This window comes from Lepeophtheirus salmonis, chromosome 8 (assembly GCF_016086655.4).
Source record: "Lepeophtheirus salmonis chromosome 8, UVic_Lsal_1.4, whole genome shotgun sequence".
Lineage (NCBI taxonomy): Eukaryota > Metazoa > Arthropoda > Copepoda > Siphonostomatoida > Caligidae > Lepeophtheirus > Lepeophtheirus salmonis.
Window position 1 is genome coordinate 28,963,655 of NC_052138.2, and position 144,179 is coordinate 29,107,833.

Consider the following 144,179-nt stretch of genomic DNA (forward strand, 5'->3'; position numbering starts at 1 on the left):
GGACTCTATTTCTCCACATAGTATTATGTACATATGTCTGGAAATTATTGAATTGGGGAAGCCTTAAATCTATTTATGAATCTTTATATAGAGGAGAGTGAGGATACATGTTCCAAAAAATCTTTTTTTTTTAAACTGTCATAAGTTTCACAATGTAAAAGATAATTCAACACCCGGGCAACATAACATAAGTAGTTATCTAAGATAAATAATTCCTAAGTATTTTTGATGTAGGGCAATAATTAATAGCCATATATTAGTGTTTTCAAAACTAACCAAAAGTAGGATACTTGATACAGACATGATATAGGGTAGGAGGATACATGATACAGAATAGGATTAGACATGTTACAACAGGAGGAAACATGGAAAAACTGTCATTGGTTATATTCAAGCATTTGTTCGACTTTTTAATACAGTTTATCAGCATCAAGTAAATACATATAATTGCATATATAAGATAAACAAATAAAACATTTACAGAAACGGAGCATAGTTAATAATAAATTTAAAAAAATATATTTTTTACTATTTATTGGGATTGATAATTAAAGTATAAAATGAAATTAGACAAAAAGCAAAACCAAACATAATTAAATATAATATATTTATTTATATATATTACGAGTACATATAATAAAAATAGAGTGAAACAAGTCTCCTCCATAGTGTTGGAATCAGAATAAATGATGTGAACTGAATATTCAAACTAATTGTATGTATGTCAATTAATTGAACAACATGCTAGACTATGACATTTAATGAAATAAAATTAAAATCTCATGTTTATAATAGAAATATATCTAAACAAACACTTACTAAAATCTTTACTTTTAGCGTCAAAAATTTCAATGTCGAAATTCTCTATAGTTGAATGCATTAGGCAACCCGGGCTTTATGTTGATTTGATAAACAAAGGAAGGCATTCAACTGTATAAGAACAAGGGGGTTAAATAACTTTACATTTTAAAGTTATTGGCATTTTAACATGTCTCCTCCGTAAATAGTATCCTCACTCTCTCTATTTCAATACTAAATAAAACTCTATTCATTTGCTCTAAATAATTATTTTTTTATTTCCTGATACTTCCATTAACTTTCCCATGGTTCATTTAATGAAGTATTTATCCTTACATTTTAATATATGAATTTCATAAATAACATTTTCATCCTTTGTGTCCTGATAGGAATTCTTAAGAATGTAGGAGTGATCACATCGTATATTGAAGAGTTCAGAGTTGTTTGCTATATCAATAGTTATAAAACTGCTTCTAAGTTATTACATTTATTTGATGTGATTTGGGTTACGAGTTTAATTATTCCAGAATTATGAAAACAAGACCATGGAAAACCTTTCGATAGGTTGTGTGATCCAGCGTTTATTTGAAGTTGCGTGAGTATGAAACATAATTCGGACTTCAAAAAAATATTAAAGAAGTTTTTATAATTATTTATACTTTGATAGATATTAATAAAATAATATAAATATATGTATACATATTTTAAACTGTTGAATATTTTTGAATATCGAAGAGGGAGAATTAGAGTTTGACGAAAAATTATATTATATTTATTGATTGACAGTGAAGTGAAAATACGTTTTTCTCTCGTATTCAAATTTAATAAAATATTTTAGCAAGGATTTTGCGTACAATATATTAATTGAATTTAAATAAATAAAAGCAATTTTATTTTTGTTAAATACGAACAAAATTTTATTTGATTTCTTAAAATTTACAAGTAACAAGATATCTTATAAGAAATTAATACTAATATTTTTTCTATATCGTTATTCTCAACAGAATTTAAAATATATTTAGTAAATGATACAATAAAAAAAACACACCATACTTAATATGAAATCATTTAATTATACTACTACTCTCAATCCATATAAAGTAGAATATGAATAGAAATAAAAGATGGTAAATGCTCAACAAAATATATCACAAATTAATATATTATAGGGATAGAAAACTGTTATATTTGGTTTATAAAAACTACTAGTACTTTAAGATTACAATAAAACTAGGAGATAAACAACGTAAGAAAAAAGTTTCACAACAGTGCCAAATAGTTGCACATCCCAACTCAAAACGATGAGTGTGCTAAAATTAAAAATTTTAAACAGCATTTAAACTTTATTATTCTAGAACTGTTATAATTATTGTGCTAACAATTGTTTATTTTTCAATATGCCCTGACAAGCTGTGGTTACTAAATTTTTATTCATGACCTGTGACCAAGGTTGTACCCTTATCAGTTTAGTGGTTCAAGCTTTAATCAACAAGTCAATATTATGAGTTTCTTACTTGCAAATTCAACGTTTTCCAGTGATTTTTTTACGTCACCAGGGTGACACAGTTGTATCTGAGTTTAAAATAGATAAGGGTTTCTTATGGACCTAGAAAAGTGGTTTTAGGTACCAGACGCTGTAAATAAAAGAGGGAAGGGGTGGGATAGATTATGGATCCAAGTCCGCTACTAAGCGTTCCTGGGCCCTAAAAGTGATAACTTTGAAATTTCTTAAGCAAAGGTTTCCCAAGCTTTACTATGTCAAGGTTCCCTTCACTAATATATTATTAGCTGATACACCCTTTATACAAAACATGTGTACTATGTAAGTGTAGACTTAAAGCAATCCTCAATTCTCCATCTTCCTGCACCCCCCTTCCCCATTGACTCCCCACACGGCACTCACTTTTAAAACAGTTATATTAAGCAACCTTGGTTTTTGGGACCCAAGAGAGAAATTTGGGGCAGTACGCACTCTTCGTATAAAGTAGCTGTGGTTCTGTTTGTATCAAATATCCTTTCCTGGGACCGAATTTTCTAGCGGCACCCTTTGTTTTAAGTTCGTGTTATCAACCTGAGCATGTATATAAAAAAGAATAGGGATGGAAGACGGGAACCGACACTGTTGAAATAGAAAAACCGAGACAAATAAAACCACTGAACCTGAACCGGGCATATCCATGCCTCTGACGCCAAAACTATATAAATCAATTCCCCATACTTTTTGTAGAATTTTTTTAGTTATCGTAATAATTTTTTATTGTCTTGTTTAAAAAAATTACACAATGTTAAGATGATTGAAAAAAAAAAGTTTTTGTCAAATTTGGCAGTTTTAGAAAATACAGAAGTATTCTGTCGAAAATAGTATTTCGTTTTTTATGTTTCATACGCATTGTTCCAAATGATCAAATCTGATATATTTTTTTACTTCTAATACACAGAGAGTACTGAAGAAGTATCCCGTTTTTATATATTATATCAATACGTAACTAGGTTTTGTTGATTAAAGATGAAACGTCCGATATGAAGGAATCCTAGAAACATTTTTTTTTTTACATACAAACAATATATATAAAAAATAATAAATATACAACATTTTAGTGAAATACAATTTCGGAATTTCAAGTAGGAACAATTTTGTACACTTAAAAAATAAAAGTGATCAAATTATCCAATCTATTTTATAGATGTCTTCACCGGAGTCTCCTACGACAGCCATCCCTCCGGCTAAGTTTAAGGAAGGAGAAAAGATTCTTTGTTTCCATGGCCCATTAATCTATGAAGCCAAAGTACAGAAATTAGAGGAGAATGTGGCTAAAAGTCGACGTCGCTACTTTATCCACTATCATGGATGGAGCAAAAACTGGGATGAGTGGGTACTTGAGCCTCGTATGCTCAAGTATAATGATGCAAATTTGTTGAAGAAAAAAGAACTCACTCGTGCACATGAGGCTAAAGGACGTGCCGCTAAAAAGACGAAAAGAAAAGCTAATGACATGGAAGAGGAGTCCGTCAAAGGTGTTCTATAGTGCATTATTATTAATTAATTAATGAAAAATGTATTTAATGTGTCATTTTATCCTTTAGTTTTGAAAACAGATGGACCTCCAACTTCTCAGGAAGAATTAGAGAAAGAAAAAAAAGACCCTTCCGATGGAGCAAGTACCTCTCAAGAAGAAACTCCATCTCAGACTGAATCAGAGCCAACAGTACAACCTGAGGAACAGTTTCAAACTAAAATCGAAGTTCGTATTAAAATACCTGATGAACTAAAGCCCTATCTTGTAGACGACTGGGACTATTTAACTAGGCAGCGTAAATTAGTGATCCTCCCTTGTCGTATCACTGTCGAAACAATGTTGCAAGACTATATCAAATCCAAGAGTGGGACGTCTAAAGTAGCTTCAAAAATGAACCGTGAGTCTGCTATTTTGGAGGTGACTGCGGGCCTTAAAGAATATTTCAATGTCATGCTCGGATCTCAGCTTCTTTATAAATTTGAAAGAGAGCAACATGCGGATATTTTAAAAGAGCATGGAGATTCTACTCCAATGTGTAAAATCTACGGTGCAATTCATCTATTGCGTTTGTTTGTGAAATTGGGTGGAATGATTGCCTATACTCCTCTTGATGAAAAAAGTGTTCAATTACTCGTTTATTATATTCATGACTTTTTAGCCTACATGAAAAAAAACGCATCCTCTCTTTTTATGATCACTGATTATGGAACAGCTCCCCCAGAGTACCATCGGAGGTCTTTATAAAATTGTTTGAATTATATTTATCTATTTATATAAGCATTCCAGACATTACCTTATTATATTGTATAGATTATATGAATTTTTATATGTTATTATTGAAGTGTAAATATATACTCGTTGAAATGATAGGTTTGTTACATTTGATAAGGGTTTATGAAGTTGTACATTTATCTTAAAATAGTTAGAAATGACTCTAATTTAATATATCGTTTCAACTCGTGACAGCTTTATTCAAATGAATCGAGTCTGATAGAGTTAATTGTCTAAAATAATAATTAAAGTGTTGGCCGTCTTAACTATGTTAGTTGGAGTGGAAATATAATTCGGATGTTCATTGGGGGATGTCAGCTGATGTAGATTGAGTGACGTCACTACATCTTTGTTGTCATTCATGCGGTGATGTTATGACATAAATATTATTATGAAAAGTTAAATTGCTAAGCTTCATAGATCTTTGGTGAGAATGGAAAGCAATGCTCCGCTTTTGTATGATCTTCTTGAAATCAAGGAATGGGATCCAGTGGAAGAGGAGGTGAAAGTGGCTACATCGTCATCTTTTTCATTATTAAATTTTGTTCCTGGCCTTGGAAGAGGTACAACGAGGAACTTGAATGGAGTGATTCTTCCCTCATGGGAAATTGTAATATCAAGGGACGAAACACGTTTAGCCGTTTTATCTAATTCATTCCTTGAAATATATTCCGTCCCTCAAACACTCATAGGTATTTTTATTTGTTTGCTTCTAAGCGATTCCTTAGCCTAATCATTATTATTTAGGGAGAAGTAAATGCTTTGATGAACCCGTGAGTAGACAAGTGGTCTGGTCACAAGACTCTGACTATATTCTGATTCCTTCAGATAATGGGAAAAAATTTTCTCTCTACGATGGTTTCTCTGCACATCTCATATACCAAATTTTTTCCCCATCATGGAGTGGAACAACTTCTCCTATTTGTATTGATTTTCTTGGGGCTCCTCCTCATTCCACATGGAGCGATCAAGTCCTTGCCATATCCGATAAGGGAAAAGGAATATCGTTTCTCGTTGGAAAAACCGGATTTCAAGAGTTTGCTAATTTTTCTTTTGGCGTAAAAGATGTTTGCTGTGCAGTGCATACCAAAAAATATAAATTAAATGTAATAGCTTATTGGGATCCAAGTCATAGCCTATATGTTCTTGGAGTTTGGCGACCCCTTAATGAAGAACCTTATTTCCAAAAAGTGGATACCCATACTGAAGGAGCAGATGTCCATCCCATTCTAAAAATGTCTTTATCGCATTGTGAGTCCAAAATTTTGACTCTAGATACAGAAGGAACCCTCAAAATCTATCAAATTCCTACATTGTCTCTTCTGTCTATAAACCTTCTAGCGGAACAACCTCTATTTGATGAGATCAATCCTTCTCTTTTACAAGATCCAAAGTTAGTTGACCGTAAAAATGATTTCCTCAATTCATCTGTAAAATGGCATCCCTATCAAGTTGAATGGTGGGATAATGATGCTGTCATCATTAGTCGCTTTTCGGGCTCAGTTTCCATCATTACCGTTGAAGCCAATAAAGAGTCCAAAAATTTACTTGGAGATTCTGTTGAATTTTTTGCTGATATTCCGTGTATTACTCGACGGTTTGGTAGATATATATTTTGTTTAGAGCGTGATTATGAAGAAACTCGAGACAACGAAGTCAATGAACCTATCAAGAAAAGTTGGCCATGGAGTTTTTCCGACAAAAATAAAAACAAGCATATAATAAGTAATTATAGACTTATTGCAATGGTGAAGATGACTCCTGAAGAGTTATACCAACGAAAAATCGACAAAGAAGAATATGGTGAAGCCCTTGTTTTATCTGAAGTATTTAGTCTCGATAGCGACTTAGTTTATCTTAGAAGGTGGCATTTGTCAGATTTTTCGGTAATTGCTCAAAGTGATTTTCTTTATAAAGTTAGTGAAATCTCTACGATTATTCAAGAGTGCCTTGATACAGTACCCAATAATATCCATGACGCGAAAGAATTACTTCAGTTTGGTCTGAAATCAGTTCAGGCTGAAGAAATAATCAATCATGACTATGAAAAAAAGTTTCAAAAATATATAAAACTCTTAAAGACATACGAAAGACTTATAAGGTCTTTCAATCGTCAGGATATTAAATTTAATTCCCAGTTTTTTATTAAATTTCGAGATACAACTATAAAGAAATCTATTCAAAACTTTGCTCAACTTGGATACTGGGACTCTATTCGAGTACTATTTGAAATGCATTTTGAAGAAATTTCAGATGATTATATAGATCTGATATCTAGTATCCCTGAGTCATATTCTCCATTGGAGTATTCATTTATTCTTCCTTTTGCTGACTTAAAAACAAAGAATGTCATTTATCCATTTGGTAATTCGAATTCCAATTTGAATGGATTATCCTTTGATGCCCTACAAAATTGGTACAAATCTAGATCTTCAGCAATAGAAAAGGCTACTGGCCTTCCAGATAATTCAATTGATTTATTGGACTTCGCAAAAATTCATGGTGTGGACATTGATGAAGAATATTATCTTGATTTAATTACCTTACGTACTCTTATTTATGATTTGGGGAAAAGTGATCTTAATTATACTATATTCAAAAAGATGTCAAATGCTGAAAAAGTGGATGTGTTTATTCTTTGTGATAATTCCAAAGAAAAAGTTCTTGTTTCTCCTCGTATTCAAGAATATCTTATACCTTTCCTGGAATTACAGAATAAAATAAACGACGGAAGTTATAATACCATTTTAAAAGATTATTTTAGTCGTTCTCGTCCAAGAGATATAGTTTTTGATAAAGAAATCATATTTAATTTACCGGAAAGAAAGATAAAAGATCCGGACTTTATTTCACTCTGTTTAAATTCATTATTTCGATTAAATGATGATTATGATACTCTTTGTGAAATATTGTTACTCTTCATGGAACATTCAAACTTGAATATTTTGCATGAAGTATACACGGTCATGAACATTAATGTAATCACCAAAAAATATGGCTATTCAAAGTCCATGAAAATGGGATGTCAAGATTATAAAGATGTTGAGTATATTGATACTGTTATTGAGGACCTGTGTCGAAATGCTATCTTTCTTCAACATATTGAGGTATGTAAATTTTATCCTTTTTATTTTTTAGTAAATATTTATTTAACATGATAACTGTTTGTGTCAAGATTTATTGTTTAGATTGTATATTCAGTTTGCATTATTTTTACTAAGTAAGCAGGATTCAAACCTTTCTTTGATGACAATTACTTGAAGCATATTTTTTTTTCTTTTTTAGTTTCTATCGATAATAATGCAAAGTCTTACGACATACTAATTTTTGTTTAAAACTATATGAATTCGAATTATAATATTTTTCATTCATTAGTAAGTTTGAATTAATTATACATATAATTAATATCCATATATATCATTGTTGTTGAATTTGTTTTAAAATTGATGTACATTTTGTTCATTTAAAAAATCATGGAACTTTTATAATAGTCTCGCAACCTCATATAGTGTAGACAACTTAATAAAGGACTGTCTAGTTACTAATATATACTCACAAAATCTATCATCTTACTTTTCATTAATCTTATCACTTTTCTAAGAAATTTCTTTCTATATTAGTGTAATAATATGAATGATTATCTTCTATTATGTCGGAAAAAAATTTTATTTCTAGATATTCTATTATTTTAAATTGTTTTTTTGGCATATTTAATTTGAAAATACTTAATTATTTTCTGTTATAAGTCAATATATTTCCTAGATATTAATTTCATTAATCTTTTAAGTTGTATTTGAATAGAAAACTTATTATATATTTGGGCTGGAGGGGCTGTAGTCCCTCCAGCCCAAATATTTAAAAAAAATCATTCTTTTATTTTTTTTCTCTAAAAATATAATATTTGAAATTTTTTCCAAACAAATAATTTTTTTAAATTTTTTTAAAAAAGTTTTTTTTTGGACTAAGTTTTATTTCTCAAACTTATTGTGAACAAACAGATGCAGATTTTTTAAAAAATTTCCCAAAAAATTATTTTTTTGTGAATAACTTTGTATTTTTGGAACTTTTTTCTTAAATATTTGAAATTTAATTTTTGAATTTTTTTGAAAAAAATTCAAAAACCTAACCTGCCCCTAAGAATAATCCAGCAGACTGTTTTATATTAAGGAAGGAAGCAAATTGGGAGTTTTTCCTCTTCTCAATTTTTGTTCAAGGTTGCTTTTGTTTTGACACACTACATATGGAAGTATACATTATACGGAAAAGCAACTTAATTTAATTCAACTATTTTTTAAATCTTAGTTTTGTTCCTAAGTAACAATAAGTAGGTTCATATTTATCTTCGAATTTTAAATCTTGGATTACGTAATAAGACGTAAAAAAAAGTTACAACTTTTCTTTTAATATTATATTACTTTGTATACATTTTAAAAGTATATTTCTGAATATTTTATTTTATCTATAACAAGTTCAATTTTATTATAATAATGTGACATATTTTACCATTGCGTTGAGGGGTTTTACAGATGATTACTTTTTCTACTTAGTATATCTTCAATAGTCTTATATTTTCATGATTAAAAAGCAAACCAACTTGTGATATAAATAATTATACAGGGATGTACAGGTAAATTGGGACATTTTTTAATGGGTTGTAACTCCTAAAATTTTAATTTGACACTTTTTTTTTTTAAAACAAAAGTTGTTCAACTATCAATGGAGAAGGTGATTATTTGATGTGTCTGCCGTTGGCTGGGATAGCCCTGTCGAGGCGGGTCATGAAAGATTTTTGGAGGTCGGCCAAACTGTTGCGGGGTCATTAGAAGACTTACCTCTCTAACTCCCCCTGAAGAAGAAGTCTATAGAGTTCAAATAGGGAGAGTTAGAGGGCCAAGTCTGTGGGCACCAGAAGTCAATGTTTTCCTCCTTGAGCATGATGAGGATCTTCTTGGCCTTGTGTGCGGGAGCTGAGTCCTGCATGAAGGTGAAACCGTTGCTACCATCGTTGGCTTTCATCCACTTGATGACTTTGTTCTTCAGCATCTCGCAGGACTTGTCAGAGCCGACCCTCTCTTTTTGGTTAAAGAATATCGGCGGGATCACCGTTTCGTTGGACCTGATGATCTGCAACGTTATGATAGAGACCGGAAACTTGGTTGTGTAGACCATGAGACCATTTTTTTCTTGTCAGCTAAGAAGCGGTCGTTTTGGCTGATGTATACTATGTTAACGGTCAACTTCTTCTCGTCAATGAAGGGAGTTACAGGAAGACGATTATCTTTGAGGAGGTTCAATAATTTGCGGCTCCTATTCAACTGGATTTCCTTCATCTTCGATGTCAAGATGTGAATCCGCGTGCTGACTCCGCAGTTTTTGTGAGCACGGTCATCGGCGTCATCGGTTTTACTAAATCGATCGTTTGAGGCCCGCCAGATACGTGGGATTCCTATTCTTGTCGGTTCTTGCCTTGTGGGACTTCCGTTCGAACTGACCAGTTAGCTTCCACTTGTAGTAGATACTGTAACCCGTCGACCTAGTGTACGTTAGTTTCTTGGCGATTGTGGAAGGCTTTTTTCTCGTGTGAATTAGGTTGACAAAGGCCGACCTTTTCCCTCTTCGTTTTCTATTTGAACGAAACTTTTTTGCTTACACTAGACACTCAACCTCACATTTCACCTGTAAAATTAAAATTTTCTATGTTATGGCGCTCTAAAAAATGTCCCAATTTACCTACACATCTCTGTACATGTACTTTTCAATATTTATTTGAAAGTTAAAAATCCTATTACTATCACAATTCGAATGTTTTTTGTTTTTTTTTGCAACGTCTACTACTTCTTCACTTCATTACTCTATGTATTTTATCTCTATGCTTAGAACAGACTAATGAGAATGTTTTTCCAAAAAGTTTTTATGTAATAATCCTCAACAATTATCCACTTTAAAATAAAGAGGTTCTGTTATCAAATAAAAAAATCTTGTTTGGGGAGAGAAACCCCAAGGAAGAGATACATTTATTTATTTGTATATGCGTTAATCATTTGTGTCCTTCCAAAATTTAATTTATCATTACATTTTCTTTCCCAAAACAAGAAACATTACAGAATTACAGAACCTCTTCATTTTGAGCCATGTAATTGTTGAGGTTATTATTTAAAAAATTCCTGGAAATAAATTGTTTATACTCAAACATGCATTCACGTATACACAGTATAGTAGTTTGATTACTATTCTATTTTGCATAAGATTTAGGAGTTAACTTCGAGGAACTGATTACTTTGATAAGTCATTTATAATATTATTTATTTAAATTTATGAAAAATTTCCCCTTATTATGAAGATTGTAAAATTTATTTTTCATAAAATATCTAATAGGCGCCCTGACAGTGTTTATATAAACTAAAGTACTTTACTTATACCTTTAATATAGACTAAATAAACAGTGTGATTCTATAATAGTCAGAAGTAAGAGTAGTGAAGTGTTTATTTGAAATGATTATTATTTTTAGTACAAACGATAGAAAATGTCTAAAAATTCTTATAGTAGTACAATGACCAATTCGTCAATTTGGAAGAAAAATCTTCCTTCTCTTTCAAAGCCAAAATTTCATCCAAATATTCCAATGGTTGATCGACTTTCAAATCTTGGTCGGATGCTAACAAATCGTCAAATTATTGGAAACTTTACTTTGAAATGAAATTCTCGATTTCTCCTCTATGGGTCTTTTTCGAAAAAAAAACAACTCATAAAAAACAAAAAGAATCCATCTGAAAAATTCAATGTTTCATTTTCTAAATGATTTGATGTCACCAACGTCAATGGAGAATGGAAATCCTAAGAAAAAGGAACTCTACTTGAAGTAGATTAAGAGTGGACGCAAGGTTGTTATTCTACAGATAAAAGTGGCATCTTTAAAATCAATGTACACAGGAAAACGACCCATACCAACAATCCAAACTCAGTCTTGACAACTAACTGACTGAGTATGGCTATGAGTCTTGCCCAAATCAGAATAATTTATTCTTCATTGTCTACATCTCCACAATAAAAGTTAAAGCGAAGAAGTACAGAAACTACAACTCCAAGTTTACTGACGCAACATACAACATTAATTTACTAATTTATTGAAAATATACCAATGTACCTTCAAAAAGATTATAACCATGTTGCGATGGGTGATGTTAAAAAAGTGAAAACCCTGGATGGCGGCAGGATTTCAAGAACTTATAAGAATTATGCTAGACCTATTGTCATTATAAAATATCTTCGCATTGACCTCAAATCATGTAGAGAAGCTTCCGAACTTACAAGCACGATTGAGTTCAAGAGCAATATATGTTTATACTTATAGCCTTTTTTCATTTTGCCAAACAGTCTTAGTATCTTAGTTTCAGTATGTGATTTCATCTCAAATTAGGAGATGCTCGGTTTCATACTTTAAACTACATTAAATTCACTTGCATGAAGTTGTTGACCTCACTTTGCAAGATGCAATGTGATAAAGTAATAATATGCCTGAAAACCTATTGGAAATGTGAAGAATCGTTGATTGACATTCTATGATCAAATCAAAATGCAAGAAGGGTTGTGAAACTTATAGTGGAGCTAGGAGGAAGTTCAAAAACTGAATATTTTTTGAAGTTGAAGTTCATAGGAAAAAATAAACATGAAAATATAACTTCTGTTAGTTAAAATCATTTATTTAAAAAAAAAATTAAATTATAAAAATAAAGCTAGTTACTCGTGTATATTTGAAAATTACAGATTTATACAAAACTTTTCTTCATGGGAAGGGAGAAGTATTTTTTTTTTCTTTTTAAGTTCAGAAAATATTACCAATATTCTTAAATTACTCATAAAAGTTCCTTGTTTGTAACTGGTTTGACATAAATAAATAAATTGTGATTACTCTTGACATGATAAATGTGGAAACTCATTTTTCATGTATCATCATCCTTTATCATTCTTTTTGAATATTGATCCACGAACGCTGTATTTCTTTGTTATTACTTTACGATTGTAAAGTGGACATGTGCTTTTTTAGTCGCACAACCTCCTTATTGTTTTATATTATAGCAAAATAGGTGTATTGGACTCATAAATTAATATTCTTTAGGATTTATACATTGGATATATTCTTTTACAATCCATAAGATTTATATATGACGTCCTTTATTGTATCTTGCCACCTTTCCCCGAAAAAGAAACAAATAAAGGTCCACAAACCATTTTTCCAAACTTTGGAATTATTATTCAATAATAATTATTTTAAATTACTCACAACACCTAAAACAGAGCTAATTCAATTTCAATTAATCAAAGGATTAGAACACTGATAAGTGTTCTAATCCTGAACACTCAGAAGCTGTTTTAGAAGCTGAAACATCGACAACTGACAACAAAATAGAGTGTACATTTTTATGTTAGTTAAGTAACGCTGTGATATATATTACCATATTGAATATTATTTGTGTATATAATTGTGTCTTAACAGGGGCGTCCTCAGGGTGTGCGCTGGTGAGGCTGTAGCCCCCAACCAAAATTAAGGAATTTTTTGCTTTTTACGAGAAAATTTAATATTTGAGATTTTGTTTCAAAGAATTTAATATCTGAAGTTTAATTTAATTTTTCAAAATTTTCTTCGAAAAAATATATTATCTGCCAATAGGTATGGATTTTTAAATTTTTTCTCCAAAAAGTTTAATTTTTGATATTTAATTTTTCAAATTTGTACGTGTTAATTTAATTTTCTGTAAAAAGCTGTGGATTTTTGATTTTTTTTTAGAATAACTATTGATTTATAAACTTTTTTTTCCAAAAAATTTAACATTTGACATATAATTTTTGAAATCTCTTTTATAAACTATGGATTTTTGAATTTTTTTTCCAAAAAAAATAATATTTCAAAGTTTTTATTATTAAAATTTTAATCCTGTAGAAGCCACTACTTAAGCATTGTTTTCTCCATATTATTAAATAATTTTCAACACTGATAAATTAATGATAACTTCATGCATATAAATTGCTTTACTGGCTTTTCATTTGGCAAAATCAGTTAAACTTCAAAATTTTCTATTAAATGACATTATTTCCGATTGTGTTTTTAAAAATGTATTTGTTTACCATTCAGAAAATATTATAGTTCATATTTCAGTTATTATAATTTTTGCTTGTAAGAGGGCCTTTGTTACTTATATTAGATAGTAAACAAAGCGACAGATAGTGGTGCTGTCTAGTGGCAAAATAATATAATTCCATGAATTATAATATTGTTTAATAATATAAAAAAAAGTACGTTACTCACATAGAGAACGCTGTGAAAATTCTTCCGAGCATGCGCTATTTTTTTTTTTCAACAACAAGTTATAGACTGTCACGCCACCTTGCGGGTAATATATATTTGTTTTATCCTTTACTCATGCCCTATTTAAAAAATGATCATAATCCAAAACGGATGAGCAAAGATTGCTTTTAAAATGGTAAACCTGCTATATGTAGTTATACTGCGATTAGGGAACTCAACAAAAACAAAGGATTTGATTTTAATTTTCTTTAAAGTAGAAATTTATCGAGGTTGATATGATTATAATTAAAAATTCTATTTTTTATACCTTAATGTTTGTATTCATGTATTTCTTTTTTAATACAATATTATGACGGAAATTAAAAATAAAATTCTAACTTTACCTCGAGAAATTTCTGCTTCTTATTTTTTTATATTCTAATGCATATTACTGTTGAACTATACCTCTTAGATGCAAATACTATTTTATAGATGAAAGGCCAATTATTATATTTGCATTAAATTTACTTTTTTGGCATAAATCAAAATCAAAATTGAGATGATACTTTTTTTTAAGAAAGACATAACCTCGATACGCGCCAATAGTGCAATCTCTTGGACTTTGCACGGAGTTTTCAAACAACTATCGTATTTATCATAGAATTTCTAGTATTATACAGGCTTGTGAGCGATCAGGAAAAAATTGCGATCAGAAATTCACTACAATAAAGCGATATAACGATCAATTTACTTGTGATCATATTCAAAAAACAAATTCTTGAAACCTATATAAATACATTTTACACTTAAATAAACGATTTATACACCTTTTTCAAATGTATTTATTTACAATATTTTACTATGATAAAAAAATAAAATATATTTCGATAAAAACTAGAATATAGTCTGCCGGCAAAAATAAAATGTCTGCATAAATCATTTCTCTTCTATCTCTATTTGAGACTAACAGGAGCAGCTTCTCGAAGTTGTCGTCTCTCAACCTCTGTCTAGCCCTGTTTTGCTTTTTCTTGAGTCTCCACAGTAAGAAAGGCAGGCTACTTTGAATTGAAGGAGACCCAAGAATTTGATATGTCAAGACCGAGACGATACCAAAAACAGTCTCGAGAGCAGTCTCAATATAAAGACGGGTCTCAATAACCACAACACAATTACATGATCTGTAATTTTGTACAAATTGATCGTATCCCAATTTTTTTGCTATTTCTGTTGCGATATAAAGGTCAGGACCGATTGTGATATAATATCACAATTGATTGCCGATCAGAAAAACTTCGATCAATAAGGCTGGTACTATTTGATGTTAATATACCGTTATTATACTCAATGACGTCAAAATATGTCTGTCTTCCAAACAGTCAGTACGGTACATCTAATTGAAAATTCTAGCAAGCCCGATTGCATGATGGTCTATCATTGTATTTCTATTAACCTTGGTTGCAACTTTAATACGTTTGTGTCCCTGGTTACGTGACATTTTCGTTTTAATGATCTCTGGGTATCATTGGTTCAAAATTTATATCACTAATTTAACGAGATATAATTTTCCAGAAATCGAAAAATATACGGTTTTTAGCTGATTATTGTGGTGCAACATTTCTACTTGATCGAAAAAGACTGATAATTTTTTAAACGATTGCATTATTTAAGTTAAAAATTTTATAGAATATTATGAGTTTAAAGAAAGTCATCAAATTGAATTTTCTGAAAAAGAAATACTTTGTAGCAGTAATGCATAAATTAAACCAGAATTATAATAATAATATGCTTAACATCTATAAATATTTGAAATTTGAGTATTTAGAAAAATACATGGGTATCTTAAGTTGACAAAGTTTACTCAAAAATATGGTCCACCTTTGTAGGCGTTACATTTTAAAAATTATTCTATAAAAGGAAAAATCACATGATCTTACGCGACACTAGCGCCCTCAAGCAATATCAGTCAATTATAATATTTATATTTAAATTTCTATGATAAATCAAGGTTAATAGAAATACAAGGTTATGCCATAGCGCTTTTCCGATTGATGTTTAACGTCCGCCACGCTTTTTAATAGTGACGTCAAAGAGTATAACTATTACCAAGAGTAGCACCAAGAGTATGGCCTTCCTTGAATGTTACTGCCCGATTATGTGATGGTATAACTTTGGGATAAATTGAGATACTCAAGAATTTTAACTATAGCTTAGAGCAAGGATTTCCAACCTTTTAATATTATCACTTGAAACATTTTATTGCGCCAAAGAAATCATTAAATGCATATTTATTTCAAATTTAGGTCAAATATATTTAAAAAGGCCAAATTAGATTTTTCAAGGCCAAACTGATAAAAAAAGACGAATCTGGCAACCCTACTCAGGGGTATCTGTAGGATTATGATTTTTTGAAGGGGGGAGGCTTGTTTTTTTAAAAAACTTTTTGAAGAAAATTTAAATTTTCCATAGAAATCCATAGAAAAACATTTTTGTCTCTGTTGTTGTTTCATTAAATTTTTCTTCCCCCAGAGCAATAATTTTTCAAAAATATCAAAACGTACTATGCACGTTCTATGTGTTTTGATGATATACCAATTTTGCTAAAAAATACTATTCGAAGTGAGAATGAGTAGTGGGCAGCACTTAATCAAATTTTTGGGGAAAAAATTCAAATATAAAATAATAAAAATATACAATTTTTGGAATCCACAGCTGTTCATAAAAAATTAAATAACATACTACAGCCCCTCTAGCCCACCCCCTATGGACGTTCCTATACATGAATGTATTTTTACATTGATTTTTATCGATGTAGGATGAGGAGATTCAAAAATAAGGATTACGTCCAATTTAAAACCTGATACTGCCTATAATAAACTGAGTAGATAGTAATTTGAATCATCCATTATACTTTTATTTCATTTATGATTATCTTATAGTCATTCATGAGTTGGAACGTCTTTTTATTAACATCGTGATCACGAAGTTCACTCTACATACTTCTGCAATCCTTAATATTAAGCCAGAAAGAGATTATTAATTCATAATAAAGGATAAATGCTAAATATGAATAGTAAAAATTCTAAAATATTGTTCTTTAATTGTTTACGGAACATTTCAAAATCACATAACCTACTCATTTGAAAATTCCCAAAGCGAAGTTGTCTTGGAAAATTTCCGAATCATTCAATTCCTTTGTAACGCTAGTTCATAAATTTTATTTTATGAAGTTGCTACTCTTTAATTTCTAACTTTTGTTTAATTATTATAAAACTTCACAGTTAAAGTAGATGACGTATTTGGGATAAACCAATCATTATGGTGATTTATGGGGTATTTTTATTATTGTGCAACAAAAAAAATCTGAAGGAAAAATGGAAATGAAATTAATTTATTATCATGCAGATAACTTCTTCAAAAAATGTGTATTTACAATTTACAAAGGTTTCGTGAAAGGTTATATATTTTTCCATTATAAAACAATCTTTCCCTAGGAACGGGGAATGAAAGGAAAGGAAAAAAGAAAAAGAAAGCGTACACATACAAGCGTTACACTCCCCTTAGTTCCCCTTTTTTGATATTACCTTTTTTTGGACTTCTAATATTGGTGGTTACAAAACCTCTTATTTTTGTTTTTATGAGAAAAACATAATTTTGAATATGTTGAATACCAACTGTACGCCTGCAAAAATTATTTAAGATTCAGAATGTTCATATTGAGTACATTGCTCAGTAAAAACCTATCTCACATTTAAAAGTTTTTAATTTAATTTTCAATGTGGTAACTGAGAAATAGGGATATCATCAGGCACGTTTTTTTTTGTAAAGAGCGGGCAATGCCAAAGACAAAATGCACGTCCCTTTTAAAACAGACTTTATGGACTAATATTATATATGATTCTGAAGTTTCTTATATTATATCTATTGGACTAGTTTGATAAATATTACTAAGAACAAAACAAAAATAGGATTTAATGTCATAATTAAGAACAGTGCTATAAATAATTATAACAGTGTCGGTTTGAGAAGGGCCATTTCTGGAAGCAATAATTTTTAATTCATGATCAGAAATTGGTACCGGGGGATAAGGTTCAAATTGACAACGAGTACCTGGATAATATTTGAGAACTAGGTACATATTTCCGGCCCAACTTGTGTTATCCAGTAGGGATTGACAGAGGTATACGAAACCAATACCGGGCACTTTTTTGGAGGGATTAAGTTAAACCTTATAATAATTTCAGTTTAGTTTAGGGCGCAGTTGGCAACCTGCAGCTCAAGTAAAACTTGTAAATCTTTTGCATCCCTTATTCGGTGGTGCAAAAGGTGGGTATGCAGTGGAAGTGGGTAATAGAGGGAGGGGGGACGATGGGGCTGTCATTAGTGCTGTGTTTCTCAAACTTATTGACTTGTGTCCCTTGTAAGATATTATTTAAGGATCTTATCTTTTTGCGCCCTCTCCACAGTTGCTTTAACCCCCTTCCCTAAAAAGCGACTTAAAGTTTGAGAATCTTTGTCCTTATGTAAAGTTGTCAAGCTATGGTATGACTAAATTACTAATATTAGCCAGTTTGTATTATAGAACGCATTTGTTGCTGCTCATCCCATAATGGTCTACCCTTATTTTTGTGTATCTATCAGGACAGAACTTAAATAATCTCACTCTATCGCTCTAATATCGGTGATTAATTTTCAACAGTCACTATGTTATCTATTTTAATCAATAGTAAAAATAAGTATCGAAAACAGGAAATGAAGGTGACTGAATTCCAAAGTAGTGACACTTACTGCACAATTTCCACAGTTCATCTGTTTAAAATGTCTCAGCTCAATACTCAATCTGCTTCCCATGTACGGAAATATTTACATATTTCAGAGGCCAACAGCCAAAATTACACGTACATTGCATAATTCAATTGCTTAAATGTGAGCATTTTAAGCGTGTGAGAAGAACTGAATACACATCCAGTTAATAATTAATCTAACATATTCCTTCATTAAGCTGTTGTAATTTTTTTATCTGCGTTCTTCTTAGCAGTAGGAACATGAGCATAAGAGCTCTCACATTCATCGCGCTACGTGGACACCAAATAAGCTGACATTTATGGCAAATTATCGTTTTTGATGTCATCAAGGAGAGAAGTTAATTTTTTCACGTCGAATGTGTTCATTTTACCATTTGTAGTCAGGGGCGTCCACAAGAAGTGGCCTGGAGGGGTTGTAGCCCCCCCATTTTGGAATTTTTGCAGTTTAGTAAAAAATGTAATATTTGATTTTATTTTAAATGTAATATTTTAAATTAAATTTAATTTTAATCAAATGATTTCATTTTTTGTGAACAGCTGTGGATTTTTGATTTTTTTTTTCAAAAAAGTTAATTTTTTGAGAATAGTTATTAATTTTCGAAATTTTTCCCGTAAAAATTAGATACTAATTATCAAATTTTAAAATTTTCTTCCAAAAAATTAAATTTTTGAGAATAGAGCTATAGATTTTCGAAATTTTTTTTGTTATTTTAAAATTTTTTGCTGAAATTTTAATTTTGTGTGATTAGCTGTGGATTTTTTTATTTTTTTCTAAAAAAAATAATTTTTGGAATTTTTTTCCAAAAATTGTAATCTTTTAAATTATTTTTCGAAAAAAATGATTTTGGGATTTAAAAAAAAAAAAAAAGCACCCATTGACCACAGGTTGTAAAGGTGAACTGCTTGCCCCCAAGGTAGATCAAATTCCACCGTCGTAGCTTCTCTGAACATCAAATACCCCTTTTGATATCCTGTTATACACTCCGCCCCTCGGATATGATAAGGGGTCCTTGATGCTCAGAGAAACGGCGGTGGAATAATTTAACGAGCAGTTCATCTGCACTAGCCGTTGGCTGATGTGTTTTTTTATATATAAGAAAGGTTCCTTGATGCTCAGGAAACGTAGGTAGATAAATTTTACCTGCATTGTGGCCCAGCAGTTTACATCCACGTAGCAACGGCTGAGTTTAAAATGCCCTTTAAAAGGAGGGCATGATACTCAGGGAAGAAGGAGCACTTGAATTTTTTATATCTTTCAATAGTTCGATTGCCCATAATATTTTGTAATTGCTAAGAAATTGCAATTATATTGCTTATATTAACCACAAGACTTTTGTCTCACAATGATAATGAACACCATGATTTTATCACGCAACGATATCAACCCATCAATTTTGTTTGCAACCTTTTCACCACAGTCATTTTATCGGACACCGATTAAAATACTATAAATAAATTTTCATCTTGCTCTGTAATTTTATAATTTATGCAAGTTACATTTTAGAATCATGACACTTATTGTAGGAACCACAGTTTTTCTTAAAAATGACTAAACGATCAGCATTAAATATTTTAAATTATCCATTAAATCAAACATTATATGAGAAGTTAATATGGTTAAAAAATTCATAAATAACATAATAATTTTGTTTTGTTCTATTAAAATTGCAAAGTATTTCAATTTAACTTCCATTAAATAAGTGTAATATGAATGGGTAGAGGTTTTGTTGTCAAAAAGATTGAGAATCCTTATTGTAGAGGAGTCATTGGCGCTAAAAGAGAAAAGGGAAATAGAAAAAATTATCTATACTGAAATTACCAGTGGTGTCTGTAAGATAAAGGCTGGAGGGGTTGAAGACTCCCCCCCCCCCAAAAAAAAAAAAAAAAAATCTTACAACTAAATTTAGTATTTGAAATTTAATATTTGAAATTTTTCAAATTTTAATTTAATTGTCTGTGAATAGATATGGATTTTTAAAAATTTCTCCGAAAAAATTTATGTTCTAAATTTCTTTGAAAAAAGTCAGTTTTTTCTAAACAGTTCTGGATTTTTGAATTTGTTTTACAAAAAATTTAATTATTTAATAGCTATAGATTTTTAGCTTTTGTGAACAGCTCTGAATTTTTGAAATCTTTTTTTATTTTTTGTGAATAGCTATGGATTTTTGAAATTTTTCTTCAAAAAATTTAATACTGGAAATTTTAAACATTTCCGTTTTTGAGAATAGCTACTGAATTTCAAACCAAGCCCCCCGCCCAATATAATACTATGGACGCCCCTGATTACTCATATTAGAATATCGGTGAAAGTATGAGGGAATTTATTAATAGATAATTAATTATGTTTGCTGATTGCCATTATCAAAACTCATGGTTTAAAAAATTCAGAAAAATAGCGTTAACGAAGCGTAAATAATACTTCTATACAGAACTGTAACATTCATGATTAGTAAATTATTATTGTTAAAATTATTTTTTTGTATACTATTATCTAAAAACCTTTGAGTATAATTTTTTTGTTCAAATATTTAATATGTTTTCCAGATTTTACTTCATAAAAAATATACCATTTTGTACCATACTGACAATTAGTCAAATAAGTTAATTAAACTGGGATGTCAGCACATAAATAATCGATCTATGCTTTTGTTTTACTATTAATGACCCGTATGTTGTCCTAATTTACGTCATAAGTAAATAATTAATTAATATTTTTATCACAAATTTATGACAACGCCTATTTTGTTAATTGTTTTATCAGTTCAAAAACGGAACGTAATTATATTATTTTGAATAATTTGTACTCTGATAAAGAAATAATTCTTGAACTTAAAATTTTCACTCCTTAAATATAACGGGATTTTATTTTGGTTTGTACTGATGTCATGATTTTTCTTAGAGGTGTAAATGAAACTAGAAGGGGTACTCGGTTAAACACAAAACCTCCACATAAAATCAAATTGATATAAGTATCTCAATTTGTTCGAAAGTGATGGTTTAATATGCATTTTTTACGTTTTGTGTTACCTTGATCTTGAGCTCTCAAATTTAATGGCCTCTTACTCTGACCAAATTTGGTCAAAATCGATCTATAACTTCTTTTTTTCATCCTGGGGATTAACAAACGGAGGACAAAGCATACCCTCCGTTCAAATTTGCTTCGTTGGTAATGAATTATACCTCAACTTCTGGGCTGTATACTATACGCATGGTTTGCTGCATTAAATTGGAGATTCCTTGATTTTGGGACTTCTGTTCTTGTCCCATATCTTTCGGGGTATGAATAGAAAAAAAAAGTGTGACAACCAACTCATCTCCTTCTTAATTATGCAATTGAATTATTTTTTGTTAATAAATTCAAAGCACACTACTTATCTGACACCATTGGCTCTTATTTATATGGTGGCTTTTAAGGCAAGGGAAGCGGATCAAAGATAAATGAGATTAGCCCTTTTCTTTAACTCCTTTTTATTTTTTGACTTTTTTAGACAAAAGTCAATGCGAGGCCTTTTTCCCTTTTCAAATGGCCTTCTCTTGGTAAAAAAAGAAGATGAAAAATGTTTTATTTTATTTTAAAATGACATTTTTTAGGAAAGTCCAAGCCTTTATTTTTAATAATTTATGTCCAGATTTCATCTCTAAATCGTTTATGTTTAGAAAAAAATATTTATTTATACATAGAGTCAAATCTGGATGTGGGAAACTCCTATTTTTCAGATAAAAAGTAGACTATAACTAGATTCTTCTAATATTTGAAGTATATTTTTAAAAAAAAACCAATTTTTATATACATTTGTAAATAAGTAATTATGAATATCCCATTTCGAGGTAACCCACGTTTGATTAGATCCTGTTTTTGACAGATAATTAATCGATAGTTTATATCTTATGTTTAAGCAAAAATGTTTTTGGGAGGGGTACTCATAATATATATCCATATTGATTGAAAAACTATATGAAATAAATTTAAATATAAAGATACAGAACAAAGATGTTGCCCCAGCTAACTATTTGTACCTATACAAAAAGGAAAATCCTATTGATTCCTATGAAGTTGATACCAAAAAAGGGAAGACGCAGTTGAATTGATATGGATTTTATACTTTGTGTTTCTTCTATTTGAAGTTTTTTATGTAGTTAAAAATTTGTATCTGAGAAAATGTGCGACTATAAGCGTATTTTTATTATATCCGGATTTTATTATAGATGTAGGATTTGACTCTGTATGTTATTGGTTCTTTTAAAATTTCATGTTCTTTTATATATTTACAAATTCCCAACGCCGGGCCCTTATCAAGAGCAGAGAACGGGTACAAGTTCCTACTAAAACCGGCCCTGCGGTTTAATATTCTATAAATAAACTCTACTTATATATACTTATTATGAAAAAATAGGTTTTGTGATAACATCAATCAATTGTTGTTTTTAAAAAAACTTCAGCTAGATTGGGCACTCGGTGGAGCGCAAAACCTCTGCCACATCCTAATTGTATAAATAATTATAGACATATGAAGGTAAAATAAGAAATGAAGGATTCCTAATATTTGAGAAGAGGTTTTGTTAGCAAGAATTAATAGTTAGTAAAGAAGAGTCCATAGAAAATATTTTCTAATCGTACGAGTACATAACAAATGGATCTCTTCTTACGATATTATACAATACTTATATTAATTGCCTTTCTATATCAAATATTTTATGCATAATAAAATAAATCAATAACCCTGTATAACAGTAAATTTGATAGTGGGTCTCTCTAAAACCTTTAATTTACAAATTGATGCCCTAACAACGAATGTATATCTATGTAAATTCGTGTTACGAGTATTAAATTATACTGGATAGTGAATAAGTTTTGCATTACATGGCAAACTGTACTTCACTTTAATTTGATTGAAGTGAAATAAACTCGTTCATTGTAGACATCAAAGTGAGATTTATTAAATCTATAGAAAGGAATATTAAAAATTATAAATTGGAAAAAATAAATTAAATTTTCTTGTAAAAAAGCAAAAATTCATTTTTGGGGGAGCTACAGCCACCCCAGCCCCTGTCACGCCCCTGATCATTTTTCAACCTACAACCAATAAGATAAAACATATATCTTCAATGTAAATGACATCATAATTACAAATCTTACGAGTATGTTAATTGATTTTGATGTCGTTTGGTTTCCTTTTTTTTACCTGAAAATACCATTGCGCATATGATTTACAACTCTTAATGAATGACTGAACTATGCTGATTGCCTATTGAAATTATTATTTATTTACGTGCACAACTATTCAGCATTTTTTTTAAAACTCGAATCTTAATTGCACAATCATTTAACTAGTGAATACTCATAAACCAACCAGTTGTTAATAATAAACAATAATTTAGATAATATTCAATCAATTGTTTAAAAAGACTTAAATAAACTTGGATTTATCAAAATTATAGAATGGAGATCAACAATTACTCCAAATCTAACGCCTTTTAATGTGTTTTTCTTTATCAATAAAAATAAAGCAGATGGATAATTTTCATATTGAAAAATGATATTACGATCTTTTTCGCGGATCATTTTATGATCTTTATCTCACAAAACCTCCTTTAAACTAAAAACATAAACCATTTTTGTATTTTTTCTCTACAAAAACATACTTAAAAATGTTATGGAAATGCCGTTACAAAATGTACACTTCGAAAATATAATCATGAAGAATCATTGATTACTCTTTTCATCCTGCATTAATGAAAATTTCCATTTAAAATTGCGCTTAATATCCGGATGTAACTTATTATTAGTGTTTTTTAATTCTTAATAAAAATGGAGTATAATTAGGTTTTGTCTTCCTCAGGACGCATACTTTAAGGGCTAGTTTAAGTGTGAGCGGGTTCTAAGGTAAATATTTAATTGAGTCCCATTTCTTTTTTTAGAATATATATTTTATTAAAATATTTTTGTAGAAAAACATATGTGCCCTTATGCCTCCTATAACCAACCGAGCACACGAACACTTCCGACAGCCCTGATTAAACAAAAAATATTGGTGACAAGTAACAATGTAAACAGAAAATGTATATAAAATAGTCAATGGTTTGATTATTAAATATTTGCATTGTCTATATTGAAACAAATCATGCCAGTGGCCTCATTTTTCTTAATAAATAATTACTATCAATAAAATCTTCTAAAATATGGATGCTCAAACTTATCATCATTTGAGTATGAATAAATGTTTGTACTCTTCTGTCAGCGGTTCTCAAACTTGTTACTTTCTTCAATAAGTATTTGAATATATGTGCTACTAACCCTTCCTTTATTGTAACAAAATAATTTTTGATATACGCCCGTGGAGGGGAGGTGGGGGAATCGACCACCCAGAGAGTTGCACGCTCCATGGTTTGGGTCTTGTATCATCTTATGAAGATTTTTTATATTTATTCTTCGTGTCCTAACCATTGTTTCAAAATCAATGCTTTAGAACAAAACAATAGTGTCACAATTTGACAATACGTTCTGAATTTGAACTTGTGCGAGTTGTTACTTTTCGTTTTTTATTTGATGAACAATTTATTGACATGCCTATGTTTACAATTTCCATATTACTATATTTTTATCGCATGACAATTTATTTCTATTTTAAATCTTTTTTTTTTAACTCACCATGATTCATCAACAATCCTGTAATCATTAAAAAATAATCAAAAAACATGATTGATAAAAAAAAAATAACACTCTATATTTTGGGACATCTTAATTATGAAGTTTGAAGATGAGTTTAGCTATGATTTAGAGTGCTTTGATATATTTTTGAATATAATTGAAATCTTCCCTTCGTTTTCAATGTCTTAATTATTTCATAGAAGTGATGAAAAAAAAAGTTATAGATGGAAAAATATTCTTACAAATATATTTTAATTTTAAATCCAGAGTTTGAAATTGTGCATAATCCTGAGATTATTGCTGGTTACATTATAACAAGAGTTAATTTCAGTTTGACAAAAATAATTATTCATTTTGGAATGAATGCTTAAACGATACACTTTAAAATATCAACTTCCTATATTTTGAACTTGAATAAGTAACAATAAAATTAAAATCTGAATGAGACTATTTTGAAAAAGAAAAAAAAATCATTTTATTTATTGTCAAAAGTACATCAATTTATTACTCAAATTTTATGCTTTTCCGACGGATTTCTTTTGATATTCTTATGTTGAATGGTTTCGTTGAGAAATTCAAAATATGGCCATAGTATGTAAATGAGAAAGAAGAGGAGGAATGGGAGATACACAAAGGAAGGGAAGAAAGAAAGAGGAGGTCAGGAACACTTTGTAGCTGTATGCTACGGGAGGGGGAGGGAGTGAGTGACGCGTGATTCTACAATATTATTTATATCTATGTTCTTCATGTTTCAAATTCGTTTTTCCCCCATTTTTTGTGAACAATATCTAATGTAATAATCATGTACGTTCAATGTTGTATTGATTCTTTTTTCGGCTACTATGTGCTACTATAACTGACTCATGGTTTCATTCATATTATATTCCATCTTATATATATGAAAAGCTTTGTAATTTCTATCTCCAGAATTTAAGTTACAACTATTACGGAAATTATAATCAAATTAACATTTGTAGTGAGTTAAAGCAAAAAACAATATCAATTATTAGGGTGAGCAACTCCCTCTTTTTCCCGGACATGTCTTCCTTTTATAAGATCCCCTGGGTAAACTCATAAAATGTCCGGTTATTTTAAAAAGAACAAGTATGCATGTTAATATTGACTTAAATTGAAAATATAATTTGAATTTAAGATCCTTTGTAAAAAGCAAAACGGAAATATTTGTCTTAAATACAAGAATAACTTGGAAAAATTGAATTAATTTTTTTTTTTAATTCAAATATTAAATTTTTTAGTAATTGGGGGCACCAGCCCACCTCCTCCGGAGGTCCCTGGCAATTTGCAGTGACTCCAATAGATTAATCAAAATAATGTGGTGGTAGAAATGAACGATACTGCGTCAAAGAGTACAATTGTAATCCTAACTCAATTTTACGAAAAAATCACTCTAGCTTGCTTTTGTGTGGATCTAATATGTCGATCGAGAAAAAACTTGTCATTGAGGATGAGGGTATTGAATTATTTAGTCTATTTAGATACTGCATTATCATTTGTATCTCTTGACAGCTTAGGGAAATTATTCTAAATTTAGATATGCTCTATGTGAATGTGAGTTACTTTAATTTATTATTCGAATTACAAAATTGAATAAGTGATTAAATATTGATGTTAATCTAGACAACCCACATAGTTTGTCGAAATACTTTTACAAAATAAGTGTTTGGATTAGCAGGGGCGTCCGCAGGAGGGAAGGTTGGAGGGGCTGTAGCCCACCACCGAAATGAAGGAATCTTTGTTTTAGAATTCAAAAAAATTTGGTGAGGGTGAAGAATTTTTAAGAGAAATTAGGGGTAAAAGATGTTCTTTTTTTGAAAGATTTATTTTCTTACAAAATGGGCCTGTCGGGCAAATTATACATACACCAGAGCAACAATTTAAAATCTGAAATTTTTTTCATTATTTGTTAAAATGGGTTTTTAATTTTTTACAAACAATTCCGTAATAGCAAGCCACACCTCCCTGCCAAACGCCCTTGATTAGTAACTACCGATTACTATGAAATAAGGTGCAAATGTAATTATGCTACAAAATGCTTGATGTTTTGACTTTTCCACGAATCTTTTTCAATGGTTAGGGATTATTTGTATTTTTTCTTTCGTAATTTGATTATGGGTTTGCAGTTAAACATAAATTACATTAAATATATAGTTATTTTGTTACGCCATGGGCATATTTCTTGAGAAAAGGGTTGCTAGAGTTATAAATTAATTAAAGCTGAGAAACATTTAATATTAAATTCAATTTGCTATAAGCAAAAATATGGATAACATATTTTATATTGTAAGAAAATGTTATATCGAACTATGTGTTGTGGGGCAAGGTTTGTTGTGAAAAAGGGAAAACGTCCTTATATTGAGAGTATCCATGGCGTGGAGGGAAAAGAGGAGGACTATTAAAATAATGAAAAAAAGTAGACCGTCACTTTTTCTCCCTCAACCTCTTTCCATAAACTTAAAATAAAATTAATACTGACATAAATGATTCAATTTAACCAATATTTCCATTATTTAAAATTTATTATATTTGAATTTATTTTTGAAGATCGTTCTATGTGTCTAAACAATTGTGATGGGACGATTAATCGGAAAATCGGGGTTCTTTTCTGGAATAGGGATCGCCATCAGGAAAATATAGTTTCATTATCGATTCCGATTGTTATTTATTAGTGGTATTTAATTATTTATTACTTTTTGAAGTTTTGAAAAATAAAAGTGCCCCCTCCAAAAAGAAAAAAAAATTAAGGAAATTTGATTTTTCTGTAATTAACTATGTATTTTGGAAATTTTTCTCCTAACAAATTAATATTTGATTTTTTTCAAAAAATGTTATTGTAAAAATTTAATTTTTCAATTTTTTTTTCCAAAAAAATGTATTTTTTTGGGAACAGCTGGTAATTTTTGTAACTTTGTTGAAAATGTTATTTTTTTTAAAGCAGCTACAGATTTTTGAAATTTTTTTCTAAAAAATTTAATTTTCTGTGAATAGCTAGTATTTGGAAAAATTGTCCCCTAATAAATTAAAATTTGATTTTTTCAAAAAAATTTATATTAAAAATTGAATTTTTGAATTTTTTTTAAAAAAAAGATATTTTTTTGTGAAAAAAATAGCAATTTGTTATTTTTAACTATTTTAAAATAATGAAAAATCAGAATTCGGAATTTTTACTAGAATCTCATCAGAATTGGTATTTGGATTTTTTTTTAATCGTTTAAATTGTTTAGTTAATTAATAGAGGATATTTCATTATATAATTTTTATGATCTTACTACATATTGGGTTATAATGCTGCTTCATATATCTAAAATCGAATACTAAATGCAATTCGTTACAAAAGGAATAGTCAAACTATTATGTTTTATATGTAGAGGAAGTGTAAAAATATTAATCAGAGTATCTTGTGCCAAGAGGTTTGTTGTGAAAAAGATAAAAAGTCCTTATTTTCCGAGTATCCACGGTGCGACAGTTAAATAGAAGAAAAGAGGACTTTTCTAATAAATAATAAAGAACACAATAAATACGGTAATCCTCCTTTTCTCACACTCAACCTCTGTCTATTAACAAAAAAAAAAAAAGAATTAATAAATATCTTCTGGCATTTGTTTTCATAAAAAGGGAATAAATTTTGGTAAAAGCTGAATACCATTTTGGAAATTTAAAATTGATTATTATCAAATCTATTATTTTAAGATCATTTCAAACTTAAAATCATATTCAAATCTCCTATTTTAAGATCATTTTAAACTTAAATCATATTGAAAACTCCTATTTTGCATTTATCATTATAATTTAAATTATGTGTATACTTTTTATTATAGTCGAGTTACAAATCTGTATTTATTTAAATCATCTTGGATATCAATGCTGTTAACAAAACATTTTATGTTTGACCTGTTGACTATATACAGTAGTCAACTTGGATTTCGCGCATTATTCGTCTCAGAAAAGTGTTAGTTAACTGAACATGACTGACATCTTGCTTTTTAAGGATTGAAGGGGTACTGTTTTATTATTGTTAAGAGTATTATTGACGTACCTAGCTACAATTTGCTAAATGTTTCTCGCAATCAGAGTTAGAAATTGTCATTTGAGACCATTTGGATTTCGTGTACATGGACGTGTATTACAATGGTGGCATGAGCGTTGTTTACATATATTAGTTTGTAAACAAAGCGACAGAGAGTGGCGCCGTCTTGTGGCAAAATAATATAACTCCCTGAAGGATAAAATTATTTAGTATAAAATTTAGTTTTATGTAACTTACATAGAAGGCGCTGCGAAAATTATTTTCAGAATATGCCATTTTTTTTAACAATAAGCTACAGACTGTCGTTCTAACTTATGGATAATACATATTTTTTTGTTTGCGCATCCCTATTGAAACAAACTTTGATCCCATTTAGATCCTGAGCAAATGCATTGTGACGATTATTTTGGTTTTATTTAATAGTATAGACGGTAATGAAATTTTATAATCCAATATCACATTCATTGGATTCGATCACTGCCTCAGTTCTCCTTTAGAATGTTCGGCAGACATTGGGGATATTTGCAGAGGGGAGCTTTGCAGCAAGTGCTTGATGGTGACCTTGTGGGACTTCACGCTGTTGTTTGAGGTGTCGCAGGTGTGCTTCTCCAACTCTCTCAAAATATATAAGTCAAAGTTGTTTAGGTTAGGGATGTTTGAGAACCATTGGGGAGCGGGGGTCCAAAAAGCCTGCCACATTATCCTTGTACCATACTTGAACCTTATGGTATTCCGTTTGCCTTCTCGACTATGCGAGGCTTCACCTCCCAACTCAGGAATCCGATGTAGACCTCTGTGTTCATTTTATCTCCCCTGGTTGAAGCAAGTGGATCGGTGGATCACTCTTCCAGCTGATTATATCTAGGAGTATGATGGAGACAGGATTAGTTATCCTTAAGGTGGCTGTGAAGTATGTCTTCTTGTTGGCCAGCCAACGGCTTTTTGTCGATGGCTTGATTGATCAACAATATAATTTTTTTCATCTGAGAAGAATAAGAGACTCGGCGTTGGCATCGACTCCATGCTTTCAAAATCTTCCTGGACCTTTTTAAACTTATGTCTTTCATCGCCGATGTCTAGAGGTTGCCTGAACCCTCTGCTTTGAGTACAAACTCATGCTTTTGTCATCCCTTTTGATATTGGAGCGATGGACGGAGCACTATTTCGACATAACAGACATGAGGGTCCCTGGATTGGGGTTGATAGAGTTATTCAGCCCTACTTTGAATGTAGAAGTCGACTTGTTCACATGATACTTTTTCTGGGGATTTTGCCGGAGGTATCCAGCCTCTTTAAGATAATACAAACTCTGTTTGTGGGATAGGCAATGACAATCATTTGTGACCCGCGTGGAATAATTCGGTGATTATGTGTTTTCTAAGTTTCTCAGACACGAAAACTAACTCCAAATGAAAATAAACGGAAATTTATTTTAGTGGTCACATAACTTATTGTATGATTGGAAAAACTTGGCTGTGATTTTTGTGGGATCTGATGAGGTCAAAGTGTGCTCTAATTGTCGTGAACGATCCTGTATAACACGTTTCAGAAAATGACCTAGATCTAGCTCTTAAGTATAGATTTAGTCCCATTTTATTATTATCGACTTTCAAGTTGGACCATTCTACATTTTGGGTCGGTGTAGCCTATTAAGTGTCTGAACCATATTTTCACCTAAAAAATACTACGACATATTCAAATTATCATTAACTGTTTTAAATTATAATTTACATCATATATTATACGCAACTTAATATGATTAATAAGTGCATAATGTTGTTTCGGTGCTATTACAATCTTCAAATGATGAGTTGCATGGTTTATTGGTGGTGCAACTTAGTTTAAGTTCGATGGAATAAAGTGTAATATGAGGTGGGAGAGGTTTGGTTGTCAAAAAGAGTTAGAATCTTTATTGTGGAGGACTCATTGGCGCTAAAAGAGAAAAGGGAGAAAAGTCAGTAAAGAAAAAGAATAAGGAAATTTGTTTTGTATTTTCAACTACTATAGTAGTCAAATAAGATCGAATTTATCTATTATATTTGTTCATAGTCAGTGCAAAAGATCATTGTAAATACCGGCTCTCATTAATGACAACTTAAAATAGAAGTACTGAAAATAGAATAGGGTCAGCTGATTATATAAGCTGCAAAATTCTGTCGACTGCATTGGTTATTAAGCAATTTTATTAATATTTAAGACTTTTAAGTAATATATAGTGACCAAAAAAATTCTCCGTGTAGTATGTTTCATGATATGTCTGACAACCTAAGAAGTTAACTTCAGGAATGCAAAATATGGTTGAATTTGGTACGAGATCTTCAAAGATAACCTAATCTGTTCAGCCGATACCATAATCCTGTGATCATTACAATTGTTTAAATTATCAGTACTTTGTTATCATAGCTTTGAGCCTTCTAAGCGTTTGCAGAATCAAATTTCAGCAAACATTTCATTAGAGAAGTAGAGAACAGAATAATATCGACTATACGATATCATGTTTGCACAGCTTTTTCACAGCTATATTCCAATGTTATTTAGAAATTAATTTATTCTAATTTGTACAAACAACTGTTAACATGTAGTTAGTAGTTTTCCACTTAGGATTTTCACAAGTTAGCAAGTCGATATTTACCAATAAACTATCTTCAAAAGCTCGATATATTTAGATCCTAAGAGGTACATCAAAACTTGAACACTTAGAATTTTAAACTTCAACAAGGTATAATTTATTACTTAACAATAGAATTTCAACAAAATTAATAATATAAATAGATTTGTGTATGAGCTCTCTTAATCATTAATATAGCCGCCCTTAGCGGCAATGATGACTGACACCTGCTGCAAATGTAGTCCTCTGTCATGGCGTCCCATTGCTGGCTGAGAGTGGCTTTGGGGGGCTTGGTGTAGGACACTGTAGAGAGCTCAGGGTTGTTTTGTTTTGTAACTAAATTGTTATGCTTTAATATATCGAAATATGAATTCATTTCAATCACTCAACCTTCATTAATTATTGCATTAGTAAGTGCTCAAATTTCAATGGGCCACATAATAGCTAAATACTAGCGTTGAGCTTTTAAATGTTTGTAGGTATTTCATCGGTGACATTATTACCTCTTAAATTGGGATTTAGTTGTAATAAAAACTGGATGACAGAAAAAATTAGCTTTTGGCTCCTCCAGAACCCAAACCTGAGCCTGCTGGACTACAATATCTAGTTGCAAGTGGAGTCCAAAATCTGCCGAGCCCTGCCACAGCAACATAGACGAATTCTAGTCCTCCGTGAATACGGAGTGGAAGACAATGAGCCAGAGCCAAATCTCATATATTCGCGATTCCTGCCGGCCTCTTTTAGAGGCTAGCATTCCCACCAATGGCTGCCAAGCTCACAAATAATGTTCCTCTACATATATTGAATAAATCTCTCTTTGATGTCTACCATGTCCGAGTTCATTTGATTTAATTGAGATTAAAATGAAGTACAGCTTGTAAGGTCGTGCAAGATTTATTCACTACCTGGTATAAGTTTCATTTATTTATATAAATCCAACAAAAATTAGCTGGTTCATAAATTACTATTTTGTTGTTGTTGTTTGTCAGATCTGATAACGAAATTCAAAAATCAGGATCCGTGGACACTAAAAAACGACTGATGCACTTTTAGTGATAATTATGGCATTATAGTCCAAAAATTTGAGAAAATATATGAACACGTATGTTTCTGCGCCCTTGTGATAATGATAAAAATTAAGAACATTATAATCGAGAATATATTTGGGTAGGACTAGTTTAAAATTTATTATTTATTGTTAAAATATTTTAATAAATACTTAAAATTCACCATATTTATTATTTGCTAAAAACAGGATGCCGATTTCCTGAAATCCCATAATTTCGTGAGATTTTGTGAAAATATTTTACAAGTTGTACTGAAACTAAAAATGCCTGGCACAGGTTACGAGGTAATTGGTTGAAAAAATATTTTGATAGTGGCACATTACTGAAAAAAAAGTTGAGAAAGAATCCCTACCCTAGTGCACACGTCTGATAGATGACGACATTCACCTCTAAATAGTCTGTGTCAGTGCAAAGAATACTAAAGACAAATACGACAAGTATCAAAATAGTAATCTCCAAACCTTCTATTTCCATCTTTGTCAAGTCGTTACTTTTATTGTATCACGCAACCTGTCTTCCTACAACTCCCTGCGGGCGCCTCTGATGACGTATCAAGTGAAACGAGGGCATCGACATCTGACATAATAATACATAGGTTATTTTAGTGTTAGCGAGATAACACTTCGTTGTCTAGAAGTGAGATATATTTGTTTGTTGTATCTTGTTTGAAAGATGACAACTACAGCTTTTCATTAATGTGCGCAAGTTTATTATTGAAAATCTTTACACCTCTCAAAATTAAAGTTACTTGCTGTTGTGCAAGACTTATCCATTACCCCCCCTATTATGAAATAATTAAATCTGTAAAACTCCAAGAAATCCTGGGAAAAACGGATCCCGAGATATATATTCTTGTGTGTTCGTAAACAACGTTTTTCGGAATGGATGATTCATTTCTAAGGACTTTAGATATTTTAATCTCCAAACCTCAACAATGCCCTGTAATTTTAAATCTTTAAAAAGTAACAAAATGCCACAAAAAAGGTTTCAATCCTACAAACAAGACACATTTCAAATCACAAGAACTTTTCATTTTTAAAAGGAGGATTGCTGTGGTTAGAAGATTATAAAGTGCAAAGTCTCTATACATAATACACGCATGATAGATGTCAGGGCATCCACAGGGAGTGGGCTGGAGGGGTTGGTTTAATTTTTCAAATTCTTTTTCGAAAAAGTCTAATTTTCTGTGAATAGCTATGGACTTTTGAAATTTTTCTCCAAAAAAATTCATAGTTGAACTTTTTTTTCAAAAAATTTAATATTTGAAATTTAATTTAAAATTTCGTAATTTAAAAAAAAAAAAAAAAAAATTTGGATTTCTATTCAAAAAACAAGCCTCCTTCCCCCCCCCCCCAAATATAATCCTGCGGATGCCTTGGATGAGCTAACATGTGCACCTTTATTTTCATGATTTAAAATAGAAACTTGCAGTCAAACAGTGACCCCTTGGATTACAAGTAATTTGTTTTGCCTGTGTTTGACTACAAGTTTCTTGTAATCCAAGGGGTTACTGTATGTATTTATGGACTATTTTCAATTAATAACTAAGCGTGTCCAAATTTTATTCTTAATCTTTTAATGTACTTATAACATATTTGAGTATATAATTTTTTTTTAAATACAAAAAGTTTTGGAGACAGTCAGTATATAGTATATTATAGCACATTCACGGAAAATTAATTATTTTATTCAATTAATTTGGTTGAAACTTTATAATTATATGCATTTTAAATGTTTTTTCCTTCTTTTATCCGAGTTTTAATTGTATATTTATGTAAGAAATAGCTATTATAATTAAATATATGTAGCTAAGCAAAGTTGTAATGTGAATTAGTGTTTTAGAAGACTTCATACCACCAGTATTTCCTATGTACAATAGAAAGATCTTATTGTAATAGCTAATTTTTTGTATTAATCTATCATATGTAGAGTTGAGTAGTTTATAATGAAAAAAAGAGTGCGAGGAGAAGGATACAGTGAGATATATGGTACATCTGAATTAAGCTGCCTGTTATATGAATTTGGGGGGAGAAAAGGAATTACTGCCATAAAGAGGAGAACCTTCAACATTTAAAATTACATTAGTGCAAATGAAATATTATAGTTATATTCAACCTCATATTTCATTATGCATTTTTAAAACATTTTACACAAAAGATGGATGAAATGCTTACTTCAATGAAGAAGTTAACACAACGACGACATTTTAAAAAATGAACAAAAAAGAGGAAAGAGCACACGCAAGAAGCGTTTTTCCTTTTCAAATGTAGTTTTTTTTTATAACAATCTACTCAACTCTAATCAAGCGAGTATATGTTGGTAAGAGCAAAATATTATTATGGGTCCGTATTTTGGAAATTCGAACGTATCAGAGTCATTCCTATATTTTTAGTATCTGCCATTGCCTTAAGTTATTGCAGCTTGAGAATTTTGTAATACGATTGTATGCACCACGGAGTGCTTTAGCTTCTATAGACAAAAGTACTCTATACATATATGATCCCTTCTTTCTTTTAATATGGCATAAACGTTCCCTTGGGTTGTTATTTCTTAGATCAAGTTTTAGTGCAGTGCTAAGATACACTCAAAAATGACTTTACGTAGTACCTAGACACTTACATGTAGATAGACTTTGCTTTAATAAAATAAATGACATTCTTTCAAGCATGTTTTTATACTCGCTGCAATTTAGCCAATGCTCACAACCCTCGTCAAGTTTTGTTTACGGGAGAAAAAGTAATGAGATAAATTAAATTTTGAAAACACGAAAATTACTAACGTGGCATTTTCTCTCCTCAGAACAAGAAAAGTAATAAAAAATAGAACATCTTTGTTTCGGAATGGTAAATTGTTGAGGCGGTTTGTATTTAGTATCATCAGGGGCGATGATTTTGGAAAGGGGCTTAGCCCTAAAAAATATCAATACCATATAATTCATATATATGAAAAGTAACTTAGGGAGCTTCAGATACAATTGGGGACTAGCGACCCCACTGAGTATCATCCTCATTTTTTCAAGTCCTTCGATTCTTTTTGCACTCTTGTCTATCTTATTTCTTATTTGAAATTCTACCCTGCTTCTAATGAACAGAAAACAGCCTTTTTTATGTATTTTGTTCCAATATCTTGGGTGGTGAACGCGGCAGGCCTTAAACTCGACGTGCTGCCACACAGTGAAGTTCAAGGAATTGAGGTCGGTGCTGTATAGAGAGTTTTCAGAAGGAAGTTTTGGGTGAGATTGGCAGTATGAGCAGGTGCTCCATCCTATTGGAGTAATACATTCCCCTCGGGTAAGTTCTCATCAATCCTTACTCTCACACTCCTTATGGCAATTACAGACTGGATACACAGTTCAAGGTTTTTCAGCGCTGAAGATGATGACGCAACCTGTAGGCGCTGACTTCAATTCGTTTATGAGGTCAGTGCAACGATGGAGATGTGATTGCTTTATTCAAGGGATAAACAACACCTTCCCCGTCATCAAGAGGTTCTTCCCGTTCCCCTTCTTGACGGCTCTGGAAACTGCCATGGCCGAGATGCCGAAGGTCTTCTGTAGAGTGTTGCATGTACTCCTTTGGATTAGCCTCGATCCGCCTTTTGATGTCCTTGGAGTGGACCTTGGGCTTGCGACTGCCTCCAGCTTTTCTGTTAAAGCTGTCACCTGAATCAACACACTTTTTGATCCTGTAAGCTGTTGACCTTGCGATCCCAAGCTGCCTAACAATTGCTCATACAGTCAATCCTGCGTCGGTGAAAGTGATTAATTTAGACGATTGTCTCTCTCGCTTCCCATTTTAATGTCACAAGGTTTGGTAAAGTTGGTAGTTAGCCTCCTTGGTTGACCTGATATTGCACAAAACAAGTTTCGGAGTAGGGTATAGAGGTTTTGTTAGTAAATGACGTTAAATTTTCCCAATAGCAATTTTCCACACTGGCAATTGTCTAATGGGGGTAATTTTCCCGAATGATAATTTTCTCCAGGGCAATTTTCGTGCAAGGTTTGATTGCCAGAATATAATATAATTGCAATGAAATTGCACACGATCAGATAGTTGACTATGATGTTGCTTTGCAATGATATTGCCCACGACAATTTTGTATCACAATGATAATGTATACCAAGATTTTACCACGCAACGATATTACCCCAACAATTTTGTCCGCAATCTCTTTACCACTATCATTTTACAGTGAACCAAAAACACCAAATTAAAAATCTATTTTATCTCATCGTGTTTTTCAAAAAGATTTTCAGACATCAAATATTTGTGATTTTCTGAGACATTCACTACCAAAAAAATAAATTATACTTGGATTAAAATTTTTGACCTAGCCCTTCACCTGATTCCTATTAAGGATAAAATATAAAGAAGAAAAACCGTAAATTAACATGATAGCGTTGATTATAATAGTTATTTTGTAGGATTGTATTAGGTTTGCAGCCTGTTAGACTAACAGCAGCATACTGTGAAAAGACCCAACGAAAACAAGATACAATCGTTGATCCTTGAAGTTACAATTAGATTAAAGCACAAAGTTACTAACATGAGTTTTTTTTGTTTTATTTGGTTGCGAATCATTTTATTTCTCCAATGAGAAGGAAACACATGTGTTACACGTACCAACTAGCAGCAAAATAGTCAGTACAGTTAATGGTTACAAAAAATAAACTATAAACGGAGCGAGCCATGAACTTGCTTTAATTATGCTATTTTAATTCAATCTGTTAAGTCTTCACCTTATTAATTTATTATCATACAGTATTTAGTTTCGTTATGACATGATATTTTCCTGACATGCATTATTTTAGTACCAGCCATTGCCCGGAGTTATTAGGCGTAAAAATGATCTACAAAATGTGCTTTAATAATATAGAAGATAACTCCCTCCACTTACATTTTTCATGAGAACGTAGCTACTCAATTCTTAGATCTTGTCTCCTCAAGAATAAAAGAATAATTATAAAGATTTTTTTTAATATGATGTGATGAGTCAGTGAGTACTTTAGTCTTTAGAGCGCTCACTGGATGTGCTTTACCTACACAGGCTTGTTGCTAAGCTTTGTAGTATTTCACATTCAGTATTGCTTATTTGTACTTCACTCTTCTTTTCTAATATGAGCTCGTTCTTAAATGGAGTTCTTTTTTGAGAATCAAACAAGCAAATCGACAAACGGACAAACTTTTCTTTATTCATATCGATAAATAATATATTATTCTCTATTTATGTTTTTGCGGGGGGAAATCAGGCTTGTATTTAAAGTCTATCTTTGAAAGTTCACTTGAACAAAAATGTCGATGACAAAAATCAAGTCATTGGCAACAATAATTCTGATCATAAAACATTTAAATTTATATTCTGGTTCAAAATCAACCTTTAAAAGTCGAGCGCAAAAAAATGTTTCAATTTAGTTTCACATTGCTATACTGTTACATTATTCCTTGGACATGCAATATTTTGATACTGTGAGTCCGAAGACGGTGTCAATTTTAGTGGTAGAAGTTATTGGATCCACTTGCCTGAAGCCTGCAATTAATCTTAAAAATAGTATTATATATATATATATTTTATTTTATTTAAGTAAGAGGATAGAAAGTGTAAAATCTGCCCTGACTAAAGGACATATCCAGTTATTTTTCTAAGAAAAGGGCTGTATGAAACACTTTACTTGAAACGTGATGCTCCCTTTTTATCTTGAACATAATACACCTACTCCAAGGTTAATAGAAATAGAAGGTTATACCATAACGCATGTACGACTGATGTTTGACTTCCACCACGCTTTTAGTGTTGACGTTATAGTAGATGAGGGGTTGCGTGTTTTGTCAAAATATGCCTGTCTTGCCCAGTAGTCGGTATAATATGTATATCAGATTGAAGATTATAACAAGCCCGATTACATGATGGTCTAAACTTGTATTTCTATTAACCTTGACCTACTCCTAATTTAATTTGAACGTTCTATATATTTAGGTTGAGTCATACTCTAATAAATTATGCCCATTAACAATATTTTGATGAAATTAATAATATCAAAATAATACACTGTTGTTATTTACTAAGTATGATCTGTGTTGAAAATAGGTATTTAAGGATTTAATTTAGTCTATCCATCTTTCTGTGTAGTAAATACTTCTTGATATGAGAAATATTAGGCCCCCACTCATGTATTAATATCAATTTGATTGCTTCTCATCATATTAAATATATGCCCATGCTGTGAATATTGTTATCATTTACTATTAAATATTCATGTGAATGTACATATATTTAACATCCAAAAACTCTTATTGATAATTTTCAACGTAATACGAATATTATAGAGGTCTTCTCTTTTTTCCAAGCCTTAAAACATAGCAAACTATCTTTTAATGAACACATTGTTGTGACTTTGTACTCAGACTTTGGACCTGTTAAGTTATAGTTCTACTCCTTCTCGAGATAATTAATTACTTTGACTTTCAAAAATATTGACATATTTTTGAGTTATATAATTATCTACCATCATTAAAATACAAATAATAAAATTATATTGCAGTTTTGTTCAATAATTACGTAATAAAATTGCTTGAATTGGGTATATTGAAGAATTTACTGACCAATTTCATTATTAAATACCTAATATCAATCCCGTAACCAGACTTTTATCGAAGAAGAAGCATTTTAAATACTATGAAGTATTGAGGATATCGACTTTGGTGACTAAGATTTTTCTTTGACTAGATTGAGATTAAATTTATATTTATTTATGCTTGTTAATGATCTTTTTGACTTTCTAAAAGCCCAAAATTTGAAGTTAATATTATTTTTTAGTAAATACAATTTATTTAGGATTTAATTTCATTATTTATATATACCTGAGTAGTAGTCACAGGTCTGTGGGAACACACTAAAAAAAAAGAAACGATTGTCAAGTGCAATAATTTAAAAATGTGGTCAGAATTCTGCAGTTTTAATAGAATCAAATTTCAGTAAGGTATATAGGTATTTATATATAATTTAGGGAGGGGGCACGGCCCTTTGTAAAAACTCTGCCTAATACATAGTGTTGCATAAAAAATAGGGTATTGATCAGCATATTTTTTTCTAATTGTCAATCTGAAGTGAGTTTTTTTTATTTCTCAATACTATTATAATTATTCTTTACTTATAATTGAAGAGAAAATATATCCGTATCATGTAATTACTAGTGTGTGTGGTCATAAAAGTTAAATAGTAATACTGATGATTTGTTTGGGTTTTTAAAAGTTTGTTGGGCTCAGAATATAATCAAAAAATTGTAAAATTAAATATTTAGGAAGAAAATTTCAAAAATTTAATAGCAAGTATTTAATTTTTGAATTTATTTTTAAATATTACATTTTTGGGAAAAAAATGATTCAAAAATACATTGAGTACTTTTGACAAGCAAAAGCAAGGGATATTTTTTGAAGTCGAAAGTTAATTGACCAAAACAATCGAAAATATAGTTATTTATACATCAATCACTACAGATCTTCCATGGATTTATCCTATACTTCTATACAAACAGAAGAATTTCATAAAGAACATATTATAAAATGTAAAATAGAGTGAGGTTTGAACATAAAAATATTTGAAGCACTCTCTACGTTGTTAAAAACCCTAACCCTATTAATTGCTTTGGTCAACTACGATGGCTTCAACTTCTTATTCACATCATCGCTCTATTTTTTTTTATCTCTATGGCTCAAACATTTGATTTAAAAAGGTAGGGGGGGCTGCTTGAAATATTTTTCTTCTCTACATTCTGTCCATTATAATACAAGGTCGCAATATTTTAAAGTCAACAAAACCTTTTATTTGTATAAAATTGAAAGTATCATATTTTAAATTAGACTAAAATAGTGTAAGAAATCTTATAGATTCTAAATTTTATTATTTTTTCAATTAATATAAATATAACATTATGTTTTTGGTGTAAACATCCTTAAAATATATTTATTACCTATTTTCGGAATTATATTAGGGAAATATTTGTAGTTTATAGTGGCTTTCTCCTCTTAATATTCATGTCTATTCAAGTTCAAAATCAAACCGGTTCTTGGAACTGAAGTTCTCAGGACTGAGACCTCAGTTCTTAGCGACCTAAGCTGAAACAATTTTTGTAGTATTGTTTTCCTTCCACTAAAACTTTCAAAAGTTCAACACAGTTGTGTAGTAATAATATTAATTTAGTGTGATTTTTTATTTACTTTGATGCAGATGTGAAAAACAATATTAAAGATAATTTTTTCTTACTTTTTGGGAACCACATGTGAAATTGAATCCACAATGATAAAAGTAATGTCAGCCACGTTAAATTTATTATAATTACATAGAAATTCTTAGTATGAGTATATTTAGTGTAGTTATAATGTATTTTTTTAAATTCTTATTCAGAATTACTTCATGGAATGTTGATCATTGGAAAAGAAGGTGGACCCATTTGTTTAACTTCTATATAATTTTTTTTTTTCATTTCAATCCAGATCCTATAAATAGTAGTTGGGTAGGACCCCTACAATAGCGGACCATGGCCCTCAATTAATTTATATTTTACAGCATCATACAGCAGCAAAAAATGTTTACTTTGAATTACAGTTATTCTACTTTCAAAAATGTTGCGCAGAGCTTACTGGAAGAGGGTATGTGGTAATGTGGATATAGGGCCTGTTAGCTTGTGGAGATTTACTGAATTCCTTCCTTTTGAGATACCCAGGATGACGATATTTTATCATTTTCACTCGTTATCATAACTTTACCTTATTTACACAATCTCCATGATGAAATAATTAGAGAAATAATGATCACGTGATCACTGTGCCACTTGATTTATAGCTTTGGTTCGCATAAAAGTGGCATATACCGGCAAGTGAATAAGTTTTTCACCCCCTGGCATACTGTACTTCATTTAAGTAAGAATGAAGTCAAATGAACTCGGCCATGGTGGATGTCAAACATAGTTATTTAATATAGATATTATAACATTATTTATGAACTTGGAAACATTGGCTGCAATGACAGCCTCCATGCGGGACTGGAAGGCTGGCCACACATGTGATATGTAGCAACAGTTAATCTTCTTCCATTCCTTATTCACAGAAGACTTGAAGTCGGCAATTTTGCTGTGGCGGACATGGCAGGCTTAAGACTACGAATGCCATCAGATGCTGTAGTCAAGTTGCTTAAGGTCCAGGCTCAAAGGTGGTCAGAAGTTCATCTTTTATGCCATCAAGGTCTGCACATGATCGTTTGTGTGAGCTGGTGCAACATCCTGCTGCAACACATAAGGTGATTTGTCTGACGTCTTGATAATCTTGGTGATCTACGGTATCACTTTGGACTTCAAGAGTGCAAAATAGTAAGTGGCCATTATCGAAGCAAATGTATAGCATTTTGTCCCATGTCGATGCCGCGACGGATGTTTGGTCATGGTGATGAAGAAGAACTTGCTGGGTGTATCCTCGAAGCAGACAATCCGGTCGTTCCGCTTATTGATAACTGAATCTACCGTGAATATATTCTCATTGGTGATGAAAATCACCCAGTTGCAATTATGTTAAAGTTTTTAAAAAATACTGCAACACCAAACCTCATGGAATTGTTGATTTTTTTAGTCAAGAATGGCATCTCTTCAAAAATCTTCTACTAGACCCACCCCGACCCCCTCTCCAATACTCTTGACAATCTTTGACATGGTAGACCGGTCTAAGGACTACTTTTTTGTAAATTCGACCAATGACATGGGCCGGTTAGCCTCAAAAGAGTGTTTGGCTGCTTTGGTGGTTAGGTTGACTAGCCTACAGTTTCGAAAAATGTCCTTAAAACCTAACCCATATTCCAGATGCTTGCAAACGGGTTGGATGGTGTGGTGGTCAACTTGGAGCTGCTTGACGATATCCAAGGTGTCATGGCCGGGGTAGACCAAAGTTGCAATCATCAACCTTCTTGTTTTAATATATGTCTAGAGAGATAACAACTGCTTTTAATTAATGTTAAGATTAAGATTTATGTTAATCGTCATCGGGAATTTTAGTATGATTTTAGATTTTAAGTATTTTAGATCTTTTCTCTAAAACAAACGATTGCTATTTTTATTCTTTTCAATATCATTCCATGAAAATTGTGTATCATAGGTGCCAGAACCATAGAAGCCATTAAAACACTTGCATATACATTTCGGTGTCGCTGTCCATTGGAATACTTTAACTTTGATTGGTGGGGATGTTGCCATACTTATTTCACATATTACATACAAACTTCTGCTAGTCGTATGAAATTAGCGAGTTTTAATCTTATTTAATTTTTAAAGTTAGGAATTTCTTTTGATTTTAGAAGTATCATAATGATTTATTTTAATAAGTTCAGTTGTTTTGTATCTACTAATATATGGATTTGTGATAGCTGATATGACTGCGTATCTTTAATACTGCGGTTAATACATCTTGGAAACCTTAGTAGTTATCCAACTTGTTGAAAATCAGGTGTATTTTTTAGGTCGCCCATTTTTTCTGGGATTGGTAATCTGCAGAATAAATTTTCTATGAATAAGCTCTTGTCATAATTATTTGACTCCTGAGTAGTAAGCCTCCTTTTCTACTACATTCAAATTATATTCAAACCCTGATTCAGCATTCATGTGTGCCCATAAAATACGGAAATCAACCTCCATTGTTTGTAGCAGAGTTCTGATTTTAAGTCCTTGTTTGACTCCGAGTAGAATTGAGGATCAAAATCAGAGTTATTCTTCCAAATGTTCTCATTTATTTCCTTCTCCCTCTCTTCCCCCGTTACAGCTGCTACTAGCTGATCTAAGGAAACGTCATGACAGCCTACCTGCTCCCCTTTAAAACAATCTTCAAATTGTAAGGGTTACCATATTGAATTTTGGTTTCTTTTTTAACATGCCCAAAATACACGCGATTTCCATCACTACTTATCTATGGTGACACTCTTAATACATTAAAATATTTTAAAATAGGAAAAAATGAGGCCTTACATAGTTCTACGGACGGAAATATTTTCCATCATCGTATTTGATATAATTCAGCGTAGTCCAATGACTTACGTTGGCAATTAATTAGCCCTTGTTCACAAAAGACGCGTTTTCAGAAGAAAACGCAAAATATTTATCAGCTTAATCTAAAAGGATTCTTTTTATTTTTTTTTTCAAAAATGGGTTCTAAAGGCGAAGAATCTGACAACACCGTTTACGCATTTAAAAAAAACTTGTACAAATTAAGAGGAGGAATTGATTTTTACACGCCGAATGCGCTCATTTTCCCTTCTCTAGTTAGTAACAAAAGGATTCCCAGGCTCGAATAGATGCAGGTGAAGCTTTTTCAGAAATACAACATCGTTTAGTGTTGCTCATCTCTTGTATTTGATCAAAAGTATTTTAGTGATAATTTATTTAATATCATTAAAGTATTTATAATTTAATTTATGCATGAAACTACTCTGGACTACTCATAGACATATTATTTACAAGAATGAATTGTTAAATGATTGATATAATTAATTTTTTTAAATGGAAAAATCTTTATTTTTCAATTTTTTTTCTTATCTTGTTCCTATATTAGGAAAATACATTTACCTTCTAACTAATATAAACACAAAAATACAATATCTAATCTTAATATTTATAAAAGGGTAGGTTGTGTGAGTTCTAATTATTTTATGTTCCGATTTTTAAAACATCTTTAAAAAATATGATGGACTTCCTCCCTCAGGGGATTTTTCTCCCAGATTATTTACATTCACTAGAGTTTTTTAATTAAGAAGATTATTTTATTTTATTCTCAAATAAATTTGTGTTTGTTCGTTGCAGAATTATTTTTAAATTATAATTGTACAAACAATCGTTTGGTTAAACTCTTTAAGTTCATTCTTTGCAGTATACATTTTAATTGTCATAATTAATCTTTCTTATAACTTAATGTTATAAGTTAAATATTGTTCACAAGTGTCTCAAATATATTGTGCAACCTTTTTTTCTAATCTTCTTGATAACAATATCAAGTATCCCACTTTTTTCTGTTGTATTTAGGCCAACTAACATTCTGCTTTTGACATCCTATCCTGGTCGTCTGATAGCTTTTTAATGGTTCATGAAAGATAGAGTTATTGTATAAGTTAAATATACATATATGATAATCAAAGACCAACATTTAAATAAACAGAATATATGTTTGTTAATGTCGGTCCTTATTAATTCAGTCAAGTCTTTGGACAGATCATTAAGACTGGCATGAACTGGACTGGACTGTGGTTATTCATTCTAAATAAAGACCAACAAAACACTAGTCACATGTCTTCTCTTTTTCTTCACTCACAATAAGGCACCTTAGTTTAGATCATTGATTGGTTATTAGTTTTTAACTTAGGTTTTTATATATATAAAAATTCCAATGTTCTAATTCCAATTATTTTAAAACATCATAATGTTCCTTCTACATGCTTTTTAATTGGGCTACACACTTGGAGATAGTTTCCGTTTTGGGGTTGTGGAGGGGGATATTATATATACATATATATATATATATATGTATATGGAACAAAAAGGTATGGCGTTCTTTACATTTCTTCATATCACCGTATTTGACATGACGTTTAATTATATTCTCTCCCTTTTTCTGTTTTTATATCTAAATATTGATCGTAGAAAAGAGGAACAGCGTCAAAGAAGATACCTAGAGGAAATAAATAAATGTAGCGTCAAACCCGGCGCTATGTGGAAAATCAGTTTCAGTGAGTAAGACGTTCATTTTAGACCTCTGGCAACTCAAGAAATATTGAACTCGATTTGTGACTTAATTGTTTTTATTCGACTCAGATTGTGAGTCGATTTTCATATTTTAAAAACCCTGGGTGGACTCAATGTTTTTTGAGTAGTGACACAACACTACATAGTTCCTTACACTTACTGCCTCATGACTATTCTTCTATTTCCTATTAGTTCGCCACACGGTATCATAATTATTTCTTTCATATTGATAGTTTTTACAGAGGCGAATAGTGCGGGTAAAGTAATTGTCAGTTAAGGAGCGTCTGTAAGTGGTTAATGCGATAAATGATAATTTAAATAGGCCTTATAATAGGCAGTGGCAGGCAAGGATGTATGCCCTCTCCCCTTGACCAAATTATTAAAAAAATACTCGATCCCAAATCCCCCTAACAAAGACCTAAAATTTTATTTTAAATGTGCTACTCAACCACTGCTGCCAAGAGAACATTTTTGGCTACACAATCCAGGCGATCCAAAATAAGTTTTATTGATCATAGTTTCTTCACTTTGGAACTGATTTATATTTGTAATACGAATGAGGAATATATGGAAATATTCACAAGAAATTAGTTTTCCAAATTCATATACTTAATTGAAACCAAACATAATTCCTATTTGAGGCTCAGCACATCGTTATTGAAGGGGGACAATAACTTAAATTAAAAGAATAATTGTTTTTGTTGCTGTATGATAATTGCTAATTACCAAAGCGTGGGAGGTGCTATGACCCCCTGCTGTCCCTCTATTTGGAGTTTAAGTATGGACAGACTAAATATTTACTTCTTTTTTTTTTTTCATTTTGCGTTTTGGCAGTGGGCATGTAAGGCTACTTTATCTTTCCCTACTTTTTTTTCAACTCAACTCTGCTCAACCATAGTTGTTTAGCAAATTTATATGCATACTTAAAAAAGAATGAAATGTTTGACAATTTGGTACGTTTTAAAATCAAATTCCAAGCAACATGTCTGCAAATAATTTTACTTTTACATTGGATTTTAAGGATTCAAGAGGTTGAGTGATGAAACAATACTCTGGCCATTGTTTCTTATGAAATAAAATTTAGTGGAATGCTTGTTTTTCCTGTGTTTGAAATTGTAATAGCTAATATACTAATTGGTTATTATAAGTGTGTATCAATTAAGATTAATTGAATCATTTTGTATAATTAAATATTAATCAAGGGAACATTGACGGCTAAATGAGGACTTCAACGAATCTGTCGTTTCAATATTAATAGAGAAGAAGAGAAACAAATCTATCAATTGAATCTTTTATCTATGGCTAGTTTTAACATACATATTTTAGTATTAAAGTACATAATCCTAGGGGTCGATCAACCTTCTCATTCTCTCTTTTCTTTCGGTAATGGTGACTCGACAAAAAAAAAAATAGCTTGATTTATGGACGTCATTATTTTTCTTCTTTTTTTTTTTTTCTTCCTCATTTTTCTCTTATTATGTTATGGAAGAAAAATTGTTACAAAGAAGAAACGAATAAGATCTGAGAACGACCCCTGGGATCATATTATTTTTATGAGGCTAAAGGTATAATTGCCATAGATATTTGCTTAAATCTCTTGGATTTTACAATGTTAAATCCGTTTTGCATGATTTGGCTCCATAGCATATCAATTTGGAGACCATTCATCTAGGATGGAGAGTTCCTTGTAGTGTTGTGTCGATCCTTATTTAGGATCACAGTCCACTCCTACTTGTCGGTAATTTTAAAAGGTAAAATCCATCCCTCGTGACATCGAATAATTTGTATATATTACATTGCTATATTATGTAAACATGAATATTTTTTACAGGATTTGTGCAATGCTCTTAATAAATATCATCTTTGATATCTTATTTGGCTCAATAAATCATCTTCATTTATGGGAAAAATTCCAATGACCCATTGTTAAGGACCGGTATTAAGACTGAACTGAGCCAAATAAATAAAGAGCAACTCAAATTTAGTTCCTTACACTTAATGCCATCATTGTTCCTGTCATATTCGTTCGCCAGACGGCATAATAATTATTTATATCATATTTGTAGTCTTCCCAGAAGGGAATAATGCGGCTTAAATTATGCTCAGTTATGAAGTGGCTTTATGTAGTTTTTTACTAAGTGAGTAATAATGGAAGCTCGACATATTTTAAGTCGAATTTTCGAAACAAAATATTTTAGGCGAGTTGTAGTCTTTTTCCTAAATTGTGGGCTTTTGTATTAAAGTCGAGGTATTGGTGTTAAATTATCAGATTTTTTTTTTTTTTTTTTTTTTTTTAGTTTGCCACACGGTATGATGAGTCTTTCTTTCATTTTGTAGTCTAGGAGTTGGGGGGGAAATGCTACCAAAATGATGATGAGTTAAAGAGCGTTGACTGAGGGGTATCATAAAATTCACAAAAGTATTTATATATGTTTTTATTCGAGTTATGTCGAATCTTCAAAAAAAATGAAAGAAATACTTTAGTAAAATTGGTTTTTTTCAAGTTCGATAAATACTCGAATCCAACACTATTGTTAGTTTATTTTCAGAGATTTTAAGTTCTTCAAATGGTAAAATAAAAATTATCTCCTTCATTTTTGACGCCTTCACAATGGGGAGAAATGCTACAAAAGTGATGGTCAGTTCATTGCAATTCTTCGAAATGTGGGTAACTCAGTAAATGAGCGTCTGTATATAGTTTTCCCAGTCATTTTGAATAGTAATAGAAACTTAACTAATTAATCATTACTCGTATGTTTGATTTGAGGTCAAATAAAGTCGACTTATCTAAATAATGAAATATGTTGGGCGAGTTCGAGTCATTTTCTCAGAGATTTGCCACACGGTATAATAATTTTTGTAACTTATGTAGAAGAGAAGAATGCCACAAAAGTAGGGTTGAATCCGTCCAAGGACTGATTTTCTAATCAGTTTCCCCCACCCCTCCTCTTTTCTCTTTTCAGTCTTTTTTTCCATGGAACGGTCCTAAGGACCGATTAGTCAGTCCTTTAGTCCTAGCTATCATTTTATTTCTTCATTCCTTGTTATGATTGATGAGCATAAAAACAAGAAAATATTTAATGATAGCTAGAACGTATAATAACTTGAATATCATACGTTCTAGCCACACACTGTATACTTTCAACCGTTGGTCTACCAGATGTTTCATTGAAATCTGAAAACTTAAAGCATAAACAATGAGCAACCAAACAGAACAAATTTGAGCTCTCTTGCTTACATACAAGTCAGGAAAAGGACACTTAAATGTGATCGACGAATTTCCATTCAAGCAATCTAATCAGTTTGGCGTCTACAATACCACCGTCTACGCCGTCACCACGTCCGAACCGTTGGAGAGGAAGAAGGTATCTTTCAAAAAGGCCAAACTCGACCCGGAGGAGTTAAATAAAACAGCCCAGCTCTTGTCCATGAGGACCCAAGCAAGAGATTTCGGGGGTTAACGCCAGACTGTCCAGAGAGCTATCAAAAAGTGGTTGGACAGAGCTTTGTAAATGTGAAGAGGTCACCTTTGACACCAGTAATAAAATCTCCTCCGTTGTAAGACTCTGTTGTTGATTTATTTTTTACTCTTTTTTCGACACTTTTGCACCCCCCCTAAAACCCTTATACCACCTCTTCGACTACATCTATTGGGAGCATTTTGAGGAGAAATCTTGCAGAGTACGTCATCTAAACACCGAGGCTGTCAAAGCCACAGTAAGCCAGCACTGGGACTCCATGACAGACATTCTCAACGGCTGCCAAGCCTTCCGCCACCGTTTAAAAGCTATCATTGCCCTTAAGGGCTACTATGTTAATGATTAAGAGAGCTCAGAAACACATCTATTCATAGTATTATTTTTGTAGAAATTCAATTGTTAATTAATAAGTTACATCTTGGTAAAGTTTAAAATTAAAAGTCTTCAGATTTTAATGGACTGTCTCTTTGAAAGAGGTTATGTTGAATTCACTTATTAATATGTTGTAGTTGTCATGAAAAAAACGATCTGGAATGTTATAAGGATCGGATTGATAGGACTCCAATCTTTTTAGACGGATCCAACACTACACAAAAGCGATGGTCAGTTCATGTCATTTCTTCGAAATGCGGGCAACTCAGTTCTGATTAAGTTCTTGATAACGGTATATATTTGTTATTTCAAATGTATCTATATAATTCTTTTAATTAATGAGACTTCTTTCTTTTTCTTTACTCAGCTTATTTTTGGTTGTGGATATTATTTGAGGGTCTTTTCTTAATAAATATATTATGTATATCTTTATTTTCTTAATTCTTGAAAATGTGCATGCATTGATGGAGCAATTCCCGGAAAAAGTTTTATTTCCTAAAGTCTGCGATGATTTTCATTCTTATTATATAAATATATATATATTTTTTTTGTTATAATCATACCAATTAAAATTAGTGACAGCATTGATTAAAGCTGTTTTAAAGAGAAAAAAAAGAGAGATTTATATTGCCAAAGTAAAGTTTGCCATCAAGTTCGTTTATTGTAGTCATCATCATTACATATTTTGACGAATTTCATAAAACTTTTGAAGGAAAAACAACGATTATTCCTTTGTTATATATACCTACATATATTGTTATCAAAGAGTAATACATTGTAAAATATGGAACCTCAACAAATAAATCTCACGCAACCCCTCACTCCCCTTTCCCTCTCATCTCTCGCTCCGTTAAAGTATTTAGTATACCTTTATACATACATTATAGAGATATTTATTTATAAAAAGCGTGTATAATACATACATATATCCTATGTCAACATTAAAACAATATTAAACAAAACTCAAGAACAGGATAAAATCCCAATACAGCCTAATAATTAATAAGTATATTTAGATTACTTATAGGCTTTATATTTAAATTTCTGGGATGAGTGTACATACACATTAACATAAGCTATCGTTTAGAATCTTTATTTGGAAAAAATTTCAAATTTTTATTTTTTTTGTTAAAAAAATAAAAATTAAATTACACATATTAAATTTTTTGAAAAAGAATTTCAAAAATCCTTTGGATCTATAGTTATTCAAAAAATATTAAATTTTTTGGAAAAAAATTTACAAAAATTGAATTTCTAATATAAAATTTTTTAGAATTTTTTTTTTAAATCCCTAGCTGTTAACCAAAAATTAAATTTTTTGGAAAATTTTCAAAGGTTAAAATTCTGATATAACTTCAAATACTGCAAATTTTGAAGAGAAATTTAAAAAATTTATAGCTATTCATAGAAAATTAATTTTTTTGGGAAAAAATTTGAAAGATTATTTTTTTTTTTTTAAATTTCATTAAATTTGAAATATAAATTTAAAAAAAAAAAATAATATTACATTATCTACTAACAAGCACAAATTCCTTAATTTTTTTTTTGGGGGGGGCTTCTAGCTCACCCCCTAGGGACGCCCCTATGATTATCTATTGTTATTAGTTTATGAGATTTCGATTGCTTTCAAGTAGGTGATAGATTCTATAACATTATGGACATATTCATTGTATAGTGTTGGTGATAATTGAATGAATATATATTCATTTTTTGTCCGCAAAAAATTCCTCAATTTTACTTACTTTAATAGAAATGAATAATAGTAATAATATTAACAATAATACACTGTCAAGAGGGGGGAGATGTTTGTTTTTGTTTGCTGTCTCTGTAGTATGTAAAAGATATGATTTATTGTTCAATTCTTTTATTTCTTCCTAAATACTTATTAGACGCTTTTTAAAATATATACTCCTTGTCTACTTATGAATATGTATTTTACTCCTCAAAAATAGGGCCGTATGCGTCCCAGTGGCACCAAAATGTATTTGCTAATGGGGAAAGATATAATTGTGATTGTCATAGTCACGCAACCTTACATCATTTGTAATCTACAACTATTAACACGGGGGGGAGGTTATCTCACTAACACAAAAATATACAATCTATTTTATTGTCATCTGTCAATGTGCCTGCTTTTTTCGCCCATGGAATATTTATTGGTTGAATTATATTTAGCTCTTGTTAAGGTCCAATTCCTAACAATTATTGAATAATCATATCCTTAGTCGACAAGAAATGCCTATGTGCTACCAACTGTTATTGCTGCAATAAAGGCAATAATATTTTACACTTACCCAATGGTTCCGGCATCAATTATTCGCCTTTAATATTGTGAGACTTAAAATCCGGACACTCTTGTTTTCGTCCTTGACTTACGGTCCCAAATTATAAAACAACCTTTTATTGGCTTTAATATTATAATGCAGTATCTAATTTTTGGCTTTATTGTATAATGCAACAACCTTTCATACAAATTGAAACAAAAACCAACGCCTTAAAATTAGTTAGTAGCTGTTAGTCAATTCTTTCAAGCCATACAACGTGCATAACACTACCACTAAGTGGGCAGAAGGCTTAAAAATCGATAGCTGATACACAATATTCAGTGTTAATTTTTATATTAGTAAGGTAATGCCATGATTTAATTTAGTTTACTAACTGAGTTAATTTGGTAAAAGTTATAAATTAATAAGTTTTTGTACAAGTCTCAAAAATTAGCTTAGATCGGTCCTTAATATTATGGGACTTTAAATCCGTCTGTTCCTCTAGTCAGTCCTTGCCAACTGGTCCAAATTATATAGCGGCCTCTATAATGTATCTCGTTCACGAAGATACTAATATCCCAAACACTAAAACTTAGAATGTTGTCAGCTATTGATTTTTCTGCTTATTTTACCCTTATCAGTAATGAACGTTGATTGGTTAAATTATAATACGTTTTTGTTTTGCTGTAAACAATTTACAACAATGGGGAAGAATTAATTAACAGATACCAACTAATTTTGAACCTTTTCCGCTTTCTTTATTGTAGAAGGAAAGGTTGCGAGATACAAACAAGATAAGGACGTGAGTAAACATCAATTCAGTAAAACTTTAAGTATCTGTCATGAACGGCATTAGTTCGCCATTACTCTTAGATAATTAAAACTTAATTATAAAGTATTCATCATTCTTACAATCATTGGTGAAGATGGATTGATGATTACATCATTATTAGAATGACGTTATTTTTTAAAAATTGTTCTGTGAAGCGGCTTCGAACGCTTCCTTAAGATTTACATACGACGTATGTTCTAAGAACCAACGAATCATTCCCGCTACAAATAGTACGGACGAATAATCCTTGGACTCTTGTACCAATATTATGCCATTGATATATGAGCAAATTATTAGCCCATTGATTTCATTATTAAGTATTGTTGAGACTCGATCCGAGAGCGATTTTTTTATTTATTCCAATTCAATCATAAGTATTGATTTTTCTTAGAAAGATCCATATCTGAAAACCTGAATCATCAAAATAGAAATGTTAGTTCGAAAGTTGATTAAAATCGTTCACCTGGAAATTGAGATACATGTTTTATCTATTGTTTGAAACCGGTAATTTACGATCAAATCAGCGTTATTTTCCGAGTACACCAAAACTGTTTTTCCTTTGTGGTGAGGAAACTTGACTATATACAAGACCAGGGGCGTCTGATGGGGTAGGGTGGAGGGGATGTATCCCCTACCCCGAAAAATAAGGAATTTTTGAAATGTTTTTTCCAAAAAATTAATATTTGAAATCTTTGGTGAACAGCTATGAATTTTTAACAAACCTAATTATTGGAATTTAAAAAAAAACTTCAAAAACCAAGCCTACCAACATATAATCTTGCGAACGGCCCTGAAGTCCGATCTCGACCCAACTTTCTTACATAATGAGTTTATTTCATTAACAGAGCAATCTATAATTAATTTTCACTATCAAAGTTATAGTAAAAATAGCGATCCCTGATCTCCAGGACTCCCAAATCCTCTTCATTAAGGAAGGAGGACTTAAAGAGATAATTAAGAGTGTCTTTTGGTGGTTGAATGATGTGCAGGGTTCTAGGTTGTATTAGTGGGATACATTTATGCTACATGAATATAATTTATTACTCTCTTTCTGTAAAGTATAGATATGCTCTTCAATAAACGACTCTGCAAGTCTTTCCGCTCTCACCCGCTTCTTTTTTCACCGCGCGGTGAAAAAATAAGAAGCGACAAGAACTTCTCCCGATGTCAAGATTTCTTCAATTATATTATATATTATGGTGCCTTATACATATATAATATATATGTATAAGTTCATATGTATGTATTTGTGTTATCCTCAGCGGATGCAACTTTTTGTATTTTTTCTGTATACATACATATATACTTTTTTGACGTTTTCTTTATTTAGAAATATAATATATATATATGTATAAAGGAGTAATTTAAGAGTAATACAGCAACACTTTAATTTCTCGTTCTTTTTCTTCTTGAAGAAGAAGAAATAGAAAGAGAGAGAGAGAGAAAAAAAAACATTTTCCTGCGGTCTTTTAATAATGCATATTATATTTTCAAATAATATGTTTCTACAGTCAAAGAAAACTTCTTTTTCTTTTTGCTTTTTGCCTTCATATGATAATGTATTTATTTACGTATCTATGTGCCACGTCAGTATAAAAACAATACTTTACTAAAGTCAAGAAAAGGGGAAAATCCAATATTACCCCCTAATATTTCATTAGCATATTTAGATCACTTTTGGGCTTTGTAAACAAATATCTGGAATGAGTTGATATACCCAATAATGTTACCTAACCTATAGAGTTTTTATTTGATTTAAAAGACTGAATTTGAGGGAGATATGGGGTCTTGTATATAAAATGTATATATTGAACAAGAATCAAGAAAATTCCAATTTGGTTATAACACAATATTTCATAGAAATATTTGAGTACATAAAAGGGATTGTATTCAAATTTCTGGAATGGTTTGAATTACTCAAAAATGTTCACTATAGTTTACAGACTTAGTTTGATATTAACCCAGATATCCGTCAATTAATTTTGACTCATTTTGTCTACTTCAAGAGCAATTTGCCAATCAAATGAAGGGCTCAAAAGAACAAACTTTGTTGATAGAAATGGACCATAGTTATTCTAGCTGGATTTTGTGTTGACGGCCACATATTAGTCCTTTCATGCTTAATACAGAAGCATAAGAATTATCAAACATAGTTCATAATTTTAAATGGTAATAATACCTTTGAGCAAAAAAAGAAAATGGACATAAAAGTCGTCAGTCATTGATTCTTCTTTTTTATTTGTTTTTGTTTTTTTGAATTAGTAAAGAAAAAAAAGAGAGAAAAAAAACGAAAAGAAGAAGAAAAAAGGAACTTCATAAATCATGGATCTGTTAGTTTTTTCACACAATAAATTTAAACTCTTTTTTTTTTATCACAGCTCAGTTTTTATGATGATGATTTGTTTGAGGAGAAGATGTGGAGTGGGGGGGGGCGTCTCTCATAAAGGTGATGTGATGTTGGTCGCGTCTCCTATTATTTAACTAATAACTACCACCAATATATGTATATTTTAAACAACTATCTGTGTTAATTTAAATGACTTGTAAAAGGAATTTTTTTATGTATCTAATCTATCATTATCTACTTATACTTACTTGTTAGAAGAACGAAGAAAGATAGAAAGGATGGGTTGAGTGACCCTTATTCTTTGAAACAATCTTTGCTTACAATCATTTTTCTTAGTTCTCTTTTGAATAAAAGTACGGGGTTGAGGACTCAAAAATAAGAATTGTGGTGATTTAATCATTTCCTACGCTTTTTATTCAATATGTCCCCCTCTAATCTGAATGATGGCTTCAATACGGTGACATACAGAAGCAAGGGTTGCCTTGATGAATTCTGCATACAATTCGTTCCACTCCTCCGTGATCACGACCTTCATGCCATCGAAATTTGGGGGAAAAGTCTTGTTCGTCTTGCCCTCGAAGACACACTAGTCCAGGGGTTTCACATTGGGTGAGAACAAAGGCCTGAATTATCTTGTACAAAATGCACTCATGTTCTTCCTGCAGATCATGGCAGGATCTGATGACCTTGTAGTAGACGTTTGTGTTGACTTTCTCGTTGGCTTTGAAGGAGTAGGAAGGCATCTCTCTGCCATCAGACGCCACGACACTGAGGATCATAACCTGAGCTGGATGTTTGGTCCTGGTGGTTCCCTCAACCTGAACTCTTGGTTCAGTCAAGAAGTGATCATTTTTGAGTCCTCACTCTGTAATATGTGGCGAGTTGACATAAAAACAATCTTGCACAAATATCAAGGAGAAATGTTCCTCATTATTTCGGTCAATTAATGACTTTGTATTCAATTTTTTGAGATGGCTGAGATACCCAAGAATATTCGCCATACTGTAGAGCCTTTATTTTATTGATGAGATTTCATATGCTTACGATATAGCCTTTTCATTTAATTTGACGATGGATTTACTACTTTTATTTGCAATTTGTGACGCTACCAAGGGTCTGATCATACTAATTTGTTGATAGACATGGTCGATTATTACTCGTCGAAGAATGCAGACATGATAATCTAGGCTCATTTTTGAGCAAAATCATTAAGGCTTCCTTCCTATCTTTTGAGACTCGATCTAGAGCGATTTTATTTTCTGTTAGCTCTTCAAGGGGAATTTTTTCTATACCAGGGCCGTCCCCTGGAATTATATATTAGTTATTTGTTTTGTTTTCTTGGAAAATAATTTAAAAATTAAAAATTATATCCCCGAATGATCTTATTTTCTAAAGAAAATAAATCTTTCAAAAAAACAACGTTTAGCCCTATTTTTGTTCAATTTTTTTTTCTTGAAACCTTGAAACTAAGAGATACAACCCCCGCGTGCAGACGCCTCTGTATACTGATTTGGACCGATATTTAAAAGAGTGAATCCAAAATTAGAATCATGGAGCGCAATTCAAATTCGAAAAAGTTAAAATTATGACGATCCCACACCGATCCAGGATTTCCAAATCGATACACAAGACCAACACTATGGTGTATTTTGTTATCAGGCGTCTATTTTTCTGGTTCTTTCCCCTAATCAGTGTTCTGAATGTTGATTGGTTGCATTAGAATTAGCTTTTTTGTTTGTTAAGCTGTGAACAGTTGTCAAAAATTATTGAATAATAATACTGTTTTAATAGTCTTGTTAGGTGATGGAAGGTGCTGGTATCGTGAAACATTATGGAATGTGAAAATTCAGTTCCAAAGAGATGCTTATAACACAAGAAAATTATGCAATGCAGTCATTTGATTTTTTTCAGAAATTTGACTTCTTCTTAGTCAAGGTTAATATAAATAGAAGGTTATACAATAACGCGTGTAGGACTGATGTTTAATTTCCACCACGGTTTAAATATTGACGTCATAAAGTATGAGGGGTTGCGTGTTTTGTCAAAATCAGCCCATCTTGCCCAGTGGTCGGTACAATATATCAGATTGAAAATTCTAGAATGCCCGATTACATGATTGTCTGACCTTGTATTTCTATTAACCTTACCCTTAGTTTTTAAAATTTGAGCTTCTGTGATGTTTGAATTGGGTAGAGGGCGCTCTAGTGTATATTCTTATACATCAAATAGTCCATATAGTTCAATTGTTGGTAAGAATTGGCATAGTGCAACCAAGTGATTTTGGGCCTATTTCTACCCCCGTCAACGAAGTTGAACGGAGGTTTTGATATTGCCTTTGTATGTTTGTTGGTCACCAAGATTACGGCAAAAGTTAGAGATTGATCTTGATCAAACGTGGTATGAAGATTATATATGGTCACAGTAAGAGGGGATTAAATTTTGAGGGGTCAAGCTCAAAGGTCAAGGTAATTCAAAACGTAATAAATCCATAATAATGGGCCATACCTTTAGAACAAATTGAGATACATAACTCAAATGGATTGTAAGTAGAGGTTTCCTGCTCTACCGAGTGGCTAGTGTAGTTTTCCCGGGGTTTCTTTTTGTATGAAAGGTTGCGTGATGCAATAACTGTAGCAACGGGATATGCTAGATAAGTAATAGTGGTCACCTCTGCATATTTCTATGTTAATACAATAGAATTAAAATGAATAGAGGAACAATAATAGTAATTTTGTTGTGAGAACATGATGTGGACATGACAGTTTTTGGTTGTGTATCTGATGTTTATTCTTCAATAATGAAATCATAAAGAAAACAAATACATAAATAAATAAACAAAATGAAAAGTTCTCAAACTAAGTAAGGGACGAACGATTTGTATGTAAATATGTACATATTATTTGTATAAGATTGAACTTGTAAATCGTTAAAGAAAATGCATGTCTTTTGAAGAGACGATAATGATTCTGTTTGTGTGGAAATAGAGTATGCATCTATGGAGTAGATACATACATGATGTGTAAATAACACACCAACGAGAACAATACCACTTGAATTGCTTAATAACTTAACATAATCTAATAAACATATATATTCGTCCTTGTTTCCTGAATTGTATATAGCAACCTTGCATACGATAAGAAACAGAAAAAAACCCTCAAAATCAGTGTTAAAATCAAATCCGCGCATTTTTCAAAAATATTTAAATTGTCACTGAGTCCACTTTTTTGGAATGAGTTACTTGATAATTGGCTGAAATAGTTAAGATAAATGTTGAAAAATATTTCATTTGTTGTATCTGCCTCTTGCATCTACCATTTCCTGGAGCCGGGCCCGAAAGGAGGAAAAGGTGTTGACGAAGTAAGTCCTTGGTATTTTGGTCATTATTTCCTCTGATGGAGCCAATCAGAGAGTCATTAACGGCATGAGATGTTCGATTTGTTTTAAATTCAATGTAGCCCCAGAAAAAATTAACTATTCAATTAAGGTCCAGACTTCTGAGGGTCATATCTCCTTCCCAATGAAGTCAGCTATGGATCTGGAATCATAAGTCTCCAAAAGAGTCCAACTAATTTTATACATGGTCCGGATTGGGACCCAGTTACATGTGAGAACTCTGGATTGTGTAGACATAAATCTTCGACACGGCCCAATGTTGTTCCCCCTCTGTCAATTCAACATATTTTTTTATATATGGAGCAGCTGTTCCCATGATACCCTTAACTCGACTAAAGTATGATGATATGGCAAAGTTTCTGCCGGCAAAAAAAAGACGCCATCATACAGCTGTATCATAAAAAATTGCCGGTGCACGCAAATCCCGATTTGATCTGAACGCCCTGTACTTAGCTAGCCAATTCTTTCCATCTATGGAATTATTATTTCATAATTAGTTGTTGGTAATTGATCATAGCACCTTAGCAAGAGCTCATTCTAATTCAACCAATCAACGGTTGGAACATTGTTTAAAAGAAAAGAAGTAGAAACATCCACAGCTCACATCCAAATTTAATGTATAAAATATACATTGTGTTAACGAGGTACAACGTGATATAGGGGCTGTTTAACGTCTGGCACGACTTGCCTGCAGATGAACGGCGCTATTATCACGGCAAGACTCGATAGGATTTTTATCTATAACTAGAATGCGCACTCGATAGAACGCAAAATCTCCGCCTAAAATGAAAATTGAGTAATGCATGTATTTAAATTTGTTCCAAAGTTGTTCGATTATACAATTTTTACGTTTTACGTTACTTTGACCTCTGAAAATTTAATGGCCTTTTACTGTGATCATCTATAATCTTCGTACAATGTTAGATCAAAGTCGATCTGTAACTTTTGCCGTAATCCTGCTGCTTACAAACAAACAGGCAAAAACATAACCTTTGGTCAACTTTGTTGGCGGAGGTAATTATGACTGGAAAAGTTTTGAAATGTTAAAAATCCATGCTCAAAGCAAAGCTTTTATTACACAAAAGTAATAGCATGGATTCATTTGAATTTTTCGACAGAAATTAGCCTTCCTCTTTGAGTTCAAAATATGAGATCCTTTCAGGTTTTAATTGGATAGAGGGCGCCCTAGTGGCTATTCTTGTACATCAAACTGTCCCTATAAGTATGTGATGAGTTGTTACCAAAGCAATCGCGAAAAAAAAAACAAGAAAATAATAAATGTCCAATAAACTCATACGACAATATATGTATTTCCTTTACATATATTGTTGAATCACATGCTTTGTATTCATATTTATGTAATGAGTTGAGATTTGTCAGGTATGTTAACTATAGTTTAAAGTCTTTATTTGATTTATGAGACATAAATTGGCCCGGATATGGTCTTTCAAATAAAATCTATCAATTTCTAATGATCTTATTATGAATCCTTGCTTTTTAAGTGCAATTTTTGGCACCTGTAAAGGATTAATTAGAATAATTTCTACATGGAAATTGACGATTACTATTTATTGAAGCATACGAAATATGTAGTCAGGACTTTTTTTTTTTTTTAATTATTATAGATTGCTTTATTGTTGACGGGCCATATATATACTCCCTGATATATCAGTAATAATACCTCATAGCATACACTAATAAATGATCTTATCAAACAGTTATCATAATTAAAACGCTGAATACTTACATATTCAACTTACTATATATATTTTTTCTTTCTTTTTCAGAACCCGGAGCTCGCATCCAAAGCCCTGGATGACATATTCACCATTTGTAAAAGTAATTTGCAAATTGATTTAAACCAATATTTCAAATCCACTCTGACTCAATTGCTACGCTCTGAAAATAATAAAATTGTACATCTAATTGTGGAGTGTTTAGAATGTTTTCCCGCCTTCACCATGAAAAAGTGTGAGTCTTGCTTCTACCACAAAGCTCTCAAAAACTATGATTTAATGGATCTGACCTTAGTTCAAAAAAAGCAAATCCTACTCTCAACTGCCGAGTACTATTTGGAGGAGTCAAATTTCATTGGGGATCACAATGTGTCTCTGGCAGAGGTCTGTCTCAAAAAACTTTCTCCAGAGGATAAACAAGTCAAAAACTTGAGAAATGTACTTAGGGTTGGATATCATTTAAATGATTTCTCCATTCAAGCTTCACCCTCCTACATCAATAATTCAGAGAATTCTAAGTGTATCATAAGGGACATTCTCACTAAGAATAAAAACAACTATAAGAAACACAGTGATATCCTTCAAATAGCTTCATGTCTCAGCTCAGAGGATCGCTTCTTGAGGGAAACGGAGGAGATGATTGCAGAGACTTCTTTAGAGGCAGAGGATATTCGTCGTGCACTCGTCATGGTCAAAAATATGATTCAATATTCCTATGAACCAGCTGCAAAACTTTGTTTTGATATCCTTCAATGCGCTCCTCATTTATCTATTGAGGATCGTCAACTTTTAAACAACTTTTGCCTACAATTTGGTGAGCCTCTTCATGTTCTTAGTCTCTTAGACGAACTGGAAGAGTGTTCCGAGCGGCAATTCAAAGATTCGTTCATCCCTGAGGAGTCCTCTCATTTAAAATTTCAAAATTTTGTATTTCATCCATTTTATGACAATGCTCCTAGTTTAGGCAATCAAACAGAGCCCTGGTCCTTGAAAAAGGGTCCCATTCACAAAAGTTCAATCCATTCCTGGATTAATAATCTTATGGGCTATGACATACTTGGAGCTATTTCTCTCATGTCATCCGTGATGGGGGATACCCACTGGAACGAAGATAAAGATGGAAAAAATTATCTTTTTATCAAGGCCTATGTTGCATCTATTCAAGCCTTTTCCTCGTCACTCAGACAAGATGTTCTGTTTGTTCCTCCGAAAATCCTTATTTCTGCTGCTATCGAAGAATCAAGGACAGTAAAGGATCATCCTATTGAAGCAGTCATGTCCAAATTCAACAATTATATTGAGGCACGGCGTTTGTACGATGTTGATGCCAATATTGATGTCGTTAGATTTGTCAATGATGAAACGTACAAATTAGATACAATCATGGGCCTCTCCATGTCTAGTGATGTTCATAGTTTTAATCTCGCCATGAAATATGCACTTCAAAATGAAGACATAGACAAATGGGAAATTTGTTTTAATTTTCTTCGTTGCGTCTTTGACGAGAGTCCCTCTAAAGTGTTTGAAATTTTAAGCAATAATCTTAGAGTCTCTCAAATTTTAAAAGAGAATCCACATAAACTCTTACAAAATTTAAAGAAATACATTTATCAGTCATTGGATGGAAAGGACTATGAATCAATGTTGATGTACTTTAGATTTCTGCTCTCCTTTGAATTGATATCCGAGTCTGAGCTGAAGCAGTATAAGAAACTCATAATGAAGTCCAAGGCTCTTTGCACTTCATCCTTTCAAATGGACTTGAAAGAAGTCCTAGGTGATTCAGATGCATTTTCAAAGACTATCAAATCCATAATAGAGTCCTCCAGCTTAGAAAAAATCATTTCACTAACTGAGGTTCTCAACAAGATCAATCCTAATGCGAATACGGGTCTTATTTATCAGAGTCTATGTGAGAGGTACTTTGAAAGTGGAAGAATGAGTAAGGGGTTATCCATAGAGCAAATATTTGAACAATGTGAAGAGTACTTTAAAAAAATGAGCATACAACAATTGAAAGAATTTGTTATAACTGTCAGTTTTAAGAGTCGGAATATTTCTTTAGATTTTAGGGATAGAGAAGTTTTTTTGATGCATTTAAAGGAGAACTTTGTGGTGGAGAAAGAGTTAAATTCTGAGATGGATGTGTGGATTCAGCATAATACTAATTTAAGGGAATTGGATGAGGAGATTCATTATTCTCCTGAGTTTTTATTTGATTTGGGAGGTACACTTGGTGACCAAGAGGAAATTAAACAATTGATTACTCAGCGAGTCATTGAAGGAAAAGATTCATTCAAGGAATTAATTCCCATTCTTGAAAAACTCACTTCATATAAAAAAGATGAGATTTTTATTCAAATAGTAAGGGATTTTCTAGGGTCTGAGAGTCCAAAGATAAGTACCCTCGAGTCCATTTTAACGGATTATGATTTAATTAATGACGAAGATGAAATAGAAAAGATCCATAGATTCCTCATTGACTGGTGTATGAAGGAAGAGCATCATAATCAGTGTTTGGACATTAAAGACGTCGTCATTAATTTTGTCCGCAACAAATCTGATGACCAAAATGCATTAGATGCAGTTTCTCTACACAAATCACGTTTGATTTTAGCAAACAAATTTAGCAATGTAGAGAACCTTCTTCCTAATTTGAATAATAAAGCAGACTTCCTTCACAAAATGATGACTGAAGCAAATTTGACACCCCCTCATAATGTATCTGCCATCCTTGAGCTTGTCACTTTTTGGGAGGAACAGGAAACGGAATATATTGAGATCAAATCGGACATTCTTAAATTTATATCCAAGCAGAAAATAGGACAGAGCTTTAGTCAGGACCTCCATAAATTTTCCCTTCATCACCTAAGCAATATAAAAGAAATTTTAGCCATCTGTTACGAAAACAAAGAATTTAAATTTGCGTTTGATATTTTAAAACATTGCTCAGCCACGAATAAGGAGATGAAAGACACGGTTCAAGGGTTGGAAACTAAATATCCTTTGACATTTTCTACTAGTGATCCTTCATCGCATTGGGACTCTGACTATCCAATCCCTTTTTCATTATGGATGCAATATCATCATCGAGTCCCGTCTTGAAGTAAGTGATTTTTTGGGTTTTATTAAATTTGATCTGATGTAATTTCAATAATGTAGTTATAATTCTTAGTGTAGAGCATTTTAACTTACTTCTTAAATTGCATCATAATTGAGACGCCATTTTGGGGGGGGGCTCAAAGATGATATATTTACAACATAAAATGGGCAAGTTTCCTATAAATCTTGATGAAACTTCATCAAATGGCTTTAAAAATAAGAAAAAGACTAAAAAACACTTGCATTGAATACTACTTGATCTCTTTCATAAACAGTTTTACTTGTATTAAATCAAAGTAATATATACTGAAAATCCCTAATAATGGCTAGATTTGTAGTTTTTGTTTTTTATCGATTCGGGAAAAGAAAAGTAGGTTAATTAGACAAAAATATCTTATTTTTTCCATCATATTAATTAATTTGTATCTACAATACGGAGATGAGACTATATAACGATGCTATAACTAATTTGCAATACATTTTAGGATCATATATATATAATAAATCTAGGCAATAAAGGTATAAATTATAATATACAGTAAGGCTTAAGTCCTTCTATTGGTGCATACTTCTTTTGACGTCAAAAAGTTCACTATTTCGCTTACTATTTATGAAAAAAGGGTTTCATTGTTATAAAACTTGGTTGTTTTGACCCAAAAATTGACGACATCAAAATTGTGACGTCAGATCAAAAGGTTCCATATATGGGAATGGTTTTTTGACAAATGTTTGGTATTCTTTTTTTGACAACAAGTAAAATTATCACTGTAGCAATTTGAAAAAAACGTTGACTTTTTGACGAATTTTACAAATAGATTTTTTTAAAGAAGGATGTAGCAACCCCTTAATACACATACCCGTAGCCTCACGGGGCTGAATCTATTTATCTATTAACGTACGTGTATCATGACTAATGTCACCTTAGAGAGCGAAGCAAAATATTAATTAAGAAGGTGTTTGATTGAAAAGGGTTTTTTTGTTGTTTTTTTTTTCTTTTTTTTTTTTAAACAAATGTTTATTATTTATGTATACGCTATACATTATTAATCTGTCATTAATTTGACATTTTGACATTAAAACTAGTTGTTTTATTGAGACTATAATATTTTACATATATTATTTGGAGTAATGTTGGTGTTTTTAGTGATTGTTCAAAAGGAATCGTCGTTGTTAACATTTAAGTGTGTAGTAGTTTGCTAGCAAGTAGCAACGTTCCGATATGCAATCAAGGGCGTCCGCAGGGCACGGATTGGAGGGGCTGTAGCTCCCAAAATTGAGGAATTTATGCATTTTTCTAAAAAAAAAATCAGATTTGATGAAAAAAAATAATATTTTCAATAAAGTTTTTCAAAAAAAAATTCCAAATGAAATATTTTTTTTTTTTTCCCAGATAAAAAAATTTTCTAAATTTTTTTCTAAAAAATCAATATCAAAAGCTATTGATTTTCTCATATTTTCAATCAAAAAATTTAATATTTGAATTTTTTTTTCAAAAATGTCATAATTTAAATTTAATTTTTGAATTTTTTTTACAAAAAATAAAAAAATTGTTAATAGCTATGGTTTTTTCAATTTTTTCCCAAAAAGTTTAACTTTCTCAGAATACCTATAGATATCCGAATTGTTTCTCGAAAAAATATATTATTTGAAATTTTTTTATTAAAATTTAATTTTTGAATTTTTTTCCAAAAAATTCAACTTGTGTTTAATAGCTATGGTTTTTTCAATATTTTTTGAATAAGCTATGGATTTCTGAAATTTTTTCAAAAAAAAAATAATATATGTAATTTTTTTTCAATAACATAATTTTTCGATTTTTTTTTATTTATTTAAGAAAGAAGCCCCTCCCCCAAAAAAAAAAAAAAAAATATATATATGTATTTATATAATACTGCGGATGCACCTGAGAATGATTTGATGAATCTGCATTGATGGATGAACATTGTACATAAATAAAATTATTCTCTTAAGAGGTCTATGAACTGCGTCTAGAAAAATTCATTCTACTTTCCATTATTACCTTCGAGAATCTTCTCTTTCTCTCTTCTTTTAATATGAATATATTTTCGTCACCATATGGCTATTTGAAATCATATTTATGTGCGTTATAATCAATTACAAGTTTTAGGAAACGTAGAGTATACGTACATATTTTTTATAATATACATATTACATGTACTGTACTAGTTGCAACCAAAAAATGGAATGAATGAATTACTTTATATGAAGAATTTACAGTGTTTGTGGTAAGGATATTGCAATAATTGAATATTTCAGTGATGGTCGGAGCATTAATGGTGTAATTTTTTACTGTTTTAATACAAATTACAACATAATTGATATGTACATATCAATTATGTGGACAATTATAAAGGTCAAAGGCTATCTATATTAATAAAGAAAAGTTTATCTGTATGTATGGTACGGCGTACCTTTATTGCATTACGCTCTTACATTCATAAAGGCCCGAAATCATCTGGTAATTAGCCAAATAAGTCGTATCATACTGACTACCAGTTACATCGTATGTGCTCGCAGACTAACACTGCCATTTCATGTCTTCGCCATTTTTAAAAATAAAATCCAGGCATATAGTATTTATTCGATTCATTATTATAATATTGAGTGGCAATATTTGATTAAAATAATAACTTTATACATTTGTGTATGATAGCCAAAATTTCTTCATTGAAATAATAAATTGGTCAATATATATATATTATAAAAACGAAGAGGGATCAACAAAAAATTGGTTTCAGGTATTTCCATTATATTTCAAAATATGCAATATACCCATGGTTGAATTATGTGGAAAACCCCATTTAAAAATTGCATTTATGCAGTTAAACTTACACTTTCAAATAAATCATTTTAAAATTGGCCAACCGGTTAGTGAGATATGATTGTTGTCTTGTTTTTTAGATCTTTTCCACTGGGTGACGCTCACATATTGAAAAAGTTTAGTCACTGATTTTAGAGGTCATACTTATGATAAAAATATGATTTTGGTATCAAATTATATGTTTTTTGGGACGAGGAGCTTAAATTTGATGGTATAATCAGTCTAAAACCAAGGGAATGCAATGATTTTTAATGTTTTTATGTTTGGAAAGACATATCTGTAGGATCCAATTTGAGGATGAAAGATTGCATGGAATTTTTGAAGAAAAAAAATGGATTTCTTCAAGAATTCCATATTCAACTCAGAAAAACTTATTCATAAGAATTATTTTAATCAAACCAAATGCAAATATAATTTGTATTTAACATAAAAACATTGAAACTCATTGCATTTCCTTTGTTTTACACTCAGTCTACCATCAAATTCAAGCTCCTAATCTATCTCGCTAACTGGTTGGCCGATTTTAAAACTATTCTTTTAGGTGATCATATTTAATGATACTCTTTGCAATAGCATAGTAAAATAAATTTTCATCGTAGTGGGTATAAAATAGTTTAAAATTAATTGAAATATATTGGGATTACCCATTCCTGTCCTTTTGGAAGCGGGGCATAAGTATAGAATAACTTAAACATTTATTTATTTATCAAGAAGAATGAATTATGAAATAGCCATGGGGTACAAGCGAGACGAGGGAATCGACAGCTGACAACAAAATACATAGGATATATTTGTTGTAGCGAAGTAACGCCGTTTTATTCTTGAGGGGAGATTATCTTAGTATTGGAAGTGTTAATGAATTCATGAAAAATGGAGAAAACTCCTGTGTTGTAGAGTTATCATTTATATTATTGTAATAAAATGTGTCTGTTCGTCGACTTCTAATAAATTCGTGCAATAAGTGTGGATACTCCTGCTAGTTATTTATAAACACTTAATAAATGCATCATTTGAATAGATCACAATGCAATGCTTTAGCATCTATGAATAGTTGGCAATTAAAATGACTGATGTTACAATACTTTTAGAAGACAAACAAATTGATATTAATTGTACAATCAGTTTATTCAAATTACAATTTGTATAAACAGATCGATATAATATCTACAAACTAATGTTGCTCGGTATTCCGGTACTATAGTTGTACCGGGAAACTCGCCCAATTAAAACTAAATTGATATTAAAACTGATACTTGCTGCATCATTGCGTGATAATACTATTGAACTGCCGGTGACGTAGCCCCCCCCAAATTTCCTTAAACTAAGTATATTCTATAGAAAAAGGACACTAACATATCAATTTAATAATAAAATGGTTATTACATTGAATTCTATAAAATTGTTTGTGTGTGGTGTTCACGTATTGACTTCCTTTATTGTTAGGAATGGGATTTTTGTAGAGAAACATTACATTTGTATTCTTCTCGCGCTCTACAAAAGTATCATATCCTTAGTCATTTTGTGATTGAGGGTGTGTGAATGAGTGGACATAATGTATATACATGTTGTTTTGTGAATGAATGAATTTTCTTTTCCTTAGCAGTTTTCATTATTATTTAATTCCTGACTAGTGAAGTTCATTTCCTAAATAGTTTCAATTATATTCCAAACCTGTTTGAACGTTTGGATGTGCTCATAAACGACGGAGTTTAACCCAGAGGATTTTTTGCAGAGTTATAATTGTAAGTCCTTGTTGGACTCAAAGTAGAATTGGGGATCGACATTGGAGTAAAACTAGCAAATGTCCTTGTTTATATCCTTTTTTCCTTCCTATCTTGTCACAGCTGATTGTAGCTTATCTAATGAAACGTCATGAGCATTATTCTTTCTCTCCTCCAAAAAATTCTTCAAATTGTCAGGGTTACCATGTTGATTTTCAGGGTTTTTTTGTTTTTTTACATCACTAGCTATTATCTATGCTTGACCTTTAACTAAAACAATAATTGTATAGACGCACCACAAATTATGAATTGCCCTTTTTTGAAATATTTTTATTAATAAAAAAGTATCGAAATACAAATAGCAATTTTAAGGAGCAGGCCGGTACAAAAAATTGGGTATCCTGACAATACACACCTACAGGACTGTCCGTAGGGGGTGGGCTAGAGGGGCTGTAGCATCCCAAAATGAAAGATTTTTTTTTACAAGAAAATTTATTACATGATTTTTTTTTTTAATTATTATTTGAAAAAAAAAATTTCAAAAAATTTAATATTTGAAATTTAATAGTTAAACTTTTTTTTCTGAAGATCTGTGCATTTTTTAATTTTTTTTTCAAAGTTTTATTTTTTATTTTGTTTCAAATCATTTCATATTTAAAATTTAATTAATTTTTCAACAAAAATTACCAAAAAATTAATTTTTTTGTGAAAATCTCTGGATTAGGAGATTTTTTTTCCAAAAAAAAATTTATACTTGAAATTCAGTTTCATTCAAAAAAAAATATATATATATATTTGAAATTCAGTCTAATTCAAAAAATTTAATTTTTTGTAAAGAACTGTGGATTTTTAAATTTTTTTCATAAAAAAAATTTAATACTTTAAATTCATTTTAATTACAAAAAAAAATCATATTTGAAATTTATTTTAATTCCAAAAATTAATCTTTTTGAAGATCTGTGGATTTTTGAAAAAAAATTTCAAAAAAAATTTATATTTCAAATTTCAAAAAAAAAAAATAATAATAGTAATGATAATAATATATATATAATCCTGCGTACGGTCTTGACATAGCTGACAATAAAGTCAATAGTTTGAAAGGATCAAAGAACTTGCAATGATGAGGATGATGTTGCAAGTTAGTACTGATCATGATGACCAGCAATTGTTCTTCCTTTCCCCCTGTTATTATTATTATATAATTATAATATTGGGAATACTCATGTTTACTTGCTCTCCTTCTTATCGCTGCTTTGCTGTCTTGCTTGCTCGCTCCTAAAGAGTAATTATCCCAAACTCATTAATAATTCATTTAAAATAAAATGTTAGAGCAAACGAAACAACCAACGAAAGTAAGAAGGAAAGAAAGAAAAATTATACACACATACATATATCTTCAAGGCTCATTTACGTGCATTTGATGAGTAAATTGGTGCCCCCAAAAAAAATCATTTCTTTGTTTCTTACTCTGTTTTTGTCTATTATTTTGTTGTTATTATTATTGCTCAGATTGCATTGATTCACCGTTAGCATTAGTGTTGAATTCGAGTTTGAATTTTTGAGTATGTAGTTTTTGAGCATGGAAAAAAGCAGACATCAGTTAGACCACTTCAATATGGCAGGTGGTCCATCATGATTAGTCAAGTACTATAGGTAACTCTAGAAAAAGGTTATGCGCATAATAGAAAATTATTTTAAACAGTTTTCCCTACTGGACATAACAAGGAATTCCTGGACTTTTGCTCAATCAGCTTCACATGCAACGATCACTTTTTTATGATTTGTTAAAAAACAAAAACTAAGCGGGAGAGCCAATCATTGTGAATATACCTCACGCAACGTACCCTTCTTTGGCCTTAATAACAGCCTTGATTCGGGTCCTGCAGGCCCTGGAAACTAAAGCCTAATCCATATTCTGGGTTTTCTTGATGGTCTTTGTCCTCTGTTGATCTTTGGCTCAGGACAGCTACAGAAAAAATAATCAATAACATTCAGGTCGGGGAAAGGTAGGAGGCTAAATATGCTTGAACACTCAGTTGTAGCATTGCTTCTGGGGTCCCTCGTCTCCATCAGAGCCCTCCTCAACTCTGCATCTCTTTTGTTGTCATCTTTGATATCTCAGCATCTAGATATTTTGTTCAGGAAAATCATTACAACAACACATTTATCTTCTCCTTCTGAAAAATTAATAGGCTTGAAACCTTTTGTAATTGACTGTATGGCGGTGTTTTGGCTACTAAGCGAAATGTTAATGTATAAATTCCACCACAAAAAAAACAAAAAAACACTGTGCAATTTTGTTATCATATATGCCGTAAAAATCCGGAAATTTGAAGGGTCGGATGTCGTTGCATCCTATATATAATACAACAAAACAAAGTAAAAATTACGCTAATTTAGATTACAATGATTTTTTATAAACATCTCAGTCACATAATCACTACCAATTATTGTTCTTCTTTTTTTTTATCAATTCCAAGAAGCAGCGGAAGAGATCCTCTTGTTCGGCGCCAAAGGTGCTGGAATGGATAAATAATTCATCATTTATAAGGTATTTATCAATAAAAAATGTAGAAACAACCGGGAGATTTAGTTTCAGTTTTCCAAATACATTTTTTGGGCTAGTGGGAGTTATTTTTAGTAGAGTCGATATGGAGTAGATTTCAAATAATACGCAAATTCAACACTAGTTTGCACATAAGCAGCTAAGACTCTCAGTAGAATTGTTGTAATTATATCTCATATCCACTCATCAACCAAGTTGTTTTACAGAGAAAGAGAGGAAGTATTTATAAGGAACCATGAATTAGCATTTTGTGGTGGTGAATCTTAAGAGAATATCCAGAAAACTTTATCTCCTCTTATGTGTATATATATATATACAATATTGTACCTACTAGAGTTGTTCATCTCCGGGAAATTGGATTTTGAGCGGGATCCCTGGAAATATCTTCTTGAGTTACGGGATCCTGATAGTAAATTATATCTATGTACTATGAAATTGAAGTATGTTTTTTTATATTTGAAAAAGAAATAATCCATTTTAAAACAGTATTGCATATACATTTACTATTATAAATTCTCTTTTTCACCATCACCTCTAAAATTCCAAGTGCTGTTTTGTTGAGTCAACAATTACATTCTCCGATCCAAACCGCAAAAAAAAAAAAACAACACAGAATTAAATAGTTAGTGATGAACAAGCTAATTTCAGTTGGGTTTTCAATAATTAAATGGAACTTATATTAAACACTCGGTGTATGCCAAAACCTCCGCCTCAAATCAGTATCTCAATGTGTTCTAAATTAATACATATTTTCTCAATTGATAGTAATATACGTTATAAAATTTGAACTTCAACTCTAAATAACACGAGAACAAAAAATAATGCCCTCCAATTTTTTGAAATGTTATAGTTAACAGTACGAAGATTAGTTTCCATGCAAGGCCAGAAGGTCTAAAAATGATAGGGGGAATTGGTTTTTTGGGCTTATTACCTTTTCAATGATAGTTCATACGTCGATATTGGTCAAGTGGTTGTGGAGATATGGGATTTTAAAAGTTGTGGTCCAGGTCAAATTTGTCGAAAAAGTCAAAAGATTTCACAGGAGTGAGTTTCTATCCACAGACATCAATAGTGCCAAGTTTCATTAAAATCGGAGATGGCAAGGTTACAACCCTTGGGTGAACTGAGGTGGAATGACCCTTAGATAGATCAAAAGCGTTGTGTAACTTTTGCTGTAATCCTGATAACTAACAAACAGACAAACAAAGGCAACCTCCGTTCAACTTTGTTGTGGAATTAAAAAATAATTAAAATCCGGGTTTCCTTGGAATTTCCGTTTAGTGCAAACCCCGGATACATCCCGGGGAAATGGGAACATATTATGTAGTTGGTTACTACTTACAAATGTGCTTTTGACAACCCACTATTTTCTCGCTGTATAATTTTAGTCATTATCTGATTTCTCTCACTCCTCACAATATGGAAGAAGAAGAAGTCGTTGACTATGGTTTGTTTAACAGGCACATATTTAACTATGAAGTAGCAGGTCATATTTTTGGATTCATTCCTTGATATTATGATGAATGCTACAAATGATTGTTCCTGACGAGGAATGTTGAGTCATGTTTATGTATATAGTTTATATATTCATACAAAATATAGAGGTATATAAAAGTATATTATAATTTAAGCAAATGTCTATCTGCTGTGGCTGTAATTATTATTATAATAATGATTGTATTTGGAGAGTTAAAGAGGAGGAGGATGAACTCTGAATCGATGATTCAATTGTTGTGACTATTATTATTAGTATTCAACACTATTCAGTAGCTCTTTTTTACTCAATTTACATTCATTTTGAGTATCTTCTCTACAGATATAGACAACCCTGGTTAAACGTTCAATTGTTTTAAGCGTGTCACAGCAGTTAGCAGTTAATTGTCGAGATGGAAGTCAAAAGGCAAGGTATAGCCGATTTGACACAGCACTATGACAAGAACAACTGGACCATGGACTTACGAGAAACTCCAAGAACAAACACTACATTATCTTTCGATTGATGAGGTTCTCCCGGTTAAGCAGGATAAGTTGTCAGCCTCCAGGATTTTGCTGGAAATCGTACATCAAACGTTGAGGATGCCTCGAATTGGTTCCCAAAAGGCCTGAAATTGGGCCAAGGAGCACTAGGACGTCCTCAAAGAGGTACTCTTGCCCTGGGTTAAGTCAAACTACCGAGAGGAAAATTATGTGTCCTAGCAGCCCTGGGGCACAAAACTAGGACCATTCAGCATTTGCCCCATAGAGAGTTTTTCCTAATTTCTGGAAACACCATTTGTGGACTCCCTCCTCACCTCACATGAATCTTCTCGACTATGGTATCTGGGGCTAAGTCGAAAGTAGGTCCTGCGTCGTCAAGTGTGTGCAGCCTTCAGGCTCGAGACTATGGTGGAATAAGAGGGCCACAAAAACGGTCTTCCAAGTGTTTGTCTTTGCTTTACCAGCCCCTGAAATCATATTTTTAAAAATATAAACTTGGATTACTTGAATTTTTTCTGATTAATATTGGAACAGAACGCTAAAAACTCATTCTACGCGTACAGCGTTCAAAAATAATTATAAAAACTCCATTCCGTTGATTGAATGTTCAATGGAACGTCGTTCAATTTTGTGTTTCGTTCACAATCATGGATATTACAATTTTAAAAATACACATATTATGTGCAAATTACTTCTTAATTTGTTTCTGTCGTGTAATGTGCAAAAATGGATTAAAGTAGTAAAACTACAATAATATCAGACAGCAAAACTTCTGCGTAGTTTGTATTTTTAAACTTGGGGCTTGTCCCCCTACCCCCTCTAACAACACCCACGTATTAAAATAATAACAGCTTCTGTATTTTTAGTGATTATTATTTAAGACTTATTGAAGTATTAAAACAAAGAGGCGAAACGCAACTGTTAGCTTGAGTAGATTTCTGTCGTATGGATATATTTTCTCACACGTAATATCAGGGGCGACAGGAGGATTATATTTCGGGGGCGGACATGATTTTAAGAATTAAATTTTTTCGAAAAAAAATTACAAATGTTAAAATTTTTTGAAAAAAATTGCAAATAATCATTTTTTTTTTTACTTCAATATTCTCTAGATATTCACTGAAAATTAATTTTTTGGAAAAAATTCAAAATCCACAGCTATTGAAAAAAAAAATTATTTTTTTGGAAATAGATTTCAAAAATCCACGGCTGCTAAGAAATAATTAGTTTTTTTTTTTTAAATTTCCAATATTCAATTACAAAAATCTATAGCTACACAAAATAAAAAAATTGGAAAAAAGATTCCAAAATTAAATTTTTCGAATAGGGTTTTTAAAATCCACAGCTACTTACAAAAATTAATTTTTTTTTGCGGGAAAGACTACAGCCACCCCAAACTACTCCCTGTGAACGCCCTTGAAGATGTGGCTTTTTATGATCCCACAACTGACGTCATTTCATAATTTTCTGTCATTTCCCCTGATGTTGTATACAACATGTTCTTCCCTTTCCTAAATTCACCTTGTTAAAAGGAAAATTTCATGTTTAGATAGTTATAGTGTAATATTAAAGGTGATTGAACGCCCCCTAGTGGACAAAAAATCCAGATAGAGCTACTAGTTTGTACAAATATATATCACGTGGTATTTGTTTAGTCACTTGGTGTATGGCTTTGAGACTCGTAACATTATTGAAAAAAGTATCATGTATTGGTAAAAGGCTATGGCGTATAAAATATGTCCTCCCATTATGTAGAAATATAAAATAAAAACGGAAATGAACTTGGTAATCCTGACTATTTAAAGAATGTTCTGGAGGAGAACAGCTTAGGAGTGACGTTTTATTAGATCAACTGCAAGCTGTTGTGATAAAAAGCAAATAAATACAAATCCCAGTCCTTATATAATAATGTCGATTCTCAATTCTACTTCCAGTCCAACAAGACTTACAGTTATAGCCAGAAGTAAAAAAATATTAAATTTGAAGATGGCCCTATTTTTGTATTTGACACCTGAAAAAGGTTTTTTTTTTCAAAGTTTTCGTCATTATTCTTTTATTTTTAAAGAGAGAAAAATAAGTATAAAATAATCACTGGTGCGTAAATCACGAAGAGTAACATAGGATTGTGGAGTTATAATTGTAAGTCCTTGTTGGACTCAAAGTAGAATTGAGGATCGATATTGCTGCAATTCTTACCCATATCCTTGCTAGATATGGAGTGTGGTTTGCGTTTATTTCATTCATCTCGTAGCTGCTCGCAGCTAATTTAATGAAATATCATGACAGGTTTCCTCCCAAACTTCTTCAAATTGTCAGGGTTACCATGATAATTTTGGTTTTTATTTTTTTACTCCCTAGGAAACGCTTATTTCTACTCACCGTCTTTCATGAGCCCACACGCTACTTTATACTTGTGCTTTTATCCGTTTAGCAGTTTTAACGATTCAAGCAGTTTCGGTTCTCGAACCAAAAGCAGCCAAGTCTAACCAAGGGCGCAATATATTGCTTATCGGTCTCGGTTCTTGTGTTTATTTTCGTTTATTGTAATATTTGGTATTTGTATAACCTTTTAATATTTCATGTCCATGAACAGGAGGGGAGTCCTCGTTAGCTTTATTGTAACACGCAACTGCTGCAAAAAGAAACCTTTAAAAAACCCGAAATCATCTGGACGTTAGCCAAATAAGTCAACAAACTTACTGCGCTACTTTAAATATTCATTTTTATGCCTTGGTTTAAAAAATATCATTCATTCAAGGGGCACTCTGCTATTAGAACAGATGTTTAAACATAATCCGCAAGGTTGTGTTTTTTTAAATAATGTATGCTAATATATTAGTTAGATATAAAACTCTGTCACTCATATTTTGAAGTAGTTCATACAGGCTTTCATTGTCCATAAAATTATTGACTAGCCCACAGGGCTAGTCAATAATTTTTTTTACTAGATCTTTGAAAAATACAATAGCCTAGACTTTCACAAAATATAAACTAGGTACTTGGTATAAATGCTTGGCTTAGATTCAAAAGGAAACCTCTATAGAATACAGTTTTGTACTATCAGAAAGAAGGGCACAAAGTACCTTATGGAATATGTTCAATCGATCGATTGTGTCTGAAATTGAAATTTACAGAGTGTTCAAAGCTTAGAAATGTCAGTTTTATTTTAAAAAACCATTTCTAAACTGCACGGTAAGGGAGATATTGCAAAATTTATTCTTTAAAAATATATATTTAGCTTACAAATCACCCATTATATTTGTTTTCAGCGCTAGGTAATTTTTCCTTAAATTATTTTGACTCAAGGAAATTTTGCCTTTATACTTAAATAAATGAGATTTATACGTCAATATTGTTTATTATTGGTTGAAATTGATATTCCCTTGGAGTTTTTTAATCAAAAAATGTTATGTGTATTAATATAAAACGTATTAAAAGGATTTTTATGTGTAGGAAAAATGATGGAGTCATGCCTAACAAATTTAAATGCATACAGCAAGAAAATCTCACTATTTTATAAATTCGAACCATTTAAAAGTTCAAAGGCAACATTAATTTCAACCAAGAATAAACAATAGCCATGTTTAAACTTCATTTATTTATTTTTTTAAGGCGAAATATCCTTGTGGCAAAATGGCTTTAAGGGAAAATGTTCGTAGGTAAAATTATGGGGCGCCTTTTTTTTCAATGTTTATTTTACGTACGAGACGTTAACAATATGTAGGTAATACTTTTTGATTAGAACACACAAAATTGCCTATGAATATGCGGTATTGAAGGTACGGCATTACGTAGGCAAACGGGCTAGTTACAAGGCACCCTTCAAAAGCCTGACTGGTTTTTACTAGCCACAGTTTATTGTGTCTACCAACCCCTTAGTACATATAGATGTTGGATATTTACAGCAGCTTAGGGGGAGATTGTTAGAAGGAATAACTTCTTCCGTATGAAAAAAAAATATATATTTATATTATTTTTCGAATAATCCATTTAGTTAAAAGTATAACATTCTTATATATTATATATATATCAATATTGAACATTGATCAAACTAATTTTTTTTCTTTCTTATTTATTTTTTAGCCTCAATGAAAGTTTTGAAAGTGGAAAGTTTTATTTTTTATTATGAAAAACAAGGAATTATTACAATATATAATATGTTATATTTATTCCGTAAAAGTATTTACTTAATAAATATCTACATATTGTATTTCTAATACTTCTCTGAATGGATCATCTTAATGAACAAAACTTTATAATGAGCCTACTCTTTACCCTATGAAAATTGAAGATATTCCAAAGCTGTTATACCATTCCAATAAATATTTATTATTTTATTTTGTTAATGTGTACTTTCATATAGATTATTATTATTATTAATAAAAATATAAGCATTTCTCCTTATCATAATTTTGCAATCGACTTTGTTTCAGTAATATATATTTCATACTTTCATATGTAGAAAAAATTGTCTTAATATCAGAGTTGGGCACAAACGTGTTTTTAGGTAATCTTCTTGATTGATTTACAAAAAATATAATGGACAGTGCCTTTTGAGTAGTGGTACTTGTTATATCATTGGATATTATTATTATTATTATATAGCTACTTTTATTATCAACTCAATCCAATCGTGGATTCACCACTTAACTCTTCATCTTTCAATTGACATATCAAATAATATATATTATATAAGTTGGGTTTTTTTAATTAAGAGCAGAGATTTTAGGTCTAGTAGGTATCTTCGAGTTGACTTCCAATATATAGATATATACAGGGTGGCGATTTTAAATCCAGTGAATGTAAATTACAATTTCAGTGTCTACAATTAATTTAGGTATCCACTAATCTTTAGCATATAGGAGGTCCATAGTGAAGTAAATCACTCAAACCAATCACTTCCAACTTCAACCTGGCCCATCCTTCGATGAGGAACTGCCTCGAGAATGGAAGCCTGCAAGAAGTAGACAGTGCACGTTTATTGGAATCCCTCCAAGAACCCCCAAACATCAAATCCAATTGGCTAGGAGGCCAATTTTCTTTGCCCAAAACATAAAATTCTTAAAAATACTGTTTTTCCGCTGTGGAAATACGGTTCAAATTACATGATTTTGACAAACTGTACGAATTTAAAATTATAGCATGACACCGAATACACTGTTAGCATCAATAGAAGATATCCAGCTTAATTATCGATGTAGTTATTCCGTAGTTGAGCTTGCGCCCGGCACAAAATAATGTCAGCACGGCGTTCGTATTCAAGGACATCTCAAGGATTTTGTATTTTTTCTTATAAAGTTTTGTCAATTAAATCTGATGAAAACACTTTCATAAACCTCAGGGTTGACAAAACATTGAGATCTAACCTTGCTCTGGATTTAAAATGCCCATCTTATATATGATATGTTTACATATTTAGAATAGATCGACATACATGATATAATATAGAAAAAGAAGGATCCATCTTCTCTGAACGTACTAAGTTAGTTACTCCAGTAGCACACGGTATATATGATTCTTCTTTTTCCTTTTTCTTCTTCTCCAACGTCGTTCGCCCTGGCTTGTCTCTTTCCTTCTCTTTATCATTCTGTAACGGCAGATATGGCTATCTCCTTTCTTTTCTAGGAAGGAGACAGCCAGACTTGTCGCCAATAATCATAATGGCAGATCCTTCTAAATTTCAAATCCCATATTATTAATAATAATATATCGATATCCATAATAATAGTAAAGATTGGGACTTTGAGATGCAATAATATATTAATATAATTTGAAGTTTTCCCTTCCATCCTTTAATTAATTCAAACCTAATTGCTACAGGATTTGCAAACCTGTCAACTTTGTTGATAAAAGATAAAATAATTGTTACATTATATTTATGAGTAGGAAATAAAAAGAACGTATCATTACTCGTTCTAGTAGCAGTAATATTAACTCTAAAATAGGTTATATTATATGTAAGTGTACATATAATTTATATCTTTTTTTTAAATAAAAATGAAAATTAGAGGTTACAAAATTGTGTATTTAAGTATTTATTTGAATAACTAAGGGAGGACGGAAACAGACGTGTTGTGTGATATTTACAGATATATTTTTAGTTATGAGCTAGCAGTTCCTCTATTTATATATATGTATATACATATTATGATATATGATTTACATCTAACGACACGTTGTAAGTATACTCGTACTTACAAACGGCTTCGTTTCGACTGTTTCATGACAGTTAATAATTATATATTTGTCGTCACAATTTGATGTTTCAAATTGGTAAAGGTAAATTATGATAATGAAAAATGTCAATCTTATTGAATTAGTTTACATACATATTTATTGAATGGAGGGGAGGGGAAGTATGCAGTCTATGAAGGTTTTATTTTGTTATTTGTACAAACACCTGATCACCTCTGACTCTTCTAATATACGAAAAACAATGAGCACTTATGAATATAAAATGTACATTATTCCTCTTGAAGAATGACATTTACTCCTGAGGACATTCAAAAAACTGACTGATCAAGATGAAGGCCTCTCATGCCATTGTTGACGTGCTACGCTATAGTATTTTGCTTTATATTGCGTCCATTTCATGATGAGTAAAAATAATGCATTGTACAACTTTCGTATTCAGTTTATGAGACAAAAACACTTTTGTTTTTAATCATTTAAGAGGTGTAAGCAATGATGTTAATCCTAATTTGATGAATGGTTTAAAGGAGAGCAGCTTAGCTCTCATGTCGTGTCATTGGATTGGCTACAAGCAACTCTGACAAGGAGAGAAGGCTTGGATATAGGTACGAATTACTCCCTTGTCGATCCTCAATTCTACTCTGAGTCCAACAAGGACTTGCAATTTTTAAGATTACTCTCTGTTTTTTCTGATCATACATAGGTTTTGAATGCCGTAGAAAAGGAAGTTACCGACTTACAAATTGAATAATAATGACAACAGCTTAAAAAAAGAAAATTCACTCTTGTGTTTGTCAACTCCAAAAAAAGGCATCTGATTTTCATCACTAGATTTACTGTTTTTCTGTTCTATCAAAAATAATGTTCCCTCTTTCTGTTGAGCAGCCATCACTTCAACTAGAGTTAAATTTGAAGCTTTGTATGTTTGAATAAATAAATGGAGTCCTGTTTTTCAAATTAAAGCCTACAACTTTAGCAAAGTTTTTTTTTTTATTGTTCTCGGCAGAAAAGGTATTTTTATAGGGGGGGGGGGGATACGAAAATATTAACTTAAAAACGGAACAGTCTAGTGTACATAAAAATAAAATGTATTCATTTTTTTCCAAACGAAATGTTTTATTTGGAAAAACTTTTTTTTTTTTTTTGCTTTGCTTAGTTTCTTAAGAATCTCTTCACAAAAAAAAAGATACTGTTAAAAAAGAAGAAAAATATAAGATTTGTTTAAAAAAACACAGCGTAGCCATAAAAGTAGATAAATAAATATAGTAAAAGATTCTTTTTTATTTATTTTTTGGATTTGCAAAATATGAAAAAAGTTAGGTCAATTTGAAGGTAGCCTCCTCCTTATCCTCTTCTAACTCCTGATAAGATAAGTTGTTGCTATCTGACTCCAAAGTTTACTCTGATTTGTAATAAAATAATAATAGTATGATTATTTAAATTGGAAGCAAAAAATTGTTGCATCTTGTTCACATAAATACACTATGGGGTTTTCTCATTTCCCTGAAAAATAGTCCTTTCGCGAGATCCTCAAAGTTATGGGATGTCAAATAATAGGGTTGATTTTTTTGTGAACATTTGTGAATTTTTTAGTCAAAATTTTTTATTTTTTGAGATTAGATATGGATTTTTTTTTTAAATTCACAAAATTTTATATTTGAAATTTTTTCCAAAGAATTTTAATTTTGGGGAATTTTTTTTCTCCAAAAACAAGGCCCTTCAAATATAATCCTGCGGACGCCCCTGATCACATTCATTGATGTTATGTGTATTATTTGCAATCTAGGTAAGAGTATATTTTGAGAGTGTAAACATTTAAATAAATAAAATACCCCCCCCACCCCCGCTGCACTAATAACATTGGACATTCCATTGTAAAGTTTCTGTGATATTCAAAATATTCATACCTCAAATAATTTATAAAAGTTTACACCTAAAGAATCTAGTTCACATAATTTAATTATTTTATTCATAGATAATATGCTATTCTTGGTGGTTGGGTTTGTCCACAGATTAAATGTAGTTTTTTTTTATTATTATCTTTTCTAGCATCATGATTTATGAGGATTTCGAAAAATAATTTGAATAAGTTACATTTTCAAATGCTTTGCAACGACTTCTTTTTTTATCTATCTAAATATTACCTGGTTAAATTACATATGTGTTTTGTTAACACAAAAGCAAGCTAGAACTAATTTACACAAAGATATGTGTAAATTATATTTGTAATTCTCCTACAATAAATTATTGTCAATTTTGATCAACAATTATTCTTTGAAAGACCCCCAAATTGATCGACGCTATAAAAAAAATGAAAAATGGAAATTATAAGTATTTCAAATCAAATAAAGGTTTTCAACAATATCTTCAATTCTTGGGTATCTCTACCTGTCTCAGAAATTTGAATAAAAACCCTATAATTGACTCAAATATGTCTGTGAAATATTGTGTAAAAAATAACAAGCGATTTTCCCAATCTCCTGATTTTTGTTCCAAGATTGTTTTGATGTTGACTCAACACATATTATAAAAGTAATTAGGTATGTAGATATGTATTACTTGAGAAAACATTGAGCTGTGAGACATCATCCATTTACGTAATTTTAGAGCACGAATACGGATTAAGTCCCTCTCTAATGTATTGTCTTCATGCTGGATTAATTTCTATATCTATAGTCTATGAAACTAATGTACATTGTACATAGTAGTAAAGCGAAGAGGCAAATCCATTTTCTAAGAAACTGTGTCCCTTAACAACAGCACATGGAAAATATTCATTCTTCTATCCTATTTTTACAACTATAAGTCATAGGTATAGAAACCATTTTCTAAAGTCAAGGACTCTTTGAGTGATGAACTGCAGCGACGTTGTGTTGAGGACACAGAAAAAAACGTAGGTATTTGTAACACACACACAAACCTCCTGCAACAAGAAACCCCGATTCAAATACCGTAGATAATCGTAAAGAATATCCCTACCTACATACGAGTATAATTACCTATGTATAATAAGGTTGTAAAATCCTCAAATAAAATTTTGACAAGTTATTTTTTGTATTTTTCTGTATGAATTGTCAATAGGTACACTACAGTTTCATGGCCATAAATCATATTAATGGTACACACTAATATATTATGTCTCTATATATTTGAAATACACCTCTAAATATTATGTGATAATAGCCGATTTTTTTTGATTTTTTTTTTTGGCAGTATAATAATTATTCAACGTCCACAGGATTATATATATGATGATTATTATTTTTTTGGGGGGCTTTTTTGTAAAAAAAAATTTCAAAAATCCAGTTATTAACAAAAAAAATTTAAAAACTTGAACTTCAAATATTAAATTTTTTGAAAGAAAATTTCAAAAATCTAAGACAATTCACAGAAAATTAATTTTTTTCTAAAAAGTAAAGATTCCTTTATTGGGGAGTGCTACTGCCCCTCCAACCTACCCCTTGCGTACGCCCCTATGTTGAACCTCGGTCCACAAGCGATTTTTTTCCATTCTGTCTTTTTTATTTTTTTCTCATGTAAATCATATTGTTACCTATATTGTATTTTGCAACCTTTCCTCCAAAAAAAAAAAAACGGGAAAAAGGCCCAATATCAGTTGGTTCTTTGCCAATTCTTCCAACTATGCGATTATTTTTTAATAACTGATGGGAATTGTTCACAACGCCTTAACAAGAGCTAATTCAACCTGTCAACCTTCAGAAAAACACTGAAAAAGGAAGAAAAAAGCAGCTGTGTTAATGAAATAACGTTCTTCAATATTTCGTTGCTGATTGCATTTTCAAACTATTGACCAAAATTTTATAACTTTTTGTTGGTTGGACAAATATAGACTGAATTAGTTCATTCTTAAAACTATTAGTATCTCAGACCGGTCGAGGATTTATTTCCTAACAAAAAGGCCACAAATCAGTTGATAACAGTTAGCCATTAACTATGGAGTTATTTTCAATCATTCCTGTAAATTGTTTGTAGGTTTTTAATAAGAGCTCATTCAACCAATCAAAGTTTACAACAATACTAATGTGTCAAAAGAAGCGAAAAAACGACAGTGGAAAACAAAATAGAGTGTATATTTTTGTGTTAGGATCAAGATATTGCTTTGCAATATCCTAACCACAGACCCAATCCGTGATCTAAATTTTCACTGCCAAATTTTACTGCGGAACAAATTAAGATCTAATAAAATTCCCTCTAAAAAAATGATAAGGATCTCAGACCGATGTAAGATTGATTTCCTAACAAAAAGCCACAAATTAGTTTGTAACAATTAGCTATTTCTCCGCAAATATGGAATTATTTTCAATTATTGCTATTAATTGGCCGTAGGCTATTTACAAGAGCTTATTCAACCAATAAACATTCAGAACAAAACTGATAAGGAGAAAAATCGACAGTTAATAACAAAATACTCTGTAAATTCCTTACAGCAGTCTCAATCCGTGAGCCAAAGTTACATGGCTGTATTTTACTAAGGAACAAATCCAGATCCAATTAGTTCCGTCTTACAAAAATTATAAAGATCCCAGATCTGTCAAGGATAGATTTCTTAACAAAAAGAACCAGATCTGTTGATAACAGTTAGCTTATTACTATCCCCGACTGTAGATTTATTAGTCAATCATTGTTGTGAATTTTTTGTAGGTTATTAACAATCACTCATTCAACGAAAGAACGTTAGAAGCCACACTGGTTAGGGGGAAATACATTATCAATTTTGGTGTTAGTGATATATCGGTCTGCGATATATTGCATGCTCAAACCATGATCCAAATTTTACTACTGGACAAATGCAGATCGATTTAGTTTTCCTTAACAAAATTACAAGGATCTCAGACTAGTCTAGGATCGATTTCCAAACTGAGTCCCAACTCTAGTACCTACCTAAATTATGTATTTGTTTAAAAGTTGACAAATGCAACAACAATAAACGTTAGGACGAATTCCCCAGCTGATTTTTTATTTGTATACATATGTACACCACATATATAAATTCAAACTGTCTAATCACTCAAATAAAATATTCATATGTATACATATATTCACATAAATGTAATATTTAATTTTCCATGATATTGTGTTTGATTCATTCTGGCCTTTCATAACCTCTAGAGTTCAAAGAATAAGTCACGAAATATTTTTTTGAAACTCAAAAATTATTAATTCCCCAAGAACGTACTTCATAACTCCCTACTTCATGTTTTGATTCTTTAAAAAAAAAAAATAATGATATATAAAAAACATTCATAACATAATATTTCAAAAACAAACACACACATTTATCGAACTCAATATACAATACTATATTCTCTTAAAACAACATAATTGATTTCAAGCCGTTACTAACAAGATGTTTTGTTAAATGTACTAATCTATTTAGAGTTTTTTCTCATTGCTTTGTTGTGATCTTTAAATGCCCTGGATAAGATTTTTAATTAAGACAAGATATCAAAGCTTTCTTCCCTTACAAAGTCTATTCACAGTTTATTCATTATAAATTATTTTTTAAGGCATTTCTTTAAAAATTCTATATATATAAAAAGTTTTACTAATAGTGGGAAACAGGAAAAACCACAAGTATTCATAATGTTTATAATAATATACCTTGTTTATCATAATATTTAAAACAAAAGTTGTATTACAAATTATTTATTACAGCTACACAATTAATTCCATTGTTCTTTCATCTCTGTTGTTTTGTCAAGGAGCGAGACTTCTTTTTATGATGATGAATTTTGCTTTAAAGTAACTTCTACGATGCAATTTACATCGTCAAATTATTGTTCTCTTTTCCTGGTACTATACATAGATGTACTAGACTACTCACACATTTAAAATAGTTATATTCATATTGAAACCGGTTCTTGGAACGTCATTACGTCACATAAAAAATGTCCGTGCGTAATTTATGAGCTAGAAAATTGTCCTTTATACAACGTAAACAAAAGAATTTTCTTATACAGCATGATCAAATCTAAGGCAGGGGTCGGCAACCTTTGGCACACGTGCCACTGCTGAGGCTTATTCACTGGCGCGTGCAAATTAGAACATATTCCCTTAGTTTGTTTGATTTTTACCATTATTGTAGATAGTGGCACAATCATTGTTTAGAAATTGTGAAGTTGGCACTCCATGTGCCATAATATAATTTGACCACCCCTCTTGAATTAACATTTTGATGTCAGTGCGTGTATCTACTACGGGTTTCTCATTTCTAAGGAAACTATTTTTGAAAAAAAAAGTTGTGATTCCGGTATTAAACAATTAATACTAAAAAAATCGAAGCATTTTAAAAATATAAAATATATTTTTTGCTCGTCATATATTCTCCATCCTAATTTTCTTATATATTATTCGAAACATTCTGGTTCTTCTTTCGGGATTATTTATTATCGATGCATATCATAGCGTATCATTTTGTTGAAACTTTAAGATGATTAATTGTTTAATTTGTTTTCAACGTTTAATTAAATGAGCTTATACAAATGGAATAATTAAATGCAGGATTTGCCTAGAAAAATAAATATCTATTCGGATTTCCCAGTAGATTTAAAATCCCAGAAAAAGGGGACCCCCAAAAAGAAACCCTAATACCTACATATAAGAAAATAAATGCATATATTGTATATGTACAATTGCCATGGTTGCTGTTCGAATTATAAACATGTATTTTATAAAAGATCGTTTAATAGCAATAATAAACATGTCACTGAGGGGGGAAAAACCAGAAGTTGATCTCTGCAATATCGTCTTTTAAGAATCTTTATAAATGAGTCTACATAATGTATATTATTGAATCGAATGATAGTAGAATGGAGCTATATTAATAATCATATTAAACATTGTAGTATCATCAAGAATGAACATCGATGAGCAAATTGAGAACAAAACAAAAAACCATGTAAACTCCTCTTTGTAATTCCCAAAGATAAGTACACTTGAATTTGTACAGAAAAGAAATTCAAGCTACAAAAATAATAATAATTAAACAGAAATGAGAGAACGAAATAATCAAACAATATTCAAACAATCCCAAGAACTACAAACAAGAGAGTTTAATGAGTGTTTTGTTTTTTTAAATAACGATATAAATCAAATCAGTTTGTACAAAAAAAAAATATATCTATATATATATTTATAATACGATACTGAATACAACAATAGATGAAAGAACAAAATGTTGATTCACTATGGACATCAGAAATAATACACTCTTCCCTTTAGCACGCAACCTTCCTTTCAAAGAAATAAATACTGAAGTAAAACAAGTGTTTTATACCTATGTTCATCTATTAAATTGATTCATGTCCTGATGGATTGATTATATTTAAATGGACATTAGATGATAATATCAATTAATTTTCAATTTGTTAATGAAAAAAGTGATGATCTTTTGTTGCAGATAAAGAGATTAGATGAGTTAATTATATACACAGCGGAAGGAAGACAGAGAGAGGCAGTAAGTAAGGGTTTGAAGGAGGTGGTGGTGTGCTCTCACCTCTAGAAAAATACACAAATAAAGATCTATGTATGTTTTACTTTATTTTTCACAGAGAATGTAGACAGCACCAGATTTATATCTGCAATATCATAATTGTTGTCTCTTTACAAAATTTAAAAAAATGTATTAACGTTATGCCATTATCATTATGAATGTTTTGATACAAGCAACAAACATGGCTTTAATTATAATTAAATCAAAATATTACATCTTTTATTTTTGGCTTCTTAAAGGAAGCGAAAAGAGGATTCGTTATAACTGTGTTGTTTATATACAATTATTTAATTGCTTTTTTTTTCAAAATAAATGATCAAATGTTTGCATTGTTCTAGATTAGGGTGAGCATAGCCTGATTTCCGGAAAAAGATGACACTTGGGCCGATCAGATTTTGAGGAAGCAGGGTCGGTTTTAGTGAGGGGGAAGTTACTCCAGGGTATGTTCTTTATCGTAAGAAATGTAGATAATACACTTTTGAAATGAAATACACATAAAAACCGACCTGGTTGTTATTTTCTATACATATTTAAATAAAACGAGAAATCGGAAGGATTAAAAAACTAAAAAGATTTGTAAAAAAAAATCAAAATTAAATTCAAATAAATAAAAAAAAGAATAAATGAACACTGCACATATATATTTGCTTAAGGCCCCACTCACGGTACAATCGTCCTGGAGGGAGGGGGGGGGGTTGGCCTTTTTTATTATTTAAAGGAAATATTCAACTGTTTATCTCACAAAAACAGAGTATACCTTGAATTAATATAAAAGTCCCTGGACGCTTTGAACAGGATGTAAAAAAAACACTCTAATTTAGACATCAAACACAATTTTACGTCATTATTCCTTTATTTTTATCATTGATTGTAAAAAACATGATTAGGTTATAAAGAGACCGTAAAATACCCATATATAAAATGGATTTCTAACAGCCATCAAAACAACAGTAAATTAAATGAAACGCATTGGATTTCACATTGATATATTGGATTTAATTTTTACAATATAGTATATCAATAAATGCTTGCAATAATCGATTTTGATGTAAAGTGTTCGAAATTAAATGCTTTTTTGGAGTTCAAATATATATTTGACTCTTATCACAATGAGAATCACATTTTGTCATGGTATGAGTGATCCAGTTTGATTGTATTTCAGTTGGGTAGATCGTTTGGATTTTTACGTTTTTGATATCAAAACTAACATAGGAATTTTGATTTTAAATTGTGAATGTCTTGAATTCATTTATTCCATCTTAAATTATGGTTGCAATTAGTACCAGATATGAAATTTGAAGACTAGTAACTAGGGCTCTATTTGTCCTTAATATGCGACTTCAATTAATTCCTACCTTACTCGAAAATTATCAGTCCCTATTATCGGTCCTTGAAGAATGTCCCATATTTAAAAAAAAGCCTCAACATGGCCTCATTATCACAAATATTAAATTAACGAACTTTCCAGCGTTAGTTTACCAATTTGCAGACGAACTCAACCCTAATTTGTCAATATGCAAAAAGTCAAGTTCCAAAAAATATCCGAAAATGAATTAATCCTGTCTCAACCAGGATATGTTTTACCTAAAAAAATAAAGAAAGGCTTGGGAGACAGCCTGATAATGGTTTTAAAAATCTCGTGATTCCAAAGTTTTATTTCGAGCAAAGTTGTCTAATTCTTTTGAGTCGAATTCAAAATATGACAGGTACTTTAATGGTAAATTTATGATATTTTATAGTATTTATCATTCATTTACGGATTGGAAATTAATTGCACGAAGATGCACAAAATATATTGAGGATGTCTAATATCTATGATATCGTCAGTGAACAAATATTGCTAATTACGTTCCATTCGGATTCATTCTTAAGATTTACGACAGATAGTTTTAAAATTTTGGGATTGATGAAATACTTTCCAGTTATAAACATTTTTGATGAGCTCCCCGGTTGAGAAACACTGATTTAATGGATGTCCGTGTTGGTGACAATTATTTGAAGAGTCAAAGAGATGTTGCAATTCCCCTTTTCCCTAATCAGAATACGATTACATTTAATCCTCAACGTAAATAACAAATGCTAATATTTTAAGGAAGCATACTTTCCTAAATCAATTTTCGTGTCGATCAGACTTTACTCATCTATCAAGCTTATTGTCCAGAATAACAACAAGAAAGTGTAGTGGAGCAGTATGCAGAATATAGAGAGTTTACATATGTACATCAGCTACACGTATTCATATTTATACAATATATTTACTCAATGTGAGTAAATACTCTTTACAGCAGTCCTATCATAAAATAAATAAATAAATACTCACCCATAAAGTAAATGAATAAGAACTTGGGATTCTTGATGATGAAGCCATCATGATTTATTACGCCGCTTTAGTTCTTTAAGCGTGATTTGACAACTTTTAAAATCAATAGAATATTAGTATTATGTACTCGTAGTTATAAGAAGCGAGTATGTGATATTTTTAAAGAAGAAAAGAAAAAAACTTTCGGAAAAAGTGGACGGGCACACTCACTCGCGCAACCTATTATATATATGTATGTTTGACAACTCAATTTATAATAAATGACTGGATTATTTATGGCGATTTTTTTGTTATTATTACTGTGTTTTATTTGTTGCAACATCATTTTGTTGGTGCTGTTATTATAATTATTATTTTTCAATATAATATGCAGACTGGGGTTTTTTTAATATTCATTTTCTATATGATTTGATTATGTCATTGATAAACAAGCAAAATTTATTATAATATTACGTACAAACAACTATTTTTTTAATTAAATTTCATTCAATCAATAAAATAATGTTTCTATATAGTATGTTTCCTGAGTAGAATTGAGTCCCACTGACACTGAGTATGGCGTATATCATTTTATAATGTTTGTAAGTACGTGAACATAACTAAAAAATAAAAAGGTAGATCGTTCTGTTTTTCCATAATAAATAAAAAGTAATAATTGATTTTTTAATTGTTTTAGCGGCATTTTTTTTTTTTTTTGCATGAAGGTATTTTGTTGTAGTTATTATTTTTGCAATTTACTTCTTTTTCATTTGACTCTGGTACAGCGATAATCACAAGATTCAACGCACACACACACACACACACAGCCCCGACTAGCTGCTCTCTACAAAACTATAAATAATTTGCATAATGTCTTTGTTATGCTCGACCCCTGAACGAAGAAAAAGCCAATGATGACGCGGTGTAAAATTACCTTTATACGAATCAAAATTGAAAATTAAAAGCTCATTGTCATAGTTCAGCAGAAAAGCTCATTATATTTATACAAAATCCGTAGAAATATATACCTAAACATATATTTCTACCCATCAATAAGTGGATTTATTTAACCAAAAAACAAAAAATGTTGACCAGTCAATATAATAATATATATGTACTTGGGAGCTATTAAATTATTAAATGCCTTTGAACTTATCTATAAATTAATCAAGATCTAATTTCTGATGTTTATCTTTTTGACACGTCTTTTACGATTATCATTCTTGTTTTCTTTTTTGTTATTTTTTTAATATATCTTTGTAGCCCTGTTGTGTGTGTGTGTTTTTTCCAAATTTTTTTGTATATTTTTATAGTGTATTAAATAAACAATCTACTTTACATATGACCAATGTTGTGCGTCAACATAGATCCAAACTTGAACAAAAATTAAGTAAATGATAAAATCCCAATTTATATATAATTGTTTCATATATATGTCAGGGGCGTCCTCAGGGGTGGCCGGAAGGGCTGTAGGCACCTCCCAAATTAGGATTTTTTGCTTTTTAATAGATTTATTTTTGCCCAGGATGACAAAACTTGATACGACAATGGAGTAAAAAATTTTTCAAGATTTTGTTTCTTAAAAAAAGGTCATTCGGTCAAATTATGCAGTAGAGTAGAAAAAATATTTTTTTGTAAATAACCATGGATTTTTGATTTTTATTCCCAAAAATTTAATATTTGAAATTTTTTAAATGAAAATTTCAGAAAATTTAATTTTTTTTGAATACCTACAGATTTTGGATATTTTTTTCCAAAAAATTTAATATTTGAAGTTAAGTTTATGATATTTCTTTTCTGAAAAATTTAATTTTTAATTTTTTTTTCCAAAAATTTAATTTTTGTAAACATCTATAGATTTTCGACATTTTTTTTTTTCCAAAAAAGTTAATATTAGAAATTTTTTTGTTTTTTTTTTGCGAAAAATATATATTTTTTTTTTTTCCAAAAAATTAATTTTTTCTGAATATTTATTGATTTGTGTAAATTTTTTACAAAAAATTCAATATTTCAAATTATTTGAAAATAGCTATGGAAAACCAAAAATAAGGCTGTGGACACCCTTGTGTGTACAATTACAGCCCAATATTTGATAGCCATATTTGATTCAATTATAGGAAATATTACTTTTTTTTCATTATTATATATTCCGTGGAAAAGTAATTTAGTAACATTACTTGGAATCAAAAATAATAAGATTACTTATTTTTCCATAAAATGCAAAAATCTTTTCAGCGAGTTTCTTTTATTCAATAATAATGAGCTACCCTTCAAAAACTAATTGTTACTACATATGTGTTACCTCATCATTAAAACAATTTGTAACAAAAATCTAGAAAAAGAGAAAATCTCAATTTAGTTGTTCATTTCATAGACATATTTGAGTCAATTATCGGTACATTATTCAAATTTGAGTGATGAGTGGAGATACCCCAGAATTTTAACAATAGTTTAAAAGCTTTTATTTGATTTAAAAAACTTTTATCGTCTCGGATATTGTCCCTTTCAACCATAAAATAAATCAATTTATTATTATGTTGTTGTGACGATCTATTTTGGCGACATGGAGTGCAATTTGCGGTAAAGCGTTCAAAGAATTAATAAAGATCATTGATATCATAGAAATTGACGATAATTCGTTGAAGAATACAAACGTAATTCACACTCAATTTTGAGTTCAATCATTCTAGGTTGCTTTTGTATTTACAGGGCACATATGCAGGGGCGTCCGCAGGATTATATATATGTTTAATTATTTTTTATTTGGGGGAAGGGGGGCTTGGTTTTAAACCAGAATTTGATGGGGGTATGGTGTATTAGGAAATTTGTAATACCCCAAAAGACAAATAAAGCTAGAAAATAGTAGAAAATTTAGTACTTTCAATTTAATTGATTTTTTTTTTAATTTCCCAAAAAAATTAAATTTCGGTAATTTTTTTCCAAAAAATTAATTTTCGGTAATTTTTTTTTCAAAAATTTTTATCTTTTGAGCATATCTACGGATTTTGCAAAAATTAGAAAATCTTTGAAATTTTTTCCTAAAAATTATTGTTTTTGTTTCCAATTGGGATTTTTGAAATTTTTTTCCAAAATTTTTTTTTTTCTGAATAGTTGTGGATTTTGAATTTTTTTTTTAGAAAAAGCTAATATTTTAAGTCTAATTATTTTTTTTTTTAAAACCCCCTCAAAAAAAAAAAAAATGTATATATATATATCGATTCCTGCGGACAGCCCTTTATATGGACTGCAAGGACAATATCTAGATGGAGTAATTGTAATACTATAAAATACCGGACAAATTAAAGAAACAATTCAGAAAATAGCTCAAGTTTAGTTTTCAATTAAGAAAAAAAAAAAAGTTTTATAAATCAAATTTTTTATTTACTGTTCTATATTGTCTTAATTTTCATTTAATTTTTAATGAATCATTAGCAAAACCATCATATTTCAATTTTTCTAACATTATAGTTATTAATAATCATAAACAGTTAATCTCCATAAAATTAAGTATGGTGATCTTATCTTTACGAAAGATTGAATGTCATCAATGAAATCCTTTATACGAAAACAAAATAGTCATTTTAAAAGTGCATATGTCCTGGAGAACTTCAGGACCTCATATTTTCAACCGATTATTATTTTTATAGCCATACACAACGTTTCCTTACACTCCGTTTTCATAATTAAACAAAGTTGATTACCCCCCTTTCAAAAATACGACCCACCCTAATATACATACATAATTGGGTCAGATAGTTGCATATTTTTTTTTTAAATAAAAGACTAAAAATATGTATATTTTTTGTTCCGTTTGATGCTTTTACATATCTAATATATATTTTTAAAATGGAAAAAATATATGTAGTAACTCAATTTGGAGAAATGAGGGAATAAGAACGAAAGAAAAAAGTTTTTTATTCTCGTCATTTTTTTTTATCTGTATGTCCGGTCTTTTTGGTTATATATATATATATATACAGAATACTTTCCTACATATAGGTATACAATATATATTAGTGATGGGTTTAGGTATGAAAATCAATCTTAGAACGGTCTGAAATTGAAGCAATTTTTTGTAAAACGAAAGTAAACAGTGGCTTTTGAACAAAATTTCCTCTCTATACACCTTATAGTATGGGCTAGTTTTAGGAGCTGGAAACATGGTTCATTTGAAAATCTGTTTGCGGAGCATTATGGTAAAACTATGAACGATTTTTTTACATAGATGTCACCCTCTAGTCATGGACCAGGATGTGTGCCTCAAAAAAGAAAACTGACATTTTAATTTTGGAAAAATAATGTTTATTGCTGGAAGTTAAATTTATGTCTACGATTCCAACTAACATCGATCCACGGTTTCAGATATCATTTCCGGACCGCCTGTGGGTCTAAAAAATCATTGAAAACCGAACCGGCAACAAAATTCGATCTCTTTCGAACACTAATATAATATATAAAATGTCCATTTATGAAATAAGACTTAGTCGTGAGGAAAATTAAAGTATGAATGTTCCAGGTATTTTTTTTTTTTTTTGCATCCATCTATCTATCGTGGTGGTGGTGGCTTTGTTAGTCCCTTTTTTCATGGACCCTGTTGTAATGTGCATACTACAGGCATAGAATTACCTAGTACATCATTAATACGGCGATAAAGGGCGTGCGCGGGGTATATTAACTGTTACCTATGTTATAATATGTATAAGATATCATAATGCTCAAACTCATCTCTTTGATTGCTTTTTAGCCTATTGCTTCAGGGAATATTGTAGAACCTATGGATGTATGTAGGTTATATTGTCTCGATTTCCGGTTAATAATTCTCTCTCCATGTTCAAAGAAATTTTCTGCGAAGGACCTTCATAAAACTGACTTACGCAAAGTTAAAGGGATTCAGACTATTTTTGGGGTGGTATAGATCGTTTTAATTTGGAAAAAATGACAATTTTTAGGTCACATGATTTGGAGTTTCCCGTTTTTAAGAAATATTATCTTGTATTATCTTTGATAAAAAAAGGAGAATGCAAATCGTTTAGCACATCTTATCAGGGGAATCCGGAAGATGATATATATATTTTTTTGATTTTTTTTTTTTTTGGGGGAGCAAATAATTTTTTGTAAATTTTTTTTCCAATCCATAGCAATTCACAGAAAAATTTCAAAACTGTATAGTTATTGATCAAAAAGCAAAAAGGTTTTGAAAATTTTTCAAAATAACCGGTTGTTTAGAGAAAATTAAATTTTTTGGAAAAAAAATTCAAAAATCAATAGTCAATTACAATAAGCAAAAATAATTTGAATTTTTTTTTTTTAAATCTACAGTTGACCACAGATAATTAATTAAGTTTTTGAAAAGAAAAAAAATCAAATATACAAATTTCTGAAAAAAATTTTAAAATCTATAGCTATTCTCAAAAAATTAGTTTTTTTTAGAAAAAATTTCAAAATCTATAACTATTCACAAAAAATTTCAAAAATTTATTGCTATTAACAAAAAGTAAAAGATTTTGAAAAAAAAAATTCAGAAATCACTCGTTGTTGACAGAAAATTAATTTTTTTGGAAAAAAATTCAAAATCCATATCTATTAACAGAAAATTAATTTGTTTGGAGAAAATAAGAAAAATTACTTATTTTGGAAAAAAAATTTGAAAATTAAATTTCACATGTTTAATTATTAGGAAAAAAGTTTCAAAAATTAAATTTTTTCCTATGATGCATAATTTACACTCGAATAATCTTTTTTTTACAGAAAATAAATTTTAACCCTATTTTAGTCTTGACCATAAATAATTCTTGTAAAAAGCCAAAATTCCTAAATTTAGCTTGGCTACAGCCCCTCTGGCCTACCCACTGTGGATACCGCTGCTTATGTACCTTGAATTATTAAAAACAAACTGCACCATTTTTTTAAACGGATAAACCGAATGCTAAAAATATATAAAAGTACAATTTTCTACTCATATTTGGAAAGGTACAAAAGGTCTTTACATGAGTAATTTAAACAAAATCTAAAATGGTATTTACGACACCAAAACGGCTTGAGAGGCCTCTCTAACTTTCTTAAAGTATAGTTGTCTATTTTTTCAATCAGAAGAAGCATTTCTACTGAGAAAGAGATTATATATTTACTCGAAAACGGGACAGTCTAATGTAACATAGATTGATGTAGGTTACATACTATTATTAATATCTCTTTTTGGATTTTGGGGGAGGGAGGGGGGGTAGTGATGAGGAATCCGAGTTAGTTTGATAGAAATTGACAGGCTACTGCATTGTACACACATATAAATATATAAGTAGGTCATGGCATCATCATACATAATCATAGTTGGGGGTCAAGTGATGACGAATCTGATAAAGTCACAGTTTATTTGACTCTTTTAATGCAATTAGTTCATAGGTCGTCATTGATGAAAAATATATACATATACATACAGTGATAGCCCATTTAGTACGAAGATTAATCAGTCCGGATTTTTTTTCATTTTTAGAGCATGTTAGTCATCAATTCCAAGGTTTAGATGCATACTCGAACAATATATTTTTTTTCGTAAAGGGGTTGTCCGGTATACCGGTACTATAATAGTTATACCGGAACACTCCCGTATTTAAAACGGTAATAAACTGAATTCTACTAGTACTTGAGCATTAACCGTCTACTGATGTATTGTTGTAATTAGACTTTTTCATTGGGAGCCTGATTGAAGTGACTATGGACGACTCAACATTAATACAGACAAATACTACGGCCTCAATAATTGTTGGTGTTGGGCCAATAGTTTTATGATGGATCTTCTTCTTTCCATACCAGACATAAACCCTGCGAACACCCATTGTATTTAAATGTGAATTACCCATTAATAACATTTTTAGATGGAAAAATATCGAAATACTTATTGGTATCGTAACTGCTACTAAAATATTGGTATCGTGACAACACTAGATTGCGATGTACCAAAGATTCTGGTATATCTGCAAAGCCAGAGATGTGTAAAAGACTCATAAAGAATTAGATGATGGTAACACAAATTTGCTTGTTTTAAATAACATTTTTAAGCCCTACTCGGAAGTAACTTGATTTATGTGGCTCCAGAAGATTTGAGTCACTTTAATTAGGGTGACCATATTTTGATCTCCAAAAGGTAAGCCACTTGGACCAAGACAAGACCGATTAGCCCCAGACATATACAATCTGATCTGAGCGATCTGTGCCGATTTTAAGTGGTCAGTTAATTTGAAATTATAAAACAAAAAAGTATTTATACATTTTGATTCTTTTTTTATTTAATAAATAATATTTTGGATTTTTTTTTAAAGAAGAAAGAATATTTAGAGCCTTGACAAAAATCCATAAAACCGGGCATTTAAATAAATTAATAAAAAACTCAAAGACACTAGACTACAAATTACTTACTTTACCTATGTAATTTGACTAGAGTAGCAATTCAACTCGTAGCCTTGTGACATCATGAATTCTCTGACGCAAGTGTACATCTCTGCCGATTTCCCTTGGCTTTTTCTATATGCATACTGTGTATGCATAAAATATGGAGTAGAATAGAATTATTGTATTCATTATATATACAAAGTGCGTTCGCAAAAATATTGGATCTGATAATCCTAACTTTAAAGATCTAAACTTATTATTTAAATAACGGTAGTACCCCGCATTGCCCGGAGTAATTAGGTGTACGCTAAAAGACAAATTTTACTTTAATAATATCGAATATAAGACTCCAAGAAATCATCAATGTTACTCTCCGTTTTTGACGAGCAATCTCACACATAGCTACTCAATACTTATATCAATTTATATCTGTACCGTCCTCAACAATAATAGTAAGATTTTAATAAATAAAATAAAAAAATATTAGTTCTGAGTACTTTAGTCTTTAAAAAAAACAAATTTCATTTTAATGTAACAGCGGTATAATTAATTCAAATCTTAAGATGTAATTAAAATGTACATCAATTATGATATGCATAAGAGACCAAGAAAAATCCAGAAATATCGCTCTTGTTCTTCATACACATTTCACACGCCTACAATATTTCCTTAATACGACTAAAGTAGTAATTGTTACATCAAAATATGTAGTCTATGTTTTACATCAGGGCTCACTTTATAGAATGTACTCTGTTTATCCGTTCGATGCTATACACACACCTGCAATACTTCACTAATGGTTATTTCAGGGATCAAAATATGATTATGATATACATCAGGGAGCACTATACACAGTGGATCCGGTGACTCGTTTTCATATATTCATACCTTCAGAGATTCTTACAAGTAGGCAAACTTTGCTTTATAAATATATGTAGATTGTATGTGGGATCATTCTTGTATTGATTTTGGCTTCCATGATACTGATGAAGTTAGTATTTAGCTTCTTTTTGTGCCTAGAAGGTCCTTTGAGCATATCAGTTTCTAGTCCAGTACTTGGCAATGCATTTTTACTAAAATGCGCGTCAAAAAGATGATTGATTTTGTGTCTTTTTTCACTTCCGGCTCTCCCATTTATAATCTAATTTTGCATAAACTTTGGAAACTATAGATAAACATTTTAACGAATTAACCAGATATCTGACTATATTGAGTTGCCAAGTATGAATTTTTTTAACGGAACATTTTCGAGTATGCACTATAGTATATATATATATAATATTCATCAATATCATATCAATGTATCCTAAAATGACTGCCTGAATAACTCTCCAACCCCCTTGCAAATAAATAAAATAAATACTCATGAACTATGTGATTTAAATAATACAAAAATGAATTTCTTGGAAAGGCAAGAAATAAAATAATAATGTCAATCTGCATGAATAAGAATATATAAAATGAATAGCTCACATGAAACTAGTGTTGTACCGATACGAATATTTTAGTACGGGTTCCAGTACCAAAATGAGTATCGTTATTTTTTTACTTTTCAATGTTTTCGACTAAAAATATAAACCGCCTTGAATGGGCACTCGGTAGAGCGCAAGCCTCCGCCTATGCTCAATTTTTTAGATTGCATTTTTTCTTTTATGAGGCATCTTTATATAACCTACATAACGACATCATTTTGGGCTCTGTACCTCAAAGCGTTGCAAAGTTACGGGCAATTATGTATTTTTGACGTTTTGTGCTTTTATCACCACTCAAAATTTAACGGCCTCTTAATGTGATTACATATAATCTTCGTACAAAGTTTGATCAAAATCAATCTGTAGCGTTTTCCGTACTTCTGGCGACCAACAGACAAACAAATGCAACATATAAATGTTACTCAAGAAAATCCTGTTAGTTCCTTGTTCTGGTCTACAGAGCTATCAGAATATATAGGCAATAATCTCATAATTTCAAAGGATAATTTCAGAAACTCGTTGGAAATAGTTACTTACAAATTGAGAAATTTTTGTTATGACCATTAAGAAATTATCAGTTTGTAGGGAACATTTCAATGAGAAAACATTTAAGAATGATCCCCCTGAAAATAAAAACTCTAAGGACGCTCCTGACTAGGTACAGTGATAGACTTTGAAAAGGTGGTCGTTAGGCCTAGTTTTACTGTATTATTACATAGATCAACAAAGTTGTATACAATCGCCTCTGTTTGTTTATTTGTAAATATTAAGGAAAAAGTTACCGATCAATTTTGGTCAAATTTTGTAAAGAGACTATAAATGTAATGAGTTAGAAGCCATTACATTTTGAGAGGTCATGGTGGCATTAAACGTTAAAGACGCATAATAGAGTGTAATGTTTAGTGGTTTATGATTTTATACCCAGGATTGCACTCTGCAGAGTACCCATTCTAGTATGATATGTGATATTAATTATATGTAGAGACTCATGTCGGTGTAGTTTGACAGCCCATTTGATTTGGACTTAAAGTACCTATGTTTGTAGGATATACATACATACCTGTGTACAACTTAATTGACAGTTTATTTCTTAATAATATATATTTTTGGAAGGGATACAGATATGAAACTGCGTGTTCATATAAATATATAACATTCTTATTTGCAAAAAAAAAAAAAAAAAACACGATGCAATTTAAAAGAAATAAAACATATCTTTCAGGTCCATGATGATATGCATTAAAAATAATAAGTATCTAAGCATAAACGAGCTCAAAAAGATTTATTTTTGATAAGTTATATATGTATTTTTTTTCTTAGGATTAATGTTAGTGATGAAGTTTACGTTTACCTAGCTACTGATAATACTACAAGTTTTTAGTTATTACTTACCTACATAGTAGATGTACATATGTTAATTTGTGAATATGTATATATTATATACATATATAGGTAGATGCAATCATCCATATTGTGTTTTAAGAATGAAGAATATTACTTACTATGTATGTATATGGTAGCAATGTGGTCATTTTGAATAGTATCTATTAAGGCTTCTCATTCTCCAGCAATGCATCCTTCAGTAAAAACCCTTCCCCCACATACAAGAAATTAAGGGATGAGATAGTAAGATTAAAATAAATGAAACCTGCATTAAGCGAACATCCAAGAAAAACTGAAAAAACAGCCGCTAAGTGCAGGTCACACCTTAAACAAAGTTGGTTTTTTTGTAACAAATTATGAATTTAAAACTGGATATGGGCACTTAGTGCAGTGACACACTTACAACAGCTGACACTTATACCATATTTGACTGTACTGTAAAATAGTTCTATTGGGTATACCCATACTAGGTGTATAAAGTATGTACCAGAAGGCGGGAGGGCCTTTTCCTAGATGGAAATCCCAAACGGTTTTATTTTATTTTTCAAAGTTCCCATTGTTATTATTGAATTCCTAAAGAAGAGAGAACATACAAGTAGAGAGTAATAACTAATGCTTGTGCTCATAAAAGACAGAAAGTAACAAAGAGGGGATGCTCGGGAGTTATAAATGCATTAACATAGTCGACGGAAACCGAATGGTACACATTTAAAACGGTTTCAAAACTCATATTTTCATTATTTAGAACGTCGAGTTTTAATGGAATTTAAATTTCTTGGCTGCCCTGGGCAGCGTTACCAGAATGTAGAATGTATTTGCAAGTACAGGGGGGGGACTATATAATGTTGACGTCACGCAACCTTATACTTTTATTATATAAATATTACACTTTAGTCTTAAAAAACAGTCAGTCCGTAGATTTTTTTTTATGTTCTTTTAATTGGTCATATGAAGTTGCACGATTTTAAGTATAGGTAAACATTATAGTATTTCAACTTAGGCATAGTTTGTGAAGTCCATATGCATAATGTATATTTATTTCTCTAGGAGCTTAGAAACATTGAGTTCAAGAGAATGATTTCTCCCTTATTGCGTTGGCCATCGAGCAACGTTGCTCCACAATTATTTTATTTCCATCAATTTCTGAAATGTCGAGGGTTTTGTTGGAGAAACTTGTCGAAGATTTAATTGAAATAAAACAAACAAAATCAAAAAAGAAATATTAAAATTTATCAATATTTGAGCCTTTTAATTTAAAAATATCAAAAAACAAAACAACAATCTTAAACTGCTACTGATCCAACCTTATCTCCTCTTTTTGGAAAACAAACTCGAGTCAACTTCATGTGTCCTAAAAGGTTAAAAACTCTATCTTAATTGAATCTTCAATCATGTGTATTCATTCAACTTTTCCTCCAATTAATTACAACATAACGGATGCTTCTATTATGAATAAATTAATTGCAAGATTTAAGTTATGAGAATCGTGTATATTTTGAGCATATTAAGAAAAAAAAATCAACATGAAGACCCTAACCATTTGAAGAATGTTTTGAAGGGGTGTAGCTTCGTTGTCATGACTTTTCATTTGATCAGCTATAATGAGCCCTGATGTGGAGTGAGGTGGAGAAATAAATAACATTTTTACAAAAACTACTCGTTTGTTGATCCTCAATTCTGCTCTGAGACCAACAGGGACTAATAATTATAACTCTGCGAGAAATTCGCAAGCTATAAGCACACAGGAATCAGTTCAATGTGGTTTGAAATATAATTGAATGTTGTAGAAAAGGAAGTTCACAATTAGGAGTTAAATATTATTGACAACATATATATGACCAATTCGGAATAGAGACGAGTATCATCACTACCGATAAATCCCGAGATCACTGTTAAAGAGGCTACATATCATGCGACAGTGCACTCAATTCCTATAACTCTAGCAACAAAAAAATATTCATTTTCCCCTCTTCCCTTCCCACTCTTAAAACTTACCGGAAAGACAATCATTTCTCAGAATATTTAATAAGTAATTATGGCACATATTCTTGCATGTCGATTAGAACTTGTCTGACTGACTTTTATATATATTATGCTACTACTTAGAAACTACAACAAACTACTTGCATAGCAAATCTGGTGTTAATTAAGACAGAAGGGAGATTTGGGGTGTAGAATAAGTAGTAGTACTCAGTCGACAGAATCAATCATTTCGTCAATTAATATTAATTAAAGATTGACTATGTTCATATGACGTATATGTCGTGTTTTGATGAAAAGGAGATGAAATAATAGGAATATTGATGTTGTTGTTCGAGCATGTCGAATACAACTGAGTGTAGGTTGCGAGATAGAGCTTTTAATTTAATTAAATGTTAATTGAAATTGGGGAAATTTTGAAGCGGAAAAAAAAGAGAGGCAACAACCTATTGATTCAAATAACAATGGAAACGAATGGTAATATTTATAATATATTTATATATTGACTGACTGACTGTAAGTACATATATATTCACTCTGAGATTGAAGGAAATCAATATGTTCGATTGTATGTCAGTTACATTGTCGATTCAACTATCTACTACAACAAGGAACCTATACCTATATATAAAGTTATTTATATATAGAAAAAGAAAAAAATATCGAATTGACGCGTCTATTTCTTTTATTTTTTTCTATTTTCTATTTATTTATTTTTTTTTGTTCAAAGAGTGAAACAAACTAATATAATTAAATTTTCATACTCCAATGGGAATTTAAAAAAAAAAAAATGAAAACTAGGGAAAGAACGACTTTTCCATTTTATCAATCAATTGTGTTTATTATATATGTACATATAAACATTTACCAGGTGTATAGTGGAAATCTGAATTGATCATTCCTTCCATCAGCTCACAAACTGATTGTATTGACTCAAAAAAATAATAAATACAATCAATCAAAAAATGGTCTCACAAAAAGACACAAGAATCGAAATTGTGTCTTTAGTTCGCAAGCAAAGAGAATAGATCATAAATGACGGTATTGGAGTAGAGACGAACTTCAACACTACTGGGTGCACCAGTACACACAGTAAAAGTTACTCAGTACTTTAGTAATCCAATATTTTCACAAAACAATATGGGCACCATATTACTACAAGAAGACAACTTGATCGCATATTCAGGTCAGGGCCTGCCAGACAAAGGCACTGAATATCAAAGCTCTAGTATTCTAGCATTAAAACTCCATGTGCCCCGATTAAATTACTACTACTCATCAGGGCTTCAAGCACGGTAGCAAGCCCATTATCACAGTCGATTGAGACAACATTAAAGATTAGAAATGACACTACATCTACTAATATCCGTACAAAGTTTAGCTAATCTAGCTCCCCTAGTTTCTGAAATTAAACTTGTCAAAATTCCAGATTTAAAATGTCTAGTTGTCGAATATTCTTTCCATATATATGTATCTAATAGGCTTCCCCATACCCTGATAAATTGTCTTAGAACGAGATCTCAGGAAACTAAATTTCTAATTTTTGGGACGTTGGGAACTCGAGGCTGAGATAGTAATGAATAATTACTGTTGTTCGGAGCACTGAAGAATTTGGACGACACAATACTAAATCTCTATTACAACCGGGAAATGTAGAGATCCTGTTAGTAAATAATAAATACCTTGAAATTGAAGTATCATGAATGAATTAAATGCTGGATTTTACAGGAAAAGAAAGGATACTTCTTATATAGTAAAAGAAAGCAATAAAACCCCGGAACTCGACTCTAATTCATTCTAAAATTAGGAAGCATTGAGAAGGAATATATACAGCAGTGGATTTCTGAATCAATTTTCCACCTAAGAAATTAATAAAAAAAGGAATCTGTTTGTAAACCAAAAGTTTGCTTTTTTTATAGAGAAATATGCCCAGAGTTAAATGATATATACATTGTTTTTCTTAAGACCCATTTTTTTAGAATAAAAATATGACATAAACCCACAAAAAAAAAACCCCAGTTAAAATACAGGAAAAAAAACTTGGAGCAACGCCAACTAACGATAAGGGATCAAAGCACGAACTGTATTTTGTTTTAAACAGTCCCGTGAGTCGGGTCAGATTCGGAATTTTTGTTGGATGAGCTTATAGGTAAAGTTTGCATGCCATTTTGTCTTGTATGTTCCGTACTACCAAGGAGGTCCAGTTCTAGAGTTATAAGTGATCGTATTGAGAATCGGTCCGAAACTGCATTTTTTCTCCGGTTCGATCTTAAGTCATTTATTCTAAAGGGATTTGAACCGAAATTTAAATAGTGAATGGATGTTTTCCTCGCTTACTCTTCCATCATTTAATTTATATCTTACTGGACATCAAATATACGGGGCTATTTTGTGGGATGCTTGGATTTGTATTAAACTTTTTCCGTCTTCAATTTCAAAAATTATTATTGGTGTAAAGGTGCTTAATTGAGTAAAACTTTAATTATTTTAAAAACACTAGTGAATGTATACATTAAGCTTGTTAAAATGAAGAAAAATTTCTACAGACGTCCATAATTATGTTCATTCAAATCTTCTGCGTAATCCTGATCCCTGGTTTGAAACCACATACCTCTAATCGTTTTTTTTTACAAAAATCATTAGATTTGATCAATTTAGTCCGCTTTTTACTTCAAAACTGGTCTAGCACGAAACTCTGACGGAAAAAGTTTGGCCTTACAAAAATAGTAGATCTATACCTAATCCATGTTCTAAAAATTATTTACATACTCATTTCAAACCCATTTATACAAAACTGAAAGTTTCTTCCTCATGAATCAGTAATGAGGTGTACGTACCATTTGACAAAAAAAATTATTAAATCAAAAAGACGAGGGAAAGAAAATTGTAGCACATTTTTCATTCTCTTTTTTTTTTTTTTTCTTGTTCTTTTTTTGGGTGAGAAGTTCAAAAAAAAAAAAATCTCAATTTGCATAAAGATTAAATTACAACTGACACACAAAAAAATGTCTCATGTATCACGTTAATGAAGTCCATATGGTCTTTGAAAGAGAGAGAGAGAGAGAGGGAAAAAATGGATGGTGAAGACTTTGTTAAATGGTTAAAGAAGGATTTGCCTCACAAAAATCTCATAAAATAACTCTCTGACACATGCTCAAAAAGTAGATTTCCGTACTACTTTTTTTTATTTAGATACTATTGTTATTTAAGAACTTATTTAAGGAGGTGAAATGATTAGACATAATTTGTATTTTCTAAGGGTTTCTTTAGAATACATACATTGTTGGTAGGTTGTGGGCCAGATAATTGAGGGTTGTTGCTCACTCGCTCAAAGGTATACTTAAATGTGTCAGCAACAAATTAGAGCCTAAGGGTCCTTTTACAAATTAAGTGTATTTAAAATTTAAGAGAATTTTTCTTCTTCTTTGTCAAAGGTAAAAAAAAAAAAAAGAGAAGAATCTTTTGTGAGCTCTAATGAAGAGTATTTGTAGTAGATTGTATTTAGGTACCTCACACACCAAAATGAGCTGCTGCTCCTCGCTATTGTTGTGTTCATCACCCCCTCCAACCCAAAAAAAAAAAAAAGGCGATGCAGGAGTTGGAAAATAAAGAGAGAAATCCTAATCAAATTTAATTCTCTTCTGTTGCAACGCAACGGCTGTTGGTTTGTACATTTGGATTGACTCGTTAACTTGAACCCTGATTATTATTGTGTTGTTTTTTTTTGTTATTGTTATTAGTTGTAGGAGCTAAAAAAAGAAGAGAAAAAAGTAGGACCCCCTAATTCCACATACTACAACTGTGGAGCACTAAAAATCATCTGATTGATCTGAGAGATACATCGCTTTTTAGTTTGTACGTTGTTGTTATGTTTTCCATGTAATGTTCCTGATTAAAAACTTTATGTCGCTCATACTAATAATAAGTAATGTAGGGCTCTAGTGGATACAATAGGTGGTGCCAAGGTGGACAATTACCATCCCACACTTTTTAATTACACTTTTATTGTGGAAAAAAGGAATATGACGTCAATCAGCAAATAATTAAAAAGTGTAATAGGAGAATTTCTAGTATTGTACCAGTCCTCATTTATTTGCTCTGGTCCAGTCCTTAAGACTGTCAGTACTAAAACTGATTAGAAAAAAAGAAAAGAAAAAATAACGTTGAGTGACGTCATTAAGGACCGAACAGGACTGGACGTAGACAGAACTGGATAGGACTCATGTCTTCAGTCCTAATTAAGGACTGACACAGCAGTACTCATTAGTATAAATGGCCAGGGGCGTCTGCATGGGGTGGGCTGAAGAATTTTTGCATTTTACTAAAAAATTTAATTTTTTTCAAAAAATTTAATTTTCTAAATTTTTGTAAATAGCTGATTTTTGATATTATTTTTGAAAAAATGGATTTTTTTGTGAATGGCTCTAGATTTTTGAAATTTTTTTCCAAAAAATTTGATATTAGAAATTAAAATGTTCATTTTTTTTCTAACAAAAATAATTTTCGTATTTTTTGCAAAAAAATCCAACCCCCCTCCCAAAAATATATATGTAATGCCGTGGACGTCCCAGATGGAAGTTGTCTATTGTTATAAATGTGTACAACAAAGGGGACCTTTTTAACATGATCAACTTCTATTCAACTCAAAATCCACGAACCTGCATTCAAATTCAATTTTTGGGGAAAACTACTGACTAATATAATGGTTGAAGAAGTTCAAATTGATATGCAGTACTGAATTGGAGCGTACAGAGACAGAACTCAAGGGGGTTCAAGTCGAAAACAACATTACTTGTATCAGTTCTTGATACAAATTTTAAAGCACTCTCTATAAGGCATCATTTTCCCTAATATTATCATTGGTGTAAAGGTGCTTAATTGAGTAAAACTTTAAGTATTTTAAAAACACCTGAATATTTAGACATTTTTCTTTAGTTAGGCCTAGTGAATGTATACATTAAGCTTGTTAAAATGAAGAAAAATTGACATATGATGACGGCCCTAGTAATTATCTATAATGACTGTATTTATTAAACATATCGACGGATCCTTAAAATTATGGACGGTACATCCCAAGAAGTCAAGTCTTTCTCAACTGGTCCTTTGCACTAAGATCCACTTATCCTCATAAAAGGTCAGAATTTTATTGACTTTTAAATAAATGTATAAGAACATATACAACTTTACAGACGATTTTTTATAAATAAATCACATTGTTACAATATAATCTCTACAGCCCATCATCAATAAGGTGTTTGCAATCGACTGATTTAGTCAGCAATGGTTTTTTCAAGGAAGTTGTTTCACTTAGCCATTTCTACCATGAGTGATGGACGACCAATTCGCATCACTTAATTATGGGATGTTTTCATGCCTCAAATGGTCACTCCTTATTTATAGATGATATAAAAGACATACGAAAACTCTGGAACATTCGAATAGTCGTCCAAGATGACGATAAATGCCAATAGCCTGGCAAGAACTCTACACCATTTGGATTTAATGCTGATTGAAAAAATAAGATTCAAGAATTTGTATCTTGATTTGCAGGAATGTGCGTCAATCAATTAGCAAGGTTTTTATTTACTAATAAAGTATTCTAAGGTGTTAATTTAGTCACCAGCTTGCTATTTATCCAGTATCCTCTATCCAGTTTGTGAAAAAAAGCAGAAAGATGTTGAGGAATATTTCAAATACAAATGAATCAATAAATGCGGCTAAAAACCACAACGACACGACAAAGGTGAGAGGGGAATGGTGGGGGTGGTGTTGGAAGAATAGTTTAGAGACCTACTTATGAGCTAATAAAATAGGATTAACTCCTCCGCCCTCCACCTCGCTGCTGGGATCATCACTCTTCAAAAAAATGAAACAATCTTGTCAAAAGGGATTGAATTTTTAAGAGCAATTAGAGCTTCTATTCCTGGGTGGTGAAAAGAGTGAAGAAACAACTCTCCTTCTAGTACCCAACAACAATCACTTGAAGGATACCCCCTCCTCCCCTCAATCCCGCTGCTACCAAGTTCATCTTATTTTTCACCCTTTCGTTTGTAGTTCCTTCATAAATTAGATACATATGTTGTCTTCTATTTTGTTTATATATATATGTTAATATTCAAATGGTGACGCTTTTTTTGCGTATATATGTATGTAGAATAAGGGGTTAATAGTCGATAATTTAAGAGTTATGTTCGGTCATTTATTTTATGGGGAAAAGAGAGAGAAAGAGAAACGAAGAAAGAGCGGAGGGGGAAATACAAAGTGAATAATGAATTACATACAGATCACGATGCATTTTGAGCTAGAAATAGAGAAAAAGAGGGAAAAGGTGTCCTCCTTTAACCCTTTCAATGAAATGATACCCTCCTCTCCATCCATCCATCCATCCATCAAAACCACCAAAGTACATCATATACAAACGACTCAATATCATCAAAATCATCATATTTTTTTAATAGGAGTAATAATAATAATAATCCGGGGCGGAGAAGAGGAATTGTTATTATTAAATAGAATAATAGAAATACTTACATACTTAGTTATTTGTAGTACATAGGTTGTGTATGTATCTGATGTTCCCTCGCACTCTTTGAGCGCGTGAGATGTAGAAAAGGGAAGAAGAGAGGGCAGAGGAAGGCAGAGGTAGGGAAATGCGAATAATAATAATAATGAAAATAACAATAAGAATAAGAAGAACGGGAGGGGGAAAGAAGAAGATGATGAATCGTCGTCCCGCCGCCGGTATCAAGAGGATACGACGTCGTACTTGTCGTCGTGACTGGGGGAAAAAAGGAAAAGAAGAAGGTTAACGCGGGAGCTTTTACTTCCTTCATTCGGTTCTAGGGATTGCGTGCCTGCGTGAGTGAAAGGAGAGCGAGGAGTGTGAGTAAAGGGAGAGAGTGCACGGTGAGGAGCAGGGAATGAGAGGGAGCAGGAGCCTGTAGGAGAGTAAAAATAAAGAGAGAAAAAAAGAGTAAGAGTATGTAAGACGAAGACAGAAGAGGTTCAAGAACAGAGAGTAGTAAGCTGCTTTATTATTATTTTTATTGTTATTGTTATTATTATTTAGAAATGAAGAAGAAGAAGAATCCAACAACTACTACTACTACTACTACTCAAAGTTGACCGATTCGTCGTCGTCTGACAGAAATAATAACAATAATAATAATAATAAATATTAAAAAAAAATTAGGAGTCAGTGTGTGTGTCAAATAGCTAGCTGTTAGACTTGGTGACAAAAAAAAATAATTATTTCATCCAATAATCAATTAAAGTGCTGTCTCTCACATTAAAACTCTCTCCACATTCACACCGTGGTTGATGGGTCCTTCCTTCCGTCGTCAGTGAGTTGACCACCATGAAACCGACATTCTAACTAACTCTGGAGGAACATTGGGAACAATCATTCATTATTATTATACTCAAGTGCTGTTGTTATTTTACATGTTTTGTTTTTTTGTTTGTTTGAATGTGGTGTTGTTGAAGTTCAATTTTATTATTCCCGTGATTTGTGATCATCGCCGCCAAAGTCCCTAATCCTTCTCCCCTTGCTCCTTGTTCGAGCAAGATGCACAGAGGACCTCTGAGATTACATCCTCTCTTAATCCTACTAGAAAAGTCCTTCATTCAGAATCAGCATTCAAGAGTGTCGTCCGTCGGAGATCCTTCCTCACCACATTCTCTTATTCGAATCTCAACCTGAGTAGTGAAATTTAGTGGTGTGATTCTATTTCATATTTAATGTGAATTTTTCATAAATGAGAAAAAGTGAGGTCCCTGAGCTGCTCAATCTTTAGATACTTCCTCCATCACCAGTCATTCCCTGCAATAGGAGCTTCACGGATATATATACAATCAAAATTGTTCAAACGCTCACTCTACCCCATCAACTCTTCTTTCCCACTTCTCGCATGTGTAGATATACATAAGGAGTAGTTGGGAACATCAACGACAGCCCCAGCAGCTGTTATTTCTCCCACACGAGATTGAGAGGAGTCGGAGAACTTTCCGTCTCTCCTATTTCTCCAAAACGCCAATAGTATATCATTTATTATTCCAGGAATAGAATCTACATAAATTCAGTCAGAATACACAATTCATCAACATTAATCATCCACTCAGACTTTTATCTCTCTTTTTTATAAACACACATTTTGAGATTTAGACTCCTAAATCTCAAAGTACCTTTATCACAACTTATTCCTTCAAGAACCAACAACATTATTCCATCACCAAAAATGGCACAGCCACGGGTAAGTCCTCTCTTATTTTACTGATTATACAACCTTACACTCACAAACGGAAAAATCCATTTATAAATAGTCCAAAGGTTGCCTTTGCACCTTCAAACAAAATTATCAACGCTTAATTTCCCACTTTTTAAATTCTATTTAGGATATCAGTCGCGTTTCCACTTACAAATAGAATTCTGAATGTTTAATTCTTCAAATTTCAAATCCTTTAAGATTTGAAAAAAAAGAAAATCCACGATAATTTGTCTCAAATTTATAAATCCATTAAAAAAGTCCGTTCTTTCATTATTAAAAAACACAAAAACAAATGCAAAATTTGCCACATTTATAAATGGTCTGAAAGTTTCAATCCCGGCTCCCTTCTGAAAAATAAAATCCATCCACAATTTGCCACATTTTAAATTGTAGTAAAGATTTCAATCCTTTGTACCGTAATAAAGGAAATATTTTTAAATAAAAAAAATAGAAAATATCAATTCCATATTCGCCACTTTTTAAATTGTATTAGGGTTCTGTTTGTACCCAACAACAGAAATCTTCTAAATTTGGCAGATTTTAAATTCAATTAAAGATTTCAGTCTTTTGAAAAGAAAATCCATATAACATTTCCCGCATTTTAAATTGTAATTAAAGGTCGCCTTTGCAATTAAAACCTAAATCTCTGGATTTCTTTTTACATTTACAAATGACTTGATTTATTATTGTACAAAACGCCGGTTTTTTATACAGAATAATTTACTGTACGCTATCAAATGAATAGCTTTTTAAAATGACATGGATTCATATTAGTCTGTAGATCGATCAAATAGACCATTCAAAAGAGTAAAAAAATCTCGAAATCAAATGTTTGGAATTTTTTATTTTTTATTCTGTTGTTTTATTTCTTTCAAATTATTGTTTTATGAATCATCTTCACTTGTTAATACTCTCACCCCTCCTCATTTATTCGACTCATCAAAAAGCCATTATGTTTTTTATTATTTTTATCGTTAATATTCCTTCAATCCTATCCTCCTCAAATGTCCGTCAAACGTTCATCATTCAAGAAGTAAATATATATCAAATCAAAACTTTTTGAGGTCGCTTATAAGAATACGTTCTCATGATCCGTATTGCATCTCGGCTTAATAAAGCAATTTTTAGTCTTTTTTATTTTATTTAATACTGCGACTAAAAATAATAATAAAAAAACAAAAAAAAAAAAAACGTTCTTCTTATACATCGAATTTATCGCTCCGTTTACGACCATCATATTTCTTCATTAAGAGAGTTTTTCTATTGCCTCCTTGCGCGCGCGCGCGCAAAATAACACACAAAAAAATAGATAAAGAAATTTTGAAGGCACTTTGTACACATAATAATAGACTTAATAAGGGATAATTAATATTGACCTTGTAAGAAATTATGTGCTCACATTCCTTTGGATGCATCCCCTCCTCTCTTGTTGTTTGTTCAAAGTCCATTCGATGAACGAATAGAGCATTATGCACAATATTAGATACTACTTACGTCTACCCAAATTTATTGGTCATAAATTTTTAGAGCCATTTTATGTGTATAATAGGAAGGGGGGGAAAGTTCTGAAGGAAGAAATTCTCAAGTGATTTTGTCATTTTAAAAAAAGAAGAAGTTGATAAAGTTTTTTTTATTAGTTTTTTTTTTTACATACATATATGGTTTTCAAATGAGCAAAAAATGAGGATTTTTTTTTTTTTTTTTTTTTTTTTTTTGTTGTTATTGAACACTTTTCTCCTTATTTTTATCCCTTAATCCTATAACCATCTCATCTTCTTCCAATTCATAGTACGAAGGTTCCGGCTGGCCAGAGATTCCTCCCAGCTCCATGTATGGAGATCCACACACCCGTACCGCTCTAGATCAATTAAGTGCACATCATTCAGCGGCAGCAGCTGCGGCAGCTGCATCTCAAATGAACCATGTGATGCATAACCCCTATGCAGCCGCATCCAACAATCATTCTGGTGGAGGCGGCGGCGGAGGGGGACCTGGCAATCATGTCATGGGAGGCCAAGTCCCTGATGTCCACAAAAGGGACAAAGATGCCATCTATGGGTAAGTTTTGACGTTTATGAAAGAACTTCCTAAATTAGAAACATTATTTATTTGGGTCTTTCTTTTAGCCATCCGTTATTTCCGTTATTGGCTCTCATTTTTGAGAAATGTGAATTAGCAACTTGTACACCGCGGGATCCAACTGTGACGGGTGGAGATGTCTGCTCATCAGAATCATTCAATGAGGACATCGCAGTATTTTCTAAACAGGTAAGTTCAAGGTCTTCTTCTTCTATTATGACACAATGATAGACAGAACCTCATATTTTTTTAAATGTACACTCAAACCTATATTAAGCCCTATGAAATCTGAATAAGCGATCCCTCAATGTATGAGGCCTCGTACACCAGGCTTTCTATTTTGTAACAATTCTAAATTAAAAAACTAGTTATGACCAATGTACAAACAAAACTGTATTAAGCGGTCAGTCAAGAGGAACGGAGAAAGTGACTCCTTAAACCAAGTTTCTTATTTTGTAACAATTTGAAAACTAGATATGACTGCTAAAAACGGTGAATCGCTTACAATAGGTGACCGTTAGACAAGGTTTGACTATATCTTGTGGCATAGATATAATTTATGTTCAACGAATTGTTTTATTTATTGTTATCATATCTCAAAAGCCCTTAAGATTGGGAAGCAGTGTTTTATGGGGAAGGAGATATGGTTACAAAACCATGATCTGCATAACGCATACATCAATATGTGTTTTCAAAGCAGCTGTTGAGGGGGGAGAGAAGAGGTCATTTACATAGTTGAATATTTTCCTTTTGTCTTTACTTAGTCACTCACTCATTCCCTAAGCTCTTTCGCGTTTTTTGCTCTTTGACTCAAAATCTCAACACTCAGTCAGTCACTCATATATTGTATTTATGTAGTCCACCCCCCTTATTTTTGCTTTTTTGTGTGTGTGTGTGTGTTTTTCTTCATCAACTCTTAGTTAGTCAGTCAGTCTTTGTGTACAATATTATTATATTCATAGCTTTTTCACATACTATGTATATATATACATATATTTTTTCAAGACTGTGGTTAAATAGTATTTCCCGTATTTTTATTTAACTCTAATGTATTTCAAATACAGAAAAAAAAAAAAAAAAACTTCTGCTCATAAGAAGAAGAAGCACACAATATTATTTTCTACTGTGTTTTTTTTTTCCAAGACAGCATCCAGATGCTCTTTCTATTTCCCCTCTCCTATTCAAAGAGTCACTTTTCTGTATATGAAAGTGTACCTACTCATAGTCATAGACTAGCTATTAATATCCCCTAAATAGTTGTGGGAGGAAGAGTAGGATTCAGGCAACATTTAAAATTTTAAAAAAATCAAGCTAAAAAGTCATTGAGAGGCTTGAGAGGGGGTCATGTCAAATAATGGATAATATGTATGATTAAGAAATTAATCCTTGCTCATAATTATATGTAATGTAGAAGTTGCAACTCCATAGATGAATTGCAGGACTTGTGATGAGAGGATCATGCAATAATTCAAAAATCCATGGAGTGTCTACAATTTTGTACTTTTTATCAAACAAAAATTAGTCATTGATATGTATTCTGTGGACCAGGGGTTCGTCAGATACTCTAAGGGATGAGGAGACTAAACGGTTGAAACAAAAGCAATCAATTATGGTCACTCATTCACACACCCTCGGCCACACAATGACTATGAGTATGGGACTTTTGTAGAGTGGGAGTAGAGTGCAAATTTAATATTTCTCCATTAAATTTCCCAATCTCTAACAATGAAGAGAGTCAAAAGATGCTCATAGATACCCAATTAGTAGTGATAGATCGGTCCTAGGACTGATTGCCTGATCAGTCCTCTTTCTCCCTCCCCTTTTCCGTCTTTTTTTATGTATTGGTCCGATCAATTTTTACTATTCAACGGTGCTGTGGAACGACACTTCGTTCCATTAGGCATATGTTAATAGCTTTCTTTATAGTTATTATTCGCTAAAAGCTGGGATTGAATTATATATAAAAGAAGAAAATAAATAATAATCCGTAGACATTCTACTTTAAAGTTCAGCTATCTGGTCTCATAGCTAGTGATGGATCGGTCTAAATAAAAAGACTGCAAAAAAAAAAGACTCACCTCTTTACAGAAAAAAAGAGAGCTTAAGTTAAAAAATGTGTGAGTAGAAGGTATTATTATACTTTCTGGATATCATTTGTTATTATCTTAGTTCATATATTAATCAATCCTAAAGAAAATAAAAAAATAGGACCGTAGGACTGAAATACCGATGTATATATGCTAAAAAAGATCGAACTGATAAAAAAAAGACTTCGGACCGATCCAACACTCCTTACATTCTGTAACTGTGTCATTTCAGCTGTTGTAATTACCATAAAAGACCAAGGAAGGGTTCGAGGACTGACAGTCTTTTTAGACGGATCCAACACTAGATATTAGTCAAAATACCTCCATATACAGGGAAAATTATGCATAGCATTGATATATTTTTGGCACTATAAGTAAGATATGAAGCATTGCAGCTTGTACAATCTGCTTATACGAGTGATTATTTGTACATACCCATAGTGTATGTACACATAATCACTCTGGATATGTAATCGATTTTGACGAGCAAAACATGGAGTAAAAAACAATTCAAAACAAAAACTAGGAATAGAAATCGTCAAGGGATTTTGAAGGAATATTAACAAATATACACAATACTACTACTACATAGGACTACAAAGAGAGTGAATGAGCTGCTAGTGAGTGAGTGAGTGAGAATCAGAAGCAGATGGGTAGTAGTAGCATGCCGTATATATGAGAGATGAATAAATACATAAGTTTAACGACATTGATAAGCGTCATTCCGTGATGAATGCATTTTCTTTCGTAGTTTTCATATTCATTGTGCAATCATATTATGATATGAACGAACAATTTTGTTCATTTGCTCTCCTTGTTGTTATTCCTATTCGCAGTCTCATTAATACAATGATCATCATCATCATCAGGTGTGTGTATCTATGATGGGAGATATGAGAAAAAAAGTTCCCCCTTTCCTCCTCATTAAATCCGCTATTACCATAATTTACATACTATTAATATCAAATTCTACATTATTTTTTTCTCTTTGCAGATTCGAGCAGAAAAACCTTATTACATGGCAGACCCTGAAGTAGATAGTCTAGTAAGTATTCTTTGTAATTATTTATATATCATATCCCTATTATGGTTCTAGGGAGACGTGTTGAGATTCGGTCTCAAAACAAGACTAAATTGGCCTAATTGTGTAATACAGAACATATCAGAGCACAAGTTCGGTATGAAATCAATCTGTGTTAATTATTATTCTAAGATTGTACGAATTCGGTATGAAACTGCTTCGGTAGAAGATAAAAAATCGGTCTACATACAAAAAACTGTGTTTAGATCGGTCAAAAAGAAAATGATTTTTTTTTTTCAAATATATATTTTCCGTCTTCAATTTTGGTCCACTTTTTAACTTTGCTTTCTAGTAAGACTCTTTTAGTCCAACACTTTAATTTTCGTATCTACAAAATCCATTTCAATCCACAGTTTCAGAGCACAGTCTTGACCAAAAACATAAATAATAATATATAGAAAATATCACTTAGAACGAAATCCAACGAAAATAATGGGTTTAAACCGAATCTCAACACTAATCTATATCCACAATTTATGTATGTGATGTATCGGACAAACGCAAAATCAACATCATCTCTTGATGTAGCGGGAATTAGTTACTTTTTTAATGAAATAAACTAATTCTCAACAATTAGTAGTCCATATTTGCATCCGCGATATTCCATACTTGTATTAATTATATATGTCTATTAATATTATACTTTTTTTTATAATATAGATGGTACAGGCCATTCAAGTTCTTCGATTTCACTTATTGGAATTGGAAAAGGTTCGTGTTTTTCTTCTCCTTATTATTATTATTATTGGCTCTTATTATTCAGCTAACATTTATGTATTTATTTGGATCGATAGTCTTAGTACATTCGTCGAGTGTGTATGTATATATATGGTATTTTTTTTTTTTCTCATTCAAAATCTGTCAAAAACATTCCAATTTTTTCCCTTCTTTTTATTTTTAGTGTGTGTTACTAACGTTAGGAGCAGTAGTCATAATACATAAATATATATATATATATATACAAACACAGCAGAAAGAAAGAAGGGGTCATGTCATATCCAGACATTCCTGCAACTGCCATCCCCCCTCGTATTTTTTCTTCTTCTTCCTCCAATATTATTATTATCCATCCATTTGAAATACAACTAGAGAAAAAGATGCTGAAAATGATTTCCCTCTAATCATAACCATTATCAACCAACCATCTCATTAAACACTATAATTTCTATTTATAGGTTCACGAGCTTTGCGATAATTTTTGTCATCGTTATATCAGTTGTTTAAAAGGGAAAATGCCGATTGACCTAGTAATAGACGAACGAGAGAGTGGTCCCAAAACGGAAGGGGGCCTAGGGGATAGTAATAATAACGCCAATAGGAGTACAGCAGACTCTACGTCACATACGGATGGAGCCTCAACGCCTGATGTGGTAAGGAAGAAATACATAGAGAACATAAAAAAAAAAAAATCATCATCGTCATATTCCCTCAGAGTCACTCATAATAGCTACACCACATCTGCTGTTCTGATGCTCATCTCTCACTTTCATCCATATTCAGGTGTTGTTGTTGTTCTTCTTATTTTCTGTGTCGTTTATACATATATTAATGTGTATGAACTCCTGGGAGCAACAGCTGTGTAAGAAGGATTAACTTCATCTCTGAAGAGAGGTCAAGAATGAAATGGAGATGAGGGGATGACGGCTGAGAGAGAGAGAGAGGGGATTGACTACTATGATTTTGAAACAACTTAATCTAATGAATGAGGTCTTAATATATTTCTTTCTTTTTCTTGCAGGGACCTGTCGGCTATAACGGGTTAGCCAATATAAAGATGGAAGACGGCCTAGTCTCAATTCCAAATATGAAGGTAAGACCCTAGTACATCCTAATATATGTGAGATTTTGGGCACATCTGATGATCAGAGGGGTATTTTAGTATGTACTACAATGGCTTATTGTATTTGGTATAATGGATTAAATAGTGGGGGGTGGGGGATTCATATATAATAATTGAATGGATTCAGGGGGAAGGGGGCTTTTCCAAATGTACAGTCGTTGCAAAAGAGATGCTTGCTTGCTTCACTGCTTTGTGCAGTAAGCTGCTGCTGCTCTTTTCACATTCTTTTCGTTCTTTATTCTATATTTCCAATCCCTCAGTCCTTGCTCATTCTTTGGGGTCCCCCAAAGAATGAGAAAGAAGAACCTTCTTCTTAAATCTCTGCCTATTGTAAATTATATTATTATTGAATATGGGTCAAGGAAGGAGCGAATAAGCAAGAAGAATGAGATTGTTAGGAAGAAGATGTGTATGTACATAATACATATGTATACAGGAGGGGGGTTTGAAGCCTGGGAACAAATTTCCATTTAATCTCCTTAATTCTTTTTTTTTTTTTTTCCTTTGCGTTTCTTCTTCTTTTCTTCATAACTAAGACTGGTTGATGTAGTACAGGGTACATCAACGATATGTAGATGTGAAATGTTAGCTTGTTAGAGAAGAAAATGATAAAAAAAAAATATAAAAAAATCTTGGTTACTACTCATCTTATGAGGCTTGAAGAGAAAGAAAACGCAACAAATTCCATTGATTCAGAATGGGGGAAGAAAGGAATTCAAGGAAATATACATCTAACAAGTATCATAGAGCAACAACCACCCTGGGTACATGGTACTATATAATATATAATGAGGTTAATAATAGTCTCTAAGAGTAACAAGAATAATAATAACTATATAAAAGTGTAATTGTAACACTCTTGTGTAATTGCTTCTTGCCTGCCTCATTCCTTTGAATTTCATCAAACCCTCTAATTTACGTCTTCTGCTTTTTAAAGAGATTGTTGTCACGTGGATATAATACCCTACATAAATAGTATCATTATCTATCTTGCACACAGTCTGGTGGAGTGAGGTCTATTATTATTACATTACTCAAAATGTACTCTATATGTACTTTAAATGATGGAGAAGCCCTTCTATATTATTATTATTATAACTTCTCTCTCATTGCTTAGGGATGTCATGTCTCTTAGCTCACTGATTCATCCATCCATTTTCCCTGCTCCATTTCCTTCTATTTCTAGCACCTTGTGAGGTCTTCTTACCCTTTCTTTTTTGTTTGTGGTGAAAGAGGAAGTGAGTCTGCTGTTATTATTTGCATAATTTCCCACTTAAAAAGTAAGGGGGGCTCTTCATGCAAATGACTCCCTTCTTGGGAGCAACAGGTTCCTCTCCTTTTTTTGTAAAAATAATAATATCTCCTAATACTAGCTTAATGAATCCCATTTATGGATGCCCCCTACTAGGCCCATCCCTTATGTTCAGACTACTTGGCTGTTGTTGTTGTTGATGATGATGATCTTCTTGGCCCTCTTTGATTTTTCATAAACATTTTTTTTTTTTTTTTTTTTTTTTGTTCAAAGGCTCTTCTTGTTGCTATGTTTTTTTGGGGGGGTTTAAAATATGTTTTATTTTTTTATATTCAGGTATAATGAGAAAAATAACAACGCTCAAAATTATTGACAACCTGACCTGGGGCCATTGAAGCCACATTCCGAGCCAGACCCCCGCTGTTTTTTTTCTTTCTTCTATTGAACAAAAAAAAAAAAGTATTTTTTTTGTAACGGATTTTTTTTTTATGTGTCGTTCATATTCTTTTTTTTTGTTCAAAATCAAAGAATAATTTGTAAAAAAAAAAGATTTTATTATGTTTTTGTGTAGTGTTATTATTGTGAAGGAATATGTCGAAAAAGGATCTTTATGGGGAATGATGTTGTTCGTGTATAGTGTGTATATGCTATCAGATCATCTCTGAAAAGAAGATGAGCCTTTGGGGGTGTCGGAAGAACGAGATAGGGAGAGAGAGCACCAGGGGGATTCGGTTACCAATTAGTGAATGAGTAGAAGATGTTTGTAACTTGAGAGGTCCATTATTGATTTGCATTCTATGTTTGTAAAACTTAGATAGAGGGATGGATGATAGTTTATTTATACATCAATTAGCCCTCAAAGGTGGTGTAAGTTCCTCTTTTTGTTTATTCATGAGCAGCTCTCTTGGGTAGAAAGGGGATAGTTGGTAATATATATCTGTAATAATGATAATATTACTTATCTAGTAAATAATAGTTGAACGAAATTACTTTTTAATTGAGATATATCTTTTATAATATATTACTGCCATTAGAGAAGTAATGATTAGTAGAATGCCTTAATCCGATCAAAAGATGATTTATAAAAAATCCAAGCAACATATATGTAGGAAGTCAAAGTTCAATTGATTTGTCTTAAAGTTTGACACAAAATTGAGAATTATACAGGATTATATGGATGAAAGAGGATGTCGGGGCAAGTCTCTTACATCAAATAAAGACTTTAAACTATTCTTAAAATTCTGGGGTATCTCCACTCACCCCACAAATTTGAATAATTGATCGATAATCCACTCAAATATGTCCATGAAATAAACAACTAAATTGAGATTTTCTCCTTTTCGTGATTCTTGTTACAAATTGGTTTGATGTTGAGGTAGTAGGGAATTAGTTTTTGAAGGGTAGGGGACTGAATATATAAGTGAGGCTAATCATTTTTCAATTAATCACCGATTGGATTATTGCATACTATGGAAAATAGTCATCTAATTGAAATTACTTTTCTGCAAAGTACTAACTTGTAATAAATAACCAAGCCGTATGACCCAACACTCTTCATGAGACGAGTATGACATGGTGTGGGAGAAAGATTGGTGTAGAGGGCAAGAGGATTATTTGTCTGATTTCCTCTTTGCTTGTGTGTGTGTGTTTTAAAAAGAGGAAAAAATAGTGTTTTGTTCGAGCCAAAACATAATTATGTATGATAGTGGTATTATTATTTATATATATCAAAATTTTGCGTGTTTCGGAAATAGACAATTACTTCCCACAGACTAGAGATTGTATTTTGATATGCTCTGTGTTTTTGATATACAATATCCATGAGATTGACTTTTTCGTCGTCTTTAAGTCCAATGTTTCCCCCCTCACCTCACCTCACCTCACCTCTCTTGGATTTAATTCGTAGGGATTAAAAGAAGGAAATAGGACTTTTCAAGACAAATATGTATGTGTATATATTAGATTCTTCTTGAAACAATACAAAGAAAAAAGAAAATGAAAAACATACATTTTAACATAATGTTATGTTTTATTCGTAGGTAGGTGGTGGTGTGTGAGGTAAGAGAATTGCCTCCAGATAAGCTCGTGGTACTCCTCTTTGTTAATTCTGGTGATTATAACAACCATTATAATGATTCACCTTCTTTTTCTTCTTCATTGGCATAAGGGATTCACAGGCAAAATGGAAAAATTCCTTCACATAACATATTTTTACCCTCGACAAAATAAAAACACGAAGAAAATGTTTTACAAAAAAAAATAGGAAAAATTAACAATTCTTTTCTTTTGACCTTGTACTTTACTTTTTATCTACCTACTACAAGTAGTACTCTCTGTTATATATATATATGTACAACCATATAAAAAAAGGACCTCCATAAAAGATCTTTTCTTCCCTGATTTTTTCTTTATTATTTGTGTTCATTCTTTTTGTGAAGGGTCTTTTTTGAACCATAAAAATATTCGTATCTCTATGAATTATCTGCATTGTTTCTTCTTCTCGCTCTTCAAGATTCAAAAAGAAGGAAGGGACTAAACAACAGTCATCATCAAGGGCCCCCTTTCTTTTAAAAAAAACTAAAAAATGTCAAAAATGTAATGTGCCCTTTTTTCTGTCTTTATTTTAAAATGTTGTTTCAGTCAGCGTAAACTAATTGTATCTATTTTTTTTCATCATTACTGATGTACTTCCAGAGACCTCCTAGTTCATCCTTATCGGCCTATGGCCTAATGAATGAGGACACCCGATCACCCAGTTCTGGAGGTGGAACACCAGGACTTATGCCACCCGGATCCCTTCTCTCAGGAGACAACATTAGTGAAGCAGGTAAGACAACATCACTTTTCTTTTCTAAATATATAGACAGTCATAACTCATATTGCGAGCGTTTTGATAGGTACTCAATTGTACTGAGTAGATTATATATCCTCATTCTTCCCTTGCTTTGTAAGGTGCCTTATATGCCTCATAGTGCTCGTAATCCGGGATATGACTGTATTTATTTCTCTGCAACCCTTGCAATTTTGTACGAGTATCCATTTGGGAGTATATTAGCGTCTTAATTAATTATTATTATTAATAAGACTTTTGTGTTAATATTATATCATTGCATTGTGATCTACGTAATATCCCCATACCTTTATTACAAATTAAATAACACTTGCCCTGAACACTTTATAATAACACTCTTCAAATTATTTATTCATTCATTAAGATGTAAAAATGTGCGGATTTTTAAGCATGTAAGGAATCAATAGTATAATTAATTTGTACATGTTTTTGCATTATATGTATAACTTGCATAATTAGACGCTCATTTTTACATCTCTAGGTAAAAAATTATATCCATGAGGCATAAACAAACTAAAGAATATATATTTTATTCGTATGTTGTCAACCCCCCCACAACAACCCCTTTGACATTCACCAATATAAAAAGAAATTAGATATTCTTATCCGTTATCCATTCAACCAACTCTACCTTGATAAGTAATAGATTCAATTCCAGAATCATAATAGTATAGCAATTCCTTGGATTCTTTCTATATTTCATCCACAGTTTATTCCTCGCTCCGGAGTCCAACTCCAGTCCGAGGCACTCAAACTAATTATTTTGTCAATGGCATGTTATAATTAATAGCAAACAAATCCTATTGTGTATGCAACAATATCGGACCTTTTTTTATGATGAAAGTTATTAGAAATGGAAGAGTAATGAGGCTGGAACAAGGAGATGAACTATTGATGAAGACTATTATTGTCTTCTTTTCAACTCATTTTCTTTTGGTTAGAACTCGTACGCATTCAAATGGATCTTTTAATCATTATTAAGAGATATACATATATGTATACACGATACTTTTACAATATCTAACATGAGTGTTGTAATATCATAATGTTAATCATTTCATAGATATATATAATACTACTACAATGTAACTACATACATAGGAAAGAAAAGAAGAAAATTGAAGAAAGAAGGAGAGAAAAAAGTCTCCCTATTTTTTAAACACATTCCATATCTTGACAAAGACGAATGATGATGGGATTTCCCCCTCTCTGTGTTTCTCCTTCTAATTCTTATTCTTTTTGACTGTTCTTTTCTTTCTATTTTAAAGTACATACATATGTATGTAAAAATCGTTTACCCATATCCTATTACAACATTTTACTCAATTCCCTCTCCGTAGAATGTTCTACACCCATTATATATGTCTTCTTCATTCTTGATGATGGTGATTATAATAGTAATTCAGACCTTGACCCTGGACGGAAAGAAGAGGAGGAGAAAGAAGACCCCTCACCCAAAAAATCATATCAACTATATTTTAGGGCTGTGTACATATATTCAAATTTGAATAATCAAAACTAGACTTTTCTGACACAAAGAAAAGGACAATTTCCTGAAAATGACTATAAATCGTTCGATTTATATATATTAATGGTAGTACCCGGTAGTATTACAGTTAATAAGTGTTGACAAACAGACCAACTTTGCTTCAAAAATATAGAAGATAATTCCCTTAAAAATTCGTTACTCACACAATACTTAGACGTTCTCTCCTCAAAAATAAACTAATATTCAATTACAACAGCTTGAGAAAAAAAAAAATAATATGATATGATGAGCCGGGAAGACCTTTAGCTCTTTGCGAATGTCACACTCTTTTATATATATATATACAAAGTACTTCCTTCAAAAATAAAAATAAAATTATAAAGTACTTCCTTTTTTATTTATTTTTATATAAAGTACTACCTTCTTTTTTTATTTTTAAAACTTGAGTTAACCTAACCGCCTGCAAGATTTACTTCATTTTATCCCATTCTCTCTTTTTATTGTTATACTCTATTGGTATGTGATATATATCAGGGAGCACTGGATACCATTCACCTTGTGACTGTGTTTCATACATAAACTTTGCTTTATTAATATAATTGTCTGGAAAACTCTACCTTACTTGAGTATTCAATCGTAAATTGAGGCATTCAAGTAATTGGTATCATTTGTCTACTATATAACATCACTCAAAAGCATAGGTTATCGATTAAAAAGTCCGAGAAATCCCGGACTGTTATCACCGAGACGGTTAATGAAGATATTGCCCCGTCCCAATATTTTTTTCAGTAGTAGTAGAGTTATTAAAGTGCGAATAGTCCTTCAAATCAGGCCTCTTCCTCCAATGGCTAACCGTGAATATGTGACTGAAAGTCCCTTACAATTATATATGTATCAGAGTCCTTACTTTTTCACTAAAGAAATGTATCCGACGTCTATGAACGGTGAGTTAGGCCAGGCCTAACAACATTTGTGGAAAATGGGTTTTTAATATTGTCCAAACTCATAAAAAAACTCGAGTATTTCAACTCGAATCCAGCACTAATTACTAATGAACTCCGTGAGCATTTCCTTCCTTCCTTTCCTTCTCTCTTTCTTTTGGTGTTGGGGCCAGTATGAGTGAGTGAGTCAGTTAGTTCACTACTCTATATGTACATATCTCTCTAATAATACATAATTATTATTATATGAAAAAAATTGACATATGTTTCTTCTCCTTATATAGATATGATATGAAGAGGGTTTCTGAGCGTCTTCCAGCAATTATACATGCAAATATGTTGTATCATGACGTCTCTTCTTCCCTTTTAGTTTTACTTAATTTTTACACTATCATATTATGTTTGCACACACACACACACCTGGGAGAGTGTGGTTATAGTTCTGGTGTGGTAGATACTCTCTCTACCTGGTCGTCTATATAAATATGCATTACCTTTTCATATTCTCCTCGTGAAATTACATAATGTAGATGTAGAATTGTTGGTGATTTGATACTCTGTACTGTTTGACTCTCTGTTTGTCTTTACAATCATAATATATCTTATTTTTATATTTAATTATTAACATGTACAATCAGTGTTTTAATGATCTACAGCATACTTCTTACACCAACACCATCATCAACACCACCACCACCACCAATGACGACTACATCACCACAACACCTATATATATATATATATATACATAACAGAATCTCTGTTGGCTGTACAATGTACATCAATGTTTATATTAACTATAACACACTCTTAAAATAAATAAATGAAGCCACAAACAGACGTTTATTATGTTATGTGTTCATCATAGCTTCTTCTTCTTCTTAGCACTCTCGACAACTTCTTCTTCCTCGTTTTGTTGTTATTATTACTAAATAAAACGATCGTCTATCACAATATATCATTAAGTGTTAAAATACATTTAAAATAGACACTCTATCACAATTCCGTGACTAGTTGTATGACCTGGAATGATGGAGAGGACGGGGGTCATGACAAAAAGTGCACTTGATGATTTCTAAGTGTAAAGCCTTGTTCAGGCCCCACGACTTTTCGAGAATTCATCATAGTTAAGAGGATTTTATATTTAATCAAATATGGTTTTGGATCGGTCTTGTAAAAGCAATAATCGTATTATTCCCATGATCGATCCGTATTTTAGTACACACATCATTTCAGCTGTTCCATTAATAGTTCGGATCAACCCTCCTCATTCATAACATGGACATATATTTATATATAAGGTCTTGCATTATGAACTAGCTATCATCATTCAATATGTTATAGCTTGGACCAAAGAACAACCGACTCATCTGTTCCAAGACAGATTGGACTGATTAGAAATGAGTCTCGAAAACGTTATGATCCGCACCTATACCCTGGATGGAGGAGGACTTAGTTACATTGTCACTTTTCATTTTCTTTTATTTGACATACGGGTGGGTAGGTCATATAGTTTTGTCGACTCGAGTCATTGCATTCACTTTTGTAAGTGCTGAGGAAAGATACCTATGTCGGTCATATATATGAGTTATGTGTATTAATAGTGAGTGAGTCCCTTGGGAGAGAGATAGACTCACAAAGAAGAAGAAGAAGTAAGGAGAGTGGGGGGGTTGATCTTGGAATGTGACCCTATGGACTACTAACATCATCATTATCGTTACGACTACTTCTACTACTAACATCATCTTGATTCCCTTGTTTCGCCATAATGATAGTAATGGTTTATTAATTATTTATTTGAGGAGTAGTCTTGGGGAAAATGAACAGTTTTTTTTTTTTTGTATGTAGGTTCTTTGAGGCAAAAGCTTATATATATATAGCGTATAGTATAAAGAGACTTTGCTAGACACTCCTTCCCTAACTTTAATATATATGTGTGTGTATATAAAGAAGATGAATAGAGGGAAAAAGGCTTTCACAATTGTTATTATTTTCCTCTCCTGTACTTTTTATTTTTATTTTTGAAAAGGAGAGGGTAAAATAAGATTGATTGGTTGCTTGCTTGCTTCTTCTTCTTCTTCTTACTTGCCTCTGCCTCTGCTTATCTACTATACTCCTCCAAAGAAGAAGAAGAAGAACAATAATAGTACAACTTTTTATTATTGTTATAAGAAGAAAACCTTTTTTCTTTTTTTACTGCCTTTCTTTCTGATAGAGGGGGAGAGGGAACGACGACTTTCAGTTTTGTTCTTTATTCTTCTACCACCAGAGTTATTGATTCCACTACGTTTGTATATCTAAGTATGACTCTACTTTCTCCGCCATTTACCTCAGGTTCTCTGCCTCTCATCCAATGAGGAGAAGGAAGAAGCCTTTTCCCCCCTTTAGACGGTCTTTTTCTCTGTTTCCCTCTTTCTCAAGCCTTTTGGTCGGAGACGTGGTAGGGGTTTATATGTATATTACAACCATATCCCAGGAGAGAGAGAAAGAGAGAAACGGAGGGGGAAGAACTTGATTGACAGCTGACAAGAGGAGAGAGAAAGGAAGAGCGAGAAGAGACCCAATTTAAGCATTGGTCGTAACTCTCTCTCTCCCCCCCTCTAAATCATCATCATCATCATACTGATGAATATTATTATTTCGTCTTTACTTCCTTCAATTTTCATCATTTTGACGTATACCATAGATCATTATGAGGGGGGAATCTCCGGGTACCCCCTCCACATTTCAAAAGCAGATAGATTTTGACTTTAATTTGGCTACTCCTTGTAGGTAAATAATGTGTGATGATGGTATATAATGCTCGTTCTTGATGTCACAGAAAAACACATTGATTTAGTAGTGAGCTTCTCATATCTCTCTGGTATCCCCAAACAATGTAATTTGTATCATTGCTTCATATGATCATAAAAATGACTAATGATCGTCTTGCACCCCATCCTCTAAGAGTCTCTTTAAAAGTGCAATTCTTGATGGTTGACAACAAATAATGACTGACTAATTCTCGGCCCACATCTTGTTGTTTGCAACTAAAATGAGAGATGAACACAAAATTTCTAGAATGGGTTATTTCCAACCTTTTTGCGTCTCCCTCTCGTCATACCAAACAGTCATTTGTATGCCAGTAAGAATTAATTATAAAATGACTTATGGACTTGGAGATGTGAAAAAAGTTTAAATTCCGGCGAGCGTATTTATATGTAACCTACAAGATATTTTGAACATTCAAACATACTCGCCAAACATTTGATTTACGCTCGCGAGGATTTCCACAATTTTCTCATCTCTATTAATGATCTCCTGTCCTCCAAGTTGTATTTTGAAAGTGCAGTCCCTTATCTTTGTCTATGACTGCCTATGTTGTATATAACTATTTTATGACATTAACAATCTTTTGAAGATTGTTTTTTCTACTGTGGGTTATAGAGATTTATATATATGAATTTCAATTCCTATTCTGTGACTTTGATTAACTGACAGACGAACTGACTGACTGACAGATCCGAGTATCTACACTTCTATCTTAACCCCTATAAATAAATACATTTGTACACAATATTATTCGAATTGAAAGATCTCCTCAAGATGAAAAAGAATGAATAAATTCACTATTAAATTGGGGGTGGGGGTGATCATCAGTTACTACAGAGTGAGGAGAATAATAAGGAAGGATGGATGGATGATGAATAGCCGTTCTTGATGAGCATGATGAAATGAAAATGTATATATATTAAAAATAACTACACAATGAATATATTCCCGCCGTTCCTTTTCCTCTATTCTCTCTTTTTCCCTGCGCGCAAAGCGAGAAATTTATTTCTTAGCGGGAATATAACATAAAATGATAAGAAAAACAACAACAATAATAAAAAGCTGCGGTAACTGTCAGACGTTTCGCTTTTCAAATTCATGACACCCTGTCTTGTTTTTTTTCCTCTTTTTTTTTTCTTTTTTGATGAGATGTCAACTTATTATTTTGAAATAAAAAAAAAAAAGAATTTTTTTTTCTTCTTCTGCTTTTTGTTATTATTATTATTGTTGGGATTATTTGAGAGGAGAGGGGGGAAGAAGTTGCGTGAGATATATTATATGAATCCTTTTTTTTTTGGTCTATGATTTTTTTTTTTTTTTACATTATATAAAGAATTTGGTTCTTGTTCAATGTTCATATCATATTAGCTATTTGTAGTATGTAGTCAGGAGAAGAAGAAGAGGGGTACTCTTCCCTTCTTCTGTTTCTCCTTCCCCCCTTGCTTCTCCTCCTCCGGAACACATCGTAAAAATAAGAAATGGATCTCATTAATCACTGTCTCCCTCTCCCCAAATTTTATTTATAGTTTTTTTCCCTTCGTTTCTATCTCTATACAAAAAATGAAGAGAGAGAAAGGGAAACCCTTTTATTTATATATATATAAATGTATTTATTTATTTTAAAAAAATAGTCAAACAATTTGACTATTTTTAATTCCTTTTTCCATTCATGTATATTTGAAGGGATACTTTCATGGATTTGTACCTAGTGTTTGATGAGGAAGTTGTACAAGTTACAACTCATTTTTGTGATTGTTGACCATTTATAAATGGACCATATTTTTACTATTTTGTTGGAAATGACTCATTGATAAATAAAGGTTCTGTGGCAAGTTATATTACTTATAAATACATGGCCAATGTTAATTCATTAAACTGCAAGGATAGCATTCATTAAATCTTAGTAATCGAATAAGGCTGTGTGTGACGTGTACAAATTGTACAATTTCCAATGCAAAAATAGGTCTTGTGATGAGAGGACCATGCAGTAAATTGAATCTTCATTAAATTGTCCATATATTTATATACATGTAATAAAGGACTTTAATTTTTATACAAACTACTCATTGACATGTTTTCTATGGTTCAAGGATCACTAGCTCAATCACGGACTTATAAGTATATAGTTTGATCAATCAAAATGCAATGATATATCAATATCAATATGTACTTCTAATTAAAATAACGGATGTGTCATGAAAACCATACTAATAGAGCAAAGTTTGTCTGTTGGTTTGATTGTCTGCAAGGACTCATTTTTAGAAGGAGCCTGTGTAGATATAGCTCAGCGCCTAATAAAATAATTAGTATAAAAGAAAAGAAAGTGCATATACATATTTAGGATTGTAAATCCTAAGCATTTTTAGCGTCTGAGTTTTGTCGTTGTTGGCAGTCTGAATGTTATATCATATTTTCTTAAGCTGATATTATTATTGAGGACATAAGATCCAAGCAATGTGCATACACTGGAGATACTTTAAGGAATGTATCTGCTCTATTATTAAAGCAAAGTTTGTCCATTAGTCGACGTCTAATAACGAATAGTGCGTTACTACTACCGTTAGTATATTAATAAAGCTTAATGTCACATAGAAATTGATACTTGTAGAAGAATCTGCTGATATATACAAGTTACAAATTGTACATAAAATCGCTACTTCTACAGAATATATATATACATATAAGTACGACTCTTGCGGAAAGATATATGGTGTGTGTGGTCCCTCCGGGATTATTCACCTGGAGTAGGTACTAGGAGCAGCAGTTACAAAGGCCCCCTGCATGCCCTTTTAAAATCTCACTCCTCAAACCTTCTTCTTCTTCTTCTTCCCTCCGCCTTCTCTTTATCTATTTTTCAAATCAACTTTTATAATGAGTTTTCTGTACATTTAAGTATATACATATAGAATAATACATTGCCTCGCTCTTCCAATCCAAGAGAGAGAGGGGGGCAACAGCAGGGGGTAGGTGTCAGAACCGCAAGGTTTCATATTCTCCCTTACTTATACCTATTATGTATTGATAATGATGAATTGATATCTTGTACTAACTTTGTTTTTTCTTTAACCCCCATTCTCTGTATAGGTGATGCAAGTAACGCTTCTGTTGGAAGTGGTGATGGAACTGACGGATGTGATGATGACGATCCCTCTAGTAAAAAGAACTCCAAAAAGAGAGGCATATTTCCCAAAGTCGCTACCAATATCCTTCGAGCATGGCTCTTTCAACATTTAACGGTAAGCTTTCACGCAATCTCTCATTCTATCCATGAATTACTTGGGAGGATCTTTTTACGACTTGTTAAAGTGGCTAATTAAAGTGTGTATACTATCTGCTGAGGCTATAAATGTGTGATGTAGAGCCGGGAGGGAAGGAAGGAAGGAAGGGTTATGACCCTTTAAAGTAAAAGTGAAAGAGTATCACACCGTGTTCCAAAATTATATTGTACATACATAATATAAGAACATGATTATTGATCATTGATAATATATTATTAATTAGTATTAACGTAAAGTGGGGAAGAAGTGATCGGTTTTTTGTTGATTTTTTTTTCTATTCATATATATATATATGAATGATATTGGGTTATGTATTTTTGCAAAAGGAATGATTAAATTTCAAGGAGCATCATTTTTATTAATATTTAAACCTTTGGGCTTTTCTTGGTCGTATTTCATCTTACTTATTTATTTTTTCTCCTAGCAAACACAAAACCATGTATGTTTGTATCTTTATAGAATTACTTCTTCTTCTTCTTCTTACGACTACTCCTGCTTTATCCCTAGAGTTTTCTAGACGCTCATAAATTTTCTTGAAATATACGACGTCGCTGGGATTATCTTATTTTTCCCGGGGTAGCTATATATACAGAGTTATGATTGTGACTACTACTAGAAGTAACATACACAACCAAAAGGAAAAATATCATCTCTGTTTTGTACATATATATATTAGTGTTGAGACTCGATTCGGACCGAATTTTTCCTATTTGGTTTAAAAAAATGTTGAATCGGTTAAAAAAAACAAAAACTATAAAGACTACAGTCCATTCAATCCGTTTCTAATAAGATTTGTCAGTCCTAGGACCGATCTTATATGCAGATCAAATGACGTAGCGACTACCTATGTCATTTTAGTTGTTGAAGATTCCACATAACTTTTTTCAGAGAGACGAAATACCTCGGATTTAATGTGGAAGTAATCATACAAAAGTCAACTTTTGAAAATTAATGAAAAATAGTTTAAAGGAAAATAAATTTTTTATTTGTTTATTTAAAAAAAAAAAAACGTTTAAGCAAAAGGTATTATTATACGTTTTACTTATCATTAATTAGGTTTTTTTGAAATTTAATTTCGGCAATCCTAGCTAGGAGTGAAGAAAATAAAAAGATAGCTAGGGCCATTGGACACATGGACCAACTAATCGGTCCTTTGTAACGTTGAACGGTAAAAAAAGATAGGACCATTAAAAAAAGACTGATTCGAAAATCCGTCCTAGGACCGATCAAACACTAGTTTTAAGTGATATATCGGTCCCAAAGCGATGACAGGCCGTAAACCCAGCTTTTCCCCTCTCAAAATGTAAATGGATTTTTTTCGGTCTGAATCTATGAAGCGATTTTCTTCCCTGATGTAGGAATTCTATTTATCTAACACCTTCAACTTGATAGGACGTGATTGTTCGGAGGCTGACAACTGACACTCATAATATTATCAACAACTCATCCATAGAATCGGTTTAAATAAGAGTGATTTATTCTTTGGGACCTATATAAATATTATTTGTATTTGAGACCGAAACCCAATCCAACACTAATATATATATATATATATATGAAAAAGTGAACCTCTTCCAATTTTCTTCTTCCTTCCCTCATCTTGTACATATTTTCAACTTATTTTTATTTTATTTAAACTAAAGATTTCTTCTTCCCCGAAATTCTTTTCACGTTTTCACTCATATTTTTCACCCTCAGATGGAAATTCATTTTCTGTTTTAAATGATTTTTCCTCTTCTTCTTCTTCTTCTTCCCATTGTTGTTTTTCTCTACAAAGTTTAAATTTCTAAGGTCAAGGTTCTCTATCTTTTTATAAGTACAAATGAAATGTAAATCCATCTCTTAAGGGGCCTCCCACGGAGAATGATGTGTCTACATATTATATTTTATATGCTTTGTATGTTCATATCTCATTTATTTCTTATTATTTTACAGCATCCATATCCATCAGAAGATCAGAAGAAACAGCTTGCCCAAGATACAGGTCTTACCATTCTTCAAGTCAATAACTGGTAAGTACTCAATTCACGTCATAGTCTATATAATATCTAATACCACGGAAACTTCTCCTGTCAGGATCATTAGGGGTTTCCTTAACAAAATTAGTATTCATGTTTCAATACTTTTTTGACTAAAAATAGTTGGCAAAAATTAAATATGATATGCACTTTCTTGAGTAGAAGTTTGATGACTCTAATTCCTTCTAATACAAAAATCTATTTCCATACTTTTTCGACTGAAAATATACAGCCAAAATGTATGTATTTAAGGAGAAATCAAGTGTACTGACAGGAACACATTTTAATTGCTCAAAAATGGCAAATATACGTGTTATTGCATATATTATGTCGTCGTAGAAGTCTAATATTTATTGCTAATACTTAAAAACACATAAATTCAGACCCTTGAAATGAATTTCTCAGATCCAATTTATTCTAAATGTTGGAAAACATCATTAATCATAATGAATTAATGGAGTTTCTTCCATGCTTCATTTTGTAAAGTAAATATTTGTCTCATGACAATTTAGCTCTCACCCCGTGAAATTTTGTTTGTTTAAAGGAGTACAATTTGTACAACCCGGATTCTGGAGTAAATAAAAGGTCCTTTTTATTCTTGTTTTGTACATTTTAATAAAGAACAATTGAATTTATCCCTCTTTTAGTTTAAAAATGTACCATCTGAATCAAATTCCAAAGAAACTGAGGGATCTCTTTGTCTCTCAAGCGTTATGTAGCTTTAATAAGCATGCTTCACATTTCTCTCTACCAAGTGTCCATTCTAGTAGGCCCTGTATTCTAGAATGCTAATATTGGAAAAGTAGATAAAACCCTTTGTTTCATTATTAAATGTAATTTGATACTTTTTGGCAAATCCTTTATTTACTAATTATAATATACATTTGAAAGAGGGGTTTAGTTATTTTACCAAGGTTCTAAACAATTTAGAAATGTACAGATAGAAAATTGGAGACTGGGGAAGCCATTATTCTAATTAAGTCTTTGATAGACCAATATTTCAATGAGGTGGTTTTAAATAGCAATGTGGTAGTAAATAAATTGTTTGTTGTTATAATGTGTAAGGACTCCAGTGCCGAGCAACACTAATTCAAGTAATCTCATAATAGTTTGTATATAGCAAAAGCAATGCTATTAGGAAAATATAGAGGAGTAATCAGAATTATAAAGAAAAAGAGAGAAAATGGGAAAAAATATATAATGGTTTTTATAATAAGAAAAAAGAAAAAAATAAGATTTCCCCCCCCCCCTCTCCTGCATTTACACTCTAGACTTTATCGTGGTGATTTATTATACTCGGGGAAATTTTTTTCTCCCAAAAAAAAGGGCGACGTTTTTCCTTCTTTCTTTTCTTATCCCCCTCTTCTGAAAATGTCTTATTCTTTTCTTTTTAGCGGAATAGTTTTAAATTTATTTATGTATTTATTTTCCATCTATGTATGTATATATGTGATGTGTATTTAACAGAGAGGGGGTGAGCCATAAATAGATCTATATATAGATACAACCTTACATATACAAAGGGCCCTTTCTATTCCATGTTTCTAATTTGAATGGATTTCAGGTTTATAAACGCAAGAAGAAGGATCGTTCAGCCCATGATAGATCAATCCAATCGAGCTGGCCCAAGTGGCTATCCAAGTCCGGATCCAACAGGGATGGGCTACATGATGGATGGTCAACACGCGGCAGCTGCAGCCATGATGCAAGCACGGCCACCTGGAGATGCAGGCTACGAATATCCTCATCCAGCTTATTCGCAGTACTATGGTCATCTATAGGACTAGGTATGTCGTTCATCTTTGATAACATGTTTATACTTAGGGTGACCAACGTTCTCGAGGAGATTCATCATGAAATCCCGGGTTTTATGATTGAAAAATCCATGGTATTTACATAAAAAAGCGCAATTCAAAAATTACTATATTCAAAAAACGAAGTCGTAAATATATTTACACAAAAATATGACTCAATATTGTAATTAATTCTTGATTCTATGCATTTCAATTATATTAAACCCTTATGCCATGTGTCCTTATTTTTGGAAATTAAGAATTGATCACCCTAATAAATATATCTGTATATACAGTCAAACCTGCTTTCGAACCAAAGAACATATATTTTATATAACTAGTAGAGCAATTCAAGTAGTTTAGATGAATTGGTAGCCTTTCATTTGCTGTGTGTTAAACAGCTGTAAATGTCAGGATCAAAATCTAATCATAAATAGTAAATATCTACTTATATGTATAGAATATCTTCTTCTCGACCTTCATTCAGCAGAAGCGTTTTTTTTAATGTTTTTTTTTTTAGTTTTTATATATTTTCTTTGGGTCTAACAGTTGTAACAGTCTCACGGCACACAGCAGCTATACTCAGTTTTCAAATTTATAATTGTTACAAAAAAAGTAGCCAGGTTTAACTGTTCCCTTTCTTCATTTTCTCTGGCCTGACATCTTAATGCAGGTTTGATTATATATATATATATGTGTACAACTATTCGATTCTTTGACGAACATATTAATGAGTATGCTCCAATTTCCCTTCTAGGTCAAAGGAATAGCAAAGGAATAATTATATTTAAAAAACAAAAAAAAACATGAAACAAATATTTTCTAGAAACAAACACATGTGATGATCTTCTCTAATAAATACATAGTACATACACACAAAGTCTTCTTCAGATGGTGAATATGGTTCTGGTCTTCGACTATTACTGCTACAAACATTCAGTATGGTGGTGGTGGTGGTGGTGGAGGTGGAGGACCTCCTGCCCTTCTCTACGAACGATGGACTTGTGTTGTGGATAAAACAAAACATTATTATATACAAAAAACAAGGGAAAAAAATTAAATAATTTTTTAGAATTTTTTTAAATATGAAAAAAAGAAACACATTTTTTTATTAAAGAAAATAATTTAAAGGAAAAAAAATCAAAGTTGATAGTTTTGTCTCTTTCTGTCTAAATATCACGGAAATTATATTCATCTATATAAAAAAATAATACTATAGCCACATATATATATATATATATCCATCGAATTCCAAAGATGATGATGAAGAAGAAGAATGATACAAAAAAAAAAAAAAAAAAAAAAGACAACAATAACAACAGCAGACAACAAACAAAGAAATAATTTTAACAAAAAATATTTTTTTTTGTAAAATAAACAATGTACACGTCGTCTACTCAAAAAACAATACAAAAATATCTACTACAATAATCTCTCAATACCATTTTATACCCTGTGAACAACAGCACAACGAAAAAGAAGAACAGAAAAACGCCATTAACATCCACCATCTCCTGGGGTCAGTAGTGGTGGCAAGCCTCCGAACGTTCCACAAACTTCCTTCTCCCCTCTTTTTTTTGAAGAAAAGGAGATCAATATATCCAGGACTCAAAGATAGAGACTTTATTTATAATTTTGTAAAAAAATTATCAACTTCTGGAAAATGCCCTTTTTGGAGAGAAGATATCATTTGAAAACAAACCAACCTTCCCACCAACCAACCAACAACCAACCAACCTACTGAGCGTTATCAATCATCTACATAATAATAATATTATTAATTAGTCATGAGTTTGTCTCTGTCTCCGTGTGGTTTCGATCACTTTCTTCCTCCTGCAGAAATATGAACACATTTTTCCGGAGAGACAATCCGGGCCCCGTCGCCACTCCTGCTCTTCCTCCATGGATTGATGGATGATCAAAAAACATTCATGTTTTGATTCAAAAAATAATAATAATAATTACTTAATTAAAAAGTGCCATTTGGTGAACCATTTGAACCATTTTTTTTCTGTGTGTGTGAGTGTGTAGTGTTTTATATCATTATTAATTATTATTATTATTAATATTATTTCTGCAAAACCAAGAAGAAGAAAGAAAAAAGTACATTGTAATTGCGTAAGACAATTTTTTTTCTACTTCACGAACGAAAAGACGCAAAGAGCCTTATATATACATATATAAACGCATGTTTTTTGCAAAAATACTTTTTATAAAGAAGAAGAAGAAGACGATGAATTTCGTCTTCCCCTGCAAAAAAATAGTTTTAATAACAAACTGAGAAGAAGAAGCAGAAGAAAGGAAATGAAGATGAAGAAGCAAGTCGTGTTTTTTTACTTTAAGTTTTCTGGTGCTTTATTATTCAAACTTCATAATTATATTCATTTTGATTTGTTATACCTACTCTAAATAATAATCGTTGTTGTTCTGTCCCGATTTTTTAATTAATATATTATTATGTCATATTATTATCGTCATTACACTACTTGTCTTTTTCTTTTTTTTTCGTTTCATCTCTCTCTCTCTCTCTCTCTTTGTTTCATTCATTCATCATAATATTTACAATAATTAATAATAATAACGATTTGATTGATTTTAATGTCCATTCAGTTTTTGTTTTTTTTCCTCTCTACATCACCATACATACTTATAATTTTTTCTTCGTCGGAGCAACAATACAAGTTAATTAATTAATTATTATTATTATTATTAATTCATTATTAAATGTGTAATAAAGCCAATGAATCTGATTTTTTTTTTTTTTGTAGTGATTTTCTGTCCTGTCACAGGGTCGTTTTGGGTGTTTTAGTCGGTGAGGGTGGCCCTTTGATTGTCACTCTGTTTTGAAAAGTTACATTTTTTGATTCCGAGTTTTGGGGGATTTTTTTTTTTTTTTTTTTTAAACAAAAATTTGGACATTTTTGTCTTTAAAAAAAGAGTGAGAAATACTTTATCTTCTTCTTCAAATGACCTTATTATTTTTTTAGTGTCTCTTGTAGCGTAAAGTGGGCCTACAACAAAGGCACATAAATGCAGGGCGCTTTTTAGTCACTCTGTTTTGAAAAATTACATTTTATTTTCGAGTACTGGGGTTTTTTAATGACAAATTTGAACATTTCTCTTCTTCAAACGACCTTTTTGTTGTGTTTCTTATAGCATAAAATTGAGGTAGGACAAAGATATATAAATTTGGGGGGCCTTTTTGTCACTCTGTTATGAGTAAATACATTTTATTTTTTGAGTTTTGGGGGTTTTTTAATGAAGAATTTGGAGATTTTTGAGTTTTTAAGAGAGAAATTACTTTTTTTCAAATGACCACCTTTTTATTTTTGTGATGTTGGTTTTACGCCTAATGTGGGCCCGGGATAAAGTTACATAAAGGTCAAAAAGGACCTTTTCTTTCTTTCTTTCTGACATTTGGATTTTGTGTTTTTTTTTTTTTTAGAAAATTAGGAATGAGTTTTTTTTATTAAAGCTAAATTCTTTTTTTTATTTGACCTTTTTTACAGAAAAAATAAGTAATTATTTTTTTTATTGAACATGTATATCTCATTTAAAGTCAAGGCCTTAAACAATCACAAACCCATAGACGAATCCCTTCCCCTCCACCCCCTAACACCAACAATGGGTTTACCCCCTCATTATATGTTACACAAAACGTCTTGTTATTTTTATTTTGTCTTTTTACCTATATTACAATCATCAAAGAACCAGAGCAAGAACACCAACAGAAAAAGTGGTTTTTGTATAAAAATATAATCAACCCCATCCAAGGATCTTCTTCACTTTTCAGACAATTTGATTTTTTGTGATTTTGAATATTAATAATAATCATTTTAATAAATAATAATAATATTGAACAAATTATATAATATTAATCAATAATAATTAATTCTCATCAAATATTTTTATTCACTTGCCGTATTGCTTCTTCTTCTTCTTCTTCGTTCCTTTACATTAGCATTAAATGGAATTCAAGGGCTCTTAAAAGAATGGTTGAATGATCTAGGAATAAATGAGATATAAGAGGCTGTCAATTTTTTTTTTTTTTTTTTGAAGAGGGGGATTGACATTAAATTGACGCAAAAACACATAGTATTATATGCTATAAACATTACATAATACGAAAGGAATGATGTGGAGAGTAGAGGAGAAATGGTTGTTAGTTGGAAGGGGGGTTGACATTAACAAAAAAAAACAGAAAAACGAAGAATAAAAACAAGAGAAATAATAATTAAACTTCGTTTAATGGGTTATTAATTATTTTATGAGACTTCAAAGTCTAATGAAATTAGATCCATTTAATCGTCCTCATTTTTAGAGAAGGGAGGGGGAGAAGGTAAATGTTTAGGTGTATAATGTACATTAGGGTGAAGCTCACGCCCCGCCCCAACTTGGCAGAGTATAGTTTTGATTTTGTGGTGATCAATATTTGCCAAATTATAGTTGGCTAGATCAGTGTTGGTTAGGGGGGGTATGCGTCCCCCTTGGGCTACTTGGAGGCACTGCAAGGGTACTTGTGATTTTGAAAAAATATTTTATAAGTGGTACATAATCCAGGGGCGTCTGCAGGGGTGGGCTTAGCCCCACATCAAATTAAGGAATTTTGTCTTTTACTAGAAAATGTAATATTTGATTATTTTTTTTCACAAAATTTAATATTTGAAATTGTATTTAATTTTTGATGAATGGATATTGATTTTAAACTTATTCTCAAAAAAAAAAAAAAAAAAATTTTTATAATTCAAATTTTTATCTACAGATTTTACAATTGAAAATGTTTCTAAAAAATTTTATAAATGAAAATTTTTATCAACAGGTGTGTATTTTGTATTTTTTTTTCGAAAAAATTTAATTTTTGTAGAATTTAAATGGATTTTTAAATTTAAAAAAAAATAATAGTAATTTTTTGTGAACAACCTTGGATTTTGATTTTGTTTTCCAAAAACTTAATTTTTTAAGAAAAAGCATACTTTTGAAATTGTTCAACAAAAAAAAAAATTCTTATAGCTGTGGATTTTGATTTTTTTTCCTAAAAAATTTTTCAAAAAGTTTTAATTTTTGGATTTTTTTTTTTATTAAAATTATAATAATGTTTCCTCCTTCAAAATATAATCCTGCAGAGACCCAAGTCATTGAAGCTAAAAATGCTTAGTTTTGGTAAATATTTTACAAGTGGTATATCACAAAAAAAAAAAAAACGGTTGAGAATCCCTGGCCTAAACGACTACTTTTTTGTCCGCCAGAGGGGTTGAGGATAATATGTTTATAGAAAGAAACTAAGTTTACAGATTAGAAATGGGTAAACGGTTAATGTGTATGCTCTTTTTTTTTTTTTTTCATTATTTAATTTGTGGTCGTTGCGTTAACTTGTTACTCCAAAGTAAGCATTCTTCCCTATCTTTGGTGAATATTGTTTAAAAAATCTATAATAAAGTAAATGGATTTAAATATAATTAGAATATGTTCCCTGCAATAATGCTCTTTTGAATATTATCCTCTTCTTAGTAGTTATTCATCTTCTCGCCCAAAAAACATAGAACAGGCAGCTGATATACCGTTATACCATAAGTCTTCCTCCTATCTTCTCTTTGTGCTCTTACAAAAATCCCATCTAATGAATAAGGCAGGGAATCTACTCAAACTACCAAGCGTGTTCCGTCTCACTTTGTTTTAAATCTTTATTCTAAAGAAGCTTAACTTTTTTCTGCTACTGTGTATGGACAAATTGAATCTGCAATTTCATTGAAATATATGATCATTAACCCAGAGCACAAGGCGCATGAAATTTAAAAAATAACAAAGAGTTGGAGAAAATGTCATTTAAGTTGCAGAGATGTGTTGATGAGTCGACAAAAAGTAGGAATTCTTTGAAACCTAGGCTCACCCTAATGTACATATAAAGGTAGGGAGAATTGAAGCTCCATAGAGTGAGTAAGTAGAGAGTTTTCCAAGAATTAGAAGAGACATAAAGGCGTACGTACATACATGAGGAATGGAAAGAAAATGTCTAAATTCCATCAGAGATGTATCTACATTCTACAGGGAAGAAAGAAAAAGAAGGAAAGTAACTAATGGTACCCTTGGGATCAACCTCCTCCTTCTCCCCTACATATATTCCTTTGCCTTTTAGTCTTCTCCGTCTTCTGTGCAGTATTTATTTGATAATATCCCTTGCCATCTGTGTTGGATTATTTATATCTAATTTACTCCAACCTTGGATAGGGAAAAAGACGACCATACATACATTGTATACAATAGTATATGTGTAGATTGATATTAGGTTGCAAATGAGCAAGAAACCTAACCATAGTATAGAGCAATAGTTCACAACTGGGGCCCTCTGAGAGATTAAGTATATAATAATACATATAAAATTCGGTTGAGTATTTTATGTTGTGTGACAAAAAAAAAATGTTAGAGGGAAGGTTGCAACAATGTTCAGTCTTTTCTAATAAAAAAAAGTCATTAAAATAAGTTTTTATTGGCGAAATCCTAGTTCCCAATACTTGGCCCATTAGTTTCCCATAAAAAAATTGTCCTCTCCTACACCAAAGGGATGATCACCGGTCAAACATACAACCCAAAACATTTAACTAAGATTCCATCCCTATTTTATAATAACAAGCTTTCCTTACGCAATCAATCTACAGCTGAAATAAAAATAAACAAATTCTGTGTTTATCCAATGTCTGTAAGAGTACAAAAAAAACAACAACGCGTGTGCAATCTCCTTTGCTCTGGCGTCAGGACCAAAAAGACTGCAGAGAACAGTGTCATCACCATCCAAACTGCTTACAACATCAAAAAGTACATTAAAGTCTCATACAGACACGCAGTACCAAAAATTATACAGCAACAATACTTCTGGCCCGTCTCGATGTGGTCCTCCTCACTCCATGGCCTCAACGCTCCGCACTTATCAGTTAGAAACGTCTTGGAGAAGAATGCATCTCTCATACAAAACCCGGCAGGGGATGCGACCTTATACACCATTGTCCATTCTCTTGGTTGGTAAGGGTTACAGAATAAAATCCCTATTCATTCGCTCACTCACTACTCAAGAAACAATAAAATAATATATATATAAATTTGGGACTAGGATTATTTTATTTATGACATTTTCTATCAAGCACATTATTATGACCCTTTTTTATATTAAACTAATAGAAGGTACCCGTGTTATAGGGCTGAATACAGGGGAATAGAAACAAAGAATGAAGGTAGAAGAAAAGAAACAGAGAGAGGAATGTAGAAAGAGAGATGAGTAAGAAAGATTTATATCAGCCAAAAACAGCCTCTTAATGACCTTGGAAGCTAAAAGAAATATCATAGGAACATTATTGGTTATTTTATGCATCTACTTGCTAAATTTCAGACTATTCTGTTCGAACGTTTTGGATTCCATGTGTGATAACACATGGAATCCAAACATGTAACTCCAATAGGCACTGGTTATAGCACTTACCTCCACCTAAGGTAATTTTTCCTAAACTGGATTAGTCATCTTAATTAAACCTACATAACGATACCAATTTAAACTTAATATGTTCCAAAGTTATAGTCGACTATGCATTTTTAATGAACATTGTGTTCTATCTTGACCTTCAAAATTTATTGGCCTCTTACTGTGACCATATGTAATCTTTATACAAAGTTATATCAAAATCGATTTGTAACTTTTGCCGTAATCCTTGCGACCAACAGATAAACAAACAAACAAAGAAAAGCTAAAACATAACTAAGTAAATATATCTTAGATAAAACACACTTATTAAAATGACTTTTTGTTAACAAAAGAAATTATATGATGTTTTTTTTTATAGAAAATACGATTCCATGATTGAAAGGTATTTTTTAAATATTATAACTAATTACTCGAATATATACATATGTATAGCAAATTAATCTGCCCAATTTAGGGGGACAATTCACCCCTCCCCTATGCTGGTCAGGCATATAGAATAGAGTCCCCACCATCATTTCCCCCTCCCTTCCTCACTACTCAAGAAACGATAACAATAAAATAATTGATTTTTACATTTTGTTAAAAGAAATTTACCTTGAGGCTAGGATTATTTTTTTTCATTTTTATGATTTTTTTAACATACCTTTACATGTTTCTTCATCATACCAATTGGAATGTTTCTAAGCATACATACATACATTTATTCAAACTATGCGGGTATCTCTCTCTCTCTCTCCCTTAAGTATTTCATGCCTTTAAGGCAATTGATCCTCCTTACTAGAAGATATCTAATATCTACGTACCTATATAGTTTGTATTTTAATACATACATGGACATCCTTCAGGTTGCCTTTAAATTGTTTTTTAATTATTATTATTTTAACAAAAATTCTTAAACTATTTTTGATTGATTCTTTTTCTTTTCTTATCTTTATATCTATATACTTACATATTTTATGCCCTCTTCCTCTTCTTTTGAGAGGTGAGAGTAATGAAAGAATATTCTACCACACATTAGAATAGTTTAGATAAGGTTTTTAATTGAAAAAAGAAAAAAAACACAACTTCTTGTTTTGGGATATCTTTTTAATGCATGTTAATTCATTAGCAAAGCATGAGACACGCTTAGTCCTCTTGACCTCATCTCCCTATTTCTGATTCTTTTTTGATTATCATTAAAATGTTAGTGGTAGGTAGTCCCCAACAACTCCTCTCGATAAGGTAATGAATATAGGTAATAATGTTTTATTCATGGGGTTTCTGATTGACCCCTTTTTATAGGCAGACATTACATTTACATTTCTGTAGTGGGAGCTCATTTTCACGACTGCAATTTCATGCTTTAATATTTGGATTGTAAAAATACATCACTTTTGACGAGCGCTAGACTTTTTGTAGTTGCACCTGACCAGAGGTTTTTTTTATTTTTCCAATGCTGCTATCATTATTCTTGACAAAGATATATCTTTGGAGGAGGAGGTTTGCTGGGCTTTTTGACAATTTTGATGGAATCTTTTTCTCTTTTTATAAATGCCAAATTTAACAAATAACTTTAAATTTTTTATTTTCTCAAAATTATGACGATTAAAATTTTTCAGGCCATACGAATAAAATTTCTTGCGATTACTATTCAAATTCCAGAAAAAGTAAATTTCAATGGTCCCTTGGCCTCGATGGCTCAGGTGCCAATGACTCAAAGTAAAATTGTGGATCGACAATGGAATAATCTCTTCCTATGTTCTTGCTTGATACGGAGTGGGACTTTTGTTTATTTCCGTCATATCATAGCTGTTCTCATCTAATGTAATGGAACAACATCACAACTTTCCTACCCAAACATTTTCCGAATTTGTCAGGGTTACCAGGTTAACTTTCGACTTCGTATTCTTTACAACTCTAAGTATCATAATCATGGAGTTTTAGAGACCTGGAACAATCACTGAGTATTTTTATTCCCACATGAGGGGAACATAACATGAGTTATTGGTTGAAAAAAGGAAACGAAGAGTGTTGTCATTTTTTAGTCCATTCCTGCAAGAGGGAAAAAAAAGAAAAACACCTAGTTTGCATGCGTAATTATTGTCTAGAATTCTATGATACATATGTATATAGCAGTGTTTCTCAACTGGTGTTTTATGTTGTTAACAGCTGTAGATTATTCTGCTCTCACTCCCTATAATCGTCTGAATTTTTACGAGCTGTTGTTAAGCTGTGTGCAGTTATCTTCTATTATATTAAAAAAAAAATCCTTAACTAGTTCGGAAGAATTGGCTAACTAATAGCTTATTTGGTGCTATTTTTCTAGGGTTTTTTTTTATTTTTTTTAAGAAGGAAGATGCTATTAACATATTGTAGATAGGAGTTTAGTTTCATGGTAGCAATTTTGTGCTATATCATAGCACAGTAATGTTGTGTTGATGAGCAGTGCTTTTCAACTTGTTTCAGAGAGGCTTCTCGGTATTTTACTCCATCAGGACAAACCATATACTACTGCAACCTATGCTGTCCAGTCAGCCCACAATTCCATAGGACTAAGTTACTACCCTTATCCCTTATCAGATTGGGATTTGGGTACTTTGATATCCGTTTTGGATAAAGTCCTTCAATAGTTGAAGCCGACATTTTATTTCACTTACTTCAAGATGTATATTCTATTTTATTGCCAATTGTCCCTTATCTAGTTTTTTCCTTCTGAACATTTTTGATCGGTTGAATAACTCGAATTAGCTTTTGCTATGCTTTGTGCAATAAGCAAGAACTATTATCAAATAATAATTCCATGATATGTAGTTGAAAATAATTGGCTCACTGCTACAAACTGGACCTTTTAAACTTCTTTGGAGAAGGAAAGGTTGCAACAAACAATAAACATGCTATTATTAAAAACAATTTGTGGAGAGCAAATCATCAATTTTTATGAATAAAAAATCGCTTATAAATAGAAAACATCATTAAGAAATTTTGTCTATATAAAAGAAGACTTGAAATTTATGAGCTACATATAAATTTGCTTGAAAGACAATAGAAATAGGTCACAACTTCATGACTATGAAGAAATGTGGGTCAAAGTCCAAGACTAGTTGAGAAACATTGATATGAAGAGTATGTTTAATCCGAGACCAACTCAAAAATTGATCTATGAGTATTTTGTTTTGTTTTCCATTTTTTTAATATATTCTAGTTACTTCGAATTTTCGAATTTAGACAAAGTGCAGTGCTGGATCAAAAATTTTGAGGCGATTTGACAAAGTCTTTATTAAATTAAACAACCAATTGAGTTGCATAGTTTAGTAAAACATTAAGTATCTTTCATAATTTACATAATTAAGTGTTCATTAAAGTATTTATTATTATCTATATTAATAATGAAATGTTGTCCATTTGTCTATCTGCAAAGGCCTCATTTTTAGTGTGATATTAGTATCTTAGAACTGCGTGACTACCTGTCTAAAGAAATAGCAATGTCGCAATGAGGGCTTATAGCTAAAGCTCAGGGCTTCATATTAAAAAAGAAACGAAAATCTACATATCTACAGCGTGTTGCCACATGCGCATGTATGATGTTGTTGTTATTTTTTTGGCAACCAGCCAAAAAAATTTGGCGTCAGTTAAAAATAATGCCTTTGACCAATCAAGTATTTATTCCACTATCGTGGAAAAGGCAGGTTGCCCATGTTGGGATCCCTCCCAGACGATAGAATATTTAGATGGTAGGGCATGTCCTTTGTTTGGAGAGTTGGGAAAGAACTGGAAGAATCTGGAAAGGATTATGACTCTTTTTCATGCCACACCTCAATGAAAACGTTTATTTGATTATCAGACTATTTGACTTTGTTGAACTCAGTGCTTGGCCTCATAGCTCAGCAGACCTTATATCCACGGACGTCTTTGTGCGGCTCCCAGTTGAGCGACATACCAACAGATGATCCTACAACAAAAAATCCGAGCTGATGTCCAGGATTAAAATTCAAGTCTTTGAAATATCCATATACGCTCAAGAATCGATTGTTCCCTAGACTGGTCTGTACAACTACTCCATACATCACTAAACTGTAGGTAAAATCCTCATATTCCTCTTCTTTTACACACAAGAAAATAGAAAAAGATTCATCATAAAAAACCCATAAATACTTATGGGTTTATATGTAGGTAAATGTCTTAGGATTACATACAACATATATATTTAATTTAAAACTGACCTCTAAATCCAATTTCACTGACCGAAATTAATATCTATTTTATTTTATTTTTTGTTCAG

At 31.4% G+C, this 144,179-nt stretch overlaps 3 protein-coding genes across 6 annotated transcripts; all 3 read left to right on the top strand.

Annotated features, from left to right (window-relative positions):
* The first annotated feature begins 3,299 nt into the window (after positions 1–3,299).
* Positions 3,300–4,682, top strand: MRG15 (MORF-related gene 15). 2 transcript variants are annotated; one of them, XM_040717404.2, is made up of 3 exons: positions 3,300–3,420; positions 3,483–3,813; positions 3,883–4,682. In XM_040717404.2, exons 2-3 carry the CDS (start codon positions 3,483–3,485, stop codon positions 4,557–4,559), a joined length of 1,008 nt encoding a protein of 335 aa, XP_040573338.1. In that variant the 5' UTR covers positions 3,300–3,420; the 3' UTR covers positions 4,560–4,682. The 2 variants fall into 2 exon arrangements, with proteins under 2 accessions (XP_040573338.1, XP_040573337.1); XM_040717403.1 differs by lacking the exon at positions 3,300–3,420 and having other exon boundaries at positions 3,427–3,813.
* Positions 4,683–4,907: 225 nt separating this feature from the next.
* Positions 4,908–76,851, top strand: LOC121122422 (NBAS subunit of NRZ tethering complex). Of its 2 annotated transcripts, none has more exons than XM_040717401.2 (4): positions 4,908–5,278; positions 5,334–7,693; positions 60,285–63,339; positions 76,525–76,851. In XM_040717401.2, exons 1-3 carry the CDS (start codon positions 5,020–5,022, stop codon positions 63,336–63,338), a joined length of 5,673 nt encoding a protein of 1,890 aa, XP_040573335.1. In that variant the 5' UTR covers positions 4,908–5,019; the 3' UTR covers position 63,339; positions 76,525–76,851. The 2 variants fall into 2 exon arrangements, with proteins under 2 accessions (XP_040573335.1, XP_040573336.1); XM_040717402.2 differs by lacking the exon at positions 76,525–76,851 and adding an exon at positions 75,895–75,978.
* Positions 76,852–107,641: 30,790 nt separating this feature from the next.
* hth (Meis homeobox homothorax) lies at positions 107,642–134,386 on the top strand. Of its 2 annotated transcripts, none has more exons than XM_071890619.1 (12): positions 107,642–108,918; positions 110,723–110,991; positions 111,060–111,201; positions 114,094–114,144; positions 114,841–114,891; positions 115,356–115,550; positions 115,919–115,990; positions 119,967–120,099; positions 128,449–128,600; positions 130,578–130,654; positions 132,225–132,447; positions 133,211–134,386. In XM_071890619.1, the coding sequence occupies exons 1-11, from the start codon at positions 108,904–108,906 to the stop codon at positions 132,439–132,441; spliced, it is 1,374 nt and encodes a 457-aa protein (XP_071746720.1). In that variant the 5' UTR covers positions 107,642–108,903; the 3' UTR covers positions 132,442–132,447; positions 133,211–134,386. The 2 variants fall into 2 exon arrangements, with proteins under 2 accessions (XP_071746720.1, XP_071746719.1); XM_071890618.1 differs by having other exon boundaries at positions 115,919–115,989; positions 119,954–120,099.
* The last annotated feature ends 9,793 nt before the right edge of the window (positions 134,387–144,179 follow it).

What these genes read in the sequence shown, in the direction of transcription:
- MRG15 (XM_040717404.2), top strand. Translation starts at nt 3,483, where the DNA reads ATGTCTTCACCGGAGTCTCCTACGACAGCCATCCCTCCGGCTAAGTTT. An exon ending in GGAAGAGGAGTCCGTCAAAG is followed by an intron (nt 3,814 to 3,882) that starts GTGTTCTATAGT and finishes TTTATCCTTTAG; the next exon opens with TTTTGAAAACAGATGGACCT.
- LOC121122422 (XM_040717401.2), top strand. Translation starts at nt 5,020, where the DNA reads ATGGAAAGCAATGCTCCGCTTTTGTATGATCTTCTTGAAATCAAGGAA. An exon ending in CGTCCCTCAAACACTCATAG is followed by an intron (nt 5,279 to 5,333) that starts GTATTTTTATTT and finishes ATTATTATTTAG; the next exon opens with GGAGAAGTAAATGCTTTGAT. An exon ending in TCTTTCTTCAACATATTGAG is followed by an intron (nt 7,694 to 60,284) that starts GTATGTAAATTT and finishes TTTCTTTTTCAG; the next exon opens with AACCCGGAGCTCGCATCCAA.
- hth (XM_071890618.1), top strand. An exon ending in ACCCTGAAGTAGATAGTCTA is followed by an intron (nt 114,145 to 114,840) that starts GTAAGTATTCTT and finishes TTTATAATATAG; the next exon opens with ATGGTACAGGCCATTCAAGT. An exon ending in AGACAACATTAGTGAAGCAG is followed by an intron (nt 120,100 to 128,448) that starts GTAAGACAACAT and finishes TTCTCTGTATAG; the next exon opens with GTGATGCAAGTAACGCTTCT.